Genomic DNA, 144,179 nt, shown 5'->3' on the forward strand with positions numbered 1-144,179 from the left:
GCGATCACTCAAATAATTTTATGTTCAAAACAAAACAAGCCAGGCATCGTAATGCATACCTGTGGGAGGCTGAAACAGGAGGATCGCAGGTTCAAGGACAGCCTCAGCAATTTAGTGAGACCCTCTGCAATTTAGTGAATCCCTGTTTCAAAACAAAAAAATAAACCAGATATGGTATACGCTTGTAATCCCAGCACTTGGAAGGTTGATACAGGAGGATTGCTGGTTCATAGCCAGCCTCAACTACTTAGCAAGGCCCTCCACAACTTAGTGAGATCCTGTTTCAAAATAAAAAATAGAGCTGGCATGGTGGCACACGCTTGTAATCCCCGCACTTGGGAGGCAGAGACAGGAGGATTGCGCAGGTTCTAAGCCAGCCTCCCTGGCTTAAGAGGACCTGTTTCCAAGTAAAAAGTATAAAATAGGTCTGGAACTGTAGCCCAGAGGTAGAACGGTTTCCAGCAACCCCAAAATAAATAAATAAATAAATAAATAAATAAATAAATAAATAATTTAAAATTTGTTTTAATTTTAAAAATAAATAAATAAAAAATAGGGCTAGGAGTAGCTCAGAGATAGAATGCTCCTGAGTTCAATCCTCAGTATAAAAAAAAATAAAATAAAATAGTGATAACTAAATATAGCTTTTCTTTAATACTGGGAATGGAACTTAGCAACTCAGCAACTTAGCGAGACCCTGTTTCCAAATAAAAAATAAAATAGGGCTGGCTGAGGGTGTAGCTCAGAGGCGGGAAGGTAGAAAGCCCCTGGGTTCAATCCCTAGAACCACAAAAAAATAAAAATAAACGGAGTGTGCTTTGCACCAAACCTTTGACAAGATAATATGAAAAGAATTATTGGCAAAAAGTAAGGAAGGGATTTGACTATTGACAAACAAACTCTTGCTTTCTTGGGACCAGAGGCATTGTACCTCCAAGCTACATCCCCAACTCTATTTTTTATTCTTTATTTTGAAACAGGGTCTCACTGAGTTGCAAAGGGACTCACTAAGTAGCTAAGACTGAGAACCGCGATCCTCTGGTTTCAACCTCCTGATTGCTGGGATTGCAAGCATGCGCCACCATGCCAACTAAACATAGCTTTAAGTTACATGACTCTTGCTCTTTATACTTACATATGGAATGGCTACAGATTAGCAAGCTGTGGAAGTATCTTTTAGTTTTTAGATATATGCATATGAATATATATGTATGTTATTCTGTCAGATTAAAATATATTCAATAGTATATGTGACTAGTGGAAAAAATTATCAATATAGTTCTTGGTTTCCTATTTTCTAGTTTCTCTGTATCTGAAAAGTACAAAATCAATTATTCTGGTTAAGTTGGCAATAATAAAAATCATTAAATAAAAATAGTATATATTCTAAACAATAATGTTTATAATATGTTCGCCTATTTGTTTTTAAAGATTTTGCAATTTATAGAAATATTAACTTCAGTAACGTAAAGATGTTCAATTCAATAGCATTATACAATGTTCTAGTTGATATACTGTTTCATGTGTTTTAAAGCTATAGTTGAAAGTTTTAATATAATCTGGGTAGTATGGTGATGCACTCCTGTAATCCCAGTACTTGGGAGGCTGAGATAGGAGGATCTCAGGTTTGAGTTCAGCCTCAGTTGCATAGTGAGATTTTTAGCAACCTAAGGAGACGCTCTTTCAAAACAAACAAAATACTGGGCTAAAAGTGTACCTCGGAGATAGAACTGGGTTCAATCCTCACTTGTATAGAGCATGAGACATAAGAACTTCAGGAACTCAAATAACTTGTTCAGATATATCAGCATATGGCTCAGACCAGAAGCTCTGTGCTACATTTGATAACGTACCCTCTGACCATTAACTTCTTCCCCCATAACAAACTCCTTATGGGTTTACATCATCAACACATCTGTGGTTGCTGATAAGTGTTTGATAAGGTTTGATAAGCCTTATGAAGCTTGCCAGCACCTATAGAAGCCTTATAAGAGTAGTCTTTTAGATGCGCTGAGCTGCTGCTTACACCACTGGTCTACCATGCTTACCACTCGGATCCAGCCGGCTTCATCCCTGCTCTTTGGTGACTGAGGATCGGTGTGACGACTCGTCAGCCTTCTCAGCGGCACCTGAACCAACCTAGAAATCTCCTCTTCCCTTCCTGGACTTGGTTTATCCTCTCCCCCGCTGCTTGTCTGTAGCGTTTTATTTGCTAATTGTTTAGAGTGCTTGAAAGAGAGGACTTGTATACTGTTTAATATACTTGTTTGGTATAAATAGTTACAACTGTGAGTGTGAAGTGCATCCATTGATGTTCGTTCATAGCTAACTGGCTTTGACAAAGCAGCCACCCAGCATTCAGAACTAGCTTAGCTTTACTAAGAGAACTTTCTCAATAATTTCCAGCATGTTACAACTTTTGAGTGCTGAATAAACCTTGTGACATTGTAGAAAGACACAAATCACGTCTGATGTGACTATTGATCTATTGATCTTGGGACCCTTTTGGGCCATTGCTTGTGACACCGGTACCACACACACACACACACACACACACACACACACACACACACGAATAATCTAATCATCTCCTGGCATATTCATATGGTGTATGTCTCAATCCATCCATATATACATATGTATATATGTACATATCCATACATATATACATATATATATATATATATATGAAAAGCTATATAAATTCAAAGGATTTATTTAAAATAAAAAGATGAGCTGGGCATGGTGGTGCACGCTGGTAATCACAGCCTTTGGGAGGCTGAGAAAGGAGTATCGTGGTTCATGGACAGCCAGCTACTTAGTGAGACCCTTTTTAACTCAACGCGACCCTGTTTCAAAACACAGAATAAGCCAGGTGTGGTAGCACACACTTGTAATCCCAGCATTTAGGAGGCTGAGACAGAAAGATTGCAGGTTTGTGGACAGCCTCAGCTACCCTTTGTAACTCAGAGACCCTGTTTCAAAATAAAAAATAAAAAATTGGTCAGGACATGTAGCTTGGAGGTAGAATTCCCCTGGGTTCAATCCCCAGCACCACAATAAATAAATAAATTAATTAATTAATTAATTAAAATAGGACTGGGGTTATAGCTCAAAGGTAAAATGCTCCTGGGTTCAATCTCCAGTACTGCAAAAATAAATAAATAAATAAATAAATAAATAAATAAATAAATAAATTTTAAAAAGGAGAAGAGAAAAAGGGCTTAAGTTTAATTTACTATAATTTGTAATATTGATAGAAAACAAAAAATAAAATTAGAATCTACATTTTCTTTCTGTAAAACAACCTAGTTTATTCTGGCTCAGATTAACAATAATTCTTCATTCCCCAATCTTTTGCTAATTGAAGCATAGATTCCCAAAGTTATTGGGTTACCACTCCCTTTCCAGAAAAAAAAAAAAAATTGCTCAGTGGCCAGGCCTGGTGGCGCAGGCTTGTAATCCCTGCACTTGGGAGGCGGAGACAGGAGGATCACAATGGTTCGAAGCCAGCCGCGCTGGCTTAAAAGACCCTGTTTCCAAATTTAAAAAAGTATAAAAATAGGTCTGGGAGTGTAGCCAGGAGGTAGAAGGGCTTCCAGGAACCCCAGTACCACCAAAAAAAAAAAAAAATTGCTCAGTGTCCCCTTGGGCACCTCTACAACCCCCTTATTTTTATTCAATGCCCCCCAGACAGACCTGAGACTACTCTACCACCCTGGTCTTTCCGGTGACCCCTCATCACTGACTTTGGAAATCTACACAGATTTCAGGCATATTTTTTAATCACTCTGACCAAAAATATACATACATATAATATTATGGCATGGAATATATATGTAATATAACATATAATATATTGTGGCATGGAAGCCGGGGAAGTAGCTTAGTGGTAGAGCGAGCACTTGCTTAGTATGTACGAGGTCAACCCTCGGAGCCTAAACATTTTAATGTTTTGTATTAAGAAGCTGAGTTGCAGCCAGGCCTGGTGTCACACTCCTAAAATTCCAGAACTTTGGAGACTGAGACGGGAGGACTGCAGCTTTGAGGACAGCCTCAGCAACCTAGTGAGGCCCTGTTTGAAAAGAAAAACTAAAAGTAGCGGGATGTGTAGCTCAGAGGTAGCATGCCCCTGGTTCAATTCCCAGAATCACAAGGGGGGTGGGGGGGACAGTTGTTACTAATTACTATTATTTATTGTTGCATTTACTTAAAACTATTTCTTGCCATTTAATAAAATGACTAATATTTATATCTGATCTCCTCTGACAACTTCTTGATTATTCTGTCCCAAATTCAGGCCCCAAATTCCAAATACGGACAGTTATGCTTTCCCTTCTCTTCTCTTCCCTTCCTTCTCTTTTCCTCTCCCCTCTCATCCCCTCCTCTTTCTCTCCTTCCCTTCCCTTACTCTCCTCTCCTCCTCAATCCTCTTCTCTTCTTTTCTCTCCTTTGCTTTTTCCCTCCTTCCAGGGAAAAGGAGAGGAGACAATTTACCTGGGAGTTGAGCTCAGGGGCATTCTATCTTCAAACCACGCACACAGCCCTTTTTATATATTTCGTTTTATTTTTTATTTTGAAACAGGATCTCAGTAAGTTGCTGCTGAGGGTTTGACTGAATTGTCCAGGCTGGTCTCAAATCTGAGATCCTCCTGTCTCAGCCTCCCAAGTACTGGGATGACAAGCATACGCCACCATGCCTTGCTGTTAAAGCTTTTTTACATATCAAAACTTTCTGCGTATTTACTGAATAGCTACCAGTTCAGCTAAAAACTTGGTCCCTCAAATTATATAAGGTATAGAAATGCCAGGTGTGGTGGCACATGCCTATAATATCAGGATTTGGGAGGCTGAGACAGGAGGATCACAGGTTTGAGGCCAGCCTTAGAAATTTAGCAAGAACCTCAGAAATTTAGTGAGACTGTTTTCTTTTCTTTCCTTTTTTGAAACAGGCTCTCACTGAGTTGCAAAGGGCCTCACTAAATCGTAGCTGAGGCTGTCCTCAAACTACAATCCTCCTGTCTCAGCCTCCCAAATGCTGGAATTGCAAGCGTGCTCCACCACGCCCGGCTAGAGACCCTGGAAACAGGGTCTCACTAAGTTGCTGAGCGCCTCGCTAAGTAGCTGAGGCTGGCTTCGAACCTGTGCGATCCTCCTGTCTCAGCCTCCCAGACACTGGGATTACAAGTGTGCGCCACCACGCCTGGTCGAGACCCTGTTTAAAAAAAAAAAATCCTTAAAGGGCTGGAGATGGAAATGGTTTGGAGGTAGAATGCCCCTGGCTTCAATCCCTAGCACTAATTAGTTAAGTAAAGACATTAGGCTTATTCAATATTTTCCAAATTTTAATTAACTTAAAAGTGTTTTGAAAACTATACCTAATTTAAAATAAAAATAAAAGCATTTCCAGGCCAGGCATGATGGTGCACACCTGTAATCCTAGTACTTGGGAGACTGAGACAAGAGGACTGCAGGTTTGTGGCCAGCCTCAGCAACTTAGTGAGGCCTCCCACAACTTAGTGAAAACCTGTTCCAAAATAATATATAAAATAGGGCTAAGGGTATATCTCAGAGGTAGCATGCCCCTGGGTTCAATCCCTAGTAACACACACACACACACACACACACACACACACACACACACACACATTAAATAGCTAGCACATAAGAAATTCACCATCACTTCAAATGCTAATGCTTTTATTTTATTTTATTATTTGTGTGCGTGTTCCTAGGATTGAACTCTGAAGTACTCCCAGCCCATTTTATTTTATTTTATGATTCTTTGGATGGAACCCAGGGACATTCTACCTACAAGCTACACTCCCCCGTCCTATTTTTTAGCCTTTTTTACATGTGTGTGTGTGTGTGTGTGTGTGTGTGTGTGTTACTGGGAATAGAACCCAGGGGCTTTTTTCTACCTCTGGGCTACACTCCCAAGACCTATTTTATACTTTATTTGGAAACAGGGTCTCACTAAGTTGCTGAGAGCCTCACTAAGTAGCTGAGGCTGGCTTCGAACCTGTGTGATCCTCCTGTCTCAGCCTCCCAAGCATGGGGATTACAAGCGTGCGCCACCACGCCAGGCTCCTAACTTTGTTTAGAAAGAGGGTCTCTCTACTTGCCAAGGTTATCCTCGAACCTGTGATCCTCCTGTTTCATCCTCCCAAGAACTGGGATTACAGGCATGCCATTTACTATCAATTTAATATTGCTGCTCTATTTCAAATCTACTTTTTTTTTTGTTCTGATTTGTAACACTAGAACCAGAACCTAAAATCATCTTTTTTGCCAGTAGATGGAATATTATGGTTCCTCAGTAGAGGGCACTGGAGTGACGCTGTGGGGCGCAGCAGCAGGAAGACACCTGCAGGCTGCAGCCGCTGTTTCCAGTCTTGAACACAGAAGCCCAGTCATGGTGGTGCTAAGTGAAGAGAGCCCTCCCTTCACCTTTCGCTCCTTTATTTTTCATTCTTCCTGCAGCTGGAGGTAGTGGCTGCTTTTCTTTACCTGCTGTTTCTAGATCCCTTGGTGTTCATGTTTACCTGCCTTTTGCCATCTCTTCCTAATTAATAATTCAGGGGGTTTGTTTTGTTTTGTTTGTTTGTTCAGCACTGGCGATTGAACCCAGGGGCACTCTACCTTCCCAGATTTTTCAGTTTCATTTTGAGATAAGATCTTGCTAAATTATACCGGCTGGCCTCAAAGTGGTAATCCTCTTACTCAATCTTTTTTTTTTTTTTTTTCAGTATTGGGGATGGAACCCAGGGACATGTGACCTCCAAGCTACACCCCTGTCGTATTTTGTAAATTTATTTATTTATTTATTTATTTATTTATTTATTTGTGGTATTAGGGGAGAAACCCAGGAGCTTTCTACCTCTAGGTTATACCCTCAGCTCTATTTTTATAATTTATTTGGAAACAGGATCTCACTAAATTGCTGAGAGCCTCAATAAGTAGCTGAGGCTGGCTTCGAACCTGTGCGATCCTCCTGTCTCGGCCTCCCAAATGCGGGGATTACAAGCATGCGCCACCACGCGCGGCTTCTTTTTAGTTTTTTGAAACAGCATCTCACTGGGTTTCAAAGGGCCTCGCTAATTAGCTGAAGCTGGTCATGAACCGCGATCCTCCTGTCTCAGCCTCCCAAATGCTGGGATTACAAGCGTACACCACCACCGCACCTGGTTTACTGAACCTTTTGAGTAGCTAGTATTGCAGACATGCGCCACCACACCTGGTAATAATTCTTTAGTGTGTGTACATATGGTACCAGTTATTGAACTCAGCGGCATTCTACCTCTGAGCTACACCCCCTGCCCTTTTATTCCTTTTATTTACCTTTAAAAAAAATTTTTTTTGAAACAGGGCCTCTTTAAGTTAACATGTAGTGACCTCGAATCTGCGATCCTACTATCTTAGCCTTCCAAGTGCTGGAACTATAAGCATGCTCTACCATGCCCAGTTAATAATTCTTTATATTAACTTTTCTCCATTCAAGTGGGGCATGTTGGCACATACCTTTAATCCCAGTATTTGGGAGGCTGAGGCAGGAGGATCACAGGTTCAAGGTCAGCCTCAGCAATTTAGGGGGCTCCTTAGAAACTTAGTGAAACTATTTCAAACTAAAAAGGGCTGAGGATGGAGCTCAGAGGTTAAATGTCCTTGATTCAATTCCAAGAACTAAAAACAAAACCAAAAGTTTTTCCCCACTCAAAAACTGATGTGGCCAGGTATAAAAGGCTTGCCGGTAGTCCCAGCTAATTGGGAGATTGGGGTAAAGGATTGCTTGAACCCTGGAGTTTAAATTAAGGCCCACTTTAGCAACATGGTGAGACTGTTTCAAAATGAAACAAGAGCCAGGTATGGTGGCCACACTTTTAATCCCAGTATTTGGGAGGCGGAGACAGGAAGCTCACAGATTCGAGGACAGCCTCAGCAAGTAGGGAGAGTCTCACCAACCTAGCAAGACCCAGTTTCAAAATAAAAAATAAAATAGGGCTGGGGTGTAGCTTGGAAATAGAATAATAGAATGCCCCTAGGTTCAATCCTCAGTAACAAAAAAAGAAAGAAAGGAAGGAAGAAAGGAAGGAAGGAAGGAAGGAAGGGAGGGAGGGAGGAAAAGAAACAAGAACAACACCTTCCTCCAAAGAAAGAACAAAGAAAAAAAAACTACTATGGTAAAAACTGCTTCTTAAATGATCCCTGAATGACATATTTCTCTTTCTTTCTCTTTCTTTCTTTCTTTCTTTCTTTCTTTCTCTCTCTCTCTCTTTTTTTTTTTTTGTGTGTGTATGTGTGTGTGTGTGTGTGTGTGTGTGTGTGTGTGTGTGTGTCTGGGGATGGAACCCAGGACATTCTACCTCCAAGCTATACCCTCTGCCCTAATTTTTATTCTTTATTTTGAAACAGGATCTCACTAAGTTGCAGAGGGCCTCACTAAGTAACTGAGCCTGTCCTTGAACCACGATCCTCCAGTGTCAGTATCCCAAATGCTGGGATTACAAGTGTGTGCCACCACACCGGGCTTGAATGATATCTTAAAAATAAACTTTAGGCAAGCCGGGCGTGGTGGCCCATGCTTGTATTCCCCGTCCTTGGGAGGTGGAGACAGGAGGATCGCAAAGGTTCAAAGCCAGCTGCGCTGGCTTAAGAGACCCTGTGATCCTGTTTCCAAATAAAAATATAAAATAGGTCTGGGACTGTAGCCCAGAGGTAGAAGGGTTTCCAGGAACCCCAGTAACACCAAAAATAAAAATAAAAAAATAAACTTTAGGCTAGGCGTGGTAGCACACGCTTAAAATCCCAGTACTTGAGAGGCTCAGGCAGGAGGATTACAGGTTTGTGACCAGCCTCAGCTACTTAGTGAAGCCCTCTGAAACTTAGTAAGACCCTATTTCAAAGTAAAGAATAAAGAATAGGGCTGGGGTGGTGGCGCACGCTTGTAATCCTAGCATTCAGGAGACCAAGAGCAGAAGATCCTGGTTTGCAGGCAGCCCCACTACTTAGTGAGGCCCTCCACAACTTAGTGAGACACTCTTTGAAAATAAAGAATAAAAAATAGGGCAGGGGGTGTAGCTCGGAGGTCGAATGCCCCCGGGTTCCATCCCTAGACCTGCAAAAAAAAAAGGGCTGGGGGTGTAGCTCAGAGGTAAAATGCTGCTGGTTTCAATCCCCAGTACCATCATGTACAAAGACTGATATAACTATCTTTAAAAATATTTTTTTGTCATGCTGAGGATTGAACCCAGGGGCATTCTGCCACCAAGCTACATTCTCAACCCCCCCCCTTTTTTTTATTCTTTATTTTAAAACAGGGTCTCACTAAATTGCAGAGGGCCTCACTAAGTAGCTGAGGCTGGCTGTGAACCTATCTCAGTATCCCAGGTACTGGGATTACAAGTGTACGCCACCATGCCCAGCTCTTTAAAAATATTTTATTTCAAGCCAGGCATGGTGGCACATGCTTGTTATCTCAGCATTTGGGAGGCTGAGACAGGAGAATCGTAGTTTGCGAACAGCCTCAGCTACTTAGTGGGGTCCTTTGCAACTCAGTGAGACCCTGTTTCAAAATGAAGAAAATAGGGCTGGGTGTATAACTCAGAGGTAGAATGTCCCTGGGTTCCATCCCCGGACCCGCAAAAAAAAAAAAAAAAAAAAAAAAAAAATCTCCAGGTTAAGTTGTGGTGCCTTTGACAATCTGGTACAAATCATAAAACTTTGGAGTTTCCTTTCAGTTCATACCTATTTCCAGGATAATCACTGACTACATTCTCTTATCTTCCATTCTGATAATGTTCTGAAGTTTTTCATCTTAAAGAGACCTCAGAGAAAAAAACAACTCCTGAGCTAAAAAAACATCGCCGGGTGTGGTGGCGCACGCTTGTAATCCCCGCGCTTGGGAGGCGGAGACAGGAGGATCGCCCAGGTTCGAAGCCAGCCACGCTGGCTTAGGAGACTCTGTTTCCAAATAAAAAGTTTAAAATAGGTTTGGGAGTGTACTCTGGAGGCAGAAGGGCTTCCAGGAACCCCAGTACCACCAAAAATAAATAAATAAATAAATAACCACCATCTTTTTCGGGGAAAAAAACATTAACAGAGCCGGGCCTGGTGGCGCACGCTTGTAATCCCTGCTCCTGGGAGGAGGAGATAGGAGGATCACACAGGTTCAAAGCCAGCCTCTCTGGTTTAAGAGACCCTGTTTCCAAATAAAAATATATAAAATTAGGTGTCTGGGAGTGTAGCCTGGAGATAGAAGGGTTTCCAGGAACCCCAGTACCAACAAAAACAAAACAAAACAAAGCAAATAATAATAATAATATATATACCAACAGTGCAGCAGCAAAATTCTGGGTGTTGGTGCTTAGAATCATTTTCTCAAATTACTTAGTCATTCTTATATTACTGGAAAACTCTGCTGAACAGAAACCACAAACTCAGGAGGAGACAGTTTCCACCTATGACATTCAGATCAAGAAGATGACTACACCAAATGGACAACTTCCATCTGGGACTCAGGAGACAAGATCCGGATGCCTGGAATCCTAGATCGTCACGTTCCAATCAGCATCCTTTCCTCCTTTATTTTTCAAACTACGGTCTTCCCTCTCAGTTGCTTTAAGGTTTTGAATTAACTCTGATATATATAAGGACCTTATCCTTCATAATGCTTTTTGTATCCTTAGCCACTCCATGATTTAAAAAGTCTGGTGCTTGGCCACAATATTTTTATGATATGACTAAAACATTAAATCAACGCAAATTTTGAGTTTTATGTTCTCTCTCCAACTGGAGAGAATATAAAAATTTTATATTAGTTCCTTGTAATAAATCAGTGATATGTTGGCTAATTGGATTCAATCACTAAGTACTTTTTTTTTTTAAGAGTATGAACAGGTCAGACAGCTAGAAATATAAAATTGCCTCTTATGTTCCCCTACACAGAGATAATACTCAGGGATTTTATAATAGAGAATTTGGCTGACCTTTGTCTACCATTCCTGGGAGCCAATTTCTAAACCCTTAGAATTTTCTAGGTAGCTGGGTGTGATGGAGAGCACTTGTAATACCCACTTTTGTGGGGGCTGAGACAGGAGGATCGCTATTCACATACAGCCTCAGCTACTGAGTGAGACCCTGTTTCAAAATAAAGAATAAAAACATAGGGCTGGGGGTATATCTTGGAGGTAGAATGCCCTTGGGTTTCATCCCCAGTATCTCCAAAAAATATATTTTTCTAGGTGATTGTGTGTTTACTACTCATTGTGGACACCTCAAACAAAACTGATAGTTTCTGCTAGTAACATGATTCAGATGGGGCTGGCCATGCCAGAAAGACAAGCTATGTGATCAGAGGGATGGAGCGCTGAGCACCATGTGACATCAGTCTGACTAGGGGAAAGGAAGGGGCTGGAGATTATATTAAAGCATAGGGGCAATGGCTCAGTCAACATGTCTATGTAATGACACCTCAACAGAACTCTGCACACTGAAGCTCAAGTGAGCTTCCTTGGTTGGTAATACTCAAATTATTTTCATATTTTGATGCTGGCTGGGTAACACATTCCAAAGAACAACAGGAGATTTACATTTGGATACCTCTCAGACTTTACCCTATACACCTCTTCTTTTGGCTGGTTCTAATTTGTATGCCTTTGTTCTAATAAGTAGGGCTTTTTTTAGTAAGTAGAGCTTTCTAGATATTAGCTGAGGGTGGTTATGGGAATCCCTGAATTAGTAAACAACTAGTCATCAATGAAGGTCACCTTGGAAACCCCCAAATTTGTGGCTGGTGTCTGATATGGGCAACTTTATGGAACACTGTGCAGTTTGCAGTTTGACAAGTTCATTGTAGAAATTTTTTGTGGGAGCTGGGCATGGTAGTGTACGCTTGTAATCCCTGCACTTGGGAGACTGAGGCAGGAGGATCGCAGGTTCACGGACAGCCTCAGCTACTTAGTGAGGCCCTCTGCAACTTAGTAAGACCCTGTTTCAAATTTAAAAAAAAAAAATGAAATAGGGGGTGTAGATCAGAGGCAGAATGCGCCTGGGTTCAATTCGCTCAATTCTCAGTACCTCCATCCCCAGAAGAGGGTGATTTCACTTATATGTGTTAGATGACTGGCCAGAGCAAATACAATACAATCTTATTTTGTGAAGGCTTTTCACTTGCTGGAAAAGTTCCCCTTTCTGGCTGACTGAAACTTTCCCCTATCTTGCTTGGCACAGAGCAAAGGGACCTTCAGATAACTCCTTTTCACCTCAAGGACCCTCCTGCTTTCCCACCTTATGAGCTACCCACCAGAATTTGAATTTCCCTCTGGATTAACCTACATAAGCCTGTAAACAGGGATGGGCTCCATCCTTTCCCGCAGACCCCTCCCCCACAGATTTTATTTCAGTAAGCCCTGTTCTGTTGTAGAGGTGTCTCCATCGCTCTCCCTTCTTGCCCCGACCCACTTTCAGTATAGCTCTTACAAGAAAGGCATGATAGCTTAATCCCAAGCTCCTTCCAATTAGAGCTATACTATATCTTCATCACAAGTATCATTTCTTTTTGTGTGTGTGTGGTACTGGGGGTAAAACCCAGGAGCTTTTCTACCTCCAGGCCATATTCCTAGACCTATTTTATACTTTATTTGGAAACAGGATCTCACTAAGTTGCTGAGAGCCTCACTGAGTAGCTGAGGCTGGCTTTGAACCTGTGCAATCCTCCTGTCTCAGCATCCCAAACTCTCGAATTACAAGCATGCACCACCACGCCCAGCTTCATAAATATCATTTCTTAACACTTATGTAATATTGCAAAACATTACCTTACTATTCAAAAATCCCATAGGGAAGCTAGACGTGATGGTGCAAGTTTATAATCCCAATACTTGGGAGGCTGAGACAGGAGGATTGCAGGTTTGCAGACAGCCTCAGCTACTTAATAAAACCCTCTGCAACTTAATAAAATCCTGTTTTAAAAATAAAGAATAAAAAAATAGGGCTGGAGTGTAGCTTGGAAGTACAATGCCCCTGGGTTCAATCCTCAGTACTGAAAAAAAGATCCCATAGGGATATTATTGCCAGAAATATTACTTATTGTCTGCTTGTGCCTAGCATTATTATTATTATTTTTTTTTTTTTTTGCAGGTTTGGGGATGGAACCCAGATGCATTTGACCTCTGAGCTACATCCCCTGCCCCTATTTTTTATTCTTTATTTTGAAACCGGGTCTCACTAAGTTGCAGAGGGCCTCACTAAATAGCTAAGGCTGTCTGTGAACCGCGATCCTCCGGTCTCAGCCTCCCGAATGCTGGGATTAATAAGCATGCGCCACCACGCCCAGCCCTTGCATTAAATTTGTGATGCACAAACTGACTGCAACCAGCAGATTAGACAGAGATATGTAATCTTGGTTAAATAAATGCCTGCTTTAGGAATAGGCCCTGGGATCACCTGGGGTTCATTATTTTGCCCACAAATTTCCTTCCCAGAAAAAAAAAAATCTTTAAATAATCTAATTCAATAAGGAGGGAAAACTAGGCCTTGTTTTGAAACCAAAACGTTTAAAACTGAAGGGAATTTTTGGATTCCTTTCTTCTATTCCCAAAGCTCCTCATTTTATGCTTTTTTTTTTTTTTTCTTTATTTCTTGTGTTACTGGAGACTGAACCCAGCAGCACTCTACCTGTGAGCTACTCTCCCAGTCCTTTATATTTCTTACTTTAAAACAGGGTCTCAGTCGGGCATGGTGGCGCACGCTTGTAATCCCCGCGCTTGGGAGGCTAAGACAGGAGGATCGCGCAGGTTCGAAGCCAGCCTCAGCTACTTAGTGAGCCTCTCAGCAACTTAGTGAGACCCTGTTTCCAAATAAAATATAAAAATGGGTCTGGCAGTATAGCCCAGAAGTAGAAAGCCTCTGGGTTCCACCCCCAATACCACCAAAAACAAAACAAAACAAAACAAAAACGGTCTCAAGCCAGGTGTGGTGGTGCAGGCCTATAATACTAGTACTTGGAAGGCTGAGATGGGATCTCGGGTTTGAGGACAGCCTCAGCAAGTAGTGAGATTCTCATCCCTCTCTGATACTGGCTCCTGATGACAGTAGGGAACATGAGCCTATCTCTGCGTTCTAGAAAGACTAAATCTATGAAGAGCCAAAGTTGATTCAAGTAACTTAAAGGTAAGGAAAAATCCTCTCTTTATTCGCCCAAAAGAGTGAAAAATCAAAGAATGATGAGGCCAGTCAAGTAGGTATTATTGGCAGGGCAATAAGGAAATCGTAAATGGAGTAGCTTCCTAGCTAAGGTAAAGAATTACATTGTGCTTACATAATTTGTTTCTAGCTTTGTTAAAATTTCCCTATGAAACACCACATAGTTAAAATGAACAGTAATTTGACCCAACTATATGAGTAATTAAAAATTCATTATAAACTGGGTGTTGTGGAACACACCTGTAATCCCAGTACTTGGGAGGCTGAGACAGGAGTATCACAGGTTTGCAGCCAGCCTCAGATACATGAGTGAGGACCTCCACAACTTAGTGAAGACCTTGTTTCAAAATAAAGAATAAAAAATAGGGCTAAGTGTGTAGCTCAGAGGTAGAATGCCCCTGGGTTCCATCCCCAATACTGCAAAGGTACAGATCAGAGGTAGAATGCCCCTAAATTCAATCCCCAGTACCAAAAAGAACATAAAAAAGAAGAGGAGAATGAGAGAAGGGAGGTGGAGGAGGAGAAAGAAGGAAGGGGAAAAAAGATTCTGAATTGAACCAGGCATGGTGGCACATGCCTGTAATCCCAGTACTTGGGATGCTGAAACAGGAAGATCGTCAACCTCAGCAATTTAGCAAGACCCATTTCAATATAAAAAAGATAAATAAGGGCTAAGGGTGTGTCTCAGGGTGTAGAGTGACCCTTGGGGTTCAATTTACAGTAACACATGCACACATGCGCGCGCGTGAGTGCACACACACACACACACACACACACACACACACACACTAAATGAATTTGAGAGGCTGGACCAACCTACACTGGATTGGAGAAACTAGACCAAATGAGAAGCAAAGTTTTGTATCTTCAGAACTAATGCTATAACTTCAATTTCCACTTACCTAAAATGTCAGCAAAGAAACACATGATAGCTTCTTAGCTCAGCACCTATACCACATTTATGACCTTTTCTCAGCCCTGTGCTTATCTGAACTATTTCACCCTATGTATGTACATATCCACACTTTTCATAATTAGTATGGTCTTTTTTCCCTTTTCTAATCCACATATATTAGTGTGAAATTACAGCATAGTCTCAATCGTTTATGGCATTTGCTCCCATACAAAATGAAAACATATAGCTGCACTTAAAAATTTTTTAAAATCTGCATAGTCTTCCAAAAAGTGATGACGGTTTTTATCAGTGATGACGTTGAAAATGGAGAAAATGCTCTAAAAGCACTACCAGTGTATTGCTTACTCACACTATTAAATTACAAATTTTTTGATGAGAAAAGTAAGCAGAGCAAATGCATGAACATTAATGGATCACAGGAGCCCTGTCACAGGAACACTTCAGAAATAATCATTTCCAAACCAAGTCAGTGGATATAAAATGATAGCTAGTTCCCTCGGCTCTGAATTTATAGTTTCATAGTGGGTGCTTTCTTTCATCTTTATCTGTTTTTAAATCATTGCTTATATCTTCCTTTACAAATATATCTACACTTATAATCCCAGTATTTGGAAACTGAGACAGGAGGATCATAAGTTCAAGACTAGCCCCAGCAATTTAGCAAGACCTGGAGCAACTTAGTGAGACTCTGTTTCAGAACTAAAATTAAAAATGGCTGAGGGTTTAGCTCTGAAGTAGAATGCCTCTGGGTCTATTCCCCAGTACCAAAAAACAAATGCATAAGCAAAAACATATCTATATAGCTTTTTCAATAGTGTGTGTGTGTGTGTGTGTGTGTATGTGTATGTGTGTGTGTCTCTACATGTTACTGGGGATTGAACTCAGGGATGTTCTACACCTATGCTACCCTGAGCTACCACTGAGCTACATACCCAGCCCTTTTTATATTTTTAGTTTGAGACAGGGTCTTGTTAAGTTGCCCGGGCTGGCCTTGATCTTGCCATCTTCCTGACTCAGCCTAACAAACAGCTGGGATTACAAATGCGCACCACTGTGCCTGGCTTCAATACTGTTTGTAAAATATTACTTAAATATCATGAGCTAAAAAAACTGATTTCACTATAATTTCAGTTTATAGCTAATTTATAATATAAATATTAAGATGATAGTATAAAGATTTAGAGATCTTATATAAAGATTTCTGACTGGAAAAGGACAAGGGCTCATAGGGAGGAAGAATTCAACTCTTTTCTTTCTTTTTTTTTTATTTTTTATTTTTGGTGGTACTGGGGTTCCTGGAAGCCCTTCTACCGCCGGGCTACACTCCCAGACCTATTTTTTATATTTTTTTATTTGGAAACAGGGTCTCTTAAGCCAGCAAGGCTGGCTCCGAACCATCGCGATCCTCCTGTCTCTGCCTCCCAAGCGTGGGGATTACAAGTGCACGCCCAGCAGAATTCAACTCATTTCTATAAACTCTAAGAGCTATTTATTTGTGGCTCTGTGTTGGTAGTTTGTACTTCCTCTCTTGTTTTATAGATTCTTTTGTGCTTTGGGCTCCTGTGAAGGGTAGGGATATTATCTTCGGTGTTCAATAAATGTCTAGAGTTTAATATATATTGGTTAGTTAAAATAAAAGTGGGAAAGCTACATCACCTGAAGACAAGTTACTAGCTAGAAATAATGGTTTCTAAACATGCACAGGCAGGCGAGAACAAGATGAACGTACCAGAGAATATCTAAGAATTCCATCCATAATAGAGAACTAGGAGGAAGGTCAACAGAAGCATAAGAAACGAGTACACTCCTTCAGAAACCTTAAAGGATAAGATTGCCTGGCAGCATGTTATAGCCTAAATCCAAAGAAAGAGCTACTTTTCCCCTCTAGGATATAGGTACCAGGACAGAGGAACTAGTTGGCCCAATGAGATAATAAGAATGACTTGTGATTTAAGAATTGGAATAAGCTGGGCGTGGTGGCACATGCTTGTAATCCCCATGCTTGGGAGGCTGAGACAGGAGGATTGCACAGGTTCGAAGCCATCCTCAGCTACTTAGTGAGGCTCTCAGCAACTTAGTGAGACCCTGTTTCCAAAAAAGTATAAAGTAAGTCTGGGAGTATAGCCCAGAGGTAGAAAGGCCCCTGGGTCCACCCTAAGTAACACACACACACACACACACACACACACACACACACACAAATTGTAATATTGACCAGAACAAAAGGAAGAAAAGAATTGGAATAAGATTTAGCCACAGCCCTCCAAGCAGTTCAACTGGTATTTGTTTGTTAGTTTGTTTATTTTGGTACTGGAGATTGAACCCAGAAGCATTCTACTTCCAAGCTATCCCCCCAGTCCGTTTTTACTTATTTATTTATTCACACTGGGAAATGAACACAGGAACATGCTAGGTCCAGTCTAGATCACCAGCACTTTTTTTTGTGTGTGTGGGTCTTGGAATGGAACCCAGGGGCATTCAACCTCCAAGCTACACCCCCTGCCCTATTTTTTATTTATTTTGAAACCAGGTCTCACTAAGTTGCGGAGGGCCTGTCCATGAACCGCAATCCTCTAGTCTCAGCCTCCCGAATGCTGGGATTACAAGCGTGCGCCACCATGCCCGGCTTAACCAGCACTTTTTTTTATTGGTGCACTGTAGTTATACATCTTAACGGGGTACAAGATGGTAGAGACGTACATGCACACATCACTCATTTAGCCCTTCTCCAATTCCCACTCCATTCTCTCCCCTTCCCCCCTTCTCATGTTTGGTTTACTGATTGACTTTGATATGTTTGTGAATGTACATTAAGTGCATTAGGGAATTTCTCTCTTCCCCTCCCATTCCCTTCAGTTAGGTCTCCTTATTTGCTCATCTACAGTTTTTCCACCAGCACTATAAATTTTTTTTTCTTTTTGTTTAGAAACAGGGTCTCAGCTGGGCGGGTGGCGCACGCTTGTAATCCCAGCATTTGGGAGGCTGAGACAGGAAGATTGTGGTTTGAGAACAACCTCAGCTACTACTTAGTGAGGCCCTTTGCAACTCAGTGAGACCCTGTTTCAAAATAAAGAATTAAAAAATAGGGCTGGGAGTGTATCTTGGAGGTAGAATGGCCCTGGGTTCCACCCCAATACTGTCAAAAAAAAAAAGAAAGAAAGAAAAAGAAGAAAGAAAGAAAGAGAGAGAGAAATAAAGAGAAAGAAAGAAAGAAGGAAGGAGGGAGGGAAGGAAGGAAGGAAGGAAAGAAGGAAGGAAGGAAGGAAGGAAGGAAGGAAGGAAGGAAGGAGAAACAGGGTCTTGTTAGGTTGCTGAGAGTCTTGCTAAATTGCTAAGGCTGTCTTCAAACCTGTGATCTTCCTGTCTCAGCCTCCCAAATACTGGGATTACAGGCATGCACCACTGTGCTTGGCTTTACTTTTTTTTTAATTAATTAATTAATTTATTTATTTATTTATTTATTTATATTTGGTGGTACTGGGGTTCCTGGAAACCCTTCTACCTCCGGGCTACACTCCCAGACCTATTTTATACTTTTTATTTGGAAACAGGGTCTCTTAAACCAGCAAGGCTGGCTTCAAACCTGCACAATCCTCCTGTCTCTGCCTTCCAAGCGCGGGGACTACAAGCGTGCGCCATCACACCAGGCCTTATTTTTTTATTTTGAAACAGGATCTCACTGTGTCACTGAGGCTGACCTTGAATCTGTGATCCTCCTGTCTCAGCCTCCCAAGTACTGAGATTACAGGTGTGCATACACCTTGTCATTAAATTGTTTTAACTCCCTTCTGATTAGGGAGTCAGCTTTCATTTGTGTAAACTTAGTGCACTGGTTTATTCTGTCAACTTGATTAATCTGGAAACCATTTCCATAATCTCCATCTCTGGAGAACTCCAAATTAGAGTTAGTAAAAAAGATAAAGCTGAGCTAGGGTTGGTGACACATGCTTGTAATCCCAGTGCTTGGAAGGCAGGAGGATCGCACAGGTTCGTAGCCAGCCTCAGATACTCAGTAAACTCTCAGCTACTTAGTGAGGCTCTCAGCAACTTAGTGAGACCCTGTTTCCAAATAAAATATAAAATAGGTCTGGGAGTATAGCCCGGAGGTAGAAAGCCTCTGGGTTCTACCCCCAGTACCACCAAAAAAAAATTTTTTTTCTAAAAATAAATAAATAAATAAATAAATAAATAAAATAAAATAGGTCTGGGGGTATAGCCCTGAGGTAGAAAAGCCCCTGGATTCCACTCCCAGTACCACACACAAAAACAAAATGAAGAAAAAAAAAAAGAAAAAAATAGGTCTGGGAGTGTAGCCCAGAGATAGAAGCCCCATGGGTTCCATCCCCAGTATCACACACACAAAATAATAATAATAAAATAAAATAAAATTTAATTAATTAATTAAAATGGTTCGAGGGAGGTATAAATCAGAAGCAGAATGCCCCTGATTTCTATCTTCAGTACCAAAAAAGAAAAAAGAAAAAAAAGAAAAGATAAAGTTGAGTGAGACTGAGAAGGTAGAAGTGAAGCAGCAGCTGTTACTCTGAAAGTCATTGTGGTTAGACGCAGACACAGAGAAGACTAACAGTTATAGGCTTATCCTCAGTCTTCTCAAATTCATATCTGGCTCTTCTTCCCAATTCCTGACCCTGTTGATCAACCACAGGCCCAGGCCCAATCCAGAAACTTGGCAACTGCCCACAGGGTGGTCGCTAAACAGACGGCTTCCCACAGATCTCCCCATGAGCCTGTTCTCTATGTCCTATGTTGCCAGCTGGACATTCCTGGCTTCTCAGACTGACTTGAGAATGACTACCTCACTAAGCTTTCAACATACTTTGGTCCTTTAGATCTATACTTTCCTCATATTTTTTTAGGTCTACTTTCTATAAAAAAGGAGGAGGAAGAGGAGGAAGGAGAGGAGGAGGAGGAGGAGGGAAGCATGGTGGCACACGCTTGTAATCTCAGCATTCGGGAGGCTGAGACAGGAGGATTGCAGTTCATGGACAGCCTCTGCTACTCAGTGAGGTCCTTTGCAACTCAGTGAGACTCTTTCAAAATAAAGAATAAAAATTAAAGATAGGGCTGGGGGTGTAGCCTGGAGGTAGACTGCCCCTGGGTTCCATCCATAGTAGTGAAAAAAAAAAAGGAGGAGGAGGAAAAAACCCTCAAAACTCTCATTCCATAACTCTCATAGTGGTTCAGCTTTCCGAACTGAAAAAGCTGTTCATTTCAAAAGAAACTGAGCTTGCTAAATCATTTTTTTTTTTTTTTTTGTCTTTTTTGGAACCGGTGATTGAACCCAGAGCACCACACCGTGCTTTGTCACTGAGCAACATCCCGGCCCCTATAGTCCAATTTAAAAACCTGTTTATATTGCCGGGCATGGTGGCGCAAGTTTGTAATCCCGGCACTTGGGAGGCGGAGACAGGAGGATCGCGCAGGTTCGAAGCCAGCCGTGCTGGCTTAGGAGACCCTGTTTCCAAATAAAAATATAAAAAAATAGGTCTGGGAGTGTAGCCCGGAAGTAGAAGAGTTTCGAGGAACCCCAGTACCACCAAATAAATAAATTAAAATAAATAAAATAAAAACTGTTTATTGTAGCCAGGCATTAGAAGGGTTTCCAGGAACCCCAGTACCACCAAAAAAGAAAAAAACTGCTTATTGTAGATGAAATATGTGAAAAGAGAGCCAGGCATGGTGGTGCACACCTGTAATCCCAGTACTCGGCAAGCTGAGACTGGAGGAGCTCATGTTCATGGATAGCCTCAACGACTTAACAAAGCCCTACACGATGTAGTGAGTCTCTGTTTTTTGTTGTTTGTTTTGCTTTTTGCAGTACTGGGGATGGAACCCAGCGGCATTCTACCTCTGAGTAACACCCCCAGACCTATTTTTTATTCTTTACTTTGAAAAAGGGTCTCATTAAGCTGCAGAGAGCCTCACTAAGTAGCCGAGGCTGTCTGCAAACCGCGATCCTCCTGTCTCAGCCTTCCGAATGCTGGGATTACAAGTGTGCGCCACCATGTCTGGCTGAGACTCTGTTTTAAAATAAGAAATAAGCCGGGTGTGGTGGCACACACTTGTAATCCCAGCACTTGGGAGGCTGAGACAGGAGGATCGCACAGGTTCGAAGCCAGCCTCAGCTACTTAGTGAGACCCTGTTTCCAAATAAAATATAAAAATAGGTCTGGGAGTATAGCCCAGAGGTAGAAAGCCCCTGGGTCCTATCCCCAGTACCACAATAAATAAATATAAATAAATAAATAAATAAAATAAGAAATAAGAGCCAGGATGGTGTTCTTTTCTGGATGGAGACCACATGTGTTCTTCTTGCTGGGGATCTCACTGATGAAAACTCCCTGCAACCACAGCTGGCCCCTGACACTTGGCATAGTTGGCAGGATGAGGTGAGTGCCCCCTGGCACCCGACTGAACCAAGAGAGAGAAACAACCCAGGAAGGAAAAGATGTGGCCTCAGCCTCCCTTTAATTCCTGGTAACAGAGTATTAGCGTGGACCCTGCCAGAGGACTGGGATGATGTACATCCCCAGCCAAGTCCAGAAGGCTTTTTTTTTTTTTTTTTTTTTTTTGGTGGTACTGGGGTTCCTGGAAGCCCTTCTACCTCCGGGCTACACTCCCAGACCTATTTTATATTTTTGAAACAGGGTCTCTTACGCCAGCGCGGCTGGCTTCGAACCTGCGCGATCCTCCTGTCTCCGCCTCCCAAGCGCGGGGATTACCAGCGTGCGCCACCACGCCCGGCCTGTCCAGAAGGCTTTAAAAGTGCTAGAGCTGCACATTCCAGTGTGCTCTGGCAGCTCCTCGGGCTGGGTGAAATGGAGCTGGTAGCAATGCTCAGGCTGGAGTCTGAGGCAGTGGAGCCTAAACCTTGTCCTCTCTACAGCGGGAGGTGCAAACTCCAGAGGTGTGGAGGCCGGCTTGGGCAGGGGTTGGGGACATGGCGAGAGATGGTGCTGCACAAGTTTGACTGAGGAGGGCTCAACTGGGCTGCACAGGCCCCGGCAGAAGAAAAGCTAGACTGCCAGCCCAACAAAGCGCTCCTGGTACACCCCATTTCTTAAAAAGAAGGCTGAGAGAATCACTAGACAGATAATGTGTGGCTGACTTCTCTCCCAAACAAGGGATAAAAATGAATTCCAGTGCCTGCCCCAATTTGCCGAATCAAATAATTGAGACAAGCCAGACTTAGTGACACACGTTTGTAATCTCAGTCCTTGGGAGGCTGAAACAAAAGGATCATAGTTCGCAGCCAGCCTCAGCTACTTAGTGAGGCCCTCTGCAACTTAGTGAGACCCTGTTTCAAAATAAAGAATAAAAAATAGGGCTGGAGGTATGGCTCAGAGGTAAAATGCCCCTGAGTTTAATTCCCAGTACGAAAGAAAGAAAGAAAGAAAGAAAGAAAGAAAGAAAGAAAGAAAGAAAGAAAGAGAAAAGCAAAGAAAAGCAAAGAAAAGCAAAGAAAAGCAAAGAAAGAAAGAAAGAAAGAAAGAAAGAAAGAAAGAAAGAAAGAAAGAAAGAAAGAAAGAAAATTGGGACAAACTTTTGGTAAGAAGGAAAAATAAATTTCTTGATTTTCTACCAAACTGGAGAAAGCCAATGAATTTAGGAGTTTAAAATCAAACCCTGAGCCAGGTGTGGTGGCGCATGCTTGTAATCCCAGCATTTGAGAGACTGAGACAGTAGGATCCGGGTTTGCAGCCAGCCTCAGTTACTTAGGTCCTTTGCAACTCAATGAGACCCTATTTCCAAATAAAGAGTAAAAAATAGGGCTGGGGGTGTAGATCAGAGGTAGAAAGCTCCTGGTTCCCATCCCCTGTACTGCAAAATAAATAAATAAATAAATAATAAAATAAAATAAAATATCAAACCCTGTAGTGAGGCCCTCTGCAACTTAGTGAGACCCTGTTTCAAAATAAATAATAAAAAATAGGGCTGAGGAGCCTGGCGTGGTGGCGAACGCTTGTAATCCCCGCACTTGGGAGGCTGAGACAGAAGGATCGCACAGGTTCGAAGCCAGCCTCAGCTACTTAGTGAGGCTCTCTCAGAAACTTAGTGAGACCCTGTTTCCAAATAAAATATAAAAAAATAGGTCTGGGAGTATAGCCCAAAGGTAGAAAGCCCCTAGGTTCTACCCCCAGTACCACCAAAAAAAAAAAAAAAAAGGCTGAGGGTGTAGCTCAGAGGTAGAATGCCCCTAGGTCACACACACACACACACACACACACACACACACACACACACACACCACTGTATTCTCCCAAAACATAGGAATCAAATCCCTTTTAAAAGTTAGCTCTTAAGCCGGGCGTGGTGGCGCACACTTTTAATCCCACTTGGGAGGCGGAGACAGAAGGATCACACAGGTTCAAAGTCAGCCACACTGGCTTAAGAGACCCTGTTTCCAAATAAAAAGTATAAAATAGGTCTGGGAGTGTAGCCCGGAGGTAGAAGGGTTTCCAGGAATCCAGTACCACCAAAAAAAAAAAAAAAAAGTTAGCTCTTAGCTGGGCTTGGTGGTACATGCTTGTAATCTCAGTACTTAAGAGGCTGAGACAGGAAGATCACAGGTTCAAAGTCAGCCTCAGTAATTAGTGAGGCCCTCTGCAACTTAGTGAGACCCTGTCTCAAAATAAGAAATAAGCCAGGCATGGTGGTGCATGCTTGTAATCCCAGCATTTGAGAGGCTGAGACAGGAGGATCATGGTTCACAGACAGCCTCAGCTACTTAGTGAAGCCTTTTGCAACTCAGTGAGACCCTGTTTCAAAATAAAAAATAAAATATAGGGCTGGAGGTCTAGCTTGGAGGTAGAATGCCCCTGGGTTTTATCCCCAATACTAAAAAAAAAGAAAAAAAAGAGAAAAAAAAAAGAAATAAAAAATCAGGTTGGGGGTATAACTTAGAGGTAGAATGCCTCTGGGTTCCATACCAAAAAAAAAAAAAAAAAAGAAAAGAAAAGACAAAAGCTCCTCAGGGTCACATGGGCTTGTCAGAAGAGACACAATTCATGTCTAAATCATCCTTGAGTTGGTTCTTTCTCAGATTCATAGGCACCAAGTATCCAGTCTTTACTTCTTTGAACAGCAAACTGATAAAAGCCTGTTACTTGTTAACAAGGGGAGGAGAGGGGCAAGTGGAAAAAAGGGGGAGAAAAATGTCAGCTTTGAAATAGATCATCTATTAGTTGCCAAGGTCAGAAACAGGCTGCCATTACAGGGACTTGGCTGGAGTATCTGGTTGGCAGGGAAACCAGCTGACCTGAGGCCATGGGTAGACTTGACTATTTATTGGTCCCCCTGTAATGTGCAACACATCCTGGCACTAGTTGATATGGGAGTAGACAACAACCTCCTTTTTGGCAATCTGGACAAATTTACCAGACCTAAGGATCCCATAGAGGATTATAGAGGCTGTCTCATTATGGTTCAACATGCCTGGTGACTTTGAGAATCAGATGTCTGCCTCCTAAGCATTTTGACATGTATATATCCCCCATTGCTGGACATGTTACAGGGATTAACTATGCAGACAATTATTGAAGAATTCTGGTTAGGGGTCCATGTAATAAAGACCATCATTAGAGGATATCCCTATCATGTCCCTTACAACTCCCCAAAACAACAAGTATTGTGAATGTATGGCAGTACCAATCACCAGGGGGGCATGAGGAAATTGGACAAATGATACTAAAGCTAGAAGAGGCCAGTGTAATCTGCCTTACTCATATCCACTCAACTATCCCACATGGCCAGTCTGACAGTGCCTGGTGCATGACAGTGGATTATCAGCATCTAAATAAAGTAATGAACAAAGATGGTGGCAGCAGCAGCAGCCAGTATTTGGGAGAGTCATAGAGATTCATTCTAATCCACTCTGAACTTTTGATGAAATCTCCTCGAAAGTAGACTGCTCCTGCCCCACTTGTTCAGGAACTCTGGACAACATACTATGTAAGAAAAAGGTTCAGGTGCATCAGATGGAGCCCCGCATAGCTGGGTTGGCTGGCGCGCCATGCGTCCCGGGAGACAAAGGCGCTCCTGGCTGCCACACTTCTCTGCGCAGCACAGGGGGCCCGGATAAGCTCAGAGCAGCAGAACTCTCTCTTCATGGTGAAGCTGTGGGCTTCTGCTCTTGGTGGGGAGATAGGACCCACTGCTGCTAGGTGCTTGGGTCCCCAACTTCTGCAAGGGACATGTACTGTTTTCTTTTTTCCTTTTTTTTTTGGTGAGTCTGGGGATGGAACCCAGGGGCATTCAACCTTCGAGCTACACCCCCTGCCCTATTTTTTATTATTTATTTTGAAACTAGGTCTCATGGAGTTGCAGAGGGCCTCACTAAGTAGCTGAGGCTGTCCGTGAACCGCGATCCTCCGGTCTCAGCCTCCCGAATGCTGGAATTACAAGCGTGCACCACCAAGCCCGGCTTTATTATTTTCTTTTATTTAAAAATATTGAAGAGGGAGGAAGATGGCAGTGGTGACGATTGGCAGTGGCCAAATAGAACATGTATACCTCCAAGAAACTCTGGACAACAGATTTTGGTTCAATAACTGATTGGGACAACATGCGGAGACATTTCCAGTCATGACTTCCTATCTAAAATATAGGAGAGAAGCCGGGCGTGGTAACTCATGCTTGTAATCCCCGTGCTTGGGAGGCTGAGACAGGAGGATCACGTAGGTTCAAAGCCAGCCTCAGCTACTTAGTGAGACCCTGTTTCCAAATAAAATGTAAAAAAAAAAAAACAGGTCTGGGAGTATAGCCCAGAGGTAGAAAGCCTCTGGGTTCTATCCCTAGTACCACCAAAAATAAATTAATGAATAAGTAAGTAAATAAATAAATAAAATATAGGAGAGTGAAAAATGGCGGGTTAGAGGCAAGATGGCAGCGTGGCACCCACCACTGCAAGAAAAGTGATTTTTAGAGAGACATCCTAGAAGAGATCAGAAAGTAGGCTGCTCCTGCTGCACATGCACAGGAATTCTTAACAACAATATACTCTAGGAGAGACAAAGAAGGTGGCGGTGGCAGCAGCCAGTATTCAGGAGAGGCAGACAGATCCAATCCAAGCCATCTTGAATTTTTGAAGAAATCTCCCCAAAAGTAGACTGCTCCTGCCCCACACGTTCAAAAACTCTGAACAACATACTATGTAAGAAAAAGTTTCGTGGAGATGGACCAAGATGGTGGCGGCGGCGGCCAGTATTCAGGAGAGGCAGACAGACCCAATCCAATCCACCTTGAATTTTTGAAGAAATCGCCCCAAAAGTAGACTCCTCCCACTGCACATGCTCAGGAATTCAGTATTCAGGAGAGGCAGACAGACCCAATCCAATCCACCTTGAATTTTTGAAGAAATCGCCCCAAAAGTAGACTCCTCCCACTGCACATGCTCAGGAACTCTGGACAACATACTATGTAAGAAAAAGTTTTGAGGAGACAGACCAAGACGGTGGCAGTGGCAGCAGCCAGTATTTGAGAGAGGCAGACAGATCCAATCCAATCCACCTTGTATTTTTGAAGAAATCTCCCTGAAAGTAGACTGCTCCTGCCACACATGCTCAGGAATTCTGGACAACATACTGTGTAGGAAAAACGTCCAGGGCAAGTCAGAGGGAGCCCCGATTGTATAGTTGGGCCGGCTCACTGCACTGAGAGTCCCGGGAGACCTTGGCACTCTTGGCCACCACGCTTCTCTGTGCTGCGCTGGGGGCGGAGGTGTGTTTGGAGCAGCGGATCCCACTCTCTGTGGTGAGGCTGTGGGCTTCTGCTTTAGGTGGGGAGATAAAATCCATTGCTGTTAGGGATTTTTCCTATGTTAAAATATATATATATATATATATATATATATATATATATATATATATATATATGAAAGGAAAAATGGGAACCTCTGTAGACGTTCGGCCTACAATGATGGGGACCGGAGCCTGCTGCGCACCACGGCTGAGCCTGGAGCCAGTGAGACCGGGCCTGGAGCCTGCCACATGGTGAGGCCAGGTCTGGAGCCAGCGAGGCTGGGCCCAGAGCCTGTCACATGGGGCCTGGGCCTGGGGCCTGCTCCACAGCAGAAGGCCAGCGGGTCCCTGCAGCCATGTGGCCAGGAAGCACTAGAAGCTGCCACTGCCTCACTTCATCAGATTCCCAGATTCAAATGATCTCTTTGAAAAAAAAAAATTTTGGTTGTGAGTGGATCATCTTGTCAAAGTTACTTACCTTCCGGCTTGCAGGATTTCAGTAAGTGGAAATAAGTGTGAAAATTAAAAGAAGGACTTTCAAGGAAGAAAGAAACCGTAATTGATCAGATGTGGAGAAATAGAAGCTCTAATACATTGTTGGTGGGATTGCAAGTTCGTACAACCACTTTGGAAAACAGTATGGAAGATCCCCAGAAGAAGGAAAATGATCTTACCATATGATCCAGCAATACCACCTCTGGGTATCTACCAGAAAGGATGAAAACCGAAATACCAAACTAATGCATGAGCAACCATGTTCATAGCTGCACAGTTCACCATTGCCAAACTGTGGGACCAGCCAAGATGCCCTTCAATGGATGAGCAGATTACAAAACTATGGGATGTGTACACAATGTAATTTTGCCCAGCCATAAGGAGAACAAAATTATGGCATTTACAGTGAAATGTCACAAAAAAATAAGAAATCAGATGCTTTTCCTAATGTGTGAAAACTAGGGAGAAATGGGTAACAGGAGGAACTCTAGATGAAGAAGGGACAATTAAGGTGACGTATCTGAGGGGATGGGAGGGGGAAGAGGGACACTCTTTAATGCACATGATGTACTTAAACATCAAAGTTAATCAGAAACCAAGCATGGGAGCCGGGCATGGTGGCGCACACTTGTAATCTCTGCACTTGGGAGGCTGAGACAGGAGGATCGCACAGGTTCGAAGCCAGCCTCAGATACTTAGGCTCTCAGCAACTTAGTGAGACCCTGTTTCCAAAAAAATATAAAATGGGTCTAGGAGTATAGCCCGAAGGTAGAAAGCCTCTGGGTTCTACCCCTAGTACCACCCCCCCAAAAAAAAGAAACCAAGCATGGGAAGGAGGGAGGGAGAGGGAAGGGGTTAGTGATTGGGTAAATCGCTGTTTGGGTGATGTGTGCATTTATATCTCTACAAGTTTTTTTTTTATCCCATTAATATGTATGACTATAGTGCACCAATAAAAACTTATAAAAATAAATAAAGTGACACTGCTTTGCATGTAGTGGTACCCAACATTTCAGAGTTGATGGGTAGTCTATCAGATGAACTAAGATGGATTCATTATGTTGTAGACTTTGCAAAGGTGGTTTTCTCTATTGACATTACCCTGGAAAGCCAAGAACGATTTGCTTTTACCTGGGAAGGGCAGCAATAGACCTTTTTGGTATTATACCAGGGATTGCTCTGCATAGTCCCAACTTGTGTCGTCTTGGTGGCCCAGGATTTGCCACCAAGTGGCAAAAGCCTGAGGTTGTACGGTTGTGCCATTATATTGATGATATTATGTTAACCTCTGATTCTCTTACAGAGTTAGAAGCAGCTGCATGCAGTTTTTGAACCGATATCCAGGAATGGGTTGAGCTGTCGACGAAGACAAGGTCCAGGGATCTGAGTATTCTGTCAAATTCCTGTAAGTTGTCTGTTTGGGTATGACAAAGGTAATAACAAAAACAGTAATAGATAAGATACTAGTGTATCCTTGGCTAGAAACAGTCAGATGGTTACAGACATATCTGGGTCTTTTGGGGTTTTGGCAAATGTTTTTACCCACTTAGCTGTGCTTATGTGCCCCTTACACTATCTTGTCTATAAGGGGGCAGGTTGATTGGACCCGTGAAATAGAAGCTGCAAGAGGGCAGTGGCACAGGCACAGACTCTGCTGGTAGTAGACTCTGCCCTCCCTTTTCCTGCTAACAGTCAAGTGGATGATGCTGGTTGGGGATGAGGATTATGGCAGAAGCAAGGTACTAGGAATAGCCCAATTGGATTTTGATTACAGCTATGGAAAGGGGAAAAGGAAGTCTACTCTCTCATTGAGAAACAGGGGTCCTATATGCTGCTTTCTTTTTTTAAAATTTTTATTGGTGCATTATATTCATACATCATGTTGGGGCAAAAAGCTTGTGTGTACAGACATGTACACATCACTGATTTAACCCCTACCCAATTCCCACCCCATTCCCTTCCCGTCCCTCCTTCCCTTACTCGGCTTAGTGGTTGACTTCGATATGTTTAAGTACATTGTGTGTTTTAGAGATTTTCCTTCTTCCCCCTTTCTTTCTCCTCCTTTAGGTTGCCTTGTTTGCTCCTCTATAGGATTTCCTTTTTCATCTAGAGTTCCTTCTATGACCCATTTCTCCCTAACTCTCACATATTAGAGAAAGCATCTGATTTCTTATTTTTTGTGACTGACTAATCTCACTTAGCATAATGTCCTCCAGTTCCATCCATTTCCCTGAAAATGATGTAATTGAGTTTTTTTTTTGATGGCTGAGTAAAATTCCATTGTGTACATATCCCACAGTTTTGTAATCCATTCATCTTTTGATAGACATCTTGGCTGGTTCCATAGTTTGGTTATGGTGAATTGTGCAGCTATGAACATAGATACACATGCATTAGTTTGGTAGTTTGGTTTCTTTTCTTTTGGGTAGATACCCAGAAGTGGTATTGCTATATCAAATGGTAGATTTGTTCCCTGCTTTCTTAACTTATGAACCCATTACGTGTGCTGGGTCAGTGATGTCAGAACATCACTCATTTATCAGATACCCACCAATTGTGGAATGGGTGGAAACTAGTAGGAACCAGGCCCACTCACTTTCTCCCAGATGGTTATCTCTAGGTTTGTAGACATTATGGGCCACTGTACCTCCCTGCCCATTGGACAGGAAGGTGTACCTGGGGAAAGCTTTACATATAAGGATGAGTACTCCTGACTCTTTTCCATAAACCTTGGGATGCCATATATCACCACTGGCCACTGGCACCACAAGTGCTGGGCCACAATGGTGGCTCAACCCTTTAGCTTTGTTCAATTCTGGGGTGGGGGGTGAACTATAGACGTAGAGCTATAGGTAGAAACTTAGCTGAACATGTTGCTGAAGGTTTAAGTACATCCTGTCATGCTCTTTTCCTTTTGATGAGTGAAACCACATGGATGCAGAGGTGGTTTTGCAGAATAGAATGGCATTAAATATGCTGGTGACACACATTTGTAGTCCCAGCTATTTGAGAGACTGAGTGGGAAGATCACTTGATCCCAAGAGTTAAAGACCAGATGGGACAACATAGTGAGATTAGATCTTAAAAGAATAAGAAGCAGCCGGGAGTGGTGGCACATGCTTGTAATTCCCGTGCTTGGGAGGCGGAGACAGGAGGATCGCGCTGGTTCGGAGCCAACCTCGCTGGCTTAAGAGACCCTGTTTAAAAAAAAAAAAAAAAAAAAAAAAAAAAATATATATATATATATATATATATATATATATATATATATATATATATACTAGGTCTGGGAGTGTAGCCCGGAGGTAGAAGGGCTTCCAGGAACCCCAGTACCACACACACACACAAAAATAAAAATAAAAATAAAAAATAAGAAGCAGCAGCAGCCACTGCCTTCAGAAAACCCTGTCTGTACCCTCTAGCCAATGGACCAAGAAAGGTCAGTCTAATAACAAAAACAGAGTTTTAGATAATTAATTGTGGCCCTACTCTAAGAAACAAAATGGAAAAAGAAAAAACTGGACCCACCACCACCAAAAAGAAGAAAATTTGGAACTCTCGGAAGAAAGAAAGAATGATGAAAATAATAAAGAGTAAATATATTATGCTTCACTAGAGTTTTCTGAGTTACGTTTGATAGCCGAAGCCCTCACTTGGCCAAAATGGAGCAACCCACTTTCTTTTTTTTTTTTTTTTTTTTTTTTTTGTGGTACTAGTCATGGAACCCAGGGGATTTTACCTCTGGGTTACACTCCCAGACAAATTTTATATTTTATTTGGAAACAGGGTCTCACTAAGTTGCTGTTAGCCTTGCTAAGTAGCTGAGGCTGGCTTCAAACGTGCGCGATCCTCCTGTCTTAGCCTCCCAATTGCTGGGATTACAAGTGTGTGCCACCACGCCTGGCTTCAATGAGTCTTAATATTCAAAATGCTTAAGATATAATTGAAAATCACTAGTCATGCCAAGTACTGGGAACATCTCAACCATAATAAGAAAAGACCAATAAATACCAACACCAAGATGAAATAATTTTTTTTTTTTTTTTTTGGTGGTGGTATTGGGGATAGAACCCAGAGGCTTCCTACCTCTGGACTATACTCTCAGACCTATAGTTTATTTGGAAACAGGGTCTCACTAAGTAGCTGAGGCTGGCTACGAACCTGTGTGATCCTCCTGTCTCAGCCTCCCAAGCCTGGGATTACAAGTGTGCACCACCATACCTGGCTTCAATGAGTATTAATACTCAAAATGCTTAAGATGCAAAAAACTAAAAGAATTTGTTGAGAGCAGATCTACCTGAAAATAATGGTTCAGGACGTTCTTAAATTAGAAAAAGAAGTGATAAACGAGGAAAACTTGGAACATCAAGAAAGAAAGAAATGACAGTGGAAAGAAGAAAAAGAATGACAAGGTGGAAAAGGAAGAAGGGGAAGAGGAAGAAAGAAAGAATGAATGATGCAAAAAGTAAAAATATGGGCTATATTTGATGTGGTCCTTGATATGTATAAGAGAAATATTTAAGACAATTATAAATAAGGATGGGAGCCAGGTGTGGTGGTGCAGGCTTGTAATGCCAATACTTGGGAGGCTGAGACAGGAGAATCTCAGCAAGTAGTATGGCTCTCATCAATCTAACAACACTCTTTCAAAATAAAAATAAAATGGGTTTTGGGGTGTATCTTGGAGGTAGAATGACCCTGGATTCAATCTGCAGTACCACAATAAATAAATAAATAAATAAATGTAAATAAGACTATTATACAGAAAAATGGCATAAGTAAAGATAATATGACTTAAAGAGAGATAAGTTTTCTGTGTAATAACTAGAGCAACCACTAAAATCTTTACAAAGAAATACACTCAAATTACTATGGATAGAACAAAATGGAATTTTAATATAAATCCAAAGCTAGGCATGGTGACACAAGCCTGTAATCCCAGTACTTGGGAGGCTGAAACAGGAGGATCACAGGTTTGAAGTCAGTGCATGGTAACTTAGTGAAACCTTGTTTCACAATAAACAGGCCTAGGGGTACAGCTCAGAGATAGAATGTCCCTGGATTCAATCCCCCAGCATCTGATGATGATGATGATGATGATGATGATAAGGAGAAGGAAGAGGAGGAGGAGGAGGAGGAGGAGGAGGAGGAGGAGGAAGAGGAGGAGGAGGAAGAGGATATGGAAAGGGCTGGGATGTAGTTCAGAGGTAGAATGCTTCTGGGTTCAATCCCCAGTACCCCTCCCCTCCCCCCACATAAAATAATAGAGAAACATTGCATCTTGGATTTGGGGCTTGGAAAACCCAACCTAGTAAAGATTTGAATTTCCCTTAAATTGCCACATTTTACTCCTATTAAAATCCCAACAAGATATATTATATAGACAGGCTTATCTTAAAATTTAAAAGCAAAGGAACAAGGATATTCAAAGAACTTTTGAAAAACAAGAATAGAGTGGGAGGATTCACTCCACCCGCTTTTATGACTTACTATACAGCTTTAGTAGTCAAAGCTCTGGTACAGCGCTTTCAGTAATCAAGACTGTGACTCAGAGAAACCCACTAGTCACTGGAACAGAGTAGAGAAGTACACCTACATAAGTATGGCAGACTGATTTTTGATGAAAGTCAAAAAGCAATTGAAGAAAACAAGAATAGTCATTTCAACAATCTGCCAGAGCACTTGGATATCCAAAGACAAAAATAAGATAAACTTCCATATGTAGCCCGGAGGTAAAATATCCTTGGGTTCCATCCCCAGTACCACAAAAATAAATAAGTAAGTAAGTAAATAAATAAATAAATAAATCTCATATCTCCGTTAAAAATTAACTTAAAATAGACGACAGGTTTACTGGGCATGGTGGCACATTCTTGTAATCCCAGCATTTGGGAGGCTGAGACAGGAGGATCATGGTTTGTGGACAGCCTCAGCTTCTACTTAGTGAAGCCCTTTGCAACTCGGTGAGACCTGTTTTAAAGAATAAAAAACAGGGGTGGGGATGTAGCTTGGAGGTAGAATGCCCTTGGGTTCCATCCCCAGTACCTAAACAACAACAACAACAACAACAGCAACAAAGACCATAGGTTTGTTTGTTTGTTTATTTGTTTGTTTGTGTATTCGGAATTGAACCCAGGGACATTCTACTTTAAAGCTACATTGACAGCTCTTTTTTAAAATGTTTGTTTGTTTGTTTACTTATTTATTTATTTGCGGGTCTGGGGATGGAACCCAGGGGCATTTGACCTACAAGCTACACCCCCTGCCCTATTTTTTATTCTTTATTTTGAAACCAGGTCTCACTGAGTTGCAGAGGGCCTCACTAAGTAGCTGAGGTTGTCCATGAACCGCAATCCTCCAGGTCTCAGCCTCCCGAATGCTGGGATTACAAGCGTGTGCTACCACGCTGGGCTTCGACAGCTCTTTTTATTTTTTGTTTTGAAACAGGGTCTCACTAGGTTGCTAAGAGCCTTACTAAAGTTGCTGAGGCTGTCCTCAAACCTGTAACAATATCAAAAGCTGATGAAGTTGTGAAGAAAATATACTTCTTATATATTTTTAGTGAGAATACAAAATGTAGAATATTACAGCCACTCTAGAAAGCACTGAAGATTGAATCCAGTGGCACTGTATCACTGAGCTACATCCCCAGCCCTTTTATTGTTATATGAAAAGGGTCTCACTAAGCTGTTCAAGTGGCCTCAAACTTGTGATATTCCTGCCTTAGCCTTCCACGTAGCTGGGATTATAGGCATAGCTTGGATTATAGGCATGCATTGTGGTAACCACCTTCTCCTCTTCCTCCTCCTCCTCCTCCTCCTCCTCCTCCTCCTCCTCCTCCTTCTTTTTTTGGTACTGGGGATGGAACCCAGAGGCATTCTATCTCCAAGCTACATCCCCAGCCCTATTCTTTATTTTGAAACAGGGTCTAACAGAGTTGCAAAGGGCTTCACTAAATAGTAGCTTCTGTGTCAGCCTCCCAAATGCTGGGATTACAAGCATGCATGACCATGCCCAGCTCTGATACCTTCTTAAAAAACAAAAACAACTAATGGGAATAATGGTAGATGGCTCAGTGTTTTGCAGGTGCAAACTAAGTCCTAGCACTTGGAAGGCTGAAGAAGGAGAATCAAAGGAGCCCAGGAGTTGGAAACCAGCCTGGCCAACATCGGGAGACAATAAAACTAAGTATGCAACTACCACATGACCCAGTCATTTCACTCCTGGGCATTTACCCCAGAAAGATGAAAATGCACATCTATACAAAAACTCTACATATATGCTCACAGAAGCTTTATTCACAATAGTGAAAGTCTGGAAACAACTGAGGTATCCTGCAGTAGGCAAGTGGTTAAACAAGCTGTGTATGTCCACACTGTGAAATTCTAGTCAGGAAAAAAAAAATTGAATTAATTTCCAGGGCATCAAGAGAAGTAGAAAAAACATGGTGCGGTGACATACACTTGTAATCTCAGTAGTTGGGAGGATGAGACAGGAGGATTGCAGGGTCCCAGAAAGTGTCAGCTACACATTGAGGCCCTCGGTAACTTAGTGAGACCCTGTTTCAAAATAAAGAATAAAAAATAGGGATGAGGGTATAGCTCAGAGGTAGAATGCCCCCAGGGTTCAATCCCCAGTACCACATACATACATATACACACAGACACACACACACACACACAGACACACACACACACACGCGCGCGCAAAGAAACTTGACTTTTAAGGATCGCTGAATGACATATTACTGGTTTGACTTTGCAGTCTCAGGGTCATTTTTAGTTTTTGCTTTTTTTCTTTTAAGATTTCATTTTTGCACCATGCATAGTAACACATGCCTATAATCCCAGTAGTTGGAAGGCTGAAACAGGAGGATTGCAGGATCAAGGACAGCCTCAGAAAGTAGTGAGACATTCATCAACCTAGAGAGACTCTGTTTCCAAATAAGAAATAAAATTGGGCTGGGGGTGTAGCTCAAAAACAAACAAACAAACAAACAAACAAACAAACAAACCAGCCAGGCTTGGTGGTGCATGCTTGTAAGTCCAGCATTTGGGAAGCTGAGACAGGATGATCACAGTTCAAGGACAGCCTCAGTTACTTGGTGAGGCCCTTTGCCTCAGTGGGACCCTGTTTCAAAATCAAGAATAAAAAAATAGGGCTGGGGGTATAGCTCGGAGGTAGAATGCCCCTGGGTTTCATCCCCAGTACTGAAAAAAAAAAAAAAAAAGAAAAAAGAAAACAAGAACAAGATTTCACTTTTGGAGAGTGTTTTAGAAAAACAGAGTGAAAGGTACAGATATAAGCTATAGACTCCCTACCTCCGTACCTGCAGAGCTCCCTCTCTCCTTATCAACAGTCCCACCATCGTGGTGCATTTGTTATGACTAATCATTCTATATTGACACATCATCTAAAATCCATGGTTTACATAAAGGTACACCCTTGGTATTGCACATTTTGTGGGTTTGGATAAATTTATAATTAAATTTATATACCATTATAATATCATGTAGAATAATGAAACTATAAAATCCTCTGTCTTCTCCTATTCGTCTATCCATCTTCAGCCCTTGACAATCAGTGATCTTTCTAGGGGAAGGGGTCCTGAGGATTGAACCCAGGAGTGTTCTACCTCAGAGCTACACTCCCAACCCTATTTCATTTTTTTTTTTTTTTTTTTTTTTTGGTGGTACTGGGGTTCCTGGAAGCCCTTCTACCTCCGGGCTACACTCCCAGACCTATTTTTTATACTTTTTTATTTGGAAACAGGGTCTCCTAAGCCAGCACATGCGGCTGGCTTCAAACCTGCGCGATCCTCCTGTCTCCGCCTCCCAAGCGCGGGGATTACAAGCGTGCGCCACCACGCCTGGCCCTATTTCATTTTTAATTTTTGTAACAGGGTCTCACTATGTTGCTGAGGCAGATCGAGACTCTGTGATCCTCCTATCTCAGCCTCTCAAGTACTGGATTACACCTGGCTGGCTCATATTTTTATTGTCCTCCTAATTGTTCCTTTTAAAGAATGTGTCAAAACTTAAAATTTATCTTGATTTCCAGGGACAGAAAGGCCTAGAGTGGATTTATGACAATCCTAATGGAACTAGCTCTTTTTAAAATTTTTATTGGTGCAGTATAGTCTCACATCATAATGTGGATCATGTTGACAGGGCATATATTCACACAGTCCTTGGTGCCCCTCCTGCTTCCTCTTTTCCCTCCCTCCCAATACTGAGTGTCCAGGTTAACAATGTTATATTCACATGTATACACATATTCAGATGTAGCTCCTCCATTAATCAACCTCAGCCTTCTTCCTCTCCTAACCTTCCTTTCTAGCTTTGCTGAGGTTTCCCTTCAGTCATCCCTCTGGTATCCCTGATACTCCTTAGCTTGGGCGTATTAGAGAAAACATATGTCCCTTCTCTTTCTGTGCTTAGCTAATCTTACTTAACATAATGTTCTACAGGTCTTTCCATCTTCTTGTGAATGACATGATTTTGTTCTTCTTTATTGCTGAGTAGAATTACATTGTGTGTATTTCCCATAATTTTGCAATCCATTCATCTGTTGATGGAGACCTATTGTGGCTATTATGAATTGTGCTGCTATGAACATGGGTATGCATATGTTACTGTAGTTCTCTGATTTCTACCCCTTTAGAAAGATACCCATGATTAATGCTCCTTATTAATCAACTAGCTCTTTGATTAATGTTCTATTCCTATGTTCTTGCTTATGTCACACTATTTCTCCACTATGAGACTTAAAAGATAAGCCATGAGGCTTATAACACATAAGGAAACCGATTGAAGCCAGGTGTGGTGGTACACACTTGTAATCCCTGCATTTGGAGGCTAAGACAGGAGGATCACGATTCGAGAGCAGCCTCAGCTACTTAGGCCCTTTGCAACTCAGTGAAACCCTGTTTCAAAATAAAGAATAATAAATAGGGCTGGAGATGGAGCTCCAGAGGTAGAATGCTCCTGGGTTCCATCTCCAGTACTGCAAAAAAAAAAAAAAAAAAAAGGAAAGAAAGAAAACAGATTGATTAGTATACCAAGTCAGTGGTATACACTCATAATCCTAATATTTGAAAGGCTGAGACAGGAGGTTCACTGACTGGATGCCAGCCTCAGCAATTCATTGAGATCCTATATCAAAATAAAAAATTTAAAAACTAAAAAGGTCTGGGAGTAGCTCAGAGGTAGAATTCCCTTGGTTTACTAAGGTAGGGAATTAAGTAAAAGATATGAAGGAAGGGATCATTATTGCTAAATTAAAATATTTTTATTGGTGCATTAAAGTCATACATTTTAATGGGATAAAAGATGGTGACATACATGCACACATCATCCAATTAGCCCTCACCCAATCCCCACCCCATTCCCTCCCCATCCCTCCTTCCCATGCTTGGCTTAGTGACTGACTTTGATAAGTTTAAGTACATCATGTGCTTTAGAGTTTCCCTCTTCCCCTCCCATCCCCTCAGGTCGCCTTGTTTGCTCCTCTATAGGATCTTCTTCTTCATCTAGAGTTCCTCTTGTTAAACATTCTCCCTAGCTTTCGCATATTAGGAAAAGCATCCGATTTCTTCTTTTTTGTAACTGACTAATCTCACTTAGCATAATGTCCTCCAGTTCCATCCACTTCCCTGGAAATGATGTAATTATGTTTTTCTTTATGGCTGAGTAAAGTTCCATTGTGTACATATCCCGCAGTTTTGTAATTCATTCATTTGTTGACTGATATCTTGGCTGGTTCCATACTTTGGCAATGGTGAATTGTGCAGCTATGAACATAGATACGCATGCATTAGTTTGGTAGTTTGGTTTCCTTTCTTTCTTTTTTATTTTTTTTGAAACAGTGTCTCACTAAGTTGCTGAAAGCCTCACTAAGTAGCTGAGGCTGGCTTTGAACCTGTGGGATCCTCCTGTGTCAGCCTCCCAAGCGCAAGGATTACAAGCATGCACCACCACGCCTGGCTAGGTTTCCTTTCTTTTGGGTAGATACTCATAAGTGGTATTGCTAGATCAAATGGTAAGTTCATTCCCATTCTTCTGAGGATTCTCCATACTGTTTTCCAAAGTAGTTGCACTAATTTGCAATCCCACCAACAATATTTTAGAGTTCCCACTTCTCCACATCCTCGCCAGCATTTGTTGTTTGTGTTTTGAATGACTGCCATTCTAGTTGGAGTTAGGTGAAATCTCAAGGATTATTGCTAAATTTTTGTAAGAAGCATCAAAGCTCACTTGGAAAGATTTCCATTCAAATGAATCTATTTGTAAAAAAAAAAAAAAAAAAAAGCAGTACTTTTAAAGGGTTAACCTTTAAGTGCATGAAAAATTAATAAAGTCAAAAGAAAAACAAAAAGGCATGGTGTTGCATGCTTGTAATCCTAGCATTTGGGAAGCTGAGACCGGCAGTTCATGGACAGCCTGAGCTACTTAGTGAGGCCCTTTACTCAGTAAGATCCTGTCTCAAAATAAAGAAAAAAAAAAAAAAATAGGGCTGGGGGTGTAGCTCAGAGGTAGAATGCCCTGGGTTCCATCCCTAGTACCGCAAAAAAAAAAAAAAAAAAAAAAAAAAGAAAGAAAGCCAGGTGTGGTGGTGCAAGCTTGTAATCCCAATACTTGGGAGGCTACTTAGTGAGGCCTTGTTTTATTTTGTTTTGTTTTTTGGTGGTACTGGGGTTCCTGGAAGCCCTTCTTCCTCCGGGCTACACTCCCAGACCTATTTTATATTTTTGAAACAGGGTCTCTTACGCCAGCACGGCTGGCTTCGAACCTGCGCGATCCTCCTGTCTCCGCCTCCCAAGCGCGGGGATTACAAGCGTGCGCCACCACGCCCGGCTGAGGCCTTGTTTTAAAATAAAGAATGAAATAGGGCTGGGGGTGTAGTTTAGAGGTAGAATGCCCTTGGGCTCAATCCCAGTATTGCCGGGTGGGGGTGGGGGGAAGCAGCCTTCATGTGTCTTGCTTGTCTGTTTTCTCAGTTTAAAGGATTTAGGTTTCTGTTAGTGTTTATCACCCCCCCTTACTTTTATTAATTCAGGAAATATTTATTTAAAAATTTTTACTGAGTGCCTCCAAAGAGCAGGCACTGATAAGACAGTGTTTACGTCTAAGTAAAGAAAAGTAGGAAAAACTGTAACAACAGCACCATTGGAAGATGAGGTCAGAGCCTTTCCAGATAGGATTTTTGAGTTGGGTCTGTTAGGTTCAGAAAGAGTTAAACAGAATGAGTGGTGGGTGGGGACAAGGTGCAGAATGGGGTGGGGTGGAGGGAGATTATTAGGAAATTTGAAGCTGGAATAGGAGTAATGGGCTGCTTTCCCTTCCAGCATCTTTTTCTAATTATAGGCTATACTGCCTGCAGCCTTGCTGCTTCCTGGCCCCACCTAAAGGCCCAGTGAGACCACAGAACAGAGGGCTGGAAGGCTGCCTTGGCCACTGGTCTCCCTGTGTGACCTGGGACAAGTTGTTTCACTTCTATGAATCGGCTTGCTCATCTGTAAAATGGGGGTAGTAACACGTGGATTACAGGAGAGAGTGTAGGTCAAGCTCCTGCCACAAAGCGGTGAGGCTTCCCTGCTCTCTCCCACTTGCTTCAGTTTGGAAAACTGTCTTCTTTCTGCAATGGTGGAGAGTTGCATCAGGCATGGCTGGGGAGGAGCACAGCTCTTATTTCAGAGAAGCTCTCCAAGTGGCTGTGATACACTCAGCCCGCCCTCTCCATCTCTTCTCCTCCTCTACTTCTTTTCCCCTTTCTGACTCAGAATTCCTGCTCCCAGGGGTTCTGTTTCTTTGTTGTTGTTGTTGCAGTTTTTGGTATTTGGTATTGGGGACTGACCCCAGAAGTATTCTACCTCCAAGCAATAATCCCAACCTCTTATTTTGAAATAGAATCTCACTAAGTTGCTGAGGCTGGCCTGAAACCTGCAATCCTCCTGTTTTAGCCTCTCAAATACTGGGATTCTAGGTATATGCCACCATGTGGGGCTCCATGCACTTTTGTTTTCTGGATGCTTAAGCTATGGTCTATTTTGTCCAGATTTACTGTTGAAAAGGTAATATTCATTGTCTATAGACTATCACAGATTGAAATCCACCATGCTCAGCATTCCATTTTTTTTGTGTGTGTGGTTATGAGGATTGAACCTAGCAGCATTCTACCTCTGAGCTACACCCCCAGTCCTACTTTTTTTTAAAATTTAGAAACAGGGTCTAGGTTGCTGACACCCTAAATTGCTGAGACTGGCTTTGAACTTATGATCCTCCTGTCTCAGCCTCATATGTACTAGGATTACAATCATGTGTCAACACATTCCTCTCTCTCTCTTATTTTTAATTTCCTGAGTATCCTGTGCACTCACAATGTGCACTCACAATAACCACTCCTTCTTTACTTGTTGGCAGTCATTTAGTATTAGTAAAAAGTTATATTTTAATATTAACTATAATTTATCTATTATATGTCTTTTCTATCCAAGACAACATTTCTCAAACTTGAATGCACATGCACATAAGAATCATCTTGTTAAAAAATGCAGATTATGACCCTGGAGGTCTGGGGAGAAGCTGTGCTTCTTTCTATCAGGTTTCCAGGTGAACCCATGCTGCTGGGCCCTGACCACACTCAGAGCAGCAAGGCCTTACAGGGTTGAAAACAAAGGAGTCACACAAAAAATGATTGCTGCTTGATGACATGGCCTCAGTTTATTCAGCATCTTGGACTTTTGAATACCTCTTTCTGCACTTTTCCTATGCATGCTTTGTCACCAACATCTGACAATTATTTCTTTGTGTAATGACTTAGTTGTGCCTTCCTTGACTCCTTCATAGTACCAATCTCACACAGAAACAGGCCACCTAAAGCCCGGTGTGGTGGTGCACTTGTGATCCCACAGGTTGGGAGGCTGAGAGAGGAGGACTGCAGGTTGGCCTCAGCAACTTAGTGAGGCCCTTTGCAACTCAGTGAGACCCTGTTTCAAAATAAAGAATAAAAAATAGGGCAGGGGTGTAGCTCGGAGGTAGAATGCCCCTGAGTTCCATCCCCAGACCTGCAAAAAAAAAAAAAGAAGAGAAAAGAAAGAAAAAAGAAAGAAAGAAAGAAAGAAAGAAAGAGGACTGGGAGTGTAGTTTGGAGATTGGATCTCCAGTACCAAAACCAAAACAAACAAACAAACAAATGGGTAATCTAGTTTTTCCACCCAGTTTCTACTATCTACCTTGAAACAGGATAACTCTTTAAATAATTTTTTAAACTATCTTTCTTGTCCTGCAACCTATGGTAGTTCCCTTGTACAAAATATATCGAACTCAAATTCAGGATGAGAATCTTAGAGAAGATAAATTATCAATTCCCTCTCCCTTGCCAATTTCTTTTTGTTCATGGAACCTTTGCATAATGCCAAGGTATCATTTGGCTTCCTGAAACTTCTTGCAGGTCACTTTACATGGGAATATTTTCATTCACTTCTTTTTAAATCATGCTGTTTTTCTTGCTAAAATTCCATTTTTGCCTGCCCAATAAAGCTTTTCCCGATTTATTCTTAGCTGTCTGTTAAGGTAGTGTTAGCGAGGTAGCAATACTTAGATATTTTAATATTCTTATATTTGGGGGGTACTTTCAGCCTCTGTTTTAAATTGGAAGTAAATTTCCTTTTCTATGGCTGTTTCATAGTATGTATTTTTTTGGGGGGTTAAGGAAGATAAATTAATTTTTATTAATGCTCAAAATGCCTTCTTGTTTACTACACATTTATTGGGAACCTGTGTGGATGTTAATAAATAAAATTAGGCAATTCTGGTGACGCAGTCCTGTTACATTAACAATATTAAACTACCAATTCACATCAGCAGGTTAGGTATATTATTACCAATATATTAAAAATGCATTGGCTAAAATAACACAAAATAAGATAATCTTTAAAATCTCTTGAAGAGCATTTTAAGGTTTAATAACACATTTCCATGTACCACCTACCAGCTACCATTCCACTAGGGAAGCAAAATTTAGATGCAGCTAAAATTTAGCTCCCAAACCCACAACATCTTAACTAACATTCTTACAGCTTTCCTGTCATTGTTTTCTCCCCTTCACATTTTGCATTTCACACCAGGATCGCATTGTTCTTAACAGTTCTTGGTGCTTTGAATGTAAAAAGAAATGAACCGAAGCTTTCTCAAATTACAGTATGAGGGAAGAGGAGCCCGCAAGGCCCATTCAACGAGGTGCAAGAGGCCTGCATGCTGCACACCCTGCAACAGCTGCGAGCTCCAATTTTATCTATGGGTTTCTGCACAGCTCCTCTCTTTTGGATGATGCAAATCGCCAAAGAGCAGCATTAAAACCTCCTGCCCTGGTATGCAAAAACATACAGCTTTAGACCGCCAGTTTCCCCTCCACACCGGAGCGGAGGGCTGCAGGCCCCAATACCCGCCCCCAAACCCGGTGCACAACAATCGCTCCCTCCCTCCCCGCCTTTTACATACAGTACACACACAAATACACACACGCAGAGCAGCCAGCAGGGGCGGGCCAGGCCCGACCACTCGACAGGCCGCGGGGGGGGATCCGCCGCCAGCCCAGGAATTTCCACCCGCTGCTTCTTGCTTGGCCTCGGTATCTCTCTGCCCTTGGGTGCCACCGGTCCTTTCGAGGGATCCCGAGGCGGTCGGGTCCCCGCCGGCCCCGCCGCGGAGCCGCAGGCCTCGCGGGGCGCCGCGCCGTCCCCCCCCCGCCTCGGCGCGCACTTGGTCTCGCCCCAGCGCTAGCGGGCGCCGAGCGGGAGCCGCGCGGGAGCGGCGCGGCGGCGGCGGCGGCAGTGGCGGCGGCGGTTGCGATTCGGAGCCGTTGGGACGCCTCTGAGGCAGCGGCGGGCGCAGGTGCCGGCGTGGGCGCGGACGGAGGCGGCCGGCCCGCCAGCGCAGCCTCCGCGGCCCGGGCAGGTGAGCGGGCGGCGCCCGCCCCGCCCCCACCGGGCCTCCGGGCGGCCGCGGCGGGGCAGGGGACGGCGGCCGGGCTGCGGGGCCGGGGGCGCGGCGCCCGCCTGCCCTGCCCAGCCCGCGCCCGCCCCGGCCCGGCCTCCCCTCCGTGTCGGGGCGTGAGCAGCCCGCGCTGAAGCCCTGGGAAAGATGGGGCGGGAGAAAGGGGGGGCCCGGCAGCATCCCTGCCTCAGGTGGCGGCGCCCGCCCGGGGCGGGGGGCGCGGGGGCGGACGCCCCCTCCCTCGCCGGGCCGCCCCGCCCCCGCCCCTCCCCCACCCCGCGGGCCGCGCCGCCTCAACCTCCCCCCGCGCTGTCCCCGCAGGCGCCCCCGACCCCCAGACGGCCGGGCCGCGTCCGCGCTCCCGCACCCTCGCCGCCGGCGTCTTCTCCTCTGGCTCTGGGACCCCCGGCTTGGACCCCCAAACATGACTCGCGATTTCAAACCTGGAGACCTCATCTTCGCCAAGATGAAAGGGTACCCTCATTGGCCAGCTCGCGTAAGTGATTTGTAGCCTCGGCGTTTAGCGGTCCTGCCTTCCCCAGGGCCTGCTGCCGACCGTTGCTTTTATTTATTTATCCCCCCCCTCCACGTTTCCTTTCTCTCTCCCCCACCCTCTCCTCCCCACGCTTTTTTTTTTTTCGTCTGGTTTTGCAACCTGCCCACCTATCATTTCGATTTTTTCGCCTCTCCCCCCCAACCCCCAGTAATCTTCCACGTAATTGCAAAAACAATCCAGGTTTTCCTGCATACCTGTTTATTTCCCTATGGCATAATTTCGGCACTGGTTGACAGGTGTTATTCATAGGAAAAATTTAGATAGCATGTAGTCAATATTTCATTGTAAGTGAAATGTTCCAGCGTGGATTTTATGTTTTAAAACTAGCAAAACATAACATTTCCTTTATTTTGAATGAAATGTAAATCAATTCTTGGATGTCAGAAATGTATATGTAATTGGATTTACAGAGTTTAAAAAAATACATGATTTGCAGTTGATGAGGCCTTGTGGATTGCGTGTTTAATGAAGTGATTTAGAACTGGATTTTCTTAAAATTTTTTCAATAAGTCTGTATAAAGGAAGGTACAGAAATTTTTTCCACATTTTTATTTACGTTGCTAATTTTATGACCTTGAGGTTGTTTTACTTTTTTGTTTCCTATAGGCAAAAAAAAAAAAGGAGTGGACCAAAACCTGGGTTGTATCTCCCGGTATGGAGAGGCCATTAAGGACCCAGGATGCTTTGTAACATTTAGGGATTGAGATTGTCTGAACACCTGAGCTCGTTTCTGAAAAGAGATCATTTGTTAGTTTATGATGGGACCCAGGTTCTGAGGCCAGATAGGACCTAAAGAATGAGATCCATTGGAGTTGTAATTATTTTTTAATCCATTTATTTTCTACTCATATACTCAAATGGTATTTCTTAAAAATAATGAAGTCCTATAGTTGGAGTTATGTCAGCTAGAAAGAGAAAGAGAGGAAGGATACCCATTAGATAACAGAGAATCATGAACTGAGAAGCTGAGAGTGCCATGCAAGTAGAAAATGGTCACCATTTCTTGATTTTTCCCACCTACCTCTTTACACACTGCTGCTTATGTTTCTATTCAACACTCCCCCTCCCCCACCATCAGGTCTATGCTTTCAGTAGTCTTAACTTGAACATTTGTATATAGATTTGGCATTTTATTCTGTTCCTTTTAGGAAAATCTTTTAATGCTAGCTTTGTGTACGCTTTGACTTCCAAATATATTGTAAGCTTCTTTAGGGCAGTGGCCTTAAACTATATTTCTTTATGCCCCCACAGTCCTTAGTTACGTAATCATGGACTTATAAAACACTATATTTCTTATTTATTTACTATTTATGGTTCTGGGGATTGAACCCCCAGGGCATTCTACCTCTAAGCTATACCCCAGCACTACTATTTTTTTTTTTTTAAACAGGGTCGTACTAAAATTGTCAAGGGCCTCACTTACATTTCATATTTAAACAAAATCTAGAGACCTGGGCAAGTGTAAGGTCCCTCCAAGATACATTTTTATGGTTTTCTCAAGGCACATTTATTATTTTTGAGATATTATAAAATCTGAGGTTATCTGATACATTGATATCAGATTCCTATGCCACAGTGCAGTGAGACACCAAATGGAAATGCTTAAAAATTTTTCTTCTCCCACACCCATCCTCCTCACACCTGTCAATATGCTAGGTGACTAAGAGTTACTGCTATTATAAGTAAAAATAAAGTAGACTTAGGAAAGTCAGAGTATTTTCCTTTATTTAACAAGTTCTTCTTGTAATGAGTTCATTTGGATTGGAATAAGAAATTTTTTGTCCCCTTTTATTTTCTTGGAAGCAGCTGCATTTGGTTTTGACACATTCTGTGTAAGAAATGTATTTTTTCCATCTTCTCTTGAGTCTTAGAAATTCTAAAGCTTTGCTGTAGAGAGTTAAGAGTATTTAAGGTCTTAGCTGTAAAGATAACATTTTGGTTTTAACATTTTTGTCTACACATCCCAAAATTGATTAATTTTGTCTTGAACATTTTTTACCCTTGATTGTTTTTAAAATCAGGTTTAAAAATAATTGCCTAACATTTGTTAAGCCATGTAGGTGCTAATCATTTGAGCAGATTCTTAAAGCTGTTTGCTAACAGAAAGAAGCATATGAACCAAGTTGACAGAAATATTGATTTTAAGGGGCTTGTGATTTTTGCAATTCTTGGAGCCATCCCACAAAACTGAAATGATCTTCATATAGGTGGGGAAATTAAAAGTTACTAAAAATATTGTATGGTAATGATTCTGTAAGTTTGAAACCTTCAGGTTATTCCTGTGGATGATCAGTTCAGTCACCCTCATATAGTCAGCCCCCTTAACAAAGTCAACTGATGTTGAAATGTGAACAAATAGACATATTACTTTTTTTTTTTTTTTTTGTGGTACTGAGGATGGAACCCAGGGGCATTGTACCTCCAAGCTTTACCCCCAGCCCTATATTTTGAAACAGGGTCTCACTGAGTTGCAAAGGGCCTCACTCACTAAGTAGCTGAGGCTGGTTGCAAACCCGGATCCTCCTGTCTCAGCCTCCCGAATGCTGGGATTACAAGTGTGTGCTACCACACCCCTTACTAAATTCTTGATAGATACTATTGCCTGGTAGCTTGAACAAGGGGAATAAAGGAAAGAAGCAAGTATTACAGAAGTATTAGAGATAACAAACAGCACTGGATACTTTCTTAAAAGAATTCAGAGGGCCAGATGTAGTGGCACACCTTGTAAATCATATATACCCCCCCTCCCCCCCCCCGCGCGCCCTTGGGAGATGGAGACAGGAGGATCATGCAGGTTCGAAGCCAGCCTTGCTGGCTTAAGAGACCCTGTTTCCAAGTTAAAAAAAAAATATAAAATAGGTCTGTCTGGGAGTGTAGCCTAGAGGTAGAAGGGCTTCCAGGAACCCCAGTACCACCAAAAAATAAGTAATAATAATAATAATAAAAAGTAAAAAAATTCAGAGAACTGAAAAAGGAGCAGGTAGTACCACATAATTCAGCTATGTAGGTGAAGGATGTTTTCATAGTCTGTTTCAGACTGGAAGTACTGCTTTAAAATTTGATTAATGTCTATTTACTTGTTTTTGGTGATGCTTGAGATTGAACTCATGGTCCTATGCGTACTAGGCAAGTACTCTTGTCACTAAGCTACACTCCAAACCCAATGTCTGCTTTTACATTACTCAGTTATTTTTATTACCTTCCTGCAGAATTACTATTTAAGATTTTATAACAGGTTTAGACTCCTCATGTGAAATGTTTAGGCCAAATATGTTTTAAGAATTAGAGAATTTGCTGGGTGTGGTGGCACATGCTTGTAATCCCAGCATTTGGGATACTGTGACAGGAAGATGGAATTTGTGGCATGACCCTGTGAAATTACAGGGTTTTTTTTTTTTTTTTTTTTTTTTTGTGGTACTGGGGTTCCTGGAAACCCTTCTACCTCTGGGCTACACTCTCAGACCTATTTTTATACTTTTTAAAATTTGGAAAGAGGGTCTCTTAAACCAGCTGAACCTGCGCGATCCTCCTGTTTCCGCCTCCCAAGCGCGGGGATTACAAGCGTGCACTGCCACCACGTCTGGCTGTGAGATACTGTTTTAAAATAAAGAATAAAAAATAGGGCTGAGCCGGGTGTAGTGGCACACACTTGTAATCTCAGCATTCGGGAGGCTAAGACAGGAGGATCGTGGTTTGAGGACATTGAGACCCATTTTCAAAATAAAGAATAAAAAAAATAGAGTTAGGGGTGTACCTTGGAGATAGAATGCCCCAGGGTTAAAAAAAAATAGGGCTGGGGGTGTAACTCAGATGTAGAATGCCCTTTTGTTCCATCCCCAGGACTGCAAAAAAAAAAAGGAAAAGAGAATTTAAGAATTTTGGTATTGTTGGAAGTTGAAGATATATATGTATATATATGCCATATATTTTGCTACTGGTAGGGTCTGGTTTTGCACATAATAACCTAATAGTTCCACAGAGAAGCAACAGTAGAAATGCTAGTTGGATAAAAGAATTGAGAGAAATAGCCTCAGTGTCAGTCCAGGATTTGCTACCAAAAGAGTTTTGGGGGAAAATCTTGTTTAGAATTTCTGGGTTTCAGAACTGGGGATTAGGATTATGGATTTACCAGCTGGGTCCACTTTACATCACATCCCTTTTGGATGTCTTGTTCTCTGTTTATTCTGGTGTGTTGAGGTATGGATGATTTAAAAATTTTTAATTTTTCTGATCTTTCTTTTAGGTAGATGAAGTTCCTGATGGAGCTGTAAAGCCACCCACAAACAAACTACCCATTTTCTTTTTTGGAACTCATGAGACGTAAGTCCTGTTAGCATTAGAGGCAAATCACAGTTAATTTCACAGGGTCATTAGGCATAAAATAAATAGTAAGTAGAGATCAACACAGGGGGAAAATTATTATTTTTATTTTTGTGTGGGTCTGGGGGTGGAACCCAGGGGCATTCAACCTCTGAGCTACATCCCCTGTCCTATTTTTATTCTTTATTTTGAAACAGGGTTTCACTACATTGTGGAGGACCTCACTTAGTAGCTGAGGCTGTCTGCGAACTGCAATTCTCCCATCTCAGCCTTCCAAATGCTGGGATTACACCCGTTCACCACCATGCCCGGCTAATGGGGAAATAAAATTTTAAAATCATCTTTGAGGTTTAGAAAAAGTCTTTTGTCTGCTTTCTTTCTTTTTTTAGGGTGGGAGAGCTAGAGGATTCTCTGCTTATTTCTAAGGTAGAGATTAAGTACACTGTAGGTCTGATTTTTATTGGAATAGATATTTCCTTTTTTGTGGCACTGGGGATGGAACCCAGAGGCATTCTACCTCTGAGCTATACCCCCAGCTCTATTTTTTATTCTTTATTTTGAAACAAGGCTTCACTAAGTAGCTGAGGTTGGCCAAGAACCTGCTATCCTCCTGTTTTAGCTCCCAAGTACTGGGATTATATGTGCCACCACAGATGGTTCTGGAATGGATTTCTTTTTTTTTTTTTTGTGGTGCTGGGTATGGAACCCAGGGGAATTCTACTTCTGAGCTCTACCTCCAGCCTTGTTTTTTATTCTTTATTTTGAAACAGGATCTCACTGAATTGTGAAGGTCCTCACTAAGTAGTTGCAGCTGTCCACAAACTGATCCTTCTTTCTCAACCTCCAAAATGCTGGGATTACATTTGGGAGGCTGAGACAGCCTCAGCTATTTAGTGAAGCCCTTTGCAACTCAGTGAGACCCTGATTCAAAATAAAGACTAAAAAATAGGGCTGGGGTGTAGCTCAGAGGTAGAATGCTTCTGGGTTCCATCCCCAGTACTGCAACTGCAAAAAAAAAAAGCATTCAGTGTTTATAGTTTGTAAAATAAATGTCTTTTACAAGAACTGGTAAACTGGCACCCTGTTTTAAGCTGCATGATATTAGCCACACAAACTGTATATTGGGGGAAAGATGAGAAAAGCTAGGCAGTTCATGCAGTGTGTCTACGGTTACTAGAGCCGTTCTGATTGCTCTGCTGCCCTAGTGAGTGTATGGACAGTGAATTTGATGAAGCAAAGTAATTTTTAAGAATTGCAGCTGAAAGTTTAACTCTTACTTGTAAGTGCAAAATATTACTGTGGGGGCTATCTCCTTAATTTTCAAAGATTATATTCCTACATACCTATAATTTTATAAGTATGTACTATGTAATATTGTTGATTTGAACTTTAGATCATTTTTGTAGAATATGTTACCTGGGACTAGGAGAAACAAAAATGTTGATATTCTGATGATAATTCCTAGTAGTGGCTCCTGTGACAATATTTGTTTTATTTTTGCTTAGCTGCCATATAAGCTTGCATGTAATTTTTAATAACTTGTTGAGATGTGACTTATGTGCCAAAAAGCTAATGTGTATAATTGAGTTGAGGTAAAATGCCTCTTAGTCAAATCCCCATACCTCAAAAAAAAAAAAAAAAAAAATTCTATCAAGCTGGGCATGGTGGCACATGTTTGTAATCCCAGTACTTGGGAGGCTGAGACAGGAGGATTATAGGTTTGCCTCCAGCTTTAGTAACTTAGGCCCTCTCTAACTTAGTGAGACCCTGTTTCACAATTAAAAAGTAGGGCTGGGAGGTATAGCTTGAAGACAGAATGCCCGTAGGTCCAATTTCCCAGTACCACACACATACAATAATCCTATAAAACAGTATGTTTCATCTTTTGGGATTCTGTAAGAGAAATGAGGTAGCAACTTAGAATCTATATTAAAAAAAAGAATTTTCTGATTAGTAACATTACTTGGCAATTAACAAATGAATTTTGATCTTACTGTTAGCAGCTTTGATTTTCTCATTTTGTTTATGAAAAAAGTTGGCTTTGAAGGAAGGATTCTAGGTGTGTGTTAACTGAGCTTTTGTGAGGGTTGTATGTGTGCATTCTTGAGCCAACATTGTTGACCGGAAGAAGTCAATTCATAGACCTAGCTGCTTTTCTGTGTACTTAAATTCTTAAAAAAAAAAAAAAACTGGGACATGCCAGGCGTGGTGGCGCACGCTTGTAATCCTGCGCTTGGGAGGCAGAGACAGGAGGATCCCACAGGTTCGAAGCCAGCCGCACTGGCTTAAGAGACCCTGTTTCCAAGTACAAAGCATAAAATAGGTCTGGGAGTGTATCCGGAGGTAGAAGGGCTTCCAAGGAACCCCAGTACCACCAATAAAGAAATAAAGAAATGAAGAAAGAATAAAATATAAAAAACTGGGACACATACACATACATATAATGGTCTTGAGTATGCCATATAAGAACAAACACATAAGATTTAGGTTGTTTCCAAATTATAAAATTAGTGCTCTACACAGTTAATGATTTTCTTTGGGTTTAAATTTTTTTTTTACATGCCAGGCGTGGTGTTGCATGCCTGCAATTCAAGTCCTTGGGAGGCTAATACAGGAGGATCGCAGGTTTGAAGACAGCCTCAGAGAGTAGTGAATCTTCAACCTAGCGAGACCCTCTCAAAATAAAAATAGGTTTGGGGATGTAGCTCAGAGGTTAAATGCCATTGGGTTCAATTCCCAGTTTACATTAGCCTTGATTCTTAGGAACTGGACATTGGTATTTGAGGTTTAAATTCATGTATTTAGGGAATATGGCTTTTATTTATTTTTTTAAATTTTTTTGGTGGTACTGGGGATGGAACCCTTCTACCTCTAGGCTACACTCCAAGACCTATTTTATATTTTTTGATTTGGAAACAGGGTCTCTTAAGCCAGCAAGGCTGGCTTTGAACCTGCACGGTCCTCCTGTTTTCGCCTCCCAAGTGCGGGGATTATAAGCCTGCACCACCACACCTGGCGGCTTTGATATTTTATAGGAGATATTTCACAGAATATGTTGCAGTGGATGTTGCAAACTCTGAAACCTTTTCAGGGATCACTCTACTGAGCTGAAGTCTGGTGTTTAACAGCTAGGTGACCTTGCAGACATCTGTTAAACTTGAGTTTTCTAATCTTTATAGTGAGGATGTTGGTGACCCCTAAGTTTCTTTCAGTTCTGAAATTTGCTGCTTGATTTAGTGTGTATCTTTGATAATAATGGTCTTTAAAAAACAACATAAAAGGAAAGTTGTCTGTAATGGAAAAATGGGGGAAAATCAATTTTAGTTATTTTTAGAAATTTTTTTTTGTATTTGCTGTTATGTATAATTATATCCCAATTTTATTTTACATATAAAACATTTTTTCTGTATCATTTTAAAATGGAATGTTTTAGAGAGTGACTCAGAGTCACAGCCACATAAAGCATCCCTTGGGAACAATAATACTGCCTGAAAACTAATCTGGGTCCTGTTTACCAGACCTGTGGGATTGCATCCCTAGGGAGGAGGAGCCTCTCTTCATCCACCATTGTTTTGAAGTCTAATGTCCTTAGAATTGATTATGAAGATTTGTACAGTTACTGAGCAAAGTTTATAACCGGGGTATTATTTTATAATAAAAACTTGTTATAGCTGGGCCTGGTGGCGCACACTTGTAATCCCTGTGCTTGGGAGGCGGAGATAGGAGGATCGCGCAGGTTCAAAGCCAGCCATGCTGGCTTAAGAGACCCTGTTTCCAAATAAAAAAGTATAAAAAATAGGTCTGGGAGTGTAGCCCAGAGGTAGAAGGGCTTCCAGAAACCTCAGTACCACACAAAAACAACAACAACAAAAAACAACAAAAAAGAATAAATTGTTTTCTTTGATAGGATATGCTATTCTCTTTAAAATTTTGTCAGCAAAATGAAGAGATATAATTTATTACCATACAGTTTACCCACTTAAAGTATATAATCCAATGTATATGAAATTAAAGAAACAGCTATACTTAAAATGAATTTTTTTGGGGGGAGGGTACTGGGGTTTGAACCCAGAGGAATTCAACCCCAGAGCTACACCCCCAGCACTTTTTTTTTTTTTTTTTTTTTTTTTTTGGTGGTGCTGGGGATGGAACCCAGGGGCATTCTACCTTTAAGGTACGACCCAGTCCTATTTTTTATTCTTTATTTTGAAACAGGGTCTCACTAAGTAGCTGAGGTTGGCTGTGATCCTGTGATCCTCCTGTCTCAGCCTCTCAAGTACCTATCAAGGCCCTTAGCAACTCAGACCCTGTTTCAAAATAAAGAATAAAAAATATGGCTGGGCATGTTGATTGGAAATAGAATGCCCCTGGCTTCCATCCCCAGTACCACACCAAAAAAAAAAAAAAAAAAAAAAGGATATAGGGCTGGGCATGTTGATTGGAGATAGAATGCCCCCGGCTTCCAAACCCAGTACCACATGACCCCCCCCCCATGGATATATTGAATATTCCCTAATTATAGAATTAAAATAATTCTTTTTTTTTTATTTTGGTGGTGGCGAGGTCTCTTAAGCCAGCATGGCTGGCTTCAAACTGTCTCTGCCTCCCAAGTGCTGGGATTACAAGCATGCTTACCACGCCGGCCTTATTTGTATTTTTAATTTATTTGTACTGAGGATTGAACCCATGGGCATTCTACTACAAAGCTGTACCTCCACACTTTTATTTTCTTTTTTAAATTTTGAACCAAAATTTTGAAACAGGGTCTCACTAAGTTGTTGAGGTTGACTTCAAACCTGCTATCCTCTTCTCAGCCTCCCAAGTACTGGGATTGATTACAGGCATGTGCCACCACACCCAGCTGAGTTTTTGTATTTTTATGCTTTTTCCTGGATACTTTGCTCTTTAAACTAGCCCCTAAGCATTAATACTAAAATGTCATTCAGTGTTCCTAAGTGCAAGAAGGCCATCATTTGCTTTAATGTGCATGTTTATAGAAGTTGCTGGATGTGAATTCAGGGTTAATGAAATACCATTATATTTTAAAAGGTATCTTTAAATTGGAACACACATAAAACAAAGTTATTTATGGACAGGATTATGTTAATGTTATGACAAAAGGAATCTGTATCCCCTGGGAGCATTGATTCATTATTTAGTAATTCAGTGTTCACTGTGGCTTTATAAACTAACCACCAGCAGTAATAAGAATTGACTGTGTATATATATTAGTGAATGAATGAACAAACGGGATATACATGGCTGATTCCTTCACTGAGTAAAATATATATGTGTGTGTATGGTGTGTGTGTGTGTATATATTTTTTTTTTTTTTGCTGTACTGGGAATGGAACTTGAGCATTCTATCTCCGAGCTACACCCCCAGCTCTATTTTTAATTTTTTTAAATTTTTTTATTTTTTGGGGGGTACTGGGGTTCCTGGAAGCCCTTCTACCTCCGGGCTACACTCCCAGACCTATTTTATATTTTTGAAACAGGGTCTCTTACGCCTGCACGGCTGGCTTCGAACCTGCGCAATCCTCTTGTCTCCACCTCCCAAGTGCGGGGATTACAAGCGTGTGCCACCAAGCCCGGCTATTTTTTATTATTTATTTTTTATTATTTATCAGGAACTCACTGAGTTGCAAAGTAGCTGAGGCTGTCTGAACCCTGATCCTCCTGTCTCAGCCTCCCAAATGCTGGGATTACAAGCTTGTTGCCACCATGCTTGGCTATTAAAATAAAACTTTTAACACATTTTATTTATTTTTGTGGTACTGGGGATGGAACCAAGGGGCATTCTACCTCTGAGCTACACTCCTAGCCCTTTTTTTTTTTTAATTCTTTATTTTGAAACAGGGTCTTGCTGAGTTGCAAAGGCTCTAAGTAGCTGGGGCCGTTCTAGAACCGCAGTCCTCCCATCTCAGCATCCCAAATGCTTGGATTACAAGTGTGCGTCACCACACTCAACTAATAGTATTTTTATTGTGGGTCTGGGGATGGAACCCAGGGGCGTTTGACCTCTGAGCTACACCCCCCACCCTATTTTTTATTCTTTATTTTGAAACAGGGTCTAAGTTGTGGAGGGTCTCACTAAGTAGCTTAGACTTTCTGCGAACTATGATCCTCCTGTCTCAGCCTCCCAAATGCTAGGATTACAAGCGTGCGCCACCATGCCAAGCTGTCTTTTAATTTTTTGAAACAAGGTCTCATTGAGTTGTGTTGCAAAGGACCTCACTAAATAGCTGAGACTGCCCGCTAACTGCGATCCTCTGGTTTCCTCCTCCTGAATGCTGGGACTACAAGCATGCACCATCACGCCCAGATACACATTTCATTTTTTTTAAAGGATAATTTTTAGATAATGTACTTCATTGACAGTTTTGTAAGTTGTGTAGTATACCAGATAACATTGAAATGAAATTGTATGTGGAGTGCAGTTAAATGTTTGATTATGTGCTTGCTTTGGCAGCACATATACTAAAATTGGAACAATGCAGAGAAAATTAGTATGGCCTCTGTGCAAGGATGCCACACAAATTTGTGAAGTGTTCCACATTATAAAAAAGAAAAAAAACAAAATGTTTCATTATTGGTATTTTATTAAGATTTTTGCATGTTTGTTTTCTATTGTAATTTTTTTTATTTGTGATCCTGGGGATGGAACCCAGGGGCTTTCTACCTTTGAGCTACAGTCCCAGGCCTATTTTATATTTTATTTGGAAACGGTCTCGTTAAGTTGCTAAGAGCCTCATGTAGCTGATGCTGGCTTTGAACCTGCGATACTCCTGTCTCAGCTTCCCAAGTAATGGGATTACAAGCATGCACCACCACATCTAACTTGATACACACACAAGTAAATAAGATGTATTGAGTAAATCAGGGTAATTGGCATATCCATCACCCCAAATGTTCATTATTTCTTTGGTGAGATCATTTGAAATTCCTTCAGGCTATTGTGAAATATGCATTAAATTCTTGTTAATTATGTTTTAGCCATGTTTAAGTGTATAGTTCAGTGGTGTTAAGTACATTCACATTTTTGTGCAACTTCTATAGTTTTTTTTTTTAACAGGATTATGAGCTGGGCATGGTGGCGCTCGCTTATAATCCCAGCATTCGGAACCACTGGAGGATTGTGGTTAGCGGACAGCCTCAGCTACTTAGTGAGGCCCTCCAAAACTTAGTGAGACCCTGTTTCCAAAAGTATAAAAAAGCTGGGTGTAGTGGCACACTTGTAATCCCAGTACCTGGGAGGCTGAGACAGGTAGATCACACAGGTGGTAGAATGCTAGCTTAATGTATTGGTGTACTTCTATAATCCAATACTTGGGAAGCTGAGATAGGATCACAGGTTTGAAGCCAGCATTCAATAAATAGTATAAGGAGATCTGTTTCAAAAGAAAAAGGCTGGGGTGTAGCTCAGGGGTAGAATCTCCTTCACCTTCATATCCAGTCCCCCAAAACCATCCTTGTTGATTATCATATAATTTATACACTTAAAATGCATCATAAGAGCCGGGCGTGGTGGTGCACACTTGTAATCCCAGTGCTTGGGAGGCTGAGACAGGAGGATCACACAGGTTCAAAGCCAGCCTCAGCTACTTACTGAGGCTCTCAGCAACTTAGTGAGACTCTATTTCCAAATAAAATATAAAATAGGTCTGGGAGTATAGCCTGGAGGTAGAAAGGCTCTGGGTTCCACCCCCAGTACCACCAAAACAAACAAAAACATAAGATAGTTTTTTTTTTTTTTTTGGTGGTACTGGGGTTCCTGGAAGCCCTTTTACCTCCAGGCTACACTCCCAGACCTGTTTTACTTTTTTTTTTTTTTTTTAATTTGGAAACAGGGTCTCTTAAGCCAGTAAGGCTGGCTCCGAACCAGCGCGATCCTCCTGTTTCTGCCTCCCAAGCGGGGATTACAAGCATGCGCCACCACGCCCAGTAAGAGTGCTATTTAATAACTTATTGAGGATGCTTTACTCTCACATTCTGTCTTTTTGTTTTAGTGCCTTTTTAGGACCAAAGGATATATTTCCGTACTCAGAAAATAAGGAAAAGTATGGCAAACCAAATAAACGAAAAGGTTTTAATGAAGGCTTATGGGAGATAGATAACAATCCGAAAGTGAAATTTTCAAGCCAACAGGTGAGTCAAAATTTAGTTTAGTATTACTTATTCAGTCTTGGGAAATAATCACTGTTCTAGCTATAGGAAAGTAATATATTAAGAGCCTTCTAAATTTCATATTAAATTTTGTTCTTTATGAGGTGTTGAACCTTGACCTTTTACGTGTAGGTGATTTGTTGAAATTATTAATTGCATGGCTAAAGAGATCTTTAAAAAAAGCAATGTTCATTAACTCTTCCTGATTGAGAGTTTATTTAATACATTGCTGAGTTTAAAGGGGTATGTATTGTTCTTTTAAATGCATATTCTTTAACACAGAGGGGGGTATATACTTAAATTTTCTTACTATGATTTCTAAATCCATGGAATTGTGTTAGAATATGAACCTAATGGGTAAAATTAAATGCATGACAAAAGTACTTACAGCACTCTGCAAATTACAACTTATTAATGTCTAGAACAATCTTATACCTTCTTGTCTATGGTGTTCATGTGTCCAGAGCATTTGTTAATTTGACATTAAATTTTCATGGAACGGTTTGCTTTTACTGAATTTGTATAATTTTACTCCTAAAACAAACTACTATGTTTTTCTTAATTTTTTTTTTTTTTTTGGTGGTACTGGGGGTAGAACCCAGAAGCTTTCTACCACCTCCGGGCTATACTCCCAGACCTATTTTATATTTTATTTGGAAACAGGGTCTCACTAAGTTGCTGAGAGCCTCACTAAGTAGCTGAGGCTGGCTTCGAACCTGCGCAATCCTCCTTTCTCAGCCTCCCAAGCGCGGGGATTACAAGCATGCGCCACCATGCCCGGCTTCTTAATTCTTTTCTGTACCGGTCATTCCAAGCTGGGTTTGGTGGTTTATGTGTATAATCCCAGTACTTGGGAGGATAAAATACCAGGATTGCAGGTTTGAGGACAGTCTCAACTACCTACCAAGACTTTCAGCAGCCCAGTGATACTCTTGTTTCAAAAACAAAAAATTAGAAGGGCCGGGAGTAGCTCTGTTGCTGGGTTCAGTCTCTAATACCTATTTTTGTGTTATCAGTTGAGTACTTGACCTGTATAAACTGGGCTTTATAATAGAACCAGAGAGCTGTAAGAGACAGTTTATTATTAATCAGTAAAGCACTTTTATTAAGACTTAAAGTAGTATTAACAGAGAAGAGCATGAATGACTAAACATGTTTTCCACTTTTGAAAACTTTTCAGAAATTCTATCTGGAACATTTCAATCTTTCATAGATGTTTCAGGGCTGCATTAGATGATCTCAAGTGTCTTATTTGTCATGGTACTCATCACAGCATATCATAACTGCTTCTGTATTTGTCTGTAACTGCCCCAGACTATTAAGTTAGCTCCATGAATTACAAATTTGTGTGTCCTGTATGCTCAGCACTGTTATATGTGTGGGAAGAGGAGATACTTAATATTCATACATCCATTCATTTATTGAATGAACATAACAGCTCATACATTCCTTTTTTTTAATGGATATGGTTTCCCATCATAATTGCCTTAACTGAGTAATGGGAGGACATCTGTCAAAATAGACAAAATTGATTGTTTTATAGAACTAACATTTTAGTTTCTCTTCTGTTTATACCTTTATGGCATCATCTTTCAGATTGTCCATGTAATCTCCAGGTGGTTTTCATCATATAGATCTGTAATTTTTAAATTTTATAATGAAATTTTTGTAGGTTATGTAGATGAACCCAAGTAAGTTTTAGTCTTTACCAAAAGTACAATTGTGCTGATCTAATGCACTCTGTAATTCCCAGGCCCAGACCCATCCCTAGTTGCACAGGGTTTAGGAAAAACAGTGATGTCCAAATTATTTAGAACAGAAAGTTGCCATCGTGAGTTTTTAAAATTTCTATAGCGTGATCAGTTTTCTGGGTGTGTGTGTGTGTGTGTGTGTGTGTGTGTGTGTGTGTGTGTTGCTGGGGATTGAACCTAGGGCTACATCTCTGGTCCTATTTTATTTTTAATTTGAAAACAGTCTTGCTAAATTGTTAATGCTGGCTTTTAGCCTGCAATCCTCCTGTCTCAGTCTCTCAAGTACTGGGATTATAGGCATGTGCCTCCACACCTGGCCTTGTTTACAAAGAGAATTGGATTTGGAAACATTTAAGATTTTCTGTAGAGATATTCAACCTATGGTAGCATCTGAAAGGGTTTTTAAATTATATATATTAAGAGTATCCTATGGAATATAAACCAGGGTAACTTCTAACTTTATTGCAAACATGATTTGTAAAAGGTTTTTTTATTTATGAGTAGAAAAATTACAAGTTAGTAAATATTTTGTGAAATTAATAGTATTTATTGTGCACAGGCATCAACTAAACAATCAAACACATCATCTGATGTTGAAGTTGAAGAAAAAGAAACTAGTATTTCAAAGGAAGATACTGATCAGGAAGAAAAGGCCAGCAATGAGGTATGTTTGACTTCTTTTGTACTTGACCGCCATTTTGTTGCAAGGAAGAAATTGTAAAATGAGTTGACCTGGAAAAGTAGAAAGTAATCTTTAAAGTACTTGAAAAATGAATGAGAACATATTTAAGGCTTATTTTCTTGTATAAGTACTATATTCATAATTATAAGATTGTTTGTTTATTTTTGGTACTAAGGTTTGAACCCAGGGGCATTTTACCTCTGTGCTACACCCCAGCTCTTTTTATTTTTTAATTTTAATTTTTATTTATTTATTTATTTTTGTGGGTCTGGGGATGGAACCCAGAGGCATTTGACCTCCGAGCTACACCCCCTACCCAATTTTTTATTCTTTATTTTGAAACAGGGTCTCACTGAGTTGTGGAGGGCCTCACTAAGTAGCTGAGGCTGTCCGTGAACCACGATCCTCCAGTCTCAGCCTCCCAAATGCTGGGATTACAAGCATGCACCACCACGCCCAACTCGTTCTTTTTATTTTGAAACAGGGTCTGACTAAGTTGCAGAGGGCCTCACTGACTTGTCGAGGATGGCTTTGAACCTGCAGTCTTCTGTCTCAGCCTCCCAAGTACTGGGATTAAAGACATATGCCACCATGTCTGGCTGTATTTTAAAGATGGGTGTGGGGGGGGGTTGGGTATTGGGGATAGAATCCAAGGGCTTTCTACCTCCAAGCTACATTCCCAGCCCTACTTTTTATTCTTTATTTTGTAACGGGGTCTCATTGAGTTGCAAAGGGCATCACTAAGTAGCTGAGCCTGGCCACAAACCACAATCCTGTCTCAGCCTCCCAAATACTGGGATTACAAGCTTGTGCCACCACTCCCAGCTTGAATATATTTTATTTGAAGTTACTTTTATGTGCAAAATATAAGGGTGGGTTATCCTTTTTTAGGGGGGAAAATAAAATATATATATATATATATTTGGTGGTACTGGGGTTCCTGGAAGCCCTTCTACCTCCGGGCTACACTCCCAGAACTATTTTTACATTTATTATTTGGAAACAGGGTCTCCTAAGCCAGCACGTGGCTGGCTTCGAACCTGCGCGGTCCTCCTGTCTCTGCCTCCCAAGCATGGGGATTACAAGCGTGCGCCACCATGCCCGGCATTAGGAATATTTTTTAAGAGAGGAATATTAAGGGATAGGTAGATATATTAGAAAGAGCATTAGACTGAACTTTTTATTATTATTTTTAAAAATTTTTTGGTGGTACTAGGGTTCCTGGAAGTCCTATCTCCGGGCTACACTCCCAGACCTATTTTATACTTTTTTATTTTTGGAAACAGGATCTCTTAAGCAAGCAAGGCTGGCTTTGAACCTGCACGATTCTTCAGTCTCTGCCTCCCAAGTGCGGGGATTACAAGTGTGCGCCACCACGCCCGGCTAGACTGAACTTTTTTTAAACCTATGTTGATTTCTACCGTTGTGTGATTGTAATTTAAAAGACTGATTTAGCTCTTTTAGGCTTCATGAAATTGTTGTTAGGTGATTTCCAAAATCTTAGCTATCTTTTAAGAACCACAGACCAGTCAGGCGTGGTGGCGCACATTTGTAATCGCAGCATTTGGGAGGCTGAGACCGGAGAATCTCGGTTCGAGGACATCCTTAGCTACTACTTAGTGAGGCCCTTTGCAACTCAGTGAGAGTCTGTTTCAAAATAAAGAAAAAATAGGGCTCGGGCCGGGCGTGGCATGCTTGTAATCCCCGAGCTTGGGAGGCGGAGACAGGAGGATTGCGCTGGTTCGGAGCCAGCCTCGCTGGTTTAAGAGACCCTGTTTACACATAAAAAAGTTAAAAAGTAGGTCTGAGAGTGTAGCCCGTGGGAGTGTATCCCAGAGGTATAAGGGCTTCCAGGAACTCCAGTACCACACACACAAAAAAAATAGGGCTCGGGGTATAACTCAGAGGTAGAATGTCCCTGGGTTCCATCCCCAGTACCGCCAACAACAACAACAACAAAAAAGAACCACAGACCTAATATTCAGGATTCTGCTATAGAAAAAGTGATTTTATAAATCTAAATAAGCAAACTTTGGTGTACTAACAAGCATGACTTTTTATATTTGAGTTGATGGTGGGAATACATTGTTTTTTTCTAGGGATGATACTAGTGATTATTTTCATTTCATGATCTAGATTTTGTTATAGTTTGGTGTCGTGGAAAATGCTTGTAGTCCCATTTCTTGGGGGAGGTTGAGACAGGATTATTGTAGGCTCGAAGCCAGCTTCGGCAACTTAGCGAGACCGTTTTCAGATAAGACATTTAAAACATTGGCTATGAGTATAACTTGGAGGTAGAATGCCCCTGGGTTCAATCCCCAGTCTATATCCGTGTCTGTCTGTCTGCCTGCCTGTCTGTCTGTGTCTGTCTGTCTGTCTGTCTCTCTGTCTGTCTGTCTCTCTCTCTCTCTCTCTCTCTCTCTCTCACACACACACACACACACACACACACACACACACACAATTTGGTGGTGGTGGTGGTGGTAGTACTGGGGATTGAACCCAGAGATTTTCTGTTTCTGAGCTACCCCCTCCCCACCACAGCCCTATTGTATTTTTAGTTTGAAACAGGCTGTCCCGAAGTTGCTGAGGCTGGCCTTGAATTTGTGATCCTCATATCTCGACATTCCAAGTACTGGGATTACAGGGGTATGCCACCACACCCATTTTATAATGTTAAGGCTTTTTTTTTTTTTTCTTGCAGTACTGGGATGGAACCCGGGGCATTCTACCTCTGAGTTACACCCTCAGCCTTAATTTTTATTCTTTATTTTGAAACAGGGTCTCACTGAGTTGCAAAGGGCATCAGTAGCTGAGGCTATCTGAGAACCCGGATCCTCCTGTCTCAGCCTCCCAAATGCTAGAATTACCAGCATGAGCCATCATACCTGACTTTTGTTAAGACTTTTATTGTTTATAATTTCCAAGGTCAGAGAAGCAGAATAAACTTCTCTGAAAACTTTTTGAGTTTATTTTTGCATACCTGGGAGTTATACCCAGGGGCATTCTACCTCTGAGCTACACCCTCAGCCCTATTTTTTATTTTTTTCTGCGGTACTGGGAATGGTACCCCCAGGGCATTGTACCTCTGAGCTATACCCCCAGCCCTATTTTTTTATTCTTTATTTTGAAACGGGGTCTCACTGAGTTGCAAAGGGCCTCACTAAGTAGTTGCAGCTGTCCACAAACTGATCCTCCTGTCTCAGCCTCCAAAATGCTGGGATTATAAGTGTGTGCCCAGCTCTAATTTTTATTCTTTATTTTGAAATGGGTTCTCACTAAGTTGAGGAGGGCCTCTTGCTGAGGCTGGCTGCAAACCTGCGATCCTCCTATCTCAGCTACCAAGTACTGGGATTACAAGTGTGCACCACCACGCCTGACTTGGAACTTTTAATAAAATACGTTTGCCAATTTTAGTTTTCAGAAGTTTTTTTCTTCCTTGCCATAATTTACTCAGTTTCACTTATTTTTTTTTAAGGATGTGACTAAAGCAATTGACATAACTACTCCAAAAGCTGCCAGAAGAGGAAGAAAGAGGAAGGTAATTCACTGATTAACCATTGGAATCTTAAAAGAAACTTTATTTTACGTGGATTGAGGAAGAGTAGAAATAGTAAAACCTTATTAAAACTTGATCTTTTACTCTAAATCCTTTAATTTTTAAAGTGTAAGTTATGTTTAATTGGTAAAACGTTTTTTTTCTTGGTGATGTAGTTATAGTGCCTTAAGTTGAATGATAAAGGAAGAAATGAAATAGTTTTTATTCATTGTAGTAAGAGCAGAGGCTTTTGTTTGTGAAATGGATAGCAGTAGATAGATATTCATAGTGTCATTGAAAGGATTAAATGACTTGATGCATGTGAAATGTTTATAATCTTGGTCTCTAGAAGACTAGTATGTGCTATGTAAGTGTTGTCTATCATTTTATTACTGTTATGTCACATGGTTGTATGAAATGAGATTGTGACAGTACAAGGCTAGGGATCTGGTAGTCTTTTAATTAATATGAACTACTTCTTCCTGTATAAAGTTTTGTTCACACTCTTTTCTGACCTATTTATGTCTCAGTTTATTGTATGCCAAAGATAAAAAGAGAATCAAGCCAGGCCTGGTGGCACATGCTTGTAATCCCAGCACTTGGGAGGCTGAGACAGGAGGATCATGGTTTGCAGACAGCCTCAGCTACTTAGGCCCTTTGCAACTCAGTGAGACCCTGTTTGAAAATAAGGACAAAAAATAGAGCTGGGGGTGTATATTGGAGGTAGAATGCCCCTGGCTTCCATCCTTAGTATCACCAAAAAAAAACAAGTTACAGTGGCTTTTTATCCTCTTGTATATGTGTGGGAAATGATGTGATGACTTTAATATTTAAAAGAAAGCTGGGAGTGGTGGTGCATGCTTGTAATCCCCATGCTTGGGAAGCTGAGGCAGGAGAATTGCACAGTTTTGAATCCAGTCTCAGCTACTGAGTGAGGCTCTCAGCAACTTAGTGAGACCCTATTTCCAAATAAAATAGTTCTGGGAATATAGCCCAGAGGTAGAAAAGCCCTTGGGTTCCATCCCCAATACCACCCCCCCCCCAAAAAAAAAGATAACCAAGAACTTTGTCAGACAGATGAAGGAGGGAGAAAGATAGCTATATAGAGCCCCATGTGGTGTCACACACCTGTAATCCCAGTACTTGGAAGGCTGAGACAGGAGGAGTGCAGCTTTGAAACTAGTCTTAGGAACAATGATTGTCAGCATTCTAATGAGCTCATGTTTCAAAATAAAAAAATAGCGTTGGGAGCTGGGTGTGGTGGCGCACGCTTGTAATCCCAGTATTCCGGAGGCTGAGACTGGAGGATCGCGGTTCGCGGACAGCCTCAGCTACTAAATGAGACTCTGCAATTCAGTGAGACCCGGTTTCAAATATAAAGAATAAAAAATAGGGCAGGGGGTGTAGCTCGGGGGAAAAAAAATAGGGTTGGGGATCTAGCTCAGAAGTAGAATGTCTTGGGATTCAATTCATAGTATCGCAAAAATAAATTAGTTGCCTGGAGTGGTGGCGCACACTTGTAATCCCTGCACTTGGGAGGGAGAGACAGGAGGATCATGCAGGTTCGAAGCCAGCCGGGCACGCTGGGTTAGGAGACCCTGTTTCCAAATATAAAATGTAAAAATAGGTCTGGGAGTGTAGCCCGGAGGTAGAAGGGCTTCCAGGAACCCCAGTACCACCAAAAATAAATAAATAAATAAGTAAATAAATAAATAGCATATATAGATGCATAGAGAAAAATGTCATTTTAAGCATTTCCAGCTTAAAAGCTGGAGGGAAATAGGTACAGACTCCCAGTGAATCCTGAGAAACCTGAATTTAGAGAAGTAATGGGAAGCCATTGTATCATTTTAAATATTAGATTTCTTCTTTATTAAAGCAGTGTAACAAAATGGGGATTGGATTAGGCAGCAAGACCAATTCACTGAAAAATTCACTCAGCATTTTAGTACTAACTTTACTAACCCAGGCATGAAATTAAGCTGTAAGGAAGACAGGTAGGTCTTTTTTGCCATTGAACTTGCATTTTTATTAAGATAGAAAACAGGGGTGCTTTGTTTTATTGCATTTTGCATCATTGTGATTTGTAATACAAAGTATTTTTGTATTTTTTACAAAATGGGAAGGTTTGTTGCAACCTCACATTATACAAGTTTTGAAGTGCCGTTTTTTCAACATGTGCTCTATTTTGTCTCACATTTTGGTAATTCTCACATTTCAGACTTTGCTATTTTCTTTGTTATGGTGGTCTGTGGTTAGTGATCTTTGATGAGTGATCTTTTATGTTAATGTTTGTTTTGGGGTATCACAAAGCTGCATCCCCATCTCTCTCTCTCTCTCCTTTCCTGTTCCTTGAGACAGGAAAATACTGAAATTAGCAGTTAATAACCTTACAATATCCTCTAGGTGTTCAAGTGAAAGAAATCTTCACTCCTCACCTTATATCAAAAAATAGAAATGATTAACTTTTGTGAGGAAGACATGTTGAAAGCCAAGATAGGTTGGAAGCTAGGCCTCTTGGGTCAGTAGGCCAAGTTGTGAATTCATTGTAAAAGTTCTTGACATGAAAAGTGTGCTATTCCAGTGAATGCAAAAAATAAGAAAGCAAGCCGGGCGTGGTGGTGCACGCTTGTAATCCCAGCATTTGGGAGGCTGAAACCAGAGGATTGCATTTTGTGGACAGCCTCAGCTACTTAGGCTCTCCACAACTTAGTGAGATTCTCTTTCAAAATAATAAAAAATAGGGCAGGTGGGGGTAGCTCAGAGGGTGAATGCCCCTGGGTTCCATCCCCAGATACACGCCCCCCAAAAAAGAAACAGACTTACTGCTGATGAGGAGAAAGTTTTAGTGGTCTGGATGATCAAGCCAGCTACAATACTGTTGTAAGCTAAAACCTAATCCAGAGCAAGACTCTTGTCTTCAGTTCTGTGAAGGCTGAGAAAGGTGAGGAAGCTAGAGAAGTACAGATTGAGGCTAGTAGAGCTTTTAACTCATGAGGTTTATGGAAAGAAGCTGTCTTTATAACATAAAAGTGCAAAGGAGGCAGCAAGTGCTAATGTAGAAGCCGCAGCTGCAGCAAATTAGCCAGAAGATCTCACTAAGATAATTGTTGGTGGCTACACTAAACAGATTTTTCCATATAGAGGAAACAGCCTGACATTGGAAGAAGATGCCCTCTAGGACTTAGAACTAGAGAGGTCAGTCAGTGCCTGGTTCCAGAGCCTCAAAGGGCAGGCTGAATCTTATTAGAGTCCAGTGTAGCTGGTGACTTGAAGTTGAAGCCAGTGCTCACTTACCATTTTGAAAATCCTAGAGCCCTTAAAAATTATATTAAATCTACTCTGCCTGTGCTTTAAATGGAACAAAAAATCCTGGATAGCATAACTGTTTGCAACATGGTATACTTTATTGGGAATGCACCTGGTCATATAAGAACTCTGATGGAGATGTTCAGTAAGAATAATGTTATTTTCATGCCTGCTAACATAAATCCACCCTGCAGCCCTTATGGATGAGCAAGGAAGTAGTTTCTTGAAATGGAATCTACTGGTGAAGGTGTCGTAAATATTGTTGAAGCAACAGCAAAGGATTTAGAGTATTATATAAACTTAGTTGATAAAGCAGCAGCAGAATTTGAGAGGACTGACTCCAATTCTGAAAGAAGATCTGTTGGTAAAATGCTATCAAGTGTCATCAAATGCGACAGAAATCTTGTGAAAGGAAGAGTCAATTGATATGGTAAACTTCATTGTCTTATTTTAAGAAACTGCCAGTCACCCTACCTTCAGTAGCCACCATGCTGATTAGTCAATAGTCATCAACCTCAAGGTAAGGCCTCCAATCACAAAAAGACTACAGCTCGTTGAAGGTGCAGATGATTGTTAGCATTTTTAAGCAATAAAATTTTTTTATTTTTGTGTGTGTGGTGCTAGGGATTAAACCCAGCCCCTCTCGAATGCTAGGCAATTGCTCTCTATCACTGAGCTACATCTCAGCTGAATAAAGCATTTTTAAAATAAGGTATGTGCATCATGTTTTTAGATATAAAGCTATTATGCACTTAACAGACTACAGTGTGGTATAAATATAACTTATGTGCTTTGCAAAATCAAAAAATTTGTGATTTGAGTTTCTTTGGTGGTCTGGAATGACGCCTTTGATATCTCCAAGTCATATTTTTACATAAATAAAAGGGTTAAAGTGGGTGTTATGACAGTGACTTGGTAACTAGGTTATAAAAGGCCTTCTAAGGAGTTGAAAGGAAATGGTAAGGACCTTTATTAAAGCAGGTTCTTTTTAGTAGTGCAGGGGAGAGATGGGATTTAAAAGTACTTTTGGAGTTGGTCATGGTAGTGTACCCCTGTCTATAATCCTGGTACTTGGGAGCCTGAGACAGGAGGATCTCAGGTTTAAGCCCAGCCTCCACAGTTTAGTGAGACCCTGTTTCAAAACTTAAAGCTGGGGGTGTGGTTCAGAGGTAGGATGTCTCCTGGTTCAATTCCCAGCACCAAAAGTAAATACATAAATACTTTAAGAGGAGTGGGTATGATGGCACATGCTTGTAGCCTCAGTGCATAGGAGGTTGAGACACCAGAGGATTGCAGATTTGAGGACAGCATCGGCAGTTTAGATTTTGTTTCAAAATTAAAAAATGAAATAGGATTGGGACTGTAGCTCAGAGGTAGAATGTCCCTGGGTTCAGTCCCCAATACCCCCCTGCAAAAAAAAAAAAAAAAAAAAAAAAAACTTAAGAGGTGAAGGTTGACTAAAAATTGGGAAGAGAGTGAGGCAGAATCTGGGAAGAATCTAAGATGTTGCCTTGGATGACTTAGGTGCTGGAAAGACAGAGGATAGAGGATGCTGGTTTAGGATCAGATAGATGGGGAGGAAAACTTGAAGCACCTATGGGAATTGCACTTAAGATAAATATTGTTCTGGCACCAAAGAGGCAAAAAAGTTAAAGATGTAGCCAGTGATGAAAAGATGAGACATGTGAGGTCAGTGGAAAATGTTTACTGGGATTGATGTAAGCAGAAACTGGAATTCTGAGGGAGTATAATGGAGAGGAGGGAAGGTGGATATGCAAAGTTATGGCTGAGAGTAAATTAGCAGAAGCACAAAGGATATCAAGCTAAACAAAGGAGAGGAGAATTTCAGGAATGAGTATTGAATGAGTATTCAGGAATAGTGTGTTGACATAAATAGGGTCCAATAAGGTATTTGACTGTTAGACTCCAAGATATTTTAATGTAGATGAGTGATAAGGACAGAAGCCAGATGAAGTGGGTTGAAGAATAAAATGTTTTTATCACTAGTCTATTTTTGCTGTATTGGGGATGGAAGGGCCTTCCTCTACTGCTAAGCTACATCCCCAGCCTGAGAATAAAATATTTAATGGTAAAGTTACAGTGTAGTTTTGAAATCTCTGGAGGAAAGAAGTAATGCAGCAATTCAGCAGAGATTTGCATAAGTAAGGGAAAGTGTACAGTGAAAAAAATATAGATGCCTTAACATATTTTCTTTGCAAAACTAGTAAAGATTGAAGGTATAGAATGAGCTGTTATAAATTAAGTATATGAGAGAAGGGAGGGCCCATTTGAAGAAATGGACTTAAGAAGGAAGACATATTTTAGCCTCTTTGTCACAGAGAAGGGTGAAAGAAAACTTCAAATTTCTAAGGAGAATTTTAAAGTAGGAATTCCTTCCTACTGGCTTACTCTCTCCCTCTTTGTTATCCATTCAAAGCAGGACTTCCAGGTATGGTACAAGTAAGTTTATCCTAGCTATTCAGTGCCTGAGATAAAAGGCAGGATAGAGAATGAATGAATGAATGAATGGCTTTTTGAGATCTTAGCTGAGATTGCATAAAATTAATACATGTTGTGCATTTTCCCTCCCCAAGCAGGGCTCAGCAACTTGAGGAAAATAGAGCACAGAAAGTAGAATTGTATAGTAATCTTCATTGGGATTTGTGGGACAGGTTCTACAAAACAAGGATGCAGAGGGCGTGAGATAGCCTCTAAATAGTAACCCCTTAAGGTTTTCATGTGTAGGATGGCTCTAGGGAAGGTAGGACAGCTAGAAAGTGGGGCAGTAAAGGGGAGGAAACGAGTCAAAGGCTAGAAATCAAGTAAAATAAATGAATTTAGTCACATAGAACATTTACATTAAGATATTTAAATACCTACATTTCAACTAAGTCCTTTCTCTAGATAAAATATTAAGTTATGGTTTTGGTTTGTATGATTTTGCTATAATAGTAACATATCCATGTTTTCTTTTATTAGTCTTTGTACTTAGTGTTAATTTTTATTGAGTTATTGATAAACTTGTTACCTTTTATTGGTATTTCATGTGTCCATTTTTACATGAAACTCATTTGCTGTCTTTATTTTTTGTGGTACTGGGGATGAAACCAGGAACATTCTACCTCTGAGCTACACCCCCAGCCCTACTTTTTATTCATTGTTTTGAAACCGGGTCTCACTAAGTTGTAGAGGGCCTCACTAAGTAGCTGAAGCTGGCTGCAAACTTGTGATCCTCCTGTCTCAGCTTCCCAAGTACTGGGATTACAAGTGTGTGCCATCATGCCCAGCTGCCGTCTTGCTTTACTTCCAAAAGCATAGTGTATAAGTGAAGTGAAGAGCGGAAACTGAATATTATAAAACTTCTGCCCTCTTCATTAGTAGGTAAAAAGCTCTCAATCTTGGTTTCTCCGCCTTTGGTACTGATGGAGTTTTATAAAAACACAGATGCCTGGTTCAGAGCTACTAGGACAGGATAGGACAGGATTGGGTCAAAGCAAGGTAGTCTCATAAACTCTTAATCTGAGCTGATGTTTAGGGAGGAGCTTTTGTAGTATTTCTGAGAGTAAGGATTAGTTTTCTTAGATCAGATTTTTTTTTTTTTTTTTTTTTTGGTGGTAGTGAACAAAGAGGCATTCTCTCCCTAAGGATACCTCAAATCCTTTAAGTATTATATTTATCTTGTGTGTGGGGGGTACTGGGTATGGAACCTCAGGGGCTTTCTACCTCTGGGCTATACTCCCAGACCTATTTTATATTTTATTTGGAAGTAGGGTCTCACTACATTGCTTGAGAGCCTCACTAAGTGGCTGAGGCTGGCTTTGAACTCGTGCAATCCTCCTGTGTCAGCCTCTCAAATACTGGGATTACAAGTGTGCACCACCATGCCTGGCTACCCCCTGTCCTTATTTTTTGTTTAGAAAGAGGGTCTTGCAGCCAGGCGTGGTGTCGCATGTTTGTAATCCCAGCATTCGGGAGGCTGAGCCTGGAGGATCGTGGTTCGGGGACAGCCTCAGCTACTTAGGCCCTCTGCAACTCAATGAGACCCGGTTTCAAAATAAAGAATAAAAAAGGGCAGGGGGTATAGCTCGGAGGTCAAATGCCCCAGAGTTCCATCCCCAAACCCGAGGGGGGGGAAAAAAAAAAAAGGTCTTGCTAGATTGCTGAGAGTCTCACTAAGTTGCTTAGGCTGTCCTTGAACCTCTGATCCTCCTATCTCACCTTCCCAAATACTGGAGTTACAGGTTTGCACCCATTATGACTTGTTTTTTTGTTGTTGTTGGTTGGTTGGTTGGTTGGTTGGTTGGTATGGGGGGTTGAACCCAGGGGCATTCTACTTCTGAATCACACCCCTCCCCCCCCCTTGTAAAAAGTAAAAGTTGTTGAGGCTGGCTATGAATCTGTGATCCTCTTGTTTAAGCCTCCCAAGTACTGGGATTATAGGCATGCGCTACCTTGCTCTGTACTGCTATGAGGTTCCATTGTTATAATGTTTTAAAAACTAGTCAAAAATAAATGTATAAATTTTCAATTTTGGATTTGCCAAGTCAGAACTTTTACAGATTTCTTTATTGCTAATATTCATAATAATCTCAGAAAAGCAGTACCAATTTATTGCCAGTTATTGATAGTCAGTAAATAGTATATGAATGGTTTTCCACATCCTTATCATCACCAGTCTTCATGTTTGCAAATCAGATAGATCATTGATTAGAAGGCGCTTTAAATTTTTTTTGCTAATGAGATTAGATTACTGGTGTTTTGAATGCTTTTTTGTTCTGATTTTTGTTGATGTAGTTGATGAATTTTAAATAGTTTGGAGGCTGGGAAAGCAGCTCTTAATGGTTTTTGCATCCTTCTCTGTGTTAATCTCTTTCATTTTCTTTTCTCCCCCTTTCTATTATGATCAGTACCAACTATTGCTCATGTTTGTGTTTCCTTTTCTATTTGTGGTTCCTAACCTTTTTTTGTTGTAATGCTTAATAACACTGACTCCCATTTAGAGACACTTTCAGTCAGAGGGCTGTTTGCAAAGGTTCCTCCCTATGGGAAAGAATAACTCCAAGGAGAGACCATCATATACCAGTCTTAGTTTTAAAAAAAATGGGTTAAAAATAGCATGTCTGAGTGATTTTAGCATAGTCACATTATACTTTGGTTCCCATATTATGTCAAGACTATTTGCTTTAATTTTACAAATTTTTAAAGATGATTTTTTTCAAAAGAATTTTTTTTTTTTTTTTCCGGGTCTGGGGATGGAACCCAGGGGCACTTGACTTCCGAGCTACACCCCCTGCCCTATTTTTTATTCTTTATTTTGAAACCGGGTCTCACTGAGTTGCAGAGGGCCTCACTAAGTAGCTGAGGCTGTCCACGAACCGCGATCCTCCGGTCTCAGCCTCCCGAATGCTGGGATTACAAGCGTGCGCCACCACGCCCGGCTCAAAAGAATTTTTAAAGATGAACTTTTTTCAAAAAGATTTGCTTGCTATGAAGCAATAAGCATAGTTTAAGGATGTTTCTTTGATGACTTTTATTCAAAACCAGATCATACAGACATTATGCTTCTATTTGACTCCTGTTATCAAAGATTGGCATTTTTGCCATTGAATGAACCTTCAAGTATGTATTATTTGCTAAATAAGTTAATTAAATCTTTGTGATTCAGGCAGAAAAACAAGTAGAAACCGAGGAGGCAGGAGTAGTGACAACAGCAACAGCATCTGTTAATCTAAAAGTGAGTCCTAAAAGAGGACGACCTGCAGGTAGGATTGTTAATGTTTAAATGTTTGGCTTGTGATTAATACTCCAATCCATTAAAGTATTGCTACCTCAAGTTTTGGAATGAAGTGAATAAGCAATTGATTATATCCATGTATTTCTTAATGCAAGGGATACAGATAGGGTCTGAGAAATTTATCATTGGGTAGTTTTGTTGTGTGGACATCACAGATGATACTTTATACAAACTTAGATGGCTCTGTATAGGCCATATAAGGGACCACCATTGTATATTCAGTCTGTGTTTGACAGAATTTTCCTTATGGAGCGCAAAACTGTGCTGCAGCATATCAGTCCAAAGACAGTTTAAAAAATGGCTTTTGGTTTGTGATGAAATCTTTAAAGTTTGATAGAATTTTTTCCACTTTGCTTTATCCCCATTAAGTAAGTCTGTTGTGATTAAAACTACCATGAGTTGTGGGCTTATTTCACCTTTTAATTTGGCAAATTGGAAGTTTACTGGGAAGGACCTTCTATTATAAATTTTAAAAAAATTAACAAAAATACAGCCAATTTTTTGAATGCATCATAATAGGATTCTTAAACTGAAAAGGTTTGAGATGAATAAATAATACCCAGGGGGGAAAAAGAATGGAGGGTTTACTTATACAATATTTTAGAATTTAATACTTAAAATGGATAAAAATAATGGAGTTAGAAAACTTGATGAATTCAGATAGAAACTCCCAAAATGTGTATAAATGTTTATATATTATTATGATACATATATGAATACTGAATATGGTACTTTGGTACTTTCTAAAGTTAAATTTTGTGACATACTGTTAAAAATGTTTTAATACCTCTTGAACATATTGAACATTAACTCTGTAGATCTTTAAATTTTTTTGCTGTTGGTCACTTCATCAATGGACTGGTATTTCTAAAACATCTGTAGTAAGCCACTGAATAATAATCCTTACATGGTGTGTATCATTTGTAATCATTACATGTACGATTTGCATTTTAAAGGGAACTAGTTGTTAATGATTTTTTTCCCCCACATAAGCTACAGAAGTCAAGATTCCAAAACCAAGAGGAAGACCTAAAATGGTAAAACAGCCCTGTCCTTCAGAGAGTGACATGTGAGTTTATTATTGTTTAGTTATTCACTAAATGAGACCTTTAACTGTAAGCAAGCATTGTGTTGCCTTGTATTTTTACCAGTTTTTTGTTGTTCTTTAGAGGATCTTATTACTATTTTAATATTTCTAAAAATTATGGCCCATTGCAACTCAGTGAGACACTATTTCAAAATAAAGAATAAAAACGTTGGGCTGGGGGTATAGTTCAGAAGTCGAATACCCCTGGGTCCCACCTCCAGTACCGTAAAATAAATAAAAATAAAGAATAAAAAATAGGGACCAGGGGTGTTGCTCAGAAATAGAATGTCCTTGGTTCCATCCCCAGTATTGCAGGAAAAAAAACACACACACACACACACACAAAACCACACACACAAAACTGTAACATAAAAATTGGGCAAGTGTTTGTTGAAGGAATTTTAGAATGTATTTAAAGCAATGTGTACAAGCATTTTACTCTTCCAAATGTTTGTGTGTGTGTGTGTGTGTGTGTGGTGGTGGTGGTGGTGGTGGTGGTGGTGGTGGTGGTGGTGGTGGTGGTGGTGGTACTGGGGTTCCTGGAAGCCCTTCTACCTCCGGGCTACACTCCCAGACCTATTTTTACATTTTATATTTGGAAACAGGGTCTCCTAACCCAGCGCGCGCGGCTGGCTTCGAACTGGCGCGATCCTCCTGTCTCTGCCTCCCAAGCGTGGGGATTATAAGTGTGCGCCACCACTCCCGGCTTCCAAATATGTCCTAAATTATTTTTGTAATATCAATTTGAGAAGGATTACTTATCAGAAAATAAGTGCTTTTTTACTCCCTTGCCATATTTCTTTTTCCCCTTATATAGATCCTGTTTTTTTATTGTTTTTTGGTGTTTGTTTGTTTTTGGTTTTTTGGGGGTTTTTTGGGGGGTTTTTTTGGCTTTTCTGGAGAAACTTCACCAGAAGGAATATTTATTTATACAAAAGAAGGAAAACTTTTTGTAGCTATTTTGCCTAAAGATTTTTGTAGGGCTAGCACAGTAGACCATGCCTGTAATCCCAACTACTTTGGAGGTTTAGGCTGAAACATCACAGGCCAGTTAAATAATTTTGTGAGACTGTCTGAAAATAAAATTAAAAGGGTTGAGGTATAGCTCAGTGGTAGTGTGTTGCCTAGCATGTGTGAGACCCTGGGTTCAATCCCTAATATTATCAATCAATCAATCAATCAATCAATCAATTCTACAAAGGGAAAGGCTCAAGTGAGGCATACCAATAAAGAATGGATTTACAATGCTCTGAATGAACTGGTTGCTTTTATAGGAACACTTAATTCTAAAATAATAACTTTTCAACCAAAATACATATAAAGAGCTTTATTTTACCTCCAACCTAGTTGTTAAAGTACTCTGAAAAATAAGCCAGGAACACTGGCACATAACTTTACTTCCTCTCTGTAAGGAAGGAGGATAGCTGAGCCTGGGAGTTTTGTGCCACTCAGGCAAGATAGCAAGATCCAGTCTTGTATTTAATTTTAGCTTCATGTATAATGGTCTCATAAAAAATTTCCCAGATGTGCTTATCGTTTTGTAGACACTTGGAGAGTTTATAGGTTTACCTGAAAAAGAATTCCCAGGAACCATGTGTCTGAACTAAGGCAGCACAGTTTAAATTTCTACACCTGGCGCAGATATATCCTTGATTATATCTTTGACCCTAGGCTATTAGGATTTGAAAATCTTGTATTTTTAACTTGAAAAGAGGCTATTTCTTGGATACCCTGTCAGGTTTATCTTGGTGATAATAATTCAAGCTACCAGTATTCTACCTTGAAACCTCTTCACCCAAAGCCTCAAGTTTATTGAATACATTTTTTTCTTTCAAGTTTTAGTTTGGCAGTTTTACCCATTGTATAACAATATATTAGGGTAGAAAGTAGATTAGGGGGTTGTTAGAGGCTGGAGCAGGAGAGAGGATGACAGAGATAAAGTTATTTAGGGAGTGCTTGCTGAGGGAGAAGTTGGATCACAGGCATGAAATACAATTGTAAAGGAAGAATGAGTTCTGATCTGTATAGCACAGTAGGGTAAACTAGTCTACAACCAATTTATTTCTTAAAGTATACTAGGGGTTCCAGTTGTCCTCCAGAGTGGATGGCATATTTCCTGATGGAGGTTTTTCCATTAGTGGTTATTTTTGTTGAGGTGATAACCCTAAAATAGCTCATGACATTTATTTCTACTGTATGTATGCCTGGTGTTGGTGATAGATACCCTTGGTTGTATATGTGGACGTACTCTTAAACTATATAAGCTTTTTTGAAACTCCTACTCTTTACCCTGAGTATAGATAAAATGCATCTGTTAGTTGACTGCTTCTTTGCAGTGGGTCCTGAAATGGCAACAATAGGCCAGAGCCCAGAAGAGCTGAAACCAACTCAGACCACTCACAAAAGTGAGAAATATTTCTTATAAAGCACAGGGATATTTGAGGTGATGTTTGTATTAGTCTTTGCTTAAATTAACATATACTAGAAAACTAAAGAAACTTATAGTTTTTCTCATGTCCCCTGAACTACCAAAAAAAGAATTGCCAGGCTAGTGATGTAGGTCAGTGGTAAAAGGCACACTTGATTAGCATGGGTGAGCGAGACCCTGGGTTTGATTCCCCAGCATTGCAAAAGAAAGATTTTCACGAGCCTATCTTTCTCTTTTTTCTTTTGGTGGTACTGGGAGATGGAACCCTTCTACCTCCAGGCTACACTCCCAGAACTATTTTATATTTTATTTGGAAACAGGGTCTCTTAAGCCAGTGAGGCTGGCTTCGAACCTGTGCGATCCTCCTGTCTCCACCTCCGAAGCGTGGGTATTTCAAGCGTATGCCACCATGCCCGGTGACAAGCCTATATTTCACAGAAAGTGGCAAGAAGGATCATTGGGAAAAGACTCATTTGTAACAAGCAATGTTATGTTAATGGGCATCCTTTGATATTGTTCAAAGAATATCATAAAATAATCCCCCCATTTTTTTGGGGGGGGGGCAGGTCTGGGGATGGAATCCAGGGGCATTTGACCTCTGAGCTACACTCCCTGCCCTGCTTTTTATTCTTTATTTTGAAACAGGGTCTCACTGAGTTGCATAGGGCCTCACAAAGTAGCAGAGGCTGTCCGCATTCCTCTGGTCTCAGCCTCCTGGAATGCTGGGATTATAAACTGGGATTACAAGCGTGCACCATAATGGCCTGCATAATCCCTTTTCTTATGACCACCTTCTCCCTTGCCCCCCGCAGTACTGGGGGTGGAACCCAGGGACATTCTGCCTCTGAGCTACACCCCCAGCCCTATTTTTTATTCTTTATTTTGAAACAGGGTCTCACTGAGTTGTTAAGAGTGATAAGTAGCTGAGGCTGTTCCTGAACCCTAATCCTCCTATCTCAGCCTCTGGAATGCTGGAATTACAAGCATGCACCACTATGCCTGGCTTCTTATGACCTTCTGATAGAATTTTATTCTTGAATTACAGTTGGTTGCCCCCATGCTCTAATTTATGCTTTTTCCCCTTTTTGTATGTAATGCTGGGATCAAATTCAGGACACACTCTACACCTGAGCTTACATCCCCAGTCTCAGATTTTTAAAATATATGCCCAAAGTTACTTAAAACAATAGCCTGCATGACACTACACTATAAAGGCATCATAATTTTTACCATGTATTCCATGTCTGGGCACAGGCTTTAAAAAACATTGGCAGTTGAGCTGGGGATGGAACTCAGTGGTATAGTGGTTGATTGCTTCAACTGTGCACATACACAGATGTCCTCTGTTGTTTAATACATACACAAATTTCTTGTCTTAGGATACATTGCTAAAAGTAGATTGCTGGGTCAGAGGGTATTTGCATATATTTTCTTCCAAAACAATTTAGGGAAAGTATTTGATATTAATATTGCTAATCAGCTTAACGCTGATAAACTTTATTGGTCATATATTTAATATTATAAACTTAATATATTCTTGAATTTCAAAATGATATTGGATTTTACTTCTGCAATTCTGCTTTTTTTAGTATGTCTACTTTTAAGACGTAACTTATTTTTATAAATATGTAAAATATAAGTTCTGTAAGTGGGGTTATGGGTGTGGCTTGAACATGTGCTTAACATGTACAAGACCCTGGATTAATCACACACACACAATCACACTTCATTTTATATACTGCTTTATCCTCAGAATTAAGGATTGTGCCATGGCACATGACTAGTAGTCAAATTATTTTTCTACCCAGGTGTGGTGGCACATGCTTGTAACAGTACTTGGGTGGCTGAGACAAGAGGATAGCAAGTTCCAGCACAGCCTCAACAACCTAGTGAGACCCTGTTTCAAAATAAAAAATAAAATAGAAAAATAGGGCCGGGGGTGTAGCTTGAAGGTTGAGTGCTTCTGGGTTCAATCTCCAGGACCCCACACACATACCAAAAAAGAAAAAGACGCTGGATGTGGTGGCGCATGCTTGTAATCCCAGCATTCGGGAAGCTGAGACAGGAGGATCGCAGTTCATGGACAGCCTCAGCTACTTAGTGAGGGCCCTTTGCAACTCAGTGAGACCCTGTTTCAAAATATAGTCAAAAATAGGGCAGGGGGTATAGCTCGGAGGTAAAATGCCCCTGGGTTCCATGCCCAGACCCATAAAAAAAATAAAAAGAGAAAAATTCTGAACAAATAAATTACATTATTACATTAAAAGAAACTTGGAAAACTGGTGGAAAGCACTTTTGAATTAACCTAATTCCACTTGATTTCTCTGCTTTCTAATTTATACCAAAAGAATGTTTTGTTGCAGTTTTCCTTTTATGATAAAATAGTGAAGACACAATTCAGTTTGTTTTAAATTTACTATTAAATAGCAGTGTTGCTATTCTTTTCTTTCCTCTTTTTTTTTTTCCCCTGTGGTAGGTTCTTGCTAATAAGTCATGCATGTTGGCCTTGAATTTGTGATTCTCCCGCTTTAGCCTCCCAGTAGCTAGGATTATAGACATGTGCCATCACACCTAAATACTTAAAGAATACAGAAGAGTGACAAATAGTGATAAATAATAAACTCATTTTCCCATTATTGCATTCTCTAAAATAGGATTATTGAAGAAGACAAAAGTAAGAAAAAGGGACAAGAGGAAAAGCAACCTAAAAAGCAGTTTAAAAAGGATGAAGAGGGCCAGAAAGAAGAAGACAAACCCAGAAAAGAGCCAGACAAAAAAGAGGGAAAGAAAGAAGCTGAATCAAAAAGGAAGAATATTGCTAAACCAGGGGTTACATCAACCTCTGATTCTGAAGAAGAAGGAGATGATCAAGAAGGTGAAAAGGTAGAAAGTTTACATATCCTATAAAATATTCCGCTTAAATTTTTAATGTAGTTCTTAATCTTTACCTCATAAGTTCTGAATGCTTTTCTGAACGTTCACCTGGACTTTTTTGTTTCTGAATAGATTTCCATTAACTACATTAAAAAGCATATTTGAAATTTTATTTTCTATTTAGAATTTATCTTCTCAGAATTATCTCAAAATTAAATATATACTTCCAATAACCTCACCTATCTAAAAAAGGTAGGAGATAGCTAAGTTGGCTGTGACCAATGAAGACACATGTTAAAAAGTACATCTATATAGATCCACCCTAATAAAACTCATGCCTGTTATATATTTTATGTTTGATATGTAACTATTTGAATGCCATTAAATCTTGTTTGGGAAAGTTATTAAAACTGTCCTTTTGTGTAGAAAGATAGATTTTGTGTTTAGCCATAGAGATATACTTTTTTTTCTGATTTTTGCCTCATTCCTTATAGAAGCCAAATGATGTACATTTAATAGGTTGAATAGTGTTTGTCAGTACTCGCATTGAAATCACTGTTTAGAGACAAATAGCCTAGCGTGCTTTAACCGTAGACTACTCCTACAGCAGGGCAGGAAGTGGAGTGTTAATCCATAATCATAAAGGAAAATCAAGTTTGCAGAGCAGAGATACTCAGAGTTGTGTTTTTAAAAATACTAATTAAAGCACGTGTGTCTTAAACACTTGCTTTTTTTCCTTCCAAGATTTTGTTAGTCACTAGTTACTGACTTAATAGTTAATTAAATCCATCCTAATTCTCAAATAAAACAGAAGAGAAAGGGTGGAAGAAACTTTCAGACTGCTCACAGGAGGAATATGCTGAAAGGCCAGCATGAGAAAGAAGCAGCAGATCGAAAACGCAAGCAAGAGGAGCAGATGGAAACTGAGCAGTAAGTATTTTTTTTCTTCTAAATTTTTGGTTCTTGTTTTAAGACTAGCATGAAATTTTTTAACAGTAGACTTTCATTTCATGAAGCCTTTTGAAGTAACTTTCCCCATTATGTTAGAAGAATCTTCCGTATATAACGATGATCACATTCAGGGTTCATTATTTATGAGCAAGAGGATGTCGTCCACCGGGGCAATCATCCTGTGAATACTATTTAAACTGAAAGTGTAGATAGTTTTTTAAACTGTTAGTGACTTTGCAGAAACTGTATTCATCTTCAGTTGTTTGTGTGATATACTAAATATAAAGAGTGGTGATAATCTATTGGTAGAGAAAGAATGCAGGAATTATTCTTATTACACCACCAGCAGGCCTTACCCTAAAGACCAACAAAAATAACAAAAGCACAGTTGGAAACCCAGAAAGCCAGTGAAAATAAATCCAGGGCCTGGCAGGGTTTACATGTGATGTGTACAATATAAATCAAGCTCAAATCTGTTTTCCCTTAAGTTCTGATCCTTGGAGGAAGTACATACCTCCCATGGGGAATTTCTTTCCTCTTTATTATATAAAATAATTTTTTAATAATAGACAAAAATCATAAGAGTGGTGACTATACTTCATGGCTTTATTTAATCTGTTTTCCTAGTTCTTTAGACTGTTACTTCTGAGTTCTTTCTCTGAAACACTTTTCTTTCCTTGTGAAACATTTTGCACTCTGAACTTTTGTTGGTTGTTTTTGTTGTTATTAGTGAGGAGGTAATTTTAAAAACGTGGAATAGATCACTAAAACAGTTAATGATAAGCCGTGAAACTCAACAATTCTTGAATAATCTTGTTTTTCCTAATATAATGCATTCATAAGCTATAAATATTTTTAAGTACAGCATTTGCCTCTTAGCTGTTTGGAGGATATATAAACAGTTTTAGCCTTTTGAGGGAGTAATTTAAAAATTGATCTAAAGCTCAGTACTCCGAGTGCTAGACTTAATACTTCTGTAAATATTCTGTTACCTATCCTTTTCTATCTTCTCACTGAAAAGTTGTTGGACTGTTTGTTGCTTTAACTTTATTGTGCTTCCAAAATTAAGATATAAAGTTAGTTGTGCCTAGTAAATCTAGCCCAACCCTTCTTCAGTATCTCAAAGTTATCTTTATGTATTTCATTTTCTTTTGAATGTCCTCCAATGTAACCTTCTCAAATTCTAATATTTGTGTTTTCTTTCCTTCTCCTGTTATTACAAAACTTTGTACTTGGACAGTTTTGCTCTGTAAAGCATTTCAGATGCAACTTGTATGAAATGCATTATGCAAAATAAAGTTTATTGTATTGTATTCCCAGCCAAACAACATGTAATCTACAGTAATAAAAAATATATCTCATTTTGGGCTCAAAGCATTAATCCAGTTACTGAAAAGAGAATACAAGTGGAGCAAACAAGAGATGAAGATCTTGAGACAGACTCATTGGACTGAATTACCCCCTCCCCCCCCTTGATGGAAGAATGTTCCAGATTCTAAATTGAGGACTTCATTATTAATGGCATTATTACTGTGTTATGATTGTTAACAATATTTCCTGTAAGGTACACACTACATACTAAAGTCGGCCATCATTCCTGTTAAGTTTTTTTTTTTTTTACCAAGCTTAAAAATGAAGCTTTGTGTTTGAAAGTTATAACAAGCCTAAATGAAGATGGTGGTTGTACATTATTTTATTTAGAAAATATAAAATTCATTTTGTTTGAAAGCTTAGGTATTAACTGGAATAGCTACTACACTCCTAAGAATGGGGCATTTGCACCCTTCCCTTGACATTCTTCTGTTGTTAAATCCTTTAGAATCTTAATTGTTTTTTTTTTTTAATCCTGAGAGATACAGTAGTAGACTTGTTAAGAAAAAATGAAACTGTAACCAAAATTTTAAAATAAAGTTTTTTTAAAAAAATCGGATTTTTAGATATTTTTTGTTCTTGTCTATTTTAATTGGTTTATAATATGGCCTGAACTCCATGCCAAGGTTCTAGAAATTAAGATTTCAATTTTAGCCAGGCGTGGTGGCGCACGTTTGTAATCCCCATGCTTGGGAGGTGGAGACAGGAGGATCGCGCAGGTTCGAAGGTTCGAAGCCAGCTGTGCTGGCTTGAGACCCTGTTTCCAAAAAAAAAAAAAAAAAAAGTATAAAATAGGTATGGGAGTGTAGCCCGGAGGTAGAAGGGCTTCTAGGAATTGCAGTACCACCAAAAAACAAAAATAATTAATTAAAAAAGATTTCAATTTTAAATGGTTATTTTTGTGATTCATAATAAAACAATACCTTTTCATTTGTGAAATGGTATGTATATATTAGTGGTTATCATTTAACTTGATATATTTGGCCTCCCCAATTTTAAAGTATTATAGGTATCATCTTAAAACAGTCTATTTAATCATGAAGCTAACGTCAAACCCCTTAAATTATACTTCGGATATGTGGGGAATAATTAAGTTGGTCCATTCTGACAAGCTTCTTTTAAAAATAATTATAGGTATTCTCTTCCTATTACAGCTTGTTTGTCCATTGATTTGAAATTGGGCTTTTGACAACACATTGTTTGATGTGGGAAAGAAAATTTCACTGTGACAGCTTCAAAATAATTTTGTGATTACCACTAAAAAATTAGATTATTTAATTTAGCATGATTTTGAGTTTTTTCATATATATATATGTACACACACACACACACACTAATGCTATAGAGCTTCTACATAGTTCTAAAAAACAGACAATTCATTGTGGTCTAGGCTTTTAACTTATTTTAAGGAAAATACTTTTACATAAGGGAATATGAGCTTTTGGTAACAAAGTTTCAATGTTTTGAAATATTTGTGTTAACATTTGATAGGCAGAATAAAGATGAAGGCAAGAAGCCAGAAGTTAAGAAAGTGGAGAAGAAGCGAGGTTAGTTATTTCACTTTTTAAAATATATAAATTTCTACATTGAAAGTTATAAGATAATTTTTCATAATTTGCCTTAGATTGACTCTCATGCCCTCATATCCTGCAAATATACTTTTAAAATTCCTAATAGATTCTATATAAATTGCATTATATTTTATGGATGATCAGGTGAACTTTCCAAAAATTATTTTTATATTTTAATGCTCATTACTGGTTGATATGTCAGGTATTTGTAATCTTGCCAAAAGCTGGACACTGATTTGTGACAAATCCTTTCCTGTTAAACATGTAAGGTAAAAAAAGCAGGTGTTTTAGGACTGTTGTATAGAGAAGTTCATTACTGGACACAGACTATTTTGGAAAAAATGCTAAACGTTAATTTTGTGCTTTTATATACAAGGTACTTTCCTAAACAACATGTTAAAAAAAATCAGGTAACTTAAGCTACTATTCATCTATGAATTTCTTAGTAAAGATACTGAGAACCTTTTTTTTAATAACTTTTTTTCCATTATACTTCACTTAAATTATGCAGAAATACTGATTTTGGAAAAATTTACTTTCTTCCACATTTAATTTATAGAAACATCAATGGATTCTCGACTTCAAAGGATACATGCTGAAATAAAAAATTCACTCAAAATTGATAATCTTGTAAGTGTTCATCTCATTTAAAATTTAGTGCTGCTTTTATAGCTTATTTTCTTATATATTACTTTATAAATACGTAAATTTAAGAAAATACTTGTAATCTAGATATTTTTTTAAAATTCTTCAGAAGAGATTGCATATGCTGTGATAATTAATAGTTATGAAATTACTGTTTTGTCATGAAGGATGTGAACAGATGCATTGAGGCCTTGGATGAACTTGCTTCACTTCAGGTCACAATGCAACAAGCTCAGAAACACACAGAGATGATTACAACCCTGAAAAAAGTAAGTCATTTCAAGTCATGTAGACTTTTGAAAATTTCTCATTACCTTTTCACTAAAAAATAAAGAATAAATAAAACAGGGACACAAATATGAACGAACATATATATTTTTTCTCAGATACGACGATTCAAAGTTAGTCAAGTTATCATGGAAAAGTCTACAATGTTGTACAACAAGTTTAAGAACATGTTTTTAGTTGGTGAAGGAGATTCTGTCATCACACAAGTGCTGAATAAATCTCTTGCTGAACAAAGACAGCATGAGGAAGCAAATAAAACCAAAGATCAAGGGAAAAAAGGGCCGAACAAAAAGCTAGAAAAGGAACAAGCAGGTATGTAGCTCCATTGCATTCACTGACTTTGAAATAGTCAAAGTGGTTCGGAATCATGGTGATCCCGGTAATAGTGACAATGAAGATGTTCATACTGCAGAGAAAGTGTCTCAGACGACATGGCAAAGATGTGTGACTGGATTGTAGACAGGTCAGATTTCTAACACAAAAACCATTAGTAATGAGGCAAATGACTCTGGAATAAGTATTTTTAAAGGGGATCATTTGTGTTTGGAACAGGGGATCGAACCCAGAGCACCGCACCTGCAAAGCAGGTGCTTTGCCACTGAGCTATATCCCACCCCTGGAATAAATATTTTTAAAAGCCATCTAATAAGCCATGCATGGTGGCACACACCTGTAATCCCAGTGCTTGAAAGGCTGTGACAGGATTGCAGTCTTGAAGCCAGTTTCAGCTATTTAGCAAGCCCTCAACAACTTTGTTTCAAAATAAAAAGAACACCCTTGGGGTTCAATCCCCAGCACCAAAAACAAGAACAAAATAGCCATCCAGCAGAATTGTTCCTCATCCCTAGAAGGCCCATCCCTAGTCCAGTTGCTTCTGATGTTTCTTACCAAAAGAAAACACCAGCCAGTGTATAATATATAACCGCTTAATCAAAATGCAGCATCACAAGTGGATGCTTGTTGCTGTTTATAGCCTATTACGGTTGTTCTGGTTTAGGTCATTGTGCTGATTAATTTCTGATATGCCATGTTTTCTAGTATTTCACATGCTTATCTGTCTTTTAGTATAAGAAAGTGACTGCTCATAAGTAGCATGTAAATGCAGAATCAGGAAAGATAGTCATGTCAAACCATCATATTCACATGGGTGGATAAAATGTTGGCATACATTTCAATATACACAACTTTTGTTTCATGCAAAGAAAGAGCATTATATAAAGTTACCTTTAGAATGTATTTATGAAGGACTCTAAACAGAATTGTAGTACTTTTATCAGTACCCCTAATTCCATTTTAGTGAATATCTTAACTGACAGCTTTGAAGGTAAAAACCAACATTTCAAAAGCAGCTGGGTTTTTAAAAAAATTTATTAGGGAATGGTAGGTATCTTTAAAGAGGTTTACAAGAAAAATGGTTTACTTATTAGACACAAAATCTTCTTAATTAGGAAGTACTACTTGGAACACTTTGTTCTAAGATGACCTGTACTGATAAATACTGAATTTGTTTCACATTTTTCGCTAAGAACTAGAATGTTATGTGTTAAAATGTTGTACTACCCTGTAATTTTGCTAACAGAAAAACAATATGAAGTAACTGCTTCTTGCTGTGCCTTAGCTACACAAAGGACTTTGTTAATGTTGACAGTACAGCTTTTTAATAAGTATTCCTGTTCTCTGAAATAGCATCAAAATCTTATCCTAAAATTCATGGGAGGATTAAATTACAGTGCAATTTCAAATAAAAGGTTTTGAATCTGCAGAGGACATCTGAAGTATTTTGTTATAACAATTTTTTTCCCGTTGGAAACCTTTTCAAGGTTCAAAGACTCTAAATGGAGGATCTGATGCTCAAGACAACAATCAGCCACAGCACAATGGAGATAGCAATGAAGAAAGCAAAGACAACCATGAGGCCAACAGTAAGAAAAAGTGAGAGCATGTTTTGATAGGTCTTTGTGTATTCTTTTTTTTTCTTTTTTTTAAATGGGTTTTTGCTGAGTTCCAGCTGGCCTTGGAACTCCTGGGCTTTAAACCTCCTGCCTCAACCCCTGGAGTAGCTGGGACTTCAGGTACACACACTCAGAGGTCCCTATATCAAGGATGTTTTTCTTACCCAAACTTTTGACCACAGTACTATTCCCAGGTCATTCCCCCATTCCCATATTGTGGTTAGAGCCCAGGGTCTCCTGTATACACTGAGCTATACCTTTAGTGAGTTATATTCTAATCACTATATTCCTGAATTCAGTATGGAATTTGCAGTGCAGAAAGGCAAGAAGTTCTGGAAGTGTACCTCACTGGTAGAATTCATACTAAATGTCCTGGGTTCAGCTCCTAGAACTGAAACATCCTAAAAGGCAAAAGAATAAAGTCCATTTACAATTAGCTTGTCAGGAAAATGGATCTAGGTTGGAACTCATTTAAAAAGTAACTATTTTCCCCTGAACTTCTCTTATGTACTGTTTGTCTTTTTTGGGGAGAGGAGCAGTATTGGAGATCTCTTTTTTATTTATAAGCAAGTGCTTTATCATTGAGCTGTATCCATAGTCACTGTTAATGACTCACTTTCATTGTGGAAAAATAACACATTAAAAATTTGATGCAAGCTGGGCATGGTGGTGCACGCTTGTAATCCCAATACTTTGGGAGGGTAAGATAGGAGGATCCGGGTTCACAGCCAGCCTCAACAACTTAGGTCCTCTGCAACTTAGTGAGACCCTGTTTCAAAATAAAGAATAAAAAATCAAACTGGGGTGTGAAGCTGAGATAGAATGCCCCTAAGGTCCAATTCCCAGCACCACCAAGAAAAGAAATGTTTTGGAGAATCATATATATATATATATATTTATGTGTGTGTATGTATGTATGTATATATTTTTTTACTGTAATCCCATGCTAAGATAGCTATGGAATTGTTTTCTTTGGGGCGGGGGGTACTAGGATGGAACCAAGGGGCCCTCTACCGCTGGGCTACACTCCCAGACCTAATTTATATTTTATTTGGAAACAAGGTCTCACTAAGTTGCTGAGATCATATGGAACCTGCGCAATCCTCCTGTTTCAGTCTCCCAAATACTGGGATTACTACCATGCCCGGTGTCCCAATCTTTTAATTTGCACATTTTGGAGGTCTTAGAATTAAGCTTCCCTTCTAATTCTAAAATTAAGAAATGCTTGTTTGTGTATATCCACTTTTTTTATTAGGGTTTTCTGATATGTTGGTCACAGATAATAAAATTGTCACAATCTTTAAAGAAAATGCAGTTTAAAGCTAGGAAGGGCCTTGGCATGGTGGTACATACCTATAATCCCAGGCTGAGACAGGAGGATTACAGGTTCAAGGCCAGGCTTGGCAATTTAGTGAAGCTTTCAGCAATCAGAGGTAAAATGCCTTTGGGTTCAATTTCCAGCACAGCACGCACAGTTAATTTTGCTTCATTTGCATATTACTATATCCTGGCAAAATAAAATTTAGGTTTTTCATCTTTTCATGATTTAAAAATGTAATGCATAAACTTAGGCCCTCTGTAACTTAAGAGACCATATTTCAAAATAAAGAATAAAAATTAGGGCTGGGGGTGTAGGTTGGAGGTAGAATGCCAATCCCCAATACTACAAGAAAAAAAAATGCAGATTGAATGCCTTCTTTTACTAGGAGAAAACCCTAATCTCCATTGTCACACCTTTCTTTCCCCCTTTTTCTTTAGGCCATCTGGTGAAGAGAGAGAGACTGAAATAACTCTGAAGGAATCTACACTAGATAACTAGCTTGATATATCTGGAATATAAAGAATATTTGAGAAGTTTGTAATGGTTTTCATTTGAAATATTTAGATTGCTGAAAGTTTTAAATTTTTATAAGCATAGGTTTTGATGTTTAAAACATGTTTTGAGGGAGACAATCCCTTTATCTTTGTTTAAAAGTAAATGAACATTGCTAATTGTACTTGTGCAGTATTAACAGCTACATTATACAGTAAATGTGGGGGAAATCCACTTAGAAAATGTTAAGCTGCTTTTCCAGACATGGTTGTAGCATATTTTCAACTAGTGTGTATATGTTAATGTGTAATTGGTAGAAAACAAAGTTACATTTTTAAGACTGCTACTTGTATAAATCTTTCCTTTTTTCCCAAATACTGTGGGTTTTGTGCATAGTTTTTACAAATCTTGGATTTACCAGGCTGTCTTTTCACTGTGGGTTTCTTAGAAGTTGAGCATTTTTATGGTTGACAAAATGTTACTTCTATACAAATACTCACTCCCTTCTTTTTATCAAAAGGTTAATTTTGATCTCAGTGTATACTGTGCTACCTTATCCTGCTTCTTTATAACAATATATTATCTGAATGCCTTTTTGTACACCAACTAGATACCTAACCTAGATTGAACTGATAGTTCCACAAGGTACAAAACTCATGTTAACTTCTGAAGGTAATTTAGTTTTGTGGCTGGGAACTTAGTGAAGGCACATAACTTCCCTACAAAGAACAGACTGGCTATCTATAGGGATGAATCTGATGTTAGGGTTCAGCCATCTAAGATCCTTTATAGGCACTAGTAATTAAAAACTAAATGTTTATTTTTGGGAATTGTCTTAAAAGTCACACTCATTTAGGAAATCACAAAGTATTTTTTTAATTGGGGAAGAAAATCAATCCATGATGCTTATGTGATAAATATAAATAAATGCTATATAAAGAAACTAACCTATTTGAAAATGTGACTATATAGAAGGGAATTTGTATTTTCATTTCTAGCATACATATAACAGGATTACAAAAAGTAGAGATATTGTTACAAGGTAATACTTTGATGGTCTGTATTTTTAGGTATATGGGCTACATCAGGGTGAACCAACATTAACACAAAATTTAAGGGTCTTCTGACTAAAGAATAGCATTTCTAAAATATTTCAAATATTAGGTCAGTTGGTAGAAAGATGTGCTTTGAAACTGAATATGGAAAAACTACTTAATGCCACTGTTTGTGTGTGACATGCATTGTATATTTTGACCTCTCATAATTTTCACCTATACAGAAAATTTTGATTGCAATTGGATTTCTGCTTTGAGAGGTCTTACAATGTAGCTAAGACCCACTGTTTTGATGGAACTCTGCTATTACATTATATATACCAGTCAACTGTTTTGTCCTTAATACAGTTTTAACTTGGACCGATTTGTTCTAGTTAAGCCATAAGTGTCAATGTAAACATGTTTTGATTAAAGAATTTTCTATCAAACTCTACTAGTAAATTACTTCTTTGCCGTTTTAAAAGAGTGAGTGAATGAATGCATCTTGGGTTTGTTACCTAGTTATTGAGGTAATACTGTATGGGGATGTGGGGTTAACTAATATAACTCACGATGACAAAAATTATTTTTGTTTACTCTTGTTTTTCCCATAACCCAACTCATCTATAGTTTTATCAAGAAGTCACATTCAGCTTAAAGAGACATTAACAGCATTATAATTTGTTTGCATAGGTTGACCGTGCTCTAAACAGCGATGTATGTTCTCTTAAAGCACATGTGCCTCCTTTTTGATCTTGAAATTCTTAGTCATAGGCTGATTCACAGATAACTATCATTCCCAAAACTCAAACTTTTATGAATAATTATCAAGAACTTTAAGGAGCACTGACTCAATTTAAATTGTTGTATTTGTTAAAACTCCATAACCAAACAAATGATTAAGAACTAATTTCAAATGAGATAGCCAAAAAGAGAGTATAAAATTCACGTGTATGACAGGTGTGGTGGCGCAAGCTTGTAATCCCAGCATTCGGGAGGCTGAGACGTGGAGGATCACGGTTCGTGGACAGCCTCAGCTACTTAGTGAGGCCCTCTGCAACTCAGTGAGACCTGGTTTCAAAATAAAGAATAAAAAATAGGGCAGAGCTGTAGCTCAGAGGTCAAATGCCCCTGGGTTCCATCCCCAGACCCACAAAAAAAAAAAAAAAAAAAAAAATGTGTATGAACAATATCTTTTTTTGTGCTTTTTGATCATTGGAAAAAAAATTTTGAAAGAGTAAGTAAGAACTGATTACCAAAAGTTTTCTCTGCTGCATGGAGAAATTCCAGCTCTTGGACCTATATCAGAGAACATCAACAATTTGACCAGAGTGTCTTAAGCCTCTTTATAATTGCTATTACATCTAATGAATTTGAATAGTTTGACAGATTTTACCCAGTTTTTGCTTTACAGTGATGTATACTAAAAATGTTCCTACTCACACCAACTCACCTGGTTAAAGATGTCAGGTCAAGATGATGTCTGGCATCTAATCCTGCAACAAGAGCGAATTCTTACAGCTCTGTGAGGGCTTTGCTAATAAGTTTTGTCCCACTGGTCAGACAATGGAGTATCAGAAATAGCAAACATCTTTAAACAGTTAAGAAATGAAGAAACCATATATTAACAGGCAGAAAAATATGTATTTTTGTGTTTTCTAATTCTCCCAACACAAGTAATGGTGGAGATGACTGTGCCTCTAGTAAAATTGCAATGTCTAATTATACTTAAAAAATTCTGAAACCTGAGAAAAATGTTTAAGGCAAGTTATACTTTTCTATATATGTATACCTCCATTATTTTATCAAAACTTAGTTTCTAAGCCGGGCATGGTGGTACATGTTTGTAATCCCAGTACTTAGGAGACTTAAACAGGAGGATCCAGGATTTCTTGGAAAGCCCCAGCTACTTAGTGAGGCCCTGTTTCCAAGTAAAGAATAAAAAAAAAAAATAGGACTGGGGTGTAAAACTTGGGGGTTTAGGATGCCCCTGGGTTCAATCCTTAATACCACACACACATAAACACACAAAAAACCTTAAAATTTCTAACTAGAGAATGTTCATTGATAAGTTCATGGCAATACTTCCACATTTGTCTTCACTAGACAAAATGATACATGAAATTTAATAGTCAATGTGTGTTTTAATAGTTTGAAAGGCATAAAGGAACAGGCACTTTACAGTTCTAAAATATATGAAATTAGGAATTTTGACTTAAATTTGCTGGGATACCCATATCTAATTACATATTGGTTACCTGACTAGGTTTTCCTGTTTTACCAGAAAAGAATAACAGAAAAATATCTACATTTTTGGTGGGAAAAAAAAAATCATGAAGTATTAGCAGAATAACATTCTCAAATGATAAAGTAAGAATTCTCGTAATGTTTTAACTGATACTTTTTTTTTTTTTTTTACTAATATGAACTGAATGGCATCATACATGAAGTAATGCATTATGACAATAACTTTCTGGAATTTGTGGTTGTGAGTATGAAATGAAAATGAATCAAAGTAAATGGACCCTTGCATATTAATACAAGTCCTATAAAGCAGTAAGGGGAAAATAATTTTTACTTGTAGACTTTTGAGAATTAGGTAGAGCTTCATTTATTCTTCCTGGCAGAATTTTCTATCCCTTTGATGTTATTAGTACCACGAGGAAAGTAAAAATTTAGGTACAACAGGAGGCAGCCATGGAGGGACCACTTAGTTCTCTGCTGATCCTCTATGACTGAATCAGAGAATGACAACACCCCTAGACATACCAGAAGCAGGTATACGCCATTTCCAGGTCAAATGACTTAATAATAGGTATGTGGCATAAGTCTAGGAAACTTCAATGTCAATCTTTTAAACAGGCTGACAGGCTTCGCCAGTTTTTTATTCATGTGGTAAATATCTTCTAGCCATCCAGAGAAATGTGCAAATCAGTTGATTTAAATATAATCTAGAAGAGAAAAAAGTAAAACTTAAATATTTAAAATATTTTATAGTATTTGTCAAATACTATACTCATTTTCCAGAAAATATTCACTCATTTTCCAGAAAATATTTTGATGGCATAATTTATTAAAGATAAAAAGTTTCAGGCTGGGAACATAGTTCATCAGTACAGAACTTAGCATGTGCAAGGCCATAGGTTCAATCCCTAGTGTTGCAAAAGTAAAAATTTATCCCAGCTACTTGGGAGGCTGAGGTTGGAGGATCATGAGTTCTAACTAACCCAAACTGCAACAGAGTGAGACACTATCTCAAAAAGTTGCCTTTCAAGGAGAGGATGTGTAACTAGAATAGAGAAGTAGAGGAATGGAGAAAGCAGGACAGAAAACTATTTCCTTTGTCTTTTTGAGAATACTGTCATATACTCCATAGTAGTATTGCCCCTATATGTAAGCTGTAACTAGAAATCCATTAGATCTTGATTTTTCTACATCTACCTCATAATATATAAATCAGCTATTATTTCCTTCCTTTCATTTTTCTTCCTTTTTTCTTCTCTACCTTCATTCTTGATGTGTTTGGTATTGGAGATTGAACCCAGGGGCATTCTACTTCTGAGCTATACCCTCACCCTATTTCATTTGGAAACAGGGTCTCACTAAGTTGCTGAGGCTGGCCACAAACCTGTGATCCTACTGTATTAGCCTCCCAAGTGCTGGGGTTACAGGTGTGTGGTGTCACACCTGGCTTGCTGGTTTTTTTAAATTATATTAAATTGACAAAGTTTAAACTCACTTATGATACATAAGTTATCAAGTGAGGCTTCATTTTAAATATTACTGTGAATGTGTTCTTTTTACATTACTCATGTACACATTGAGTCTCATTAAGAATACTGTATGCCTAGTTTGTCAAAATAAAATTTATCACTGAGAACCTAATGTTATACAATAGCTATATTAATTTGTATTACTTATGAAATAATTGTTAATCTCTCCCTTATTTTTATTGCAGATATTTGAAGGATCTTTACCTTGGGAGCCTGGTGATAGAAGGGTGATAGAAGGTGTAGCACTCACTCTTCATGGAATTTCAAAACATTTTCATCAGCTGATCTATCATTAACTGACTTCTATCATTAGCAAAAAAAAAAAAAAAAAAAAAAGCCACACTTGGAATATAGAATTGAATAGGCAAGGCTAGCACATGCTTTGTAATCCCAGTATTTGGGAGGATGAAACAAGGATGAAGGTTCACAGCCAGCCTCGGCTACTTAAGAGGTTCTCTGCAAATAAGACCCTGTTTCAAAATAAAGAACAAAACAACAAAAAGAAAGGAGTGGGGATGTAGCCCAGAATGCCCCTGGGATCAATCTCCAGCACTACAGGGGGAAAAAAAAATAGACTAGGCAATCCATGAAATGGGGGAAAAGAATCAAAATATTTGTATGACAAAAGATTGATAAACCAGGCATGGTGAAGCACACTTGTAATCCCAGTACTTAGGAGGTGGAAACAGGAGGATGGCAGGTTCGAGGCCAGCCTCAGGTACTTAGGCTTCTGCAACTTAGACCCTTTTTCAAAATAAAGAATAAAAAATAGGGCTGGGTGTGTAGCTCGGAGGTAAAAAGCCCCTGAGTTTCATCCCCAGTACCAATAAATAAATAAATATTCAGAATATATATAAAGCATTTCTAAAACAATAAGACAAATCCACTTAAAATTAGTAAAATGCACTAAATTTTAAAAATACCCTAGAATAAACAATAAATTTCTAACCTTAGACTTTTTTAATTAAAAGTTCCAGGATCAACGTAAGGATAAGCAAGGAATTCCCCCAGTTTGTTGCCTTCTGAATCATAGTGGAGCATTCGGAAGCAAAGATCACAAAAGAAACAGGGGTCCACTGGTGCAAAGCTGTCACTGTTTGTCACCCATCTGTAGTTTTTAGAAAAAGATGTAAATCATTACAAATCAAGTTTTTCATGCCTCAAAATGTAAATATGACCTATAGTAATATGTATATATAACATTTCCATTATTGTCTTTATCATTCCACATTATTATACTGTCCAAGGCAAGGGGTATTATCAAACACTGCACAATAGTTTCTCTGTAAGACTTCCTCTTAAAGGTAAGTAGAGAAAACTACAAACCTGTACTTGAAAGCATGTTTGCTATGACATGCCTGCAATTAATTAACTTATGGGCACAGTCATTTTCTTCTAATAGGTCCCCTTGAAAAACTATATAAAGTTGGGCATAGTGGCACATGTGTGTAGTCCTAGTACTTGGGAGACTAAAACAGGGTCTCACCAAGAAGATTACAGGTTCGCAGACAGCCTCGGGAAGTAGTGAGACATTAAAAATAAGCCGAGCATAGTGGTGCAAGCCTGTAATCTGAGGCTGAGACAGGAGGATAGCAGGTTCACTGCCAGCCTTAGCAATTTAGTAAGGCTGTCCACAACTTAGACCCTGTTTCAAAATAAAGAAAATAGGGGTGGGGATGCAATTTGGAGGTAGAATGACCCTGGGTTCCATACCCAGTGCCACAAAAAAGAATAAAAAACCTGGGCATTGTGGCACATACTTATAATCCCAGTACTTGGGAGGCCAAAACAGGAGGGCCACAAGTTCATGGCCGGGCTCAGATATCTAAGCGAAGGCCTCCACAATTTAGACCCTGTTTCAAAATAAAGAATAAAAAATAGGGTTGGGGGTATAGCTCGGTGTAGAATGCCTCTGGGTTCAATTCCCAGTATCAAAAAAATTCTGGGAATATAGCTTAGAGGTAGAATACCCTTTGGTTTAATCCCTAGTACCACACACACAAACTATATACATGCTATAGATCTGATAAACTTTTGGATAACTTTATAAATTCTACTTATTGCATATTTTTACATAATTTACAAAGGTATAATCAATACATGTAAATAAAGATCAAGGAATAGCATTTACATCTCAAACATTTATCATTTCTGTGTTGGGAACTTTCAGATTCTATTTGAGATATATTACATTGTCATAGACTATTATTGTGCTATGAAAAAAATGGAGCACTTTACAAACTCTAGCATATTTGCTGCTGAAATAAGCACTAATTCAACCTTTTTTTTTTTTTTTTTTTGTGGTACTGGGGATGGAACCCAGGGGCATTGTACCTCCCAACTACACTCCCAACCTTATTTTTTTAATTGTTTTAATTTTGAAACAGGGTCTCACTGAGTTACGAAGGGACTTGCTAAGTAGCTGAGGCTGTCTGTGAACTGCGATCTTCTGGTCTCAGCCTCCTGGAAGCTAGGATTATAAGCATGTACCAGCACTTGGCCCCTAATTCAACTTTTTTAACTGGCAAGTTCATACTGGTTAATTTTTAAAAACTGTTTCAACCTAGAATTGATGAAAAATATTACAATCTAGATGATATAAAAATGGGAATATGGGCAACATTATTCAACTGAAATTATTCTTCCAGTCTAATTCTACATTTCACAGAATATTTGCTTTTAACATCCCTCAATATTATTCATTGTGATCCAATAACTATAATGTTTTCCTACTGATTCTGTAGAAAAGTATCTTGTGATATGGAACCCAAAGCAAACTGAAGATATTAAATTCATCTCTATTCCTGAGTAGTTTAAGACTATTTTGACTCTGACTTACTGTAAGAAACATCATCTGAACATATAGAATCACATTAAGCAATACATTACAAAACCATTATTTTCACCTCATTGCATGAACAGGCAAGAAACAGAACATAGCTAAGTATGATTTCAACCCTGAAGTCTGACCTATCCGTGGACTTCTATGTATCACATATTTCTTTTTTTTAAAATGTTAGTTGGCACTGGGCATGGTGGCACACACTTATAATCCCAGAATTCAGAAGGCTGAGACTGAAGGATCACGGTTTGCTGACAGCCTCACCTACTTTGTGAAGTCCTCTGCAACTTAGTGAGACCCTGTTTCAAAATAAAGAATAAAAAACGGGGCAGGGGTATAGTTCAGAGGTCAAATTCCCTGGGTTCCATTTCCTCATTAAAAAGAAAAAAAAGTTACTGGGATTTGAACCCAGGGGCATTCTACATACACCCCTAGCCTTTTTTGTTTATTTATTTTTGTGATGTTACGGTTTGAATACAGGGGCATTGTACCTCTAAGCCACACTCCCAGCCCTATTTTACTTTATATTTTTTTTAAATGGGGGGGTCTTCCTAGGTTACTGATGTTAGCCTTGAACCTGCGATCCTCTTGTCTCAGCCTCCCAAATACTGGAATTGCAAGTATGTGCCACCATGCCCCGCTATAAAAAAAATTAGCTGTAGTTTTAACCCACTAAACTGGTTTTGTAGTACTACCCTAGGTGAAATTATTCATTTATAATCAATATTATTCAAAATATGTCCTTAGATCCAAAATGGAAAGTCAAAAAGTACTTAACTATTAAAAACCAATAGTTCTCAAAGGAAAGAAAAAAAATTGGTGTTACTTACCTAGCTGTGTACATTTTACAAACGAAACACTTTCTGGTCCATAGCCAGTGCTTCTTGATAAGAAGGGGATAAAGTGTTCTATCCAAGCAGTCATCATGATGCACAAGCCTTTTGTTGATGAGAAAATAAATGAAGGTGTTAATGTGGAAACTTTTATATATCTCTACTTAAGCAATAGAAACATATATTTTTTCAATTTTTGCTTATAAATTGACTTGTTTGACCAGGTTTGACAAACTGTGTTTAACAAAGTATTTTCCAAACAGCATTTTGGATTTTGTAAACAAGGTGTTCCTGTGAGACCTCCCAGTTCCCTTTATGCTAATGTGCACTATGACCCTCTAAGAAATACACACAGAAGCATTTCTTGAATGTATTCCATCATAGAACCCTTGCTTTGCTTAACACTTGGTACCTACCTTTTTTTTCGGGTACTAGGGATGGAACCCAGGGGCATTCTACCTCCGAGCTACACCCCCCAGCCCTATTTTTCATTCTTTATTTGGAAACAGGGTCTCACTGAGTTGCAAAGGGCCTCACTAAGTAGCTGAGGCTGGCTGCGAACCCAGATCCTCCTGTCCAGCCTCCCACATGCTGGGATTACAAATGTGTGTCACCAAGCCCAATTGGTACCTACCTTTTTATGGAATAGAGTTTGAACAAGGTTACTGAATATTTTATCTAGGTTAACTGGTTGTTACCACATGGTTGTTGATTTTTACTATCCCATTTATTAAAAACCAAAATCTAGCTGGGCATGGTGGCCCACGCTTGTAATCCCAGCATTTGGGAACCTGAGACAAGATCTTGGTTTGAGTGCAACCTTAGCTACCTAGGCCCTTTGCAAGTCAAGTGAGACCCTGTTTCGTGAAACTGGGATCTTTCTAGAATGAAACAGTAAATGTGCCTGTAATGACTTATTTTTTTTATAGCTCAAAAAACTATTTTTGTCTCCATTTTTTTTACACACAGTATATTAAATAAAAAGTAAATAAGGTATTATAATAATAAATTTAAAATATGAAAGTTTTTAAAAATGTAAAAAATAAAATAAGGAATAAAAAATAGGGCTGGTAGTGTAGCTTGGAGGTAGAATGCCCCTGAGTTCTATCCCCAGTACCACAAACACACCCCGAAATTTAGCTGTGTGTGTATGTGTTGTGTGTTTTATTCTAGGGAGTCAACCCAGACACATTTGACCTTTGAGCTATACCGTCAGCCTAATTTTATTTCTTATTTGGAAACAGGATCTTGCTAAGTCGATGAAATGCCAGCCTGTGCTCCTCCTGCTTCAGCCTCCCAAGTAATGGGATTACAAGCATGTGGCTTCAAATCTGGCTTCTGATGTTTGAATTGGTTGGATGAAAACTAAGTTTCAAGAAACTCTTAAGTGCAAGTCAATCTTCACTCTGACACTAATCAGCTGCAAGACTGAGTAAATCCCTTCAGGTCTTCATCTGAAAAATGAAGTTATCCTAAAGGTCCCTATCTAACATTTTAATTTTAATTTTAAAGAAAGGGTAGCACTATGTGAAGCATCAAAAAATAATTAAACTTTTGGCAAGTGATACTGTGAAATAGTACTAAATGATTAAATGCACCTATAAAGCCAGGTGTGGTGGCGCACGCTTGTAATTCCAGCATTTGGGAGGTTGAGACAGGAGGATCGTGGTTCGCGGACAACCTTAGCTACTTAGTGAGGCCCTCTGCAACTCAGTGAGACGCTGTTCCACCCAAAAAAGAAAAAAAGAATAAAAAATAGAAAAATAGGGCTGGGGAGTGTAGCTCAGAGAGAGGTAGAATGCTCCTGGGTTCCATCCCCAGTAATGTAAATAAATAAATAAATCCACCTATAAGATGAATATTACTTGTCCAAATTACTTATGAAGATTTCTTTTTGCCAGGCATAGTGGCATACGCTTATACTCCCAGCATTTGGGAGACTGAGACAGGAGAATCTTGGTTTGAGGACAGCCTCAGCTACTTAGTGAGGCCCTTTGTAACTCAGTAAGACCCTGTTTCAAAATAAAGAATAAAAAAAAATGGGGCTGGGATGTGAATCAGAGGTAGAATGCCCCTGGGTTCCATCCCAAGCACCACAAACAAGGACTTCTTTTTATAAGGACTGTAGGATCGCAGGTTGGAGGAAATCCTCAGCAAGTAGCGAGACTCTTATCAACCTACTGAGACCATGTTTCAAAATAAATAATAAGCCGGGAGTGATGGTACACACTCGTAATCTCAGTACTTGGGAGGCTGAGACAGGAGCATCACAGGTTCAAGGCCAGCCTGAGCTACCTTAGTGAGGACCTCCACAACTTAGATGAGACCTGTTTCAATATAAAGAATAAAAAATAGGGCTGGGGATGTAGCATGGAGGTAGAATGCCTGTGGGTTCAACCCCCAGTACCTCAAAAAATATAAATAATAATAAAAAATAAGGCGAGGGAATGTATCTTGGAGGTAGAATACCTACCTCTAGGTTCAATCCCTAGGACCACAAAAACAAGATTTCTCAGCAATGCAAAAACGAAATAAGTATAAACTGCTTTTTCTTAGCACTAAAACAGATGTTTCTTTTGTTGGCTACTACATCAAGTTCCCTTGATTTTAAAGAGTCATGCTCAGAATGATACTGTTGATAGTAACAGGCCAATATTACAAGAAACTTGAGGAAACTAAAATCATCAGAAGACCAGAAGACAGTGGATCATTTTCCATGTTTTTGTTTTGTTTTGGCAGTGCTGGGGGTTGCACTGGACAAGTGATTTACTACTTAGCCATAATTTCTACCCCTTTTTCTATTTTACATTTGACTCAGAAATATTCCCTCTCATTTGAATGGAAGAGGAGGCAGAATGGCTTATATAAACTCTAGTTACATTATCAAAAGCAAATGCACTAATGTAAATAGTTTTAAAGGTCATATTAATCTGAGGTTTAAAGTCGGGCATGGCGGCACATGCTTGTAATCCCAGCATTTGGGAGCCTGAGACAGGAGGACCACAGTTTACAGACAGCCTCAGTTCTTAGCAACTCATGAGGCCCTGTTTAAAAAAAAAAAAAAAAAAAAAAGACTAAAAATGATAGGCCTGAGGTGCAGCTCGGGGCCACAATGCCCCTGGGCTCTATCCCCAGCACCGCAAAGATAAATAAATTTGAGGTTTATGAACTCTTCTGGTTCTTGCCTCATCATCTTTCCCTAGGAAAAACCTATTCCATTTTTTAAAATTTAGTTCCTTAGCTTCCCTCTATACAGTTACTATGATTTTATTAAATATTTAATCCTTAGCTGGGCGTGATGGTACACGCTTGTAATCCCAGTACTTGAGAGGCTAAGATAAGAGGACTGCAGGTTCGGGGCCAGCCTCAGCTACTTAGGCCCTCTGCAATTCAGTGAGACCCTGTTTCAAAATAAAGAATGAAAAATAGGGCTGAGGGTATAGCTTAGAGGTAGAATGTCCCTGGGTTCCACCCCCAGTACCACACACACACACACACACACACACACACACACACACACAAAAATAATAATAATAATAATAATAATAATAATAATAATACTTAGATTATGATAAATAAATTGCTTCCATCTAAACCATGCAATTTATTATTCTTTTATTTTATTTTATATTTATTTTACTTTCTCTTTTGTTTTCTGGGCATGAAGTTTCTCCTGTTTGCATTTGTTTAATCTACAATGTACCTGTCAGTAATTAAAATTCAGTTCCCTGTTTTTTGTATTCTACTGATGAGCTGCTACATTCCCACCCTTTTAAATTTTGAAACAGTCTCTTAAGTTGCTGAGGTTAGCCTCCATCTTCCTATCTCAGCCTGCTGAGTACTGGGATTATAACTGTGTGCTATGCACAGCTCAGTTCATTATTTTTCTGACTTAACAGTGAACATATTATTCATCTGAGTTGAATGCCAATGGGCAGTCTCTCGTTCCTTTTTTTCCTCAAACATGCCTTCTGCATCTTCCACTGTCCTCTATGTCTATAAAGCTATAATGGCATATGGCTATAGAACCATATGGGGATACCATTTTCCCATTGTTCTAAGAATTCCGATATGTATATTACCCATTCTTCACTGCATCGTCCATTTTTATCATGGTTTATCATGGTGCTACCATAGGAAGCACATGGGGATATAAAGCTTTGGAAACTGTTACACCCAAAAGTAGTAGCAGCAGGGACTTTCTAAAAGCATCAGTTCCTATTACTGTTACAATAAAAACATGGGCATATCATTGCCCCGCCAAAAACTTAAATTGTTCATTCAGAATGAATAAATTAAAGCAGGGAATTAATCCTATATATTGGTTGTTCTTAAATAAAGATTTCATCTCCTAAGTGAGTAAATGAATAGCCTCTTCATGAGGAATATAGTTATCAGCTATACAAAATACTGAACTAATACCAAAATCTCATTTCAGACCATTAGCTTCTTCGAATATAAATCTTTCATCAAAGCACTGAAGACCTCATAATCATCAAATATTAGAATTACTCTTATACTTCTTTTGTCTCCTTTAAATTTTGGTAAAAAGACAAGAAACCCAGGGATAAAGGTGAGGTGAAGCACTTTCCTAACAAGGGTAAGGCCTTGAGTCCTAGCTCCACCAAAAAAAAAAAAAAAAAAAAAAAAAAAAAAACTAAGGTATATCCACATAGTTGTGTATGTGTAAAGCAAAGGGCCTATAACAACTACCCAAGTAATGGCTGTTTAATATACATATAAAGAAACTTAGTAGTTACAGGTTTTTAACCCTCTTATCAAATGCAGTTCTTATAGATTTTCAAAGATGGATGTAGAGTTGATCATTGCATGGAAAACACTTCTGCTACTTTTCCTCCAAACCAAGTTGCTGTGCTGATTCCTTTTATTCCCTTTTTTCTTAACTACCCGTACTTTTATATATACTATGATACAGAGAAGGAAAGTAGAATAACAAAATGTTCTGAGTCCTGACACCTACCTTATGTCTGTAATGACAATAACATGTTCACAGTCTCCCTGGTGACAATATAAGTAAGGAAAACCTAGTTTAATATTCAGGTCATTGAAGGTGAAATCTTCCATTCTAGCAGTCTGAAACTTCCCATAACCTCTATCATGGGACTCTGACCATTCAATGATAGTTCTGAAGTGGAAAAAAGAGGCAAACATTTATCATTACTCCATAAAAACTTTAAAATGGCAGAAAGGGTTAGTGACTCCAGTATTTCACATCATCTGGTTCACCTGGTTGACGGGACAGATGCCATCTGACAGGAAGACCACAGAAGTTCATACATTCTGAGATTAGGAACACTGAATTTTCTTCATCTATTAGAGAAGCATTCTCAAAGTGTGGTCCCTGAGGTAAGATCATCCTCAATACTATCTGTTCTTTCCAACTCATAATCCTTTAACAACCAATTTTCTGAAGTCTGTGAGATATTTATCACTTCAGCTCAAATGCAAAATTATAACAATGCTATTCTTATTGTACTTTGGACAATATTTTTCACAAAATGTTAACATGTAAAAACATTAATATTTTAAATATTCCTTAAGTTTCAATTTCTAATATGGTAAAATATTGACAACTCTACCCATGTAAGCAAGAGCTCTTTACATTAGCAAAGAGAACTGAGACCAAGTTTGAAAATGAAGCTGGGTGTGAGGGTGCATGCCTATAATCCCAGCTATAGGAGGCTGAGGCAGGATAATTCAAGTTTGAGGTCAACCTGGGTAATTTATCAAGATATTGTCTCAAAGTAAAAAATAATAAAAAGGGCTGGGAATATACCTCAGTGGAATAGCACCCCTGAATTCAATTCACAGTTCCACAAAAAAAAAGAAAAAGAGAGCATATAATAAAAACACTCAGAAAAAAAATTCACTTACTCTAATTCTGAGTATAGTCTCATTAAAATATTAGAGATGGACTATCATATGTAACAAAGCAACTTTATATACATATTCATCTAGTATATACTGAATACTTGGGAAGACCACAGCTTCGCAACCAGCCCCAGCAATTTAGTGAGACCCTATTTCAAAATAAAAATAATAAAATAGGGCTGGGGGTATAGCTCACAGGTAGAATGCCCCTGGGTTCAATCCCCAGTACCACAAAGAAAAAAAAAACCACTATCACCTAAATAAAAAGACCAGAAAGCTGGATGCAGTGGAGTATGCCTATAATTCCAGCACTTAGGAGGATAAGATAGGATGGTTACAAGTTTAAGACCAGAATATGGAACTAGGCGCCGTGGCACATGCTTATAATCCCAGCATTTGGGGAGCTGATAGGATTATGGTTCACAGACAGCCTCAGCTACTTAGTGAGGCCCTTTGCAACTCAGTGAGACCCTGTTTCGAAATAAAAAATAAAAAATAAAAAATAAAGCTGGGGGTGTAGCTCGGAGGTAGAATGCCCCTGGCTTCCATCCCCAGTACTGGAAGAAAAAAAAAAAAAAAAGATCAGCACATGGGAACTTAGCAAGACCTTAGTAAAAATTATAAAAATAGGGCTGAAGGGTGTGACTTAGAGGTAAAATACTCCTGGGTTCAATCCCTAGTACCATAAATTAACTTATTGGGCTGGGAGGTTCAATCCACAGTAGCATGCACAAGCACACACAGACCAGAAATCAATAAAGTGTAGTAATGAGACCTAATTATTTCAGATATATATAATGGTCAATACAAAATCTATAAATAATTCCATGGTACATATCCTTAACTGACCAATAATATGATTTGTGGAGATAAAACTACTGTTAGAACTAGAAATAGGAAAGACTTTAAGAAAATTTTTGGAAACTATACCTGCTCAAATCTCTGCATTCCGGGTATCTTTTATCATTATAAAATGTTTCTTCAAAATAAAAGAAAGCTGATTTGTAGAGGTCCTGCAAGAAAACAGATAACAATGAGAGAAAGTCTACTTTTAACAATTATAAAACTACTCTAAGTATTCATTTAAAACTTATACAGCAGCTGGACATAGTAATCCCAGCACTTGGGAGGCTGAGACAAGGAGGATTGTAGTTCGTGGACAGCCTCAGATACTGAGGCCCTTTGCAACTCAGTGAGAGCCTGTTTCAAAATAAAGAACAAGCCAGGCATGGTGGCACACCCTTGTAATCCCAGTACTTGAGAGGCTGAGACAGGAGGATCACGTAGGTTTGAAGCCAGACTCAGCTACTTAGTGAGGCTCTCAGCAACTGAGACCATGTTTCCAAATAAAATATAAAATAGGTCTGGGAGTGTAGCCCAGAGGTAGAAAGAAGCCCCTGGGTTCCATCCCCAGCACCAAAAAAAAAAAAAAAAGATAGGGTGTAGCTCAGAGGTAGAATGTCCCTGGGTTCCATCCCCAGTACCCCAAAAAAAAAAAAAAAACCCAAAAAACCTGTATCATAAAATCTTAATTTTACATTTTTTGGTAGGGTTAAAAAATTCAGCAGATGATTGCTCTTTCTCCTTTGAAGAAAAGATAAATCTCTATATCCTGGTCTGCATACTTTTGAAATTCTACTTGTTTCTCTATTATCACAACGATCTCCAAAAGCACTGAGATGGCTTAGTTAGATAGCAGCTCTGAAGAAACTAAATGTGACCATTTTTAATACAACTCAAAAAAATATGTGCACTCTGTGTGATCCATGATGCTAGTCTCCAGTCACGGAAAAGACTAGAACCCAGCCAGCCTGTGGACCAGACAGACACACATCACACAGCTTCCATATACTGTAATATATGCAATATAATGGATAAGTGAAAAGGTACACAAAGGGCAAGGAAAAGATATTCAAGAAATGTTTTTTATACTAAGAGTTTTGAACTGGGTTTGGAAATAAGTGTGAACTCACTGAATGCATGGAGAGAGGGAAAGGGCTTTCTTCCATGTTGAAACACTCAGAAGCATGACAAAGCTGCTCAAGCCAAGATGTATAGGTGGTGGTGGGGAGGGCTAGTAGGGAACATTAACTTGGGAATAATCATTCTAAAAGGCCTTATATGCTGAGCATGGTGCTAACACGGCTATAATCCTAGTACTTGGGAGGCTAAAAAGGAAGATCACAGGTTCAAGGCCAGCCTCAGCAACTTAGTGAGGCCCTCTACAACCTAGGAAGACCCTGTTTCAAAATAAAAAGATAAATAAAATAGGGCTGGGGGTATAGCTCAGAGGTAAAATGCCCCTGGGTTCAATCCCCAGTACCACATAAACTAAAAAGTAAATAAAAGACCTTATATGTCAGACTAAGAAGAAAAAGCTAAAAGTAATGTGGCTGGTAGAAAAGGAGTTAACAAAAGAAGAGAGAGTGGGTTCTTGTCCAAGCTCTACCTCATCCTGGTTGTTCCAAATACTGTTTTATGTATCTCTAGGATAGACTGTGTCCCTGCTTAAGTGGACCTTAAGTCTCCTATTCTCTGCCAGGGTTGTACCAAGGAACAGAACTAGTTCACCCTTGCCCTGTACTGAAATTCAGAAGTATCAGGTCTTTTTGCTGGCTTAGGTAAGTAATTACTTCTGAAAACTCTGTGGGCAGCCAGCCTGACACTTTGCTCCTTTGGAGTCTCATGTGGGGACACACCAGCAAGGACCAATGCCATACACCTGTTTGGTACTGGTCCTTGCTAATAGGTCCTTCTATGCACAGTAAGGGTGAAGAAGGGGTGCTGCTAACTACTGAGGCTCTTAGGGAGACTCAAACTTTCACTCCAGACAGTTAAGTTAGGACAGGCTGGAAAGAGTGAACAGTAAAGCTGAATGCTACAATGAGGCTGAGTGTGTGGCTTGATGGTAAAGCACCTGCTTAGTGTACCCAACACGCTGGGGGTTCCATTCTCAGCACCAAAAAGAGAAACCACAGCAAGGTTGAGCTGTATGAACATGGAAAAGAGACCAATTGGTTAGACAGCTCAGTGGTCACTGTTACCTGAAAAGGAGGAATATCCTTCAAATAGCTGAGAAAAAAGTGAGATGAAATGAATCAAAACAGTATCACATCCTCTGTGAAAAAGTTCTGACGATGAAGAACAGAGCTTGTGCAGCAGCTTGATGGAGAAAGACAGCATTTACTGGAACACTGATGAATCTCCTAGAGTAATTACTATTTCTCTAGTATATTATTATTATTTCCCTTGTTGTGGTGGTAGGGGCAACAAGAATCAACTTACTTTGCTGATGTGCTCAGGGGCTTGGTCAGGAGTGTTGCTAAATTCTCCGCCGATCTGGAGGTCACTGACACAGCAAATTGAATCCCTCAGTTCTGTGAGTTTCTGACTGCCCAACACCAGCACTGTCTGGTACGGCTTGTGTTCCTTGTGCTAAAAAACAAATAGTAAATAAGTAAATGTTCATTTACAGATAAAGATAACAAACCAAAAACCCCATCATGACCAGATCTAACTGAAGCTACTGGCTTCCTTGATAAATTGTTCCTATAAGTTGGTGTATTTTTGATAGATTCACAGGACGAAACTAAAGGTAAAAGTTGTTTACAAACTCCCCAGTGATCCAGAGCCCACATATACATATTACTTTTTGGTATGTGTGTGTATATATATGTGTATATATATGTGTATATATATGTGTATATATATGTGTGAGTATATATATATATTTTTAATTTTTTTTGGTGGTAGTGGGGATGAAACCAGGGGAATTCTACCTTTGAGCTATACCCCCAGCTCTACCTTACTCTTTTCTTTTGAAACAGGGTCCTCACTAAGTTACAGAGGATGTCCACAAACCTGCAATCTCCCTAATCTCAGCCTCTCAACTACTGGTATTATAGGTATGTGCCACCACACCTGGCTCATTCTATATTCGAAAGCCATTTCCTTTTTTGACTCATACACTAAGACAGTATTTCCCCTGGTACTGAACCAACCTAAATCAATCCAGGACCAGCTAACAGATAATAAGGAAGTTTATGCCCATAAGCCCGCTGGAATTATTAAGACAAGCCAATCCTAACTTGTTTACCCTGCCTTTCCTTTCCTATAGACACCCCCCACCCAAGGTGCTTCTCTGCCACCCCTCTCTTTCTGTGCTCCCTATGTGGCCCTGTGGTGTGCCCTCTTCTTTTAGGAATTTTAAAGAATAAAAATCTTTTGATGGCATTAACTGCTCTTTAATTTCATTAAACATGAAATTAAAATTTCATGGGTACAACAGAAATCCTTGGTAGGAGAACTTTTCTAGTTTAAGCTAAAATGTATAATCAAGATGTTGCTACACTGACACTTAGATTATGAATCTCCAGAATATAACTTAATCTAGCAGTGCTGTCTTTTAAATTTTCCTGGAAATTATATCACTGAAATTAGGCAACTGATACCTTATCCTCAGGTTTTTAAACCCCAAAATTTTAATTTTTTGCTTTTTTATTTTTATTTACTTGTTTATTATTATTATTATTATTATTATTATTATTATTATTATTATTCTGGGGATGGAACCCAAGGGCTTTCTACCTCCAAGGGACACCCCAGCCCTATTTTTTTTATTCTTAATTTTGAAACAGGGTCTCATTGAGTTGTAAAGGGCCTCAGTTAGTAGCAGCTGAGGCTGTCCACGAACCCAGATCTTCCTGTCTCAGCCTCCCAAATGCTGGGATTATAAGCATGTGCCACCATGCCCAGCTTTTTTTTTTTTTTTTTACTTTTTTAACTGGTAATTGAGATAGTAATCAAACAGGGTAACCAGTACTAAGTACTTTTAAGATGCTTCAAGAAAAGTCTGTTTATGCACAATAATATTTTAATCAGTCCTCATCAGAATTTAGGATGCATCTATTTAGGGAATCAGTAATATATACACTCATAGCTGAGTGTGGTGGTATACACCTTTGTAATCCCCATACTTGGGAGGCTGGAACATGATGATTACAGGTTCAAGGCCAGCCTTAGCAACTTTTATTAACAAGACCCTGCTTCAAAATGAAAATATAAAAAAAGGGCTTTGTGATATATCTCAGAGGTAGAATGCCTCTGGGTTCAATCCCCACTACAAAAAAAAAAATTAATAATAATATATACATTCAGGCACATGCCTGAACCCCAGCTACTCAAGAGGCTGAGGCAAGAGGTCTGAAGATCCCAGGCCAGCCTGGGGAAATGAGACTTTGTCTCAAAATTAAAAAAAAGAAGAGGAAAAGGGCTAGCTGGGCATGGTGGCACATGCTTGTAACCCCAGTACTTGGGAGGCCTGAAGTAAGACAGGAGGATTGCAGGTTCACAGCCAGCCTCAGCTACTTGGCAAGACCCTGTTTCAAAAATAAAAAATTAACAAAATAGGGCTGGGGTTTAGTTTAGAGGCAGAATGCCCCTGGGTTCAATCCTTAGTACCAAAAAAAAAAAGAAAAAAAAAAAAAAAAGGCTAGGGAATGTAGCTGAGCAGTAAAGCTAAAAAAGTTTTACTCTGGGCTAGGTAGAGCTCTTTTTATTTGAGACTCCTAAGGAATTCTGGAATCCCCTGACTTTTTGCTTCATGCATTTCCATTAAAGCGCTGTCTTTAGTTAGCTCAGAACTTCCCAGGTATTCTGAATGGGTGAGTGACGGTCACACCACTGCTCTACCCGTCATATAGTTTGCAAAAACACCCTCAAAAATTTGTAGAACCATTGTAGATTTATAAATAGTTTTTGTTGCTTCTAGTATAGAAATCAGGTATGTATTCCAATCCTACAACTGTAATCCTATTGGTCAAGAGACTGAAATTTAACCTTATCTCTGACATTCCTTATTAAAACCCAAGAATACAGACTGTTGACTATAAAAATAAGCTGTCAGACAGACAGCACATGCTTGCATTTATTTTGAATCCTAAGAAATGTGACTGGTAGGGACTAGGGGTAGAGAGCCAGTAGCAAAGCACACTCCTAACATGCAAGCCCCTGGGTTCAATCCTCAGCACCTAAAGACAACAAAAACAAAAAAAAGGTACTCATGAAATCCAAACGGTTTTATTACTGACCTTATGAAATATAACAGGGTACAAGATATTCACATATAGGATAAGCTCCCCTTCTTCAATCATATTTGCTGGATCTTCAGGTTTTTTCCCCATTGCATGTGACTCCTAAAAGAAAGAAAATGAGACCTTGAAATCAGACAGTGTAACTCAGAGAAGAGTCAGTGTGGTACAATGGCTAGTAGCAAGGGTTTGAGTCAGACAGCCCTGAATTTGATATCTAATTTTACTTCAGGAAAATGGTTAAAACCTTTCTGAGCTTTAGTTTCATTTTCTGTAAGAACCATGAGAAATTTACTTTACAGAACTGTTGCTGGCAATGTGTACATACGTGATCTACTAAGGGACAGGGATGTAGTTCAGCAGTAGAGTGCTTACCTAGCATGTGTGAGGCCCTGGCTTTGATCCCCAGCATCAATACCCACCCCCCCAAAAAAATCTCATAAAGTATTTGGCATGCAGTGCTTAGCCACTGATGATAAAACAAGAGTAGCAACTAATGGCATAGTATTTCCAGATACTTTAACATTTTTACGAAAGCTTCTTTACAGATGAAGTTCAGAGCTCAGTAATTTACCTAAGGGCACACCAAAGAGAGAGTGCAAATACACATCTCTTTGGCCTGGAACCTCTTGCTCTTTGTAGCACCATCCCATCATTAATATAAAATGTTCTCTCATACTTGCTTAATACCTACAAAATGAGGACCATTGAGGTGAACTGGTTTAGAAGATGTAATATATTTTAAAAATAAGAGGGAGTTATCAGGTACAATGGCACATGTCTGTAATCCTAGTATTTAGAAAGCTGACACAGAAGGATCACAGGTTCGAGGCCAGCCTTGAAAATTTAGCAAGACCCTCAGCAACTTAGTGAGACCCTGTTTCAAAATAACAAGTAGAAGCCCGGCGTGGTGACACATGCTTATAATCCCAGTACTTGGGAGGCTGAGACAGGAGGATTGCACAGGTTCTAAGCAAGCCTTAGCTACTTAGTGAGGCTCTCTGAAGCTTTGTGAGGCCGTTTCCAAATAAAATATAAAATAGGTCTGAGAGTGTAGCCCGGCGGTAGAAAGCCCCTGGGTTCCACCCCCAGTACCACACACACACACAAAGAGAAAATAACAAGTAGAGGGCTGGGGTTGTAACTTGGAGATACAATGTCCCTAGGTTTAATTCCCAGTATCCAAAAGTAAATAAATAGATGACAGATAGATAAAATAAAAAGGACTGTAGGCATAGCTGCTTGCCTAGCATGTGTGAGGCCCTGTTTTTATCCCCAACATAAAAAAAACCACAAAAGATTGAAAAGGCTTTATTGTAATCCAGGTAACCATTAAGAAAAATACCTGAAATTTAACAAAAAAGGAGGGAATCAAAATGGCATATAAGAACTCACCTAAACATAAAATAAGAAATTAAAGGAGAAATAGAGGAACAAAAGACATTTAAGACAAATAAATAGCTAAGTGGGGCTTTGTGTGGTGGCGCACGCCTGTAATCGTAGCGCTTGGGAGGCTGAGACAGGAGGATCAAGGCCAGCGAAGACCTTCAGCAACTTAATGAGACCCTTTTAAAAATAAAAAAAAATCGCCGGCGTGGTGGCGCATGCTTGTAATCCCCGCGCTTGGGAGGCAGAGACAGGAGGATCGCGTAGGTTCAAAGCCAGCCGCGCGCACTGACTTAGGAGACCCTGTTTCCAAATAAAAAATGTAAAAAATAGGTCTGGGAGTGTAGCCCGGAGGTAGAAGGGCTTCCGAGAACCCCAGTACCACCAAAAAAATAAAAATAAAAAATAAAAAAATAGCTAAATGGCAGAAGTAAAGCTTTCCTTACTAGTAATAAATTTAAATGTAATAAGGAATAAATTAAGCTTTCCTATTTAAAAAGGCAGATTGATAGATTAGATTAAAAATTTGATCCATCTACCTGCTCTCTATAAGATATTCACTTTTGATACAAATAGGTTGAATATTCTGCATAAACAGTAACCAAAAGACAGCTATATTTCTGTCAGACAAAATAGACTTTAAGTAAAAAAGGACACCAAGACAAAGGGCATTACATATATATTGTCTTTTAAGACAAAGGACATTATATATACTGATAAAAGGTGCTATCCAGGGAGAATATACACAATTATAAACACACATCCAGCTAACAAGACAATCCTAAAATTTATGATGCAAAAATTGACAAAACTGGAGAAAGAAATAGTTCTAGCCAGGTGAGGTGGCACTGGTAATCCTAGTACTTGGGAGATTGAGACTGGAGGATAGCAGGTTCAAGGACATCCTCAACATTTGAATGAGCCTTTCAGCAACCTAGTAAGACTCTCTTTCCAAATACATAAAATCAGTCTGGGAATGTAACTCAGACAGAGAATGTGCCTCTGGTCTCAATTCCCATTTACACACACACACACACACACACACACACACACACACACACACACACACACACACGTTCTATAATTATAGTCAGAAACTTCAACACTTGATTTACAATAATGAGTAAAACAACTAGACAGAAGATTAGAAAGACACATTTAAGCCGGGCGTGGTGGCGCAGGCTTGTAATCCCCATGCTTGGGAGGCGGAGACAGGAGGATCTCACTGGTTCGGAGCCAGCCTCACTGGCTTAAGAGACCCTGTTTCCAAATAAAAAATATAAAATAGGTCTGGGAGTGTAGCCCGGAGGGAGAAGGGCTTCCAGGAACCCCAGTACCACACACACACACACAAAAAGACACATTTAACACTATAATGCAATTAGGCCTACTAAGACACATACAGAACTCTCCATCCAACAATAGCAGATTACAGATTTTAGTGCACAAAAACCACTCCCGAGGATAGACTACTAAGTCTTAATTTTTTTCCTTTTTTTTTTTTTTTTTTTGGCGGTACTGGGGATGGAACCCAGGGACATTCTACCTCCAAGCTACACCTCCAGCCCCTATTTTTTTATTCGTTATTTTGAAACAGGGTCTTAATGAGTTGCAAAGGCCCTAAGTAGCTGAGGCTGTCCACGAACTGCAATCCTCCAGTCTCAGCTTCCAAAGTATCTTTTCTGATCATAATTAAATGACACTAGAAATCAGTGACATAAAGAAAACTGAAAATTTCACAGGCAAGCAGGGTGACGCAAGTCTGTAATCCCAGCACTTGGGAAGCTGACACAGGAGGATCACAGGTTCATAGCCAGCCTCAGCTGCTTAGTGAGGCCCTCCACAACTTATTTAAACCCTTTTACAAAATAAAGAATAAAATAGGGCTGGGGGTATAGCTAAGAGGTAGAAAGCCCCTGGGTTCAATCCCCAGTACTACCAAAAAATTTCAAAAATTAAAAAAAAGTCAAATTTTCACAAAAGTGCCAAGACCATTAATTAGGAAAGGAATAGTCTTTGTTTTAGCCACCTTTTTTTGATGTTGCAACCAATATACCAGAGTGCCTGACAGGGAAAAGCCACTCTCATCCATGGCTGCCAGGAGCAGGGAAGGGAGACCTTGGACCCACAAGGTCCCAAGGCCCCATCCCAGCCCCGCCTCCCTCTGCACTTAGCTGCACGGGGAGCATGTTTTCAGCATGAGCTTTGGAGGGACAGTCCAGACCCAAACCATAACAGTCTTTTCAAAAAATGGTGCTATCAAACATGGCTATTTACATGTAAAACAATGAAGTTGAACCCTTACTTTACATATTTATAAAAACTAATTCAAAATGGATCAAAGTTAGCTTAGAGCTAAAACTACAACACTTTAAGAAGAAAATGTAGGGGAAATTCTTCATATTAGATTTAACAATGTTTTCTTAAGTATAACACCAAAAACACATACAACAAAAGAAAAAATGCATGAACTGGATTTTATTAAGTGTTAAAACTTCAAAGGACATCAACAGAGTGAAAAGAAAACCAAAAGAACGGGAGAAAATATTTTCAAGTTAGAAATATGCTAAAGTTCTAGTATCTAGATCCTTTTATTTATTTATTTATTTATTTTTTTTTTTGGTACAGGGGATAGAACCCAGGGGCATTCTACCTCTTGAGTTACACCCACAGCCCTTTTTTTTATTCTTTATTTTGAAACATGGTCTCACTGAGTTGCAAAGGGCCTCACTAAGTAGCCAAGAACCACAATCCTTTGTCTCAGCCTCACAAATGCTGAGATTACAAGCGTGCACAACCATGCCCAGCTAAGACTTTTTTTCTTTTTAGCTACTGGCATTCTACCTCAAAACCAGCCTCAGCAACTTTTGTAAGGCTCTCAACAACTCAGCAAAACCCTGTTTCAAATATAAAATTTTATTTTATAAAATAAAATAGGGCTAGGGGTGTAACCCAGAGATAGGATTCCCCTGGGTTCCATCCTCAGTATCATATACACACACATACAAAAAGAAAGAAACAGGGTCTTGCTAAGTTGCTGACGGTCTTGCTATGTCGCTGAGGCTGGCCTTGAACTTGCAATCCTCCTGGTCTCAAGCCTCCCAAGTATTGGGATAATGGGTGTGTGACATCATGCCCATCTTAATATCCAGAATATAAACAAGCTCTTACAACTCAACCAGAAGACAGCTTCAAGGTACAAAGAACTTGAGACATTTTTCAAAGAAAACATACAAAAGGCCAATAATTAAAAAAAAAGATACCAAGCATCATTAGTCATAAGGGAAATATAAATCAAACCTATGGTAAGATACCACTTCACATGTACTCAGACAATTATTATAAACAAACAGAAAATACATGTTGAGCCAGGTGTGGTGGTGGCGCATGCTTATAAAATAAAGACTAAAATGTAGGGCTGGGGATGTAGCTCAGAGGTAGAATGTCCCTGGGTTCAATCCCTGGTACCACACATATACAAAAAAAAGTGGGAGACAGTAGCTACTCTTACACACCATCAAGTGCCCAGCACACAAGGTCTGGCCCATCACCATAAATGTCTGAGTGTTTTGCACATAAATTATATGGGTTTTTTTTTGTTGTTGTTTTTGTTTTTTTGTGGTACTGGGGGTGGGACCCAGGGGCTTTTCTACCTCCAGGCTATACTCCCAACCTATTTTATACTTTATTTGGAAACAGGGTCTCACTAAGTTGCTGAGAGCTGGCTTTGAACCTGTGTGATCCTCCTGTCTCAGCCTCCCAAGCGCTGGGATTACAAGTGTGCACCACCACGCCTGGCAAATATGTGGCCTTTAAGTTATGTGAGTCCTTTTCTCCAACTAGCTTTCAGCTCCATTGGAATTTCTCTTTTTGTTTTGGTACTGGGGATTGAACCCAGGGGTTTTCTACCTCTGAACTATATCCTCAGCCCTATTTTTTATTCTTTATTTTGAAACAGGGTCTCACTAAGTTGTGGTGGGCCTCACTAAGTAGCTGAGGCTGGCTAGGAACCTGTGATCCTTCTGTCTCAGCCTCCCAAGTATTGGGATTACAAGCATGTGCCACCACACCTGGCTGTTGTTTCTTTTTTCAACTTAAGTACATCTGGTATAAAGCTACCATTTAGTCATCAGCCAATGACAGAGAGTTTATGTACTATCGCATGGAATACAAGGGTGAAAAAGAGAAATCTTACCATTTCATAAGCAAATGTTTCTTGTCTGCAGGCTCGATCTATCCTTATGGTTTCTTCCCGATGTTCCAAGATCTTCTTTCTAACCCTGTTGTAGATACATAGAAAAAATCAAAGCTCATCATTCTTTTCTGGAGCTTCAAAAACATCTTTAATATTTATCTTATTTTAGACTAATCTATGACAATGAAAAGTTGTAAAAATACTAAAATACTACAAAGTGTTCCTTTATAGAACTTGCAGTTTTCCCTAGATTAATATCTTATATGATCAAAGAATAATCAAGAACGGGACATTAATACAATATTATAAACTGGGCTTGGCAGCACATACCTATAATTCCAGTACTTGGAAGACTGAGACAGGACTATCACAAGTTCAAAGCAGGCCTCAACCACTCAGTGAGACCCTGTTTCCAAATAAAACATATTTAGCTTGGGGGTGTAGCTCAGAGGTAGAATGCCCCTGGATTTAATCTCCAGTATGTATACACACACACACACACACAAACACACACACACACACACACACACACACACACACACACACATATATTATTAGCTAAAGATCTTTTCCAAATTTCACACAATTTTTAATTTAATGTCTTTTCCCCTGCTCCAGGTTCCTACCCAGGATCTCATGTGGTATCAGTTATTTTTCCTACATTCCTGACATTTTTGAAGAGCTCTACTCAGTTTTCAGAATGTCTTTTAATTTGCGTTTCACTTCAGTTTCCTCATGATTGGAATAAACTTGGCATTTTTGGCAAGAATGCCACAAACATGAGGATGTGTTTCTCTGTTAGGTGTATTAAGAGGTTGACAGTATTCATATGTCATGCTACTGGTGATGCTGACCCCTGTTAAGTACCTGTCTACCACTTGACAAATACTTTAGAGGAGATATCTTGAGAAAATGAAAACCTTATCTTTTTTCAAACTTTCACCCAGAAATTTTCTCATGCATCAGTATATACTGTTTGCAACATTTATTACTGTGGCATATGCTTAATGGTGGTACTTTATTTCCCTACTACATTTACTTACTGGAATTCTATTAGACAGATCTTTTTCTCTCCATTTATTTACTCATTTACAGAATCATTTATATTAGTACAAGCTCATGGGGGTAGAATCTAATACTATCTTTATTTTGTTGCTCAAACTTTTCCAGATTTGGTCATTAAGAGTTTCTTCAGGTTGGATTCTATTTATTCAACAGACCCTGAACTTCTGAGCATTTCTTTTTTTTTTTTTTTTTTTGTAACCATGATGATGTTCAAGCCTCATCCTGTATTTTTCCTATCTTAACCCTGGAACCAACCACTTCTAAGAGTTTCTTTACTGGAAAGAAGTGTTAAAAGACCAGTATCTAGGTAATAATGTTCTTGTTACTGGAGTCATGCTTCTAAGCCTCTCTGTAGAGACAGACAGGAAACATAAATGTATACTAATCCACGCATATACAAATAGCCCTACTTCTAAAATTTTGCTATACATTTTAAACCACAAGCTGAGTATGGTAGTACACTTGTACACACTTGTACTCTCAGCTACTTGGGAGGCTGAGGTAGGAGGATTGCCAAGTTCAAGGCCAGCACAGGCAACTTAGGGAGACCCTATTTTCAAATTAAAAAGCCCTGGAGATGTAACCCAATGGCAAATGGCAGAGTACTCTTGGGTGGGGTGGTAATGAGTTCATACAAATATATATATATATATATATATATATATATATATATATATATATAGTACTGGGAATTGACCAAGGAGCATTCTATCTCCAAGAAACATCCTCATCCCTTTTTATTTCTTCTTCTTCTTTTATTTATTTTTGGTTGGATGACAGAGCACATTCCAGAAGCTGAAACAGTGCAAAATGAATGGAACACTGCAAGAGATAAAGATGAAAAGACCAACAAAATCCATTCCACAGAGGCCTTGGTGAGCCACTTAAGGACTCAGAACTTAGCTTAGGGGCCATCAGAAGGTTCTAAGCAAGGAGATAACACTACCAGATGCACATTTTAGACTGATTTGATCAACAACAATTACAAAGCACCAACTGAAGCAAGGCAGTAGGCTTAAGGACAACACACAGATGTGAAGTTTGAATTCTCCATGAACATCTCAAAATCTTAGACATGTTAGAGTCCAGGCAATGTAAATGCACCAATTTCCTAAGGGAGAAACAGGTTGTGGTAATCTGGAAAGGAATCTTAGCATCTTAAACAAGGGGGATGATTAAATGGGCATGGCAGCACACTTTTGTAATCTAAGGGGCAAATATATGGAAATAATGCTATATATTTTCAACTTTTCAAAATATAGTGTCCAAAGAAATGTTTAAATAAAGAGCACAGGGGCTGATGGTAGAGCTCAGTGGCAGATCTTATGCATGCATGCAAGCACCAGGCCCTTGGTTCAACCTCTATCACCAAAAAACAAACAAATCAACAAACAGTATATTTACCAACACAAATATTCATACCCTAAAGTCACCAGGTCAGTACCCTCTGGGATAACTTCTGGATCCTCACCTTCTTCAAGGCATTTCAGCTTATCAAGGCTAAAACAAAAAGAAAATAAAAACTTTTGACATCAGCCATGCATCTTGTCAATAGTGAGTCAGAGCTTGTCTGAAATACATCACTTAATAATTAAGAAGTCAGATAAAATTCACCAGGCAACTCAGAGGAGGTCAGATTTCAAGGCAATGATTTTGGTGTAGATATTTTATAACGAAAAGGATAAGGGGCCAATCGAAGGCAGCCAGTACTGTTAAATGGAGCAGGACATCATTAAACATTATTTAATATTTTCACCCTAGAAAAAGCACTTTGGGGAGGAATTTCAGTAAAAGCATACCCCGGAGGACCCACCACCACCACCACAAGAGACGACAATCAAGGTTTTAACACTCCTTAAGTTTTCTCCAGCCTCATCATTACTCAGGTTCTTCCCCTGTCAAAATGTCAATGGCAGATACTCGTCGCCGTTATCTTGCCTGGTTTTCGTTATTAACACACACCCTAATCCTTACCAAACAGAACAATTAGTCTCTTTTATGCAGCCGCTCTGTCCCGTTAAGAATTTGTGCGCATTCGGATCCTGGGAGTTCTCCCGGGGTTCCGGGAAGCTCTAGGGGGTTGAAAGCAATCGAGGTCCGTCCTCCTTCCCCGGAGCTAAATCCCAGGCCCGCATCGGCCCGAGTCCCACGAAGCGCGGGGGCAAGGCTGCACCCTGCGCGGCCCCAGCCACTCACTCCCGGGCCCCGCTCTCACCCGCACACCGTCCTCAGCTCGGCCGCTGCCTCCAAACTGCAGCCCAGATCCCGGGCCACTGCGGCATCTTCGGGGTCCAGGTCGGCAAGCCCTGGGCTCCGGGGCAGCGCGGGGCCCAACGACAAGTCCCCGGCCCCGCGCAGCCGGCCCCGCCATTGCTCCCCGAAGGCGCCCACGTGGAAAGCGCGCGTGTTTAGCTCGGGCACCTCGTACTGGGGAAAGCCGCAGCCGCCGACGCTGGACACCGGGTCCTGGAGGCCTCCAACCCCGATGCTCGTTGGGTCGCCCCGAAAGTCTTCAGCCATGTTTGTCGCACTCGGGTCCCTGCAGAAGCCCAGCGAGCGGGGCCTCGCGGTGCACGACGGGACTTGTAGTTGCGCACGGCTCAGGGAGGGCGGGTGCGGGCGCGGGCGGGGCCACGCGCACTACATTTCCCGGCGGGCCCCGCGGCCGCGGCCTCGCCAGGCTCGGTGGGCGGGGCGAGCTCTTTGTTCTCCGCGCAGGCGGTGGAGTGCAGGCTGCAACCCTTATGGACCTTGACAGGTCTGGTGGGCGTTCAGCCCCACTGTTAGGTTTCGACCTTCGAGATGCTAGGTAGAGCATCTCGCCACGCCTGGAGGCCTGGCTTCTAGTATCTCCCGGTACCTGCTCCATGGGGCCGGGACTTTTCACTGACTCCAGGATTCGCGGACTACGTAGCTGCTGCCTCGCTGTCATAGAGCCAGAGAGATCCAGTGCAGGGGGCCAGACCAGCGACCAGCCCAGCCCTTCAAATCCCTCCTGCAGAACCGCCCCCAAAGCGCCCAGATCCAGGAGCTCACGTGCACGAGCATCGCTCCACCCATGCACAGTTAGCGGTCTATAGAGTATCCCTGCACACGGTTCATTATTAACCCTAATGTACGCTTAATAAAAATCGCAGCAACCTTTTCAGGCAGGGATTATCAGCCATATCATGGTATGCTCTTGACTGCTTTCACTAGTTATTCTCCCCCCCCACACACACACACACTGAAGATGGAACACGGGGCATACTATCTCCAAGCTACAACCCTGGTGTGGGGGGGAGCCATTAAAGCTTTCCCCTAGATTAGTGTCTCTGACTCAGCTGACTGTCCTTCACCCAGAGTCAACAAGGTTTGGGGAGAAGATCAGATGGTGATGGCAGGAGGGTACTGATTAAGGTATCGGTAATATATGTGTTTTGTATTGTATTCTGGTGGTGTGTGTGGGGAGCCATTAAGGTCTTCCCCTTATCTTTACTAAAAACATACTTCTGACTGTCCTTCCGCCCAGAGTCAACAAGGTTTGGGGTCAAGGAGGCTTCAAAGTAATTAATGCTAATGATGCTATTGTTCTGTCTGAGCTAAGGCTAGGTTTGTGTTGTTTGTGTTGCGACAGGGTATTGTTTGACCTGCCTGGACTTTGGACTTTTTCTAATCCAGGGTAACCTAAAGCTAAAAACTATAAATACCGCAAGAGAAGAAGCCCCAGTATCGGCCAGTAGAGATATCGACCCAGGAGTTGACTGGCGATCCTTCCATGTTTAGGAATAAATAACATTTGGAATTTAATTCTTAAGAGTTATATTATTTCATCCTCACTCCTCTCTTCGGAACCCGTACTTCTGCCGGCTGGCTCCGGCAGTGGTGGTAGCACGAGGATATCGATATGACCTGTGACTGAAAAAATACCTCTGGAAAAACAAACCCAGCACCGGCGCAATAAAGATGAGATTGACCCAGTAGTAGGCGACGGCCAGGAGCGTTGGTGCAATAGAGAATACTGACCCAGGCGTAGTTGTCGACCTGTAGGAAATATTGACCCAGGAGCAGGGGTCATCCAGTAGAGATGGCGGCTCCCCCATGTTAGAATTAAAAATTCTTCATCCTCACGCCTCTCTTCAGAACCTGTACTCTTGCAGGTTGGCTCCGGCATCCCGGCCCTATTTTTATTCTTTATTTTGAAACAAGATCTCACTAAGTTTCACAGTGTCATCACTAAGTAGCTGAGGCCTACCACAAAGCTATGATCCTCCTGTCTCATCCTCCCAAGTACTGGGATTACAGGTATGTGCCACCATGCCTGGCTCTTTTTTTTTTTTTTTTTTCCCCCATGGTACTGGGGATTGAACTCAGGAGCATTCTACCTCCAAGTGATAAGGCCTAGGGCCTATCAGGTAGAAAACCTTCATTTCCTGAGAGGCAACAAATGATAACTTCCAAAACTGAAGAGACCAAACCTCCCAAATGTCAAGTGATAAGATAATGAGATCAGAAGCTTCCCGAGGGTGATCAGAGCTTCACAAGACTCTAGTAGTTCCTGCTGATCAACAATCACAGGAGATTTCCCAGAGGGTCCAGGCAGTCTGGAACCCCAACTCAAAGGAGGAGACTCAAGAAAGATACTATGCAAATACACTATGCAAATCCCAGAAAACTCCCTCTGAGACCCTAACTAAAAGAGGACTCCGAGAAGTATATAAACCCCTAGGCCAGCCACTTTAAACAGCCACCTATTCTGAGAACCCCTCCCTTTGTGAGTTTTTTTCTCTCACACAGGTTGAGTTGGCTTTGTGGACTTTGGGAGAAAGCAGTTTGCAATTGAGGGGTTGGGTTCTTTCAAGTGTCCAGAAGGCAGATGTTGCAGTACTCCCCCTATTTCTTATTTATTTAGTTGTTTTTAGCAGGATCTTGCTAGGTTGATGAGAGGCTCGTTACTTGCTAGGGCTGTCCTGGAACCTGGATCCTCTTATCCTAGTCTCCTGAGTACCACCGTGCCTGGTTGTGAGATTTTATGTTCGTGTGCTTGGTACTAGGAAATGAACCCAGAATCATTCAACCTTTGAGCTACACCCCCAGATCTACTTTTTAATTTTTATTTTAAGACAGGGTCTCACTGGGTTGAGAGTCCCTCCCGTTACTTGCTAAGGCTATCCTCAATTCAGTGATCATCCTGTCTCAGCTTCCCAAGAACTGGGATTACAACAAGCATGCACCACTACATACGGTTTTTTAAAAAAATCATTATTACCAGGCGTGGTGGCGCATGTTTGTAATCCCAGCATTCGGGAGGCTGAGACAGGAGGATCGCTGTTAGTGGACAGCCTCAGCTACTTAGTGAGGCCCTCCGCAACTTAGTGAGACCCTGTTTCAAAAATAAAGAATAGCCGGGCATGGTGGTGCACACTTGTAAACCCCATGCTTGGGAGGCAGAGACAGGAGGATCGTGCTGGTTCGAAGCCAGCCTGCTGGCTTAAGAGACCATGTTTCCAAATTTAAAAAAAATATAGGTCTGGGAGTGCAGCCTGGAGGTAGAAGGGTTCCAGGAACCCCAGTACCATCAAAATAAATAAATAAATAAATAAACAAATAAAAAATAAAAATAGGGCGGGGGTGTAGCTCGGAGGTAGAATGCCCCTGGGTTCCATCCCCAGACCCACACACAAAAAATCATTACTATATTAAATTAGAGTTGTATTATCTTGCAACCTAAGTACTAATAGTCTTCACAGAATCTGTGAGACTTTGTCCAAAACTCTCGACAGGGGGAGCTCTCACTCCAGAGAATGAGGTCATGCTTCAAGTGGGAGAGCTGAGTCTACTGATAACTGGAGATTTAGTAACCTTGACTTCAGGAGTGGAGGCCAAAGAGGTTCCTGAGCAGCAGTGGGTGAGGGAAGGTGCAAAATGAGCAAAGCCAGGGATGTCATCATCTCTGTGAGAAACAGCCCCTTGCCCAGCATGAACTGCAGGCTCCAAAGGGAAAGAGGGATCAGCGAGGAGCAGCACCCACAGTCACAGGCACTACGGCCATCTGTCCCCTGGAAAAATGTCATCAGCAGCTGCCCCTCTTGGGAAAAGGCCGTGGCAAGACGACTTCAGGCCCTGTGGCAAATTTGGCAGATGAGAGTTTTCTTAAGCCTCACACAAGGGCCAGACAACAGCAGAAAAGGGTAGAGAGGTTCCAAAGTTCCAGGAGGAGTAGAGTCCTTTTAATTCTGGATGAACTTTGTCCAAACTTTGGGGGGAAAATGAACCCCTGAAATTTCCCAATTATGGATACTGGAGTGAACCACTGGGCTGGGACAGTGCCATGGGACTTAGCATTAGGAATCCTGAGTGGCGGTGCAAACAAAGAAACCTGGAGAGTTACCTGGCTCTTGATTTCCCAACTCTGCTTATCAATGGGAAAACTAAATATTGTGGAATAGAGCTCTCAGTTTCCCCTGAGCATGAGTTTCCTCAACCGAGATGCTCACACGGGCTCCTCAGGTGATAAAATTAGAGGTGCGGCCGGGCGTGGTGGTGCACTCTTGTAATCCCCACACTTGGGAGGCAGAGACAGGAGGATCACGCAGGTTCGAAGCCAGCGCGCTGGCTTAAGAGACCCTGTTTCCAAATAATAATATAAAAAATAGGTCTGGGAGTGTAGCCCAGAGGTAGAAGGGCTTCCAGGAATCCCAGTGCCACCAATAATTAATAATAATAATAATAATAATAATAATAATACAAAATAAAATTAGAGGTGCTTGCTGGTGGGCTGGTGGGATCTGTGGCAAATCTAGGAAGACCAGCCTTGTAAGAAGGCAGGCCTGATGTAGGCTAGAAGAAATAAGTAGGCAGAAAGGAGACAGACAGGAAGGAAGAGTAAAAATATAACTTTGATATAAAAACCTGGAGCTGAAGTGCTTCTGCCTCTAGTCCACAAACCAGTTCTCTTTCCCAGGCCTGACTCTACCATAAATTCTTGGGAAACCTGTAGATCCTAGAGTTAACAATATTTCCGAGAAAACCTATAATTTAGGATATCCCAGCTTATCCATCAATCAACTAATGAGGACCCCAATCAACCCAAGATCATCCACCCGAAGGCTGACCAGACCGACTGCAGGACTGAGCTCATCCTCAGATACCTTCTCTAACCCACCCGCTCACAAAAGTCCCCTATAAGAAGAGAACCCTGAATTTTCCAATATGCCTTCCTCATCTTGAGGTGGCCCGCATTCTCTCTTAAATGTGTATTTCCTCCCCTTTTCCCCAAATAAACCTCTGTCTAGCTGGGCATGGTGGCACACGCTTGTAATCCCTGCGCTTAGGAGGTGGAGACAGGAGGATCGCACAGGTTCGAAGCCAGCTGTGCTGGCTTAAGAGACCCTGTTTCCAAATAAAAAGTATAAAATAGGTCTGGGAGTGTAGCCCGGAGGTAGAAGGGCTTCCAAAAACCCCAGTACCACCAAAAATAAATAAATTAATTAATCATCATAATAATAACAATAACAATAATAATAATAATAATAATAATAATAATAATTTATTTGTACTTCCTTGGATCACCACCCTGGTGGGGAAGACAGCTATTTCCCACATAAACCCTGGGGACTCAAAGATACAAAATCAGAAGATCTTTGCTTGGTATTTTTTCCTGAAATCTGAGGGTTGTGTAGAGGTTTCTTTTTGCCAAAGAAAGGATTAGTAGAGTCAATGGAAGGAGAAACATGTGAAACAATAGATAGCTGAAGAGCTCAGTCACAGAAGCAAGTTAGGAAAATAATAATAGCCATTCAGTTAAAGAGTAAGATGTGTAACTATTCAGAAGCCTGACACTAATTATCAAGAATTCTTGTAACTCAGGTGGAAAACCCTGAATTTAGTTTCCTCTTCAATTCTAAGCAGTTCTGCTTCAAGGCTGAATAACTGTTCATAGATTTACATTTGCATAATAGCTTTCTTTTTATTCTCTAAATTGCCTCCAGCTAACTGCCTTAGGATATTCCACCACCACCACCACCACCACCACCTACCCTGCTCCAATGATATGCAAAAACCTAGGCAATTAAGCCCCCCCCCCCCCCCCCCGCCAAAAAAAACCCTGTCACCTTTAAAGTGTTTTAAATCTTGGATTAGCAAGGAGCAAGAAAGCCTATTGTTAAAAAAAAAAAAAAAAGTGGAATCAGAGCTGAGTGTGGTAGCACACCCTTGTAATCCTAGTACTTGGGAGACTTAGATGGGAGGACCATAGGTTTGTGGCCAGCCTCAGCTACTTAGTGAGGCCCTCTGCAACTTAGTGAGACCCTGTTTCAAAATAAAGTGTAAAAAGTGGGTATAGGTGTAGCTCAAAGGTAGAATGCTCCTGGCATTCAATCTCCAGTACAAAAACAAAAACAAACAAACAGAAAACAGAATTAGGGGGGAAAAAAACAAAACAATAACAATAGAAACACCAAAAAACCTTCTAGCACTAGTGGAGGGACTCAGGGGAAGGTGCAGGTTTTTAGAGAGAGACTTTGGCCAAGACATTGTCTGGCTCCCATGACAGGGGCTTGGGATTATCCTAAACTTCTGCCGTGCAAGCATTCTTTTTATTTGCTTAAATCGCCCTTGACTGGAGCCAAGAGTGTAACAAGAATTTAGATGCTGCCTTGCCATTTCTGTCTCCATTTTGCATTTGTCTTCTTTAATCTGCCTCCTTGGATTCCAAGAACAAAAGCAATCCTGTGTTGAGTGGAAACTACCCACCAGGAAACAGCAACGTTCATGTTGGTATTGACAAAGCCCAGCATGACCCATTCTGTCAGTACAATCTAGGAGCTCATGTCAGGACTCCTGAAGACAGAACAGAAAAAGCTGATCTCCTTGTCTTCCCCATATAGCTGTCCTGATCAGAGTTCCTTTGCAATTTTCTACCATTACTTTTTCCATTTGTTTTTTGAGGTGAGTGGCTGGACTTGATTTGTTGGTATCCCCAGAGTCAGAGCCTCTGGCCTAGGACCCTGGAAATTATGAGGCAGGAGCCTAAGATGCTGCAGCCACATGAAGGCACATATAGGAAATCAGGCTCAGAAAAAGAAACCGAAACCTAACCAGAGCCCCTGCTTCTGCATCCTTACTTCCTACCGATCCAATCAAAATCTGCCCCATCGCCCCTGAGGCTATGTAATGTATATGCTGCCACCATTCTGGGCTCAGACTTTTGGATGCTAGTCCTCTGAGCCCCACCAGTGGAAATAAAGAAACTCTCATTCCCAACCTGGCCGCTGAGTCATCATCTTTGGGCTGAACCTGCGAACTTCCTGCATCATTTGGTCAGCCAGCCAGGATTTGGGGTTAGGCCGAGTTGAGTGTGGAGTTCTGCCCCAAGGTTTCAGAGCGACTTCATATGCCTCAGGGCAGCACTGATGTGATAGCCAGGATCACTGGCCTGCCAAAGGTGAGAGGAGCCTGAAATATCTCCACAAGACTGGAGATGAATAAAGGTAGTGTTGATGTCTGTTATCTGTGTCACATTGAAACGGGAGGGACACAAGGGAAACAAACTCCTCTTGAAATAATGATAAAAAAATTTTCAAGAAAAGTAATGGGGACTATAGGGGTGAGAATTAAATCTAGGTAAACTGCTGACCTTCTGTGAGGCTGAATGGCCAACTTTTATGTGCCAGTTTGAGATGTCAACGTGGGTTCTTGTTCTTTGCTAGTTTAGAAAAAATACCCAGAACTATACTGCTGCAAGCTTAAGCAGATTTTATTATTACAAAGATAGAAAAGAAGGGACAGAACAATAAAGCACTGCATCAGAGGGATGCAGTGGAGTGCCTTGAAAGTCAGATACTAAAGTCTTTGAACATAAACAGTTTTTATAAGGATTCATTATCTCCTTCCTCCCATTCTGCTTAGCCAATTGTCTCTTTACCTCCCCTGACCCAACGCAGGCACAGGCCCACCCATCATCTCCACGGGTATGGGTGGCCTTTGTTATGACCGAGATGTGTTACTTGGTTAACAAGGTCAGGGGTCACATAGTATGTGTCCTCTTTAAGAAAAGTCTGTTCATCGTCCCCCATCCTTGGGGAGTTTTTAGCCTTTTTCTATCTCTATCTGCCGAAGTTATTTATTATGTTGTAAACTTATCTTTAAAGTATGGAGACCCTGGGCTACAACTCTTTTGTGTACTTGGTAAGCAATATAGGGTTCTCTTAACTTTAATCTACTGTGAGAATTTAGTGTTTGTTTTAAAATTCCATGTTTAGCTGGGATAACAGCTAGCTTTCAGCTGAGTGAGGTCAATATTGGCCGCAGCTCTTGGCTGGCATCTTAAAGGCAGAGAAAAGGATTTTATTGTTTTGCCTAAGAATAAAAGCTTATTCTCATTAGCCATTACTACAGCTCTTTTTAACAATCACTACAGGCTCAATCTCCATCAGGTACTTTGAAGCAGCACATGGAGTTTACCTTTTCTATACCCAGGCCTCTCTATTCACAGAGGAGAGGAGATAAACGGAGGCACTGATTGCCTCTATATAGTTTTAGGGCTAAGGCTTTTACTATAGGTAAAATCATTAGAACGAAGGGCAAAGAGAGAGGGGAACTCTGCCTTGTAACAGCTGCTCCCCCTCCCTGCCTGAGTGCCTATACACACCCAAGCCCTGACTACTTTTTACATTTTGGAAATTAATACCAAAGCAATTTTCCAGTCCTAGCATACTTTAATACAGGGTGGCTCTTCAAGGGCTCACTAGATAATATTTTAGTCCAAAAGTTATGGGCTGGTGATTTCGTTCAAAGCACCTCTTCATGTTACCCTTGGGTAACATGAGGCTATAACTGTCTTCTGTAGTTCTTTTTAATAAACTTCTTTAAATCTTAAAAAAAAAAAAGTTATGGGGCATAGTCATGGGAAACGCAGGCTCCCCTGCTTTAGTTGGTCATTACTGTTATGGCGGTACAGCAAAACTGTACTGGTGTAAGATGTAGCTGCGGGTTCTTGTTCTGAGCTATTTTAGAAAAAGAATAACCCTAACTCTTTTTACCATAAGCTTAAGCAATTTTATTATTACAAAGGCAGAAAGAAAGGACAGAATTAGATTAAAGCACTGCATCATAAAGAGAGAGTGACATAGTAGTGACTTGAAAATAGGTCACTGAAGTTTTTGAATATAGAACAGTTTTTATAAAGAATTATATCTTGCATCTTTGCTTAACCAATTGTCTTTCTGACCCTTCTAGATTCACCCCTTCTCCAGACAAGCATTTTGATGTGGGGATTCACTATCTTACATCCTGTCTGACGAAAAATCTTCTTCCTATAGGTGTAAGCTCAAATATTTAAGACCCCAAAATGTGTTACTTCGAAAATCCCTGATTATTAAAGTCAGGGATCTCTTGAAGGCTTATGGCATCCTCCCACATCCTAGCCTGTCTGCTAGAAGTTACTTGTCTTTAAAATGCAAAGGCCCTCTATTTTTCTGCTAATCACCCTTGGTGCTGGGAACTCTGCAGGGTTCCTTCCCTGTCTGAGTGCCTGCCCACACCCAAGCTCTGACTTTCTCGTACCAAAGCTACTTTCAAATACATTTTGAAGCTATTTCCCAATACAGGCACATTAATACCAAAGCTATTTTTAAATACATTTTGAAGCCATTTCCCAATACTGGGGCACAATTATCACTCCCCACCCTTGGTTAAGGAGTCCTGTTTCCAGAGTCCTACCAGCAGGGGCAGAAAGAGAATGTTGACTTCCAAGAAACGGGAAAAGTCTCCAGTTTTAGTCAGAAAACTTGAAGACCCAGGAATGCCACCACCCTACAACTCCACCAATTGGATGGAGTGGCTGTCCCTGTCTGCACCTACTATGCCATCTTCAGGGGCCAATAGCTTATTGCTGGCTCCTCAGTTCCTTCCTGAAGGGACCCCAGGACCACCAGTCCTGTCTCTGTATACCCCAAATCTATTCCCCCAGGTCAGGGAACTCCAGGCCTGTACAGCAATGTCTCATGCAGGAGGGATGTGGGCCAGGCACAATAGATGCCGATGGACAGATGGTCCTGGAGCAGCCGACTCTAGTAAATCAGCCATTTGTCACCATAGACCTTTTTTTTTTTTTTTTTTTTTTCAGTACTGGGGATGGAACCCAGGGGCCTTCTACCTCTGAGCTCTATCCCCAGCCCTATTTTTTAGTCTTTATTTTGAAACAGGGTCTCATTGAGTTGCAAAGGGCCTCACTAAGTAGCTGAGGCTGGCCGCAAACCAGGATCCTCCTGTCTCAGCCTCCCAAATGCTGGGATTACAAGCATGTGCCATCACGCCCGGGTACCATAGACCTTCTCTTTACTGGAAGCATCAGACTCTTTCCTACTCAGAAAAACCCCAAAGCCTTGTGGATTTAATCAAGTCCATCTGTCAGAATCACAACCCTACCTGGGCAGATTGCAGACAGCTGCTTCTCACTTTCTTCAACCCAGAGGAACAGCAGTGAGTCCTCTAGGTAGCTACTCTTTAGTTTGAGGAAAATGTCCTGTTGGGGATTGTGGACCCAGTGTTCTGTCAACTCTGGATCTCCAAATTTGCTGTGATCACTAAGCCTTAATATGAAGCCACAAAGGGGGAAGGAAGAGCCCCTAATTTGGGAAAAGAACCAACAGCATTCAGACTACCAAAGGAGAAGTTATAAAAGCTCCGGAGCTGGGACTCTCGGATCTGGAAAAACTGTTCATACATCTCAGAAAGGAACAAGACTGCAGTTGGAGTCTTAATACAGAAGTTCAGACTGAGAATACCAGTTGCCTATCTCTTGAAGCAGTTGGAGTTGTGGCTGGATGGATGCTGCACTTTGGCCCAAAAGGTAAGTCAGTGTTGTACTCTTTGCAGTCAGTACAATATAAAGCAAGGACCAGGGCTGCCCCCCGTAGTCTACACAGTTGGAGCCTTTCTGGGTGGATAGAAGTCTTTCCATGCGGCACTGAAAAATCTCGAGAAGTAGTTGAGGTCTCCAAGAAATGATTCCCTGGTTTGGCCTGTCTTCATGTGGGAAGTCATTCAGGCTACGGCAGTAGCCCTCAACATTACATGGACCTTCCCTGTGGCCTACTGCCCGTAGAGCTCAGGGAAAATTGAGAGAATTAATTGGACCCTAAAAACAGGGTTGAGAAAAATTGGTCAGAAGACAAAACTTAAGCCGGGGGTCACCACACTTGTAATCCCAGCATTTGGGAGGCTAAGATAGGAGGATCGCAGTTTGCAGATAGCCTCAGCTACTTAGGCCCTTTGCAACTCAGTGAGACCCTTTTTAAAAAATAAAGAATAAAAAAAGGGCTTGGGGTGTAGCTCAGAGGTAGAATGCCCCTGGGTTCCATCCCCAACACCACAAAAATAAATAAATAAATAATAAATAAATAACAAAACTCATCTGGGTAGAGGTCCTTCCCCTAGTACTGTTTAAAATTAGGTGCACCCCTAGCCGGGCGTGGTGGCGCACGCTTGTAATCCCCGCGCTTGGGAGGCAGAGACAGGAGGATCGCGCAGGTTCGAAGCCAGCCGCGCGCGCTGGCTTAGGAGACCCTGTTTCCAAATAAAAATGTAAAAATAGGTCTGGGAGTGTAGCCCAGAGATAGAAGGGCTTCCAGGAACCCCAGTACCACCAAAAAAATAAATAAATAAATAAAAATAAATAAAATTAGGTGCACCCCAACTATACAGACAAGGTACTCATGCTATGAAGTATTATCTGACTGGCTTCTCCCCATATTGTGTTCTCTCCCTGAGAAGCTGTGAAAATGTGGAGACACTGAGTTGCATTGGGTAATGTTGGTTCTAGGGGGGAAAAAAACACCCCAAAACTTTCCACTTGGGTCTTAGATAGGGCCCCATAAGTCTTTTCTCTCCTGTTCACCTATTCTAGCCAACAAATTCAGTGTGGGTAAAAGACTGGAACCTGACTCCACTAGAAGCAAGGTGAAGGGAACCCGTATTACTACCTTAACCACCCCCACAGCTGCAAAAGTAGACAGTATAGCTGCCTGGATCCATCACAGCTGCCTCAAAAGGCCACCTGAGAACCACTGTGGGAAGCTACAGTGGATCCAGCTTCAGTCACACTCGGGAAGCTGACTGGTCCACACACAGCCAGAGCTTGAGGAATCATCTCATAGCCCTCTTATTACTTACAATGCCCTATGCCTTAGGGATCCCCTGTACTTACTGTTATCAACCTTTCTTAATAGGCAACAGAAGAGTTCAGACATTCACCTCCTATCCTCATATCAATCAGGCCTGCAAACAATTAGATTTCTGTGGGGGCAGGGGTACTGGAGCTTGAACCCAGGAGCATTCTACCTCTGAGCAACAGCACCAGCCCTATTTTGTATCCTTTATTTTGAAACAGGGTCTCACTAGGTATGGTGGTGTATGCTTGTAATTCCAGCATTGGGGAGGCTGAGACAGGAGGATCACACTTTGCAGACAGCCTCAGCTACTTAGTGAGGCCCTTTGCAAATCAGTGAGACCTTGTTTCAAAATCAAGAATAAAAAATAGGGCTGGCGGTGTAGCTTGGAGGTAGAATGCCCCTGTGTTCCATACCCATCCCTGGTACGAGGGAGAGAGGAAGAGAGAGAGAGGGAGAGAGAGGGAGAGAGAGGGAGAGAGAGGGAGAGAGGGAGAGAGGGAGAGAGAGGGAGAGAGAGGGAGAGAGAGAGAGAGGGGGGGGGGAGCGAGAGAGCGAGCCTAAATTGCAGAGGGCCTCACTAAGTAGCTGAGGCTGGCTGCAACCTGCGATCCTTCTGTCTCAGCCTCGCAAGTACTGGGATTACAAACGTGTACCACCACGCCTGGCTCTAAACAAATGTTTTTGATGAAATCGAATTGAGGCTGAGACAGGAGGATCACAGTTCAAAGACAGCCTCAGCTACTGTAAGTGAGGCTTTCCACAACTTAGTGAAACCCTGTTTCAAAAATAAAGAATAAAAAATAGGCTTGGGGGTATAGCTCAGAGGTAGAATACCCCTGGTTTCAATCCCCAGTACCACAAAACAAAACAAAACAAAGCAAAAACATTTGTATAGAAGAAGGCTGCCACAACTACTGGACTAAAACCCAAGAACCCAGGGACTACAAAAATGGGAAAATACATCCACAGGGCAAACAGTATTTGTGTTTCACTGCCATTGGGCAATGGGGAGTAAATTCCCAGAGGACATAAAGTGAGAAAAAGTAGAGGAAGCAGTAAAGACTCTAAAAACCCAGCTAGCCAGTACAACATAACACCCCATGTTCCAAAACTCTGATTCCAACTTATTTACCTTTTTTTTTTTTTTTTGGTGGTACTGGGGATGAAACCCTTCTGCCTCTGGGCTACACTCCTAGACCTATTTTATATTTTTATTTGGAAACAGGGTCTCTTAAGCCAGCGAGGCTGGCTTCAAACCTGCGCAATCCTCCTGTCTCCGCCTCCCAAGCTCGGGGATTACAAGCGTGCGCCACCACGCCCGGCCCCCCAAAATTCTTTTTGAATAGAAATTTTTTTTTTGGTGGTACGGGGATGGTACGGAGCTTATTTACCTTTTTAAAACAGGATTTAGCTGGGCGTGGTGGCGCAGGCTTGTAATCCCCACGCTTGGGAGGCGGAGACAGGAGGATCGTGCAGGTTCGAAGCCAGCCTCGCTGGCTTAAGAGACCCTGTTTCAAAAAATATAAAATAGGTCTGGGAGTGTAGCCCAGAGGTAGAAGGGCTTCCAGGAACCCCAGTACCACCAAAAATAAAAAAATAAAAGAGGATTTATAGTTACCTGCTCCTGTGAAAAATCTGTTTGTGGATCTGAGAGCATCACTCACACCCTTAATCTTACCAACTGTTGGGTGTACAGGGTGAGGAGGGGGACTCAGATGAGTGAGCAGTAGCCATGGCAAGGCCTAGATCTTGCCCCACGCCAATATCAGCAAATATCTCTTTCTTTCTGTCTCAGAGCCCACTTACTTGGTCACTAACATACTCTGCAGAGGGAACCAAATGTGTTCCAGGGCTCTGAGATGACACAGAGGAAAAGCCAGTTGGGGACAGCTCTTGTATTGACATCCTAATCTCAAACAGCTCTGCAGAGGTTTGGTTGCTCAGCAACTATCGTACCAACCAATCCCTCAGTAGCCCCTACAAGAACTGCACCCCACCCCATCCCCTGCCCTAGCTGCGCTCTGGGAACGACCTTGGAACCCAAGCCTGCAATGGGTAGCCCCGGATGGGAAGTTCTGGCTTTGTGGGCTTTTACTCTCCTCCCCAGGGACTGGACTGGCACCTATTCCCTTGGCACTATCGTGATAGGGTTCTTCCTCCTTCCCCATCACCACTAGTGAATCCCTTGGCATCCATTTATTTGATAATTTACTCCTCAAAACCCCATAGGGCGATGCTGCATGGTTGTGATAGGAGGAAATCAACAAAGGAGGAGTGACGAGTGGCCACCCCAGCAAATTAGCCAATATTATGGCCCAGCCGCCTGGGCTGAGGAAGGAACCTGGAGCTACTAAATGCCTGTTTACATGCTAAACCATATTATCAGACTTGAGTCGGTTCTAGAAATCATAACCAACCAAACAGCCACTGCCCTGAGAATAGCCATTTATCAAAATCGCTTAGCCCTAGATTAATTATGAGATGAAGAAGGAAGGAGGGGTTTGTAGAAGGTTTAATTTTGCTAACTGGTATCTAAACATAGACAATAATGGAGAGGCTATTGCCAACATCACTGATAACATAAGAAAGGATGCCCATGTCCCACACCAGACTTGGAAGGGTTGGGATTAAACAATATCTTTAGAGGATGGATCTCTGCCCTCAGAAGCCTCATGACTCTGGCTGTCACCGTTCTTATGATTCTATGGCTGATTCTCTTCCTGCCCTGCTTGATCCCTATTCTCAAAAAACGCTACCACTAGCCGGGCATGGTGGCTCATGCTTGTAATCCCCGTGCTTGGGAGGCTGAGACAGGAGGATCGCACAGGTTCAAAGCCAGCTTCAGCTACTTAGTGAGGCTCTCAGCAACCTAGTGAGATCCTGTTTCCAAATAAAATATAAAAAAGGTCTGGGAGTATAGCCTGGAGGTAGAAAGCCTCTGGGTTCCACCCCCAGTACCACCAAAACAAAAAAAAAGCGCTACCACTGCCGTAGTTCTGGCTTCAATAGCCTGGAACACAGCTGCCCACCTTACTCGGCTGCATTACTACAAGCCCCTTCAGAGCAGCTCTGAGAACGAATATTCAGAATGTGAGACTCCACGTTAAAAATCAATCTAGAAGATGGCGCCAAAGGCAAAGGAAGCTCCTGGCCCTGAAGCCAAGGCTTGGAAGGCCAAGAAGGCAGTGTTGAAAGTTGTCCACAGCCACAAAAAGAAGATCCGCACATCATCAACCTTCAGTGGCCTAAGACACTGTGTCTCCCAAGGCAGTCTAAATACTCCAGAAAAAGCACCCTCAGAAGAAACAAGCTTGACCACTATGCCATCACGAAGTTCCCCCTGATCACTGAGACAGCCATGAAGGAGACAGAAGACAACAACACTCTTGTGGTTATTGTGGATGTCAAGGTCAACAAGCACCAGATTCAAATGGCTGTGAAGAAACTATGAGCCGGGTGTGGTGGCGCACGCTTGTAATCCCAGCATTCGGGAGGCTGAGACTGGAGAATCGTGGTTTGCAGTCAGCCTCAGCTAATTAGTGAGGCCTTCCACAACTTAGTGAGACCCTGTTTCAAAGTAAAGAATAAAAAATAGGGCAGGGGGTGTAGCTTGGAGGTCGAATGTCCCTGGGTTCTATCCCCAAACCTGCAAAAAAAAAAAAAAAAAAAGAAACTCTATGACCTTGACGTCACCAAAAACACCCTGATCGGGCCTGATGAAGAGAAGAAGGCATATGTTCAACTGATTCCTGATTGTGATGCTTTGAATGTTGCCAACAAAATTGGAATCATCTAAAAAGAGTCCAGCTGGCTAATTCTAAATATATGTTTTCTCTCTATGTATATGCTTCTTGTCTTTGTCAGTTTTTGTTTGGCCTGTGAGAAATCTATACAGTGTAATATGCCAAGGTAATAAATAGGGTTTGTGCAAAAAAAAAAAAAATCTAGGGACTTCCAAGGGGGGAATGAGGCAGGAACATAAGATGGCACTATCCAGCCCCTGCCACATGGACACAGATACAGGAAATCAGGCTCAGGAAAAGAAACTGAAACCTAACCCAAGCTACTACTTCTGTACTCCTGCTTGTTATTCATCCAATCAAAAACTGCCCCAAAGTCCCTGGGGATATAGAATCTGTATGCTGCTGCCACAGATACCTGTCTTCTGAGTCCCGATGACCGAAATAAAGAAACTCTCCTTCCCAACCTGGTCCCCAGGTCATCATCTCTTTGGGCCGAACCTCTGAACCTCCTGCATCACCAAGGGGAACGGAAGCCAGGTGTGGTGGTGCACACTTGTAATCCCAATACTTGGGAAGCTGAGACAGGGGGATCACAGGTTCAAGGCCAACCTGAGCAACTTTATGAGGCCCTCTATAAGTGAGACCCTGTTTCAAAATAAATAAAATAGGGCTAGGTATATAGCTCAGAGGTAGAATGTCTCTGGGTTCAATACTTAGTACCACACACACACACACACACACACACACACACACACACAATAAATAAAATAAAAAGAGGAATGGATCCTAGACAGGGTAGAAGATGATTTGCTATGGTTTGGACCTGGAATGTCTCACAAAAGACATATGTGTTGGAGGCTCAGTCCTAACACAGCACTATCTAGAGGTAGGCTTTGGGGGAGTGATTGGGTCATGATAAATCATCAATGCATTAATCCATTGATAGCTGAATGGACTTTTTGGAGCTGGGACCTTGTTGGAGGAACGGGTCACTGGGGATGCACCCTGGAAGGGTTTAAACTCTCCCCTGCTCCCCCTGCTCTCTTTCCAGCTGCCCCAGCCTTTTGTTATGGTGTCCTGCCTCATGTCAGACCCAGAGAGATGGAGCTGGCTGACCATGGGACTGAATCCTCTGAAATCCTAAGCCACAATGAAATTTTCTCTTTCTCAGTTGTTCTTCTCAGATATTTTGGCCACAGTGATAGAAAGCTGCCTTGCACATGATTGAAGGTTAAAAACTATGCTGCTATATAATCCAGTATTTGCTAATATAAGATTTTGTGTGTGTGTACTAGGAATCAAACCCAAGGGCATTCTACCTCTGAGCTACCCTCCCAGCCCTATTTTATTTTATTTTTTATTTTTTGCAATATTGGGGTGAAACGGGGGCGGGGGTCTACCTTCAAGCTGCACTCCCAACCCTATTTTTTATTCTTTTTTATTTTTATTTATTTTCTGGTGGTACTGGGGTTCCTGGAAGCCCTTCTACCTCCAGGCCACACTCCCAGACCTATTTTATATATATATATTTTTTAAATTTGGAAACAGGGTCTCTTTAGCCAGCGAGGCTGGCTCGGAACAAGAGCGATCCTCCTGTCTCCGCCTCCCAAGCGTGGGGAATTACAAGCGTGCGCCACCATGCCCATCTTATTCTTTATTTTGAAACAGGGTCTCAACGAGTTTCAAAGGGCCTTACTAAGTAGCTGATGTTGGCCATGACCCATGATCCTCCTGTCTCAGCCTCCCAAATGCTGGGATTAGAAGCATGCGCCATCACGCCTGGCTTCATTTTATTTTTTTGAAGCAAGTGTCTTAAGGTGGGCGTGGTGGCTCATGCTTGTAATCTCAGTACTTAGGAGGCTGAGACAGGAGGGTTACAGATTTGTGGCCAGCCTCAGTTACTTAGTGAGGCCCTCCACAATTTAGTGAGACACTGTTTCAAAATAAAGAATAAAAAAAAAAATAGGGCTGGAGGTGTAGCTCAGAGGTAGAATGTCCCTGGGTTCAATGCTCAGTACCACAACAATAAGAAAGAGAGAGAGAGAGAGAGAGAGAGAGAGAGAGAGAGAGAGAGAGAGAGAGAGAGAAAAGAGAACAAAAACAGAGTCTAAGTTGCTGAGGGTTTCACTAAGTTTCTGAGGCGGACCTTGAACCTGTGATCCTCCTGTCTCATCTTCCCAAGTACTGGGATTATAGGCATTTTCCACAGCACCTAGCTTCCTTAAATTATTTTTCCCCCACACTGGAGATTGAACCCAAAGCCTCACGCATGCTAGGTGAGCGCTCTGCCCTTGAGCTATATCCCAGCCCAGCTCCTTGGTCATGGACTTTCCGGCCTCCAGAACTATGAGAAATAAATTTCTGTTGTTCATAAGCCACCAGTCTGGCATTTTGTTACAGCAGTACAAGTAATAAGACAGCAGTTTTATTTGTGTGTGTTTCAATGAAAAGTATCCTTTTAGGAGTAAGGCAGAAGGAATGTTGTTTAAATAGAATGAATATACCCACATAAGAAGGAATAAAAATTCTGCTTCTAAATATTCACGGTAGATTTTCCTGGCAATGTTTTTCTTTCCACCAGCCATAGAGCTCTGTATGTCCGTGTCTTTAAAGGTGTCTATTCTTATATTATGTAATTGCTGAGAACAGATAGCTATTAGAGTATTACTACCCACATAAGAGGGAGGTGAAGCGAAACATTCTTCTCTTATTTTCTTTTTCCATCAAGTATCTGACTCATAGAGCAGTTTAAAAAGTGTTGTCTGGTAAGCCCAGAGTCTATCTTTGGTGTTTCTGTGCAATGTAGCTTTGAAAATATCTTTTTTTTTTTTTTTTTTTTGCGGGTCTGGGATGGAACCCAGGGGCTTTCAACCTTCGAGCTACACCTCCTGCCCTATTTTTTTATTCTTTTTATTTTGAAACCGGGTCTCGCTGAGTTGCAGAGGGCCTCACTAAGTAGCTGAGGCTGTCCGTGAACCGCGATCCTCTGGTCTCAGCCTCCCTAATTCTGGGAAAATATCTTAATAGATAATATTTTCATATAGTTAAACAATAAAATGTAAGTGTTGAGCAAAAAGTGGCAGTACCACTGTTTTTAGTCTTCTCAGTTCTCTCCAGCACAAACTCAACAGTAACCACTTTTATCAGAGATATATAACTCATATTGCTTTTTAATGTAAATGCAAACAAATATGAATATATGTTCTTATTTTACCGTATTTAAAACGAAAGGTAGAACGGCTCTAAACTATTCTTCCTTTCTTTTCTTCTTAGCATTATATCTTAAAATATCTTTCACCTGGGCAGGAGGATAGCAAGTTGGAAACCAGCCTGGGAAACTAAGGGAGACCTTGTCTCAAAATAAAAAGTAAAGAGGGAAGCCGGGTGTGGTGGCACACACTTGTAGTTCCAGCATTTGGGAGGACCTTAGTAAGTTGCTGAGGGCCTTGCTAAGTTGCTGAGGCTGTCCTTAAACCTGTGATCCTCCTGTCTCAGCTTCCCAAGCACTGGCTTTACAGGCATGCACCACCATGCCTAGCTCTTCTCTTTTTTTTCTTTCCGATTATGGGCTCAACTTCTCAGAAAAGAAACCAATGGATCAGCAGCTTCTCCCTCAGGATCATTCAGGCATAAGTCAAGAACAGGTTGGGTAACATGGGCAGTTGATATGTGCCGGGCAGCCATTGTAAGTTTTGGCTGGAGAGGTGGCAAGGTGACAAGGCAATAGGCTTCCTGCCAAGCATGTGTGGTGAAGATGAGAAAGCCAGGGGCAAGGAGGAAGCAGCTAGTGGGGCAGGGAGCACGACTGGAGCCCAGGCAGCTCAGCCATGAAGACTCAAATGATAGGTGAGGTTAGATTCACGGCCAGATGTGAAGCCAGCGTCATCTGAGCACATATGGTGCCAGGTCAAGATTGGCTCTGGGAACTAGAAGAGGACTAAGCTTGCCCTTGGGAAATGAGTGGAGAGTCATGAAGGGTAGATGTCCAGGTTGGAAACCAACCCAGGGCTGACATGCACCATCCTTGCTATACAACCTAGGGCAAAGCTACCAGGTCATTTCTCTGCACTCTCCTGACAGCTGCTGCTGTGAGAGACTGGCCTGGCCTGCCTTGACCCCCACAAAGTGTACCCACTAAACACCCACAGACTTCATTTTCTCCCCATTATTGCTGCTTGTTATTTCTTTCTACTTGATGTTATTTGACTTTGAACACAACTTGTCTGCTGGTATGATTGGAAAAGGGAAGATACTAGCATTCACTTTGTGCCCGCCACGTTCTAGTATAGTGATGGAGAACTCATAGACAATATTGTATTTTCAGTCTTCAAAATAGCTCTTTGAAGCCGGGTGTGGTGGCCCATGCTTTAATCCCAGCATTTGGGAGGCTGAGACTGGAGGATTGTGGTTTGCCAACAGCCTCAGCTACTTAGTGAGGCCCTTTGCAACTCGGTGAGACCCTGTTTCAAAATAAAAAAAAGAATAAAATATAGGGCTGGGGGTGTAGCTCGAAGGTTGAATGCCCCTGGGTTCCATCCTCAGACATGCAAAAAATATATATAATAATAAGCCGGAGTGGTGGTGCACGCTTGTAATCCCAGCATTCAGGAGGCTGAGACAAGAGGATCGCAGTTCGTGGACAGCCTCAGCTACTTAGTGAGGCCCTCTGTGACTCAGTGAGACCTGGTTTCAAAATAAAGAGTAAAAAATAGGCCAGGGGCTGTAGCTTGGAGGTAGAATGCCTCTGGGTTTCATCCCCAGACCCCAGATCTTTGAGAAAATAATTAAGCTTCCTTTAAAAAAAAATAAGGCAGGCTCAGCAATTTAACAAGATCCTCAATAAGCTTATTGAGCTACAGTTCACCTAGAAAAAGCTGTACAGGGCTAGAGGATTAGCTGCGTGGTAAAGCACTTGCCTAGCATGTGTGGGGTCCTGGGTTCAGTCTTCAAACCATCAAAAAAAAAAAAAGCAAAACAAACAATTGAAGCTAAGAAAACAAAATATAAAAGAATAAAACCAAAAAATAGAAAGAGGAAAATAAAAGTTAGCCAGATGTGGTGGTACATACTTATAATCCCAGTACTTGGGAGGCTGAGATAGGAGGATTACATGTTTGAGACCAACCTTAGCAATTTAGCAAGATCTTGTTTCATAAAAAGAAGTCTGGGGTATAGCTAGGTATGCCCTTGGGTTTAATCCTCCATCTCTCTCTCTCTCTCTCTCTCTCTCTCTCTCTCTCTCTCTCTCTCTCTCTCACACACACACACACACACACACACACACACACCCCAAATACACACCAGTTAGCCAGGTATCGTGACACATGTCCCAGTACCTGGGAGGCTAAGATATGAGGATTGCAGATTTGAGACCAACCTTAGCAACTTAGCAAGACCTTGTTACCTAAAAAGAGGTCTGGGGCTGTATCTCAGAGGTATCTCAGGCTGTATCTCCTGGGTTCAATTCCAAGTACCAAAAATTAAAAAAAAAGAAGACAAAAGTTGTACATATATAATGTGTACCAGTATTGGGAAAGGGCTTCAAAATGTATTAATTTGCTGGTATTGGGAAAGGGCTACAGAGTTCCAGGCACCAAGGATGATTAGTAAGAAAATAGAGGAAGCCCAGGGTCTTTTACATTTCTAAGATAAGCTAAGATTTCCCAAGGATGTGAGGGGATGCCATAAGCCTTCAAGAGATCCCAGTCTCTGATAATCAATTAAAACATTTTTGGGGTGTAACAAAAGGCTTGGGGTCTGTGCTGGAGATAGGGCAGGACTACAGGAAGGAATCCCCACATCAAAAGACCTGCCCCAGAGAAAGGGCAGAGCTAGTCTGGTCAGAAGGCTTGGTATAAAATGTTCTGGGTCCAAAAACCTCTGGTGACTTTTTTCCAAGTCACCCCCTATACTACCTCTGATATTAACTCTGATATACTACCTCTGATATTATTAACTCTGTCCTATCTTTCCATCTTTGTAATAATAAAATCGTTTAATCTTACAGAGTTCAGGCTATTGTTTTCTACACATAGCTCAGAACAAGTCCCCACTGCTACATCTCACTGTTACAGTTCCAGGAGCCCAACAGAAACCAGGTAACAGTTCCCCCACTGTAATATAATGTTTACAACTTAATGATTTTGGAGATTGGTATATACCTGTGAAGCCATCACAGCATCACATAAAAATATCCCATCTCCAAAAGTATCCTCCTGAGGTTATACCACATTTTTTTCAGTACTGGGGATGTAACCCAGGGGCATACTACCTCCAACCTATGCCCCTAGCCCTATTTATTTTATTTTTTGTGGTACTGAGGGTGGAACCCAGAGGCTTTCTACCTCCGGGCTATACTCCCAGACCTTTTTTATATTTTATTTGGAAACAGGGTCTCACTAAGTTGCTGAGAGCCTCACTAAGTAGCTGAGGCTGGCTTCGAACCTCCGCGATCCTCCTGTGTCAGCTTCCCAAGTGCGGGGATTACAAGCGTGCGCCACCACGCCCGGCTCCCTAGCCCTATTTTTAAAATTTTTTTATATTTTTTATTTTGTAGTATTGAGAGGGGGTGCTTTTCTACCTCCAGGCTATACTCCAGACCTATTTTATATTTTATTTGGAAACAGGGTCTCACTAAGTTGCTGAGAGCCTCACTAAGTAGCTGAGGCTGGCTTCGAACGGGAGGCAATCCTCCCATCTCAGCTTTCCAAGCACTGGGATTACAAGCATGTGCCAACACACCCAGCCCTAGCCCTATTTTTTATTCTTTATTTTGAAGCAGGATCTCACTGAGTTGCAAAGGGCCTCACTAAGTAGTAGCTGAGGCTGTCTGCAAACCAAGATCCTCCTGTCTTACTCTCCCAAATGCTGGGATTACAAGTGTGCACCGCCATGCCCGGCTCTTATAACACTTTTCACAGGTGAGGCCCTGATGCTCATTTTTCTCCTTTCGTAGCACCCACTGGATGCTCTTGGGTCTCAGCACAGCACATAGCACCCCAGGTATCTCAACAGGGACAGACTACAGTCATGGGCAGTGGAATGCATTGGAGTCATAAAACCTCCACACCAAGCTCAGCTGTGATGTTCATTAGCTGGTGGCTCAGTTTCTCATCTATAAAGTGAGGGTGTTGAAAGAGCTGACACCCAGGCTCTTTATTACTCTAAAAATGCCATGCCTCTGATTTCACAGCCTTGAGGCAATGAGAGATTGCTTCTGCTTTAGAAAACTTTAATTTGCCCTGTAGCCATGTCATATTGGTGCCACACTGTCTTAGCCTCTGGAAAAAAAAAAAATACACCAGCATCTTTGACGTTCTTCTTTGTTTCTTTGCTAATCTTGTGGTGGGGCGGGGAAGGATACTAGAGATTGAACATAAGGATGTTCTACCTGCACCCCCCTAGCCCTTTTTTTTTTAAAGTTTTTTTTTGGGGGGGTGGTACTGGGGTTCCTGGAAACCTTTCTACCTCTGGGCTACACCCCCAGACCTATTTTTATACTTTTTAAAATTTGGAAACAGAGTCTCTTAAGCCAGCGGGGCTGGCTCCGAATCTGCATGATCCTCCTTGCATGATGTCTCTGCCTTCCAAGCGCGGGGATTACCAGCATGCACCACCACACCTGGCTCTTTTTTTTTTTTTTTTTTTTTTTGAAACAGAGTCTTGCTAAATTACCATGTGCTGTCCTCGAACCTGCAATCCTCTTGTCTCAGTAAGTACTGGGATTACAGGAGCAGGTCACTGCATCCAGCTCCTTTGCAAATTTTATCACATAATATATGATTGAATGAAGCAGTATAAATCCCACACCGGCATGATCTGACACTCCCAAGAAACTTTTCAGCTTACCTACATAGATTCTCAGGTAAAGTTCGGCATATTGTTAAGCTGGGCGTGTTAACCTGCACACTTAAAATCCCAGTACTTGGGAGGTTGAGACAGGAGGATCGCAGGTTTGCAGCCAGCCTCAGCTACTTAGTGAGGCTCTCGGCAACTTAGTGAGGCCCTGTTTCCAAATAAAATATAAAAAATAGGTCTGTGAGTGTAGCCCGGAGGTAGAAAGCCCCTGGGTTCCATCCACAGTATCACACACACACACACAAAAAAAATTGGCATATTGTCTTTCTTACTTCTCCAATCTATAGGAGTTATTTATTGATTGATTGATTTTGTGGTTTGGCTAAGACAATGTGGCACCAATGTTTGTTTGTTAATTAATTAATTTATTTATTTATGTGGAAACAGGGTCACACTAAGTTGTTGAGAGCCTCGCTAAGTGGCTAAGGCTTTCCTCGAACCTGTAGGCCTCCTGTCTCAGCCTCCCAAGTACTGGGTTACAGGCATGTACCACAATGTCTAGCTTCTAAAATTCAATTTTGAAATGTAAGGCTTTTGTAATGTAAATTCTGTCATTTCCCCAACTTTGCTATACATATGAACACTTATTGTGAGTGAGGGTTATTGGGTAGAGTGGGTGGTGGGGGTGAAAACTAAAGAAAAGGACTCAGCCTGGTGCAGTGGCACACATCTGTAATCCCAGTACCTGGGAGGCTGAGACAGGAGGATCTCAAGTCTGAGGCCAGGCTCAGCAACTTAGCACTGCAAGTCAGCCATGTAGTGGGATCCTGTATCGAAATAAAAAACAATAAGCTGAATATGAAGGCATATGCCTGTAACTTCAGTGTTTGGGAGGCTGAGACCAAAAGATCAGAGGTTGAAGGCCCAGTTCACAACTTAGTGAGATCCTTAGCAACGGAGCAAGACCCTACTTTAAGTAAAAAGTACAAATAGGGCTGGAGGTCGAGCTCAGCGTTAGAACGCCCCAGGCGTGGCGACACACACCTGTAATCCCAGTACTTGGGAGGCTGAGGACAGGAGGATCACAAGATCGAAAACAGATTCATCAAGTAGTGACTCTCAGAGATATAGTGAGACCCTGTTTCAAAAAAGAAAAAAATAGAGCTGGGGATGTAGATTGGAGGAAGAATGCTTCCTGGTTCGGTCCCTAGTAACACACACACACACACACACACACACACACACACACACACACGCACACACACGAATGTCCTTAGGTTCAATCCTGAGTTCCAAATAACAATAACAACAATAATAATCATAACAAAAACAACAATAAGAGATTTGGGAGTATAGCATAAAGATGGAAAACCCCTGGATTCAACTCCCAGCACCAAACACACACACACACACACACACACACACACACACGAAGAAAAAGAAAAGGACTTAAGTTCCCTAGAAACCAAATCAATTCTTTGAAAGCAAAAACTGTCATTTTATCAAGTGCTTCTGGGTTCCTGGCAGTAAATACACTTGGCATATTTACTTTTCTAAACAACTTTATAGGAATGATAAAACTAAAGCCTAGAGACAATAAACTTTTTGAGCAAAGTTACCCAAAAAGTATATGGTGAGAATGGGACTTGAATTCAGATTTGCCTCACTCCAAAACACATTCCTTTCTATATTTTCTTGTTTTTTTTTTTTTTTTTTGTTTGTTTTATTTTTGTTTTTCAGTACTGGGGATATGGACCCAGGGCCTTGATCATGCTCAGCAAATATTCTACCACTGAACTATACTTCTTGCTTCAAAATACATTTTTTTCCTACCACTGCCCCATATGGCTGCTCGTGTTGGATAGAGATTTAGACATTGAGCCTACACAATTTTTTTTTTTTTTTTTTTTTTTTTTTGTAGTGCTAGGGATTGAACCCAGGGGCATTCTACCTTTGAGCGACACCCTAGTTCTATTTTTTATTCTTTGTTTTGAAAGAGGGTCTCACTAAGTTGCAGAGGGCCTCACTAAGGTAGCTGAGGCTGGCCGTGAACCTGGATACTCCTGTCTCAGCCTCCCAAGTGCTGGGATTACCAGCGTGCCCAGCTCGAGACTACACAAATTTAAAGCTAGTAGCAAGTTATATTTCTCATTTGTTTTTTGTTATCTTCCTCCTGAGTTTTACTTTTGTGATGATAATGATGATAATTTTTGTGGCACTAGGCATTCTACTTCTGAGCTACACCCTCAACCTTTATTATTTTTTTATTTTGAAACAGGGTCTCAGTAGGTTGTTGGAAGTCTCACTACATTGCTGAGGCTGTCCTTGAACCCGTGAACCTCCTGTTTTAGCCTCCCAAGTACTGGAATTACAGGTGTGTGCTACCATTCCTGGCTTGTGATGAAAATATTTTGTATTTCACAGATAAAAGGAATTTACTAGATAAATACAATCATGGAATCTAATTTTGTTAGTAATACTACATAGCATTAATTCATTTGAAATCTACTCAGCATTTTATATATATATATATTTTTAAAATTTTATTTATATATTTTTGTGGTACTAAGATTTGAACCCAGGGTATTCTAGCCCTTTACTGGTTTATTTACTTATTTATTTGTCGTGGTACTGGGGATTGAACTCAGAGGCATTCTGCCTCTGAGCTTCATCCCCAGAGTCCTTTAGCTTTGTTTTGTATTTTATTTTATTTTTTTTTTTTTTTGTAGTACTGGGGTTCCTGGAAACCCTTCTACCTCTGGGCTACACTCCCAGATCTATTTTACATTTTTATTTGGAAACGGGGTCTCTTAAGCCAGCACAGCTGGCTTCGAACCTGCACGATCCTCCTGTCTCCACCTCCCAAGCATGGGGATTACAAGGGTGCGCCACCACATTATATTTTTATAAGCTATATATTTTATAAGCATTATATTTTATAAGCTATGTAGTCATATCATAAAAGACACTGTAGCACTGTGGTTAAGAGTGTGGATCTTAGACCCAGAATGCAGCTCAATGATACCGCATTTGCCTAGCATGTGTGAGGCCCTGGGTTTCATACCCAGAACCACTGAAGGCAAAAAAGAGTGTAGGTCAGACACTTTTTGACTATATTGAATCAGGCTAATTACTTAATCTATCTATGCTTTTATTGCTTATTTCATAAGACATGGTTAAAGGCTGCTGTTATTACTTTATAGTTACACCTTCACTTTTATCTAAACTAGATCACCCAGTTTGATCATCTTTTTTTCTATATATACTTAAATCTTAATCATTTTTTGTTTATTCCCAAAACACAAAATACTAATAAAATAAGACGAGTTACTGATGAAGCAAAACAAATTTCTGGTGGCAACTCTTTTAGAAATCTCAAAATACTGCTAACAACAACATAATTATCTAGTTGAGCATATGACTTCACACGGAAGCAATTTTAAGTGAGGCAATATTACTTCATCATTATCTCAAGTGCAATAAAACAAGGAATCACACACGCTCTCCCTTTGTGGGCATCTGGATCCAGAATGGTATCCTCAGAGAGATGTCCAGAGACATTTCCCCTAGATTAGACACCCTGGAAAATTAGTGTGCAAAAACTTAAGGGTTGATAGATTTGGAGATAGGGTTGTTATGCAGCAGCACCTCACGTTTTGCTCCTCTATGGGGAAAGCATTTGTGGAAAAAAAAAAAAAAGCACCATTGGGGGAATAAAAGAGGTTTATTTAGAGAAGCGATGGCCCCATGTAAAAAGGACTGCGTTGAAAAGGAGGGAGGAAAAGAAGCAGCAGGGTGGGCTGCTTTCTGGAGTCACCGAGTTTTCCATGTGTCAAGACTTCTCTTCCCTCTGGACGCCTCCTTCCTCATGCATTCCAGCTGGTGTTGCTTTTTCCACCTTGCACCTTTGTGGCTCTGCATTGTCTGTGCCACCTCTTCCCATGGGGAGAGGGTCTTAGTGAAGCTCTGCAGGGGCTTAGCCTTCTGACTCCAGCAGTTTTTGACAGTCATGAGTAGATGATTCTTGTGCTTCTGCAGGCAGGCTGTTGGCATAGCAACAAAGATAAGATAATTGGAAATGCTGAGACCTAGAAGATCACAGACATCGGACTTAAAGGGGGTTAAAAAAAAAAAAACTTGCGCCGGGCGTGGTGGCGCACGCTTGTAATCCCCGCGCTTGGGAGGCGGAGACAGGAGGATTGAGCAGGTTTGAAGCCAAGCCAGCCGTGTGCGCTGGCTTAGGAGACCCTGTTTCCAAATAAAAATGTAAAAATAGGTCTGGGGGGGTGTAGCCCGGAGGTAGAAGGGCTTCCAGGAACCCCAGTACCACCAAAAAAAAAAAAAAAAAAAAAATTTGCTAGAGGATCTCCGTTCGTGGACAGCCTCAGCTACTTAGTTAAGCTCTCCGACACTCAGTGAGACTCTGTTTCAAAATAAAGAATAAAAAATTGGCCAGGGGATGTAGTTCGGAGGTCAGACACCTCTGGGTTCCATCCCCAGACCTGCAAAACAACAAAACAACAACAACAACAAACAAACAACAACAAAAAACTTGCCATGTATCTCATCACTCAGTAGCTAACTAAGCTATACCCTAATTTATAATATTTGTTGCAAAGATAAGAAATCATGAACTAAATATAAGACCTGGAGTCTAGGAGGGCAGCAGTGGTTTTTTGTTTTTTTGTTTTTTGGTGGTACTGGGGTTCCAGGAAACCCTTCTACCTCCAGGCTACACTCCCAGACCTATTTCATATTTTTATTTGGAAACAGGGTCTCTTAAGTCAGCGAGGCTGGCTTCAAACCTGCGCGATCCTCCTGTGTCTGCCTCCCAAGCGTGGGGATTACAAACATGTGCCACCATGCCCAGCAGCAGTATTTTGAGCATTCTATTACCTTAGCGTGGTGCCTTTT

At 40.6% G+C, this 144,179-nt stretch overlaps 2 protein-coding genes and 1 pseudogene across 9 annotated transcripts; 2 read left to right on the forward strand and 1 right to left on the reverse strand.

Annotated features, from left to right (window-relative positions):
* Positions 1–43,791: 43,791 nt before the first annotated feature.
* Positions 43,792–86,469, forward strand: PSIP1 (PC4 and SRSF1 interacting protein 1; the record flags this gene model as incomplete). Of its 4 annotated transcripts, XM_080708728.1 has the most annotated exons (15): positions 43,792–43,863; positions 48,167–48,243; positions 56,253–56,391; positions 58,720–58,824; positions 62,321–62,383; positions 71,355–71,451; positions 72,477–72,552; positions 77,653–77,881; positions 78,684–78,802; positions 81,686–81,741; positions 82,325–82,395; positions 82,578–82,679; positions 82,797–83,010; positions 84,519–84,630; positions 86,409–86,469. In XM_080708728.1, 15 exons carry the CDS (start codon positions 43,792–43,794, stop codon positions 86,467–86,469), a joined length of 1,593 nt encoding a protein of 530 aa, XP_080564854.1. The 4 variants fall into 4 exon arrangements, with proteins under 4 accessions (XP_080564854.1, XP_080564855.1, XP_080564856.1 ...); XM_080708729.1 differs by lacking the exons at positions 81,686–81,741; positions 82,325–82,395; positions 82,578–82,679; ... (1 more) ...; positions 84,519–84,630; positions 86,409–86,469 and adding an exon at positions 80,199–80,277; XM_080708730.1 differs by lacking the exons at positions 81,686–81,741; positions 82,325–82,395; positions 82,578–82,679; ... (1 more) ...; positions 84,519–84,630; positions 86,409–86,469 and adding an exon at positions 80,144–80,168.
* A 5,761-nt stretch (positions 86,470–92,230) lies between these two features.
* SNAPC3 (small nuclear RNA activating complex polypeptide 3) lies at positions 92,231–116,092 on the reverse strand (the record flags this gene model as incomplete). Of its 4 annotated transcripts, XM_080709649.1 has the most annotated exons (9): positions 92,231–92,378; positions 94,943–95,050; positions 99,927–100,091; positions 101,768–101,850; positions 104,123–104,272; positions 106,927–107,031; positions 112,508–112,592; positions 114,995–115,072; positions 115,788–116,092. In XM_080709649.1, the coding sequence occupies 9 exons, from the start codon at positions 116,090–116,092 to the stop codon at positions 92,231–92,233; spliced, it is 1,227 nt and encodes a 408-aa protein (XP_080565775.1). The 4 variants fall into 4 exon arrangements, with proteins under 4 accessions (XP_080565775.1, XP_080565777.1, XP_080565776.1 ...); XM_080709651.1 differs by lacking the exon at positions 104,123–104,272; XM_080709650.1 differs by lacking the exon at positions 101,768–101,850 and having other exon boundaries at positions 99,927–100,096.
* Positions 116,093–130,847: 14,755 nt separating this feature from the next.
* Positions 130,848–131,521, forward strand: LOC308272212 (large ribosomal subunit protein uL23-like; annotated as a pseudogene). The gene is made up of 2 exons: positions 130,848–131,161; positions 131,396–131,521. The product of its transcript is annotated as a large ribosomal subunit protein uL23-like (transcript).
* Positions 131,522–144,179: the final 12,658 nt, after the last annotated feature.

Source organism: Muscardinus avellanarius (genome assembly GCF_963383645.1).
Source record: "Muscardinus avellanarius genome assembly, chromosome: 13".
Lineage (NCBI taxonomy): Eukaryota > Metazoa > Chordata > Mammalia > Rodentia > Gliridae > Muscardinus > Muscardinus avellanarius.